This window comes from Vanacampus margaritifer, chromosome 9 (genome assembly GCF_051991255.1).
Source record: "Vanacampus margaritifer isolate UIUO_Vmar chromosome 9, RoL_Vmar_1.0, whole genome shotgun sequence".
NCBI classification, from domain to species: Eukaryota; Metazoa; Chordata; class Actinopteri; order Syngnathiformes; family Syngnathidae; genus Vanacampus; species Vanacampus margaritifer.
The window spans coordinates 16,755,314-16,878,683 of record NC_135440.1 but is presented as its reverse complement, the minus strand read 5'-3'; the positions used below and the strand labels follow the sequence as shown (position 1 = coordinate 16,878,683).

General features: G+C 39.3%; 9 protein-coding genes and 1 long non-coding RNA gene across 13 annotated transcripts; 4 read left to right on the top strand and 6 right to left on the bottom strand.

Annotated features, from left to right (window-relative positions):
* Positions 1–2,732: 2,732 nt before the first annotated feature.
* nradd (neurotrophin receptor associated death domain) lies at positions 2,733–14,711 on the bottom strand. Its single transcript, XM_077575789.1, has 6 exons — positions 14,354–14,711; positions 7,625–7,757; positions 7,162–7,515; positions 5,184–5,391; positions 4,927–5,069; positions 2,733–3,933 (listed from the first exon to the last, which is right to left on the bottom strand). The coding sequence occupies exons 1-6, from the start codon at positions 14,390–14,392 to the stop codon at positions 3,620–3,622; spliced, it is 1,191 nt and encodes a 396-aa protein (XP_077431915.1). The 5' UTR covers positions 14,393–14,711; the 3' UTR covers positions 2,733–3,619.
* A 4,391-nt stretch (positions 14,712–19,102) lies between these two features.
* Positions 19,103–58,832, bottom strand: nbeal2 (neurobeachin-like 2). 2 transcript variants are annotated; one of them, XM_077575670.1, is made up of 55 exons: positions 58,420–58,832; positions 48,995–49,083; positions 48,650–48,817; positions 47,781–47,862; positions 47,548–47,660; positions 47,244–47,326; positions 45,909–45,994; positions 45,509–45,812; positions 45,324–45,430; positions 45,014–45,094; positions 43,895–43,978; positions 42,704–42,802; positions 41,932–42,566; positions 41,726–41,858; positions 40,377–40,496; positions 39,968–40,298; positions 39,808–39,890; positions 39,628–39,720; positions 38,715–38,883; positions 38,354–38,487; positions 38,093–38,252; positions 37,777–37,879; positions 37,544–37,694; positions 36,887–37,042; positions 36,627–36,786; positions 36,230–36,318; positions 35,458–36,132; positions 35,199–35,383; positions 33,690–33,846; positions 33,232–33,375; positions 31,419–31,745; positions 30,155–30,304; positions 29,916–30,073; positions 29,561–29,685; positions 29,365–29,479; positions 29,135–29,292; positions 27,787–27,920; positions 27,607–27,714; positions 27,421–27,516; positions 27,201–27,325; positions 26,960–27,100; positions 26,750–26,880; positions 26,566–26,675; positions 26,363–26,480; positions 26,192–26,289; positions 25,967–26,080; positions 24,685–24,771; positions 24,472–24,581; positions 23,885–24,057; positions 23,703–23,797; positions 23,500–23,616; positions 22,402–22,557; positions 22,173–22,321; positions 20,719–20,854; positions 19,103–20,462 (listed from the first exon to the last, which is right to left on the bottom strand). In XM_077575670.1, exons 1-55 carry the CDS (start codon positions 58,495–58,497, stop codon positions 20,352–20,354), a joined length of 8,394 nt encoding a protein of 2,797 aa, XP_077431796.1. In that variant the 5' UTR covers positions 58,498–58,832; the 3' UTR covers positions 19,103–20,351. The 2 variants fall into 2 exon arrangements, with proteins under 2 accessions (XP_077431796.1, XP_077431798.1); XM_077575672.1 differs by having other exon boundaries at positions 35,199–35,380.
* Positions 20,737–23,237, top strand: LOC144057777 (uncharacterized). Of its 2 annotated transcripts, none has more exons than XR_013295322.1 (3): positions 20,737–20,794; positions 22,157–22,297; positions 22,410–23,237. It is a non-coding gene; the product is annotated as an uncharacterized LOC144057777 (long non-coding RNA). The 2 variants fall into 2 exon arrangements; XR_013295321.1 differs by having other exon boundaries at positions 22,157–22,323.
* Positions 58,833–61,337: 2,505 nt separating the features above from the next.
* On the top strand, positions 61,338–67,402 carry ccdc12 (coiled-coil domain containing 12). Its single transcript, XM_077577014.1, has 7 exons — positions 61,338–61,467; positions 62,847–62,923; positions 66,343–66,422; positions 66,671–66,732; positions 66,816–66,850; positions 66,922–66,998; positions 67,079–67,402. The coding sequence occupies exons 1-7, from the start codon at positions 61,384–61,386 to the stop codon at positions 67,156–67,158; spliced, it is 495 nt and encodes a 164-aa protein (XP_077433140.1). The 5' UTR covers positions 61,338–61,383; the 3' UTR covers positions 67,159–67,402.
* Positions 67,383–82,231, bottom strand: LOC144058509 (kinesin-like protein KIFC3). Its single transcript, XM_077577010.1, has 21 exons — positions 81,998–82,231; positions 80,531–81,883; positions 80,308–80,427; positions 79,999–80,095; positions 78,609–78,766; positions 78,293–78,539; positions 76,640–76,812; positions 76,514–76,579; positions 75,037–75,174; positions 74,769–74,966; positions 74,515–74,688; positions 74,068–74,215; positions 73,862–73,992; positions 72,751–72,862; positions 72,477–72,658; positions 72,290–72,394; positions 70,745–70,875; positions 70,553–70,673; positions 70,339–70,468; positions 69,986–70,215; positions 67,383–68,414 (listed from the first exon to the last, which is right to left on the bottom strand). Exons 3-21 carry the CDS (start codon positions 80,404–80,406, stop codon positions 68,289–68,291), a joined length of 2,766 nt encoding a protein of 921 aa, XP_077433136.1. The 5' UTR covers positions 80,407–80,427; positions 80,531–81,883; positions 81,998–82,231; the 3' UTR covers positions 67,383–68,288.
* On the top strand, positions 81,558–109,424 carry cep72 (centrosomal protein 72). The gene is made up of 13 exons (XM_077575610.1): positions 81,558–81,638; positions 81,725–81,797; positions 82,807–82,934; positions 83,024–83,216; positions 83,314–83,374; positions 83,494–83,630; positions 84,508–84,545; positions 84,650–84,743; positions 84,829–84,986; positions 86,166–86,292; positions 86,371–86,462; positions 86,555–86,907; positions 109,203–109,424. The coding sequence occupies exons 1-12, from the start codon at positions 81,558–81,560 to the stop codon at positions 86,564–86,566; spliced, it is 1,194 nt and encodes a 397-aa protein (XP_077431736.1). The 3' UTR covers positions 86,567–86,907; positions 109,203–109,424.
* tppp (tubulin polymerization promoting protein) lies at positions 87,035–104,466 on the bottom strand. The gene is made up of 5 exons (XM_077577013.1): positions 104,304–104,466; positions 96,371–96,451; positions 94,183–94,518; positions 89,260–89,413; positions 87,035–89,183 (listed from the first exon to the last, which is right to left on the bottom strand). The coding sequence occupies exons 2-5, from the start codon at positions 96,382–96,384 to the stop codon at positions 88,974–88,976; spliced, it is 714 nt and encodes a 237-aa protein (XP_077433139.1). The 5' UTR covers positions 96,385–96,451; positions 104,304–104,466; the 3' UTR covers positions 87,035–88,973.
* Positions 106,202–112,050, bottom strand: zdhhc11 (zDHHC palmitoyltransferase 11). The gene is made up of 11 exons (XM_077577012.1): positions 111,762–112,050; positions 110,260–110,478; positions 109,857–110,035; positions 109,414–109,515; positions 109,216–109,340; positions 108,962–109,117; positions 107,861–107,979; positions 107,735–107,784; positions 107,588–107,651; positions 107,099–107,174; positions 106,202–106,880 (listed from the first exon to the last, which is right to left on the bottom strand). The coding sequence occupies exons 1-11, from the start codon at positions 111,777–111,779 to the stop codon at positions 106,738–106,740; spliced, it is 1,251 nt and encodes a 416-aa protein (XP_077433138.1). The 5' UTR covers positions 111,780–112,050; the 3' UTR covers positions 106,202–106,737.
* A 376-nt stretch (positions 112,051–112,426) lies between these two features.
* Positions 112,427–117,884, bottom strand: brd9 (bromodomain containing 9). Its single transcript, XM_077576669.1, has 17 exons — positions 117,740–117,884; positions 116,959–117,167; positions 116,749–116,877; positions 116,539–116,668; positions 116,408–116,465; positions 116,109–116,253; positions 115,909–116,019; positions 114,995–115,155; positions 114,783–114,915; positions 114,612–114,687; positions 114,426–114,521; positions 114,225–114,357; positions 114,026–114,137; positions 113,889–113,945; positions 113,719–113,824; positions 112,719–112,889; positions 112,427–112,646 (listed from the first exon to the last, which is right to left on the bottom strand). Exons 1-17 carry the CDS (start codon positions 117,804–117,806, stop codon positions 112,564–112,566), a joined length of 1,977 nt encoding a protein of 658 aa, XP_077432795.1. The 5' UTR covers positions 117,807–117,884; the 3' UTR covers positions 112,427–112,563.
* Positions 112,729–122,841, top strand: trip13 (thyroid hormone receptor interactor 13). 2 transcript variants are annotated; one of them, XM_077576671.1, is made up of 14 exons: positions 112,729–112,933; positions 118,227–118,296; positions 118,937–119,096; positions 119,164–119,290; positions 119,936–119,991; positions 120,160–120,250; positions 120,338–120,410; positions 120,503–120,566; positions 120,635–120,721; positions 121,372–121,478; positions 121,561–121,714; positions 121,789–121,901; positions 121,981–122,050; positions 122,132–122,841. In XM_077576671.1, exons 1-14 carry the CDS (start codon positions 112,921–112,923, stop codon positions 122,225–122,227), a joined length of 1,281 nt encoding a protein of 426 aa, XP_077432797.1. In that variant the 5' UTR covers positions 112,729–112,920; the 3' UTR covers positions 122,228–122,841. The 2 variants fall into 2 exon arrangements, with proteins under 2 accessions (XP_077432797.1, XP_077432796.1); XM_077576670.1 differs by lacking the exon at positions 112,729–112,933 and adding an exon at positions 117,788–118,006.
* The last annotated feature ends 529 nt before the right edge of the window (positions 122,842–123,370 follow it).

Here is a 123,370-nt window from a genome sequence, read left to right as displayed (position 1 = left end):
AAGGAAGTTGTGCAGTTGTGAGTCTCCAGCCAGATGTTTGGCCGTAGTCTGCAATCCAAGTGACGACCTTCATTAGAGACATTGGCCCTTTTTTTTTTTAAAATTTTTTTACTGCCAACATTTTTTTTTTCTGCCTATTTTCTCCCCACATCGTTCTTTAGAAACGGTACTCAGATGGAAAGGAAGGGATGAAGTCAATATGACTTTTTTTTCTTGATTTGGCGCTACCCTATTAACAATTTTTGGTAACGTTAGCTAAAAGTTACGGTTTGTTTAGTATTTAGTGTATAGCTTCTCCCGCCCTGTTTTGCTGAAAGCAATTTTCACTTTCCAACAAGAATTTCTACCGAAAAATTACCGAATACAATACTGAGCTCTCCAGAAAAGAAAAAAAAAGAATTTCTACGTCACACCACCAAAAATGGCACTGATTGACGTCATCCATCATCCATTTTATGTAGTGCAGTGCTGGCCCTCCACTGGCGCACTTCCAGGTTTATTCTGCTGGCCTAAACTATCAAAAGCACTGACCTAAATGTAAAACTTACCCGAGTTTTGTAATCATTTGTTTCCAAAAATCTTCTGTCTTTATTAAATAGCGTGAGTCTTGGCTGTGCAGCTTCCTGACGTTTATGGTTTTTTTTTTATTTTTTTTTATTGTCCAATCAGATTTCAGCTTCTAAGTGTTGCCACGTAAAGAACTCCAACCATCCTCTGATTGGTTAATCAGAGCCGAGGGGAAAAATCAACAACACAATACAGTACATGCAGGTGACTGAACAGAAGAGAACAGAATGTTGGACATTATTGAACAGTCATTTTAAAGGCGGACTTTTTTTTCTCAAGTTAAAGTGGACATTTTGAGGAAACTTTAGTAGCTGGCTGGCTTTTCAATTCGCCACTTTCAAACTTGCTAGCTAACTCAGCTAGCAAAAGAGGGTGGAATTTGTGTAAAATAATGGGCCTGTCTGGTGAGTATGATGTATTTTATTTAAACTTTTTTCGTTTTTTGTGATGGAGGTAAAGGTTTAAGTATGTTTCTTCATATCTGCATAGGCTAATGCCGCAAAAGTGGCACCATCAAGTTTGAAGTTCATGGTTTGGTTCACACTGGGTCCAATCAGGGAACTAAATGCAAAACCAACTGTTTATGTTTTGTCTAAACAGGGACAGATTTAAAGGCATTAAAATGAAACATCAATAGCTTTATTCTTTTTTGTTTAGGAAAGTGTAACATCAATTCTGAGTGGCTGGAGCACATGACAGTTCCACTTCCTTTATATATATATATATATATATATATATATATATATATATATATACATATATATATATATATATATATATATATACATATATATATATATATATATATATATATATAAAAGGAAAAAAAGAAAGGAAAAAGATCATTAACAGATTTGAGCTGTGAGAAGAAACTTATCTCCACTCTATTTTCATTACAGCCTTATTAAATACCACTCTCCCCCTTAGGGTTCTCTTGGATAGGAAATGTTCTGATGCACTTAAATCCCTTGATATGGGGCAGCGCAGTCTAAATACGTTTGGACTTAGCCCAACCCTCGACCCCTCCTCACTGTGTAATCCATCAAGTCAGTGTGAGTGGCAGATAGTTCAGAATTGCAGGCTGCAGGTCAACTTGACAATCACTTTCACATTTCCAAGAAGGTCAAGAGCAAAATGAAGGAGAAGATGGTGTCTGAATGACAAGAACGAACATTGTGAAATATTCAGCGGAGGCATCACGATGCTTGAGAAACTAAATGACTCATACTAGAGTTACTGGGCTTGTTGAATCATCTGCAGGTACACCTGCACATCATTACAAGAACTCTTGCAGCAAGGAAAGAGAAACCATATTGGTCAAAAATCTTGTCCAAACAAGACAAAGGTCATCAACAGTTCTTGCTAGTACCGGGAAACTGGACCGCATTGCACCAGTCCAAAAATGTATGCACTGATTTCCAGTGTATTCACATAATTAGTTTGCATTGGTGCTGTTTCTAACACGATATGTTGACGCTTAAGTAGCCAACTGAGGTTAGCGCTTAGCAATTAATCAAATTCAAATTGACTCCACAATGTAGTAGAATGTGATTTTCAAATCCCAAAGGCCGCAATAATTTTTTTTTAAAAAACTCAGCTTCATTTAGGTTGGTAGGCTTTATTCTTTATTTTTTTAAATATACATTATTTATTTATACATATCTATTTTACACTGTTGTTATAGTTAAAGTGATTAAGCAGCAGATTTCTTTGCGTTATTGTTGTAAACTGATTGATGATTTACTTAAGTTATTATAGTCAACGTTTAAAAGATTACAAGTCAAATTGTTTACTAAGTTAATAACTTTAAATTAAGTAGATAAACTGTCTTTCATATTAATTCATGGTTTATTTTTCAATAGCCTAATCTATTGGACCAAAAGATATTGTCTGTTAGATTAATTCATTACTTGTGGTTGTTTCAAAAAAAAAAATACATGAGAAGAGGACCTTGGAAAAAAATATTTGCACATTAAATCACAATCACAATATTGAGGGGGGGGGGGGGGGATCACTATTAAATTGTTTTTTAAAATCGTTCAACATGCTGTATGGATCTACAAACACATACATGTATTACTAAATTAATACATCTCAAAATGTTTTCTTTATTTGTTTCCATTGCTTATATTCACTCGCGTTTATAAAAAAAAATGAAAACAAACAAAGAGCATTCATTTTTATTACAAATTATTTATTCATTGAATGACACAAAACAAACAGGCACAGTAAGATGAACTATATACACAAAAAATACCATACATGACCGGCATTAGAAAAATGACCTAAACAATCTTGAGACACATAGTGTCTCACACAAAGACGTCTTGGAGTAGGGAGGCTTGAAATGGTAGTAAAATAAATACAGAAAAAAAAGGGAAGATGTTTAGTCGAAATATAATCCCTTTTGTCATAATTTGAACCTCACTGCGTGCAACTGAGAGAGAAAAAAAAGGATATTAATCACAGTGAGGAAGAGCTCATACCTGATAGTGTTACTATCATCCATTAAACCGCCTCATTCTTGATGTTTGCTCTTTCTTAAGAAATACCAACACAGAACAAAACAATAAAACCTGTCACACACCAATAAGGACATTTTAAGTGTTTTATGTCAACAATGATCTCCTTTATACATGCAATCTAGTTTTGAGTCTTTAAAGATTGTCACGTTATAGCAGACTCCTTTGTGAGAAATTCTAATCACTGACTCTGAATCTCTTTGTGGCCACGAATGACTTAAAAATGGCCTCCCGTGTAGAACATAAACGTGGAAAGAAAAAAAATATATTACAAAAGACTGAATAGTCCACATTGACAGTACAGATTGTAGATACAATGTATGGCCTGTGGATATTATTATAGGTGATAACAAAAGGAAGTAGTTCATTTATTTAGGATTATGCTGATGAAGGCACTTGTGAAGATCCGTAAGAAAAACGGCAGTTTGTGGATATATTATTTTTTTTCTGTTGAACAATAAGACACATAATGGCGTTCTCCATAGTCATAATGATGCAAGTGGGCCTGTGTATGTGTGTTGGGTGCCGCGTCACACTACCGAGACGCCCTGCGAGGGCGAGTTGAGAGCCGAGACCACGTCAGGCCTCTCGATGCGAGCCAGCGCCGAGCACAGCAGTCCCAGAGTGGAGCCTTCTTTCAGGGCCCAGTTGGAAAGCAGCGTGTGCGCGGGGGCCTCGCCGCGCCCAAACAGGTCCAGCTGTTCGGTGTCGTACCCCAGCGCCTGGCCCAGTTGCCGCCAACCGCGGCCCGCTCCTTCCTGCAGGAGGCGCTCCACTTCTTCCTGTCTGTGGGGCGCCAGGTTGATGTACAGGCGGGTGTCCTGCTTGCTGTCCCTCTTTGTACCTGTAGGGGTCAGAGGGTAATAATAACATAAGAAGAAGCCGCTACGCTAATGGCTGTAATCTGTTTTAGTGGAGCCGGTCCAGGCATGACATGGGTAAAAAATATAATTGTGGCCACCACACAATTTTTTAAACATAATTTTGACAGTTTCACCTAGGGGTGTATTCACTTTTGTTGCCAAATATTTACACTTTAAAAGGGAAATCAACCCCATTTTTGGGGGCAATAATATGTTCTGTGCAGTCTCACTAGTCCAAATACGGTATTCTGGTTAATATTGCGTTAGTGGAATATGAGTTAAGCAGCAAAATACAGCTATTTTTATCCATTTCAGGGGGCGGCCATTTTGCCACATCAGACGATTACATTTTTTAACAGTAATTAATCGCATGACTTCAAGAGTTAACTCATGATTAATAATAAATTTTATATCTGTTTTAAATGTACAATAAAATATCTTGTTTCCTAAATTTTCATACTCGTAACATAAAAATGGGGGGGGGGGGAGTTAAACTAATAGAAATATGGCTGCATCTTTTAGTCATTGTACTGTACTGCCACTAGATGGCATTTTTGCATTTGTAAGACGTTGGTGACAGCTTAGTGCATTTTTCTTTTCATGCAATATCTATCTAACCTTTAACATGAAGTAATTTTTGAAACTGCACATTTTTAAAATGATAAAATACAACTTGACCCCAGTCTCTACAAATAAATGCATTATTATTACATTTTTTACTGCTAAATTTTGACGTGGACGAGTCTGCTGTGTTGCAGCTGGAATTCCCCCAGTACAGGCTTTCCAAGTAAGGGGCGGTCATTAATGGCATATTAAAAAAAATTGTGGCAATAAAACTATTTTAATTTAACTCAAAATTAACGCACTCATTTTGACACCCCTAATTATTATATATATATGTATGCATTTTTTGTGGGTAAAAGAAATTTGCTTAAAAAAAAACATTTTAAAGCCTTACTATAATTGTACCGCACCTTTGCAGGTCTGATTGTCTTGCAAACTCTGCGAGTCGAGAAAAACTCCGCTGTCACTTTGCAGCTTCTCTCCCTCTGGAGACGCTCCCAACTCGGCCGCACGCGCCTTGGACAGGGCCTTCTTCTGTTTACACGATCTATAGCTGCGACCAGCATAGAAAACCATGTCAGGAAAACTAGCTACAGTTTTTTTTTTTTGTGTAGAATCCTTCTTATGCCCGTATAAGGACACGCGCACGTCGCTGATAAAGACATACCACTTGTAAGCCACGTAGACGAGCAGGCCCAGGACCACCGCGGCCAGCACGGACACGTAGATCAGGATGTTGTTGCTAGTTTTCTCATCCTGGGGGGTAAACTTGGGCGTCCCTGGGGCAAAACTTTCACCGCCTGGTGTCACATCTTCTACACCGGACAAGCTTGGAGCATCACGAGATCCATCGGAGAGAATGTGCAGCTTTTTATCTGGCGACATAAATGAAGTCATTGCATCTGTAGATCAGGATTTGTGAAATATGTTGATCGAGGCCTTTTCTGCTTCTCTGCATTTTCGCCGTAGGGACAGAAAATAACATGAAAACGGCGCAGAGGAATCACTGCATTCGAGTTCGGCGCACTTAGCAAATGGCAACATAAGATGGCCGCCGCTGGCTTCAGTTCTCACTAAGGTGAGTAAGCCACATTTGTAGTCCATACTTATTTAGTGCCATTGATGAGCTCCATCTGGTGTGTGCACTTTGGCCACCAGGGGGCAGTATAATACATATGAACAATACACAAAGAAGAACTTCAAAACTAAGTGACTTAGTTAACTGAAGTAAAAGTCATTTTTCATGAAGGAGAGTCTACAAGTATTGCTACACGATTTATCTATGACTTTTAACATTGTGTGTTAGCATTACACAACCGTGCTTTTTTACTTGCAACTCGAGACAAAAACAAAATCAGCGTCTTGTTTTTTCAAAAAGTCATAAGTCGCGTCACATCGAGGTCGAGGTGTTAACAGCGGTGCTGTTTCTTTCACCAATCACATTTAAAATTCATCTTCAAAGGTCCAGAGCACTCACTCTTATTACGTCAGGAATTTTCGGTCTCCTGATTAGTTAATCCGAGCAAAACTAGTTAAAAATTTCAACTAGCCAAACACATTTGCACACGTAAATAATTTTAACAATTTTCATCTGTGGTGAATATGATTTACTTAATCTTAATATTTAATGTGTTTTGTCAAGTTATTAGCTAAATTTTGATTCTGAACTGCTCTGGGCAGTCTGGTAAGTCCCCGAAGGCCCAGGTTACCAAATGCATAACCCGCCACTGATTGATAATATCAGTCGTTGAGCTCCTTTGAGGTTAGAAAACCTTCCATTACCGCTTTTTGTCCAGCAACGGTCACCCTCCTGTGGTTTAACTATTTTAGGCTCAAACGCCACCAGCTACTGTGGTGACCCCTCATAGGTCAAGGAGTCACGACATGTGTACTAAAGATGACCTTACTCCTGTAGAGTCGGTGTAGTAATTTGGAAGCCAAGAGACGAGCTGGCGGGCTCGTCTCCGATTTGGACCTGGCAGCAGTTAACCTCCAAGCACTTAACTAGTGCTCTTTTCTTCACTGCTGCCGCTTCCTGGTTGGGAAGTTCTGCAGTTCTGGTGAGGTGTGGATTCAGATGTTGACCACATGTCCATGTTTTTCCTCTGAAGCCCTCCCACTACTTTTGAATTCTTTTTATCTCTCAGCGGCCATTTTCGTGACACTCATTTCAAGTGATCAAATCTGTCGTTTTGGCCGCTCTTTCGCACGACATCAGCGCTTTGGAACGTACATGTGAAAACAGTTTTCAAAGTGGATGTTTTCGAAAACAACATCATTACCGGTACTATTTCTAAATCAAAACGGCCAGCTGCCTAAAATGAAGGGCACGCACATGAGGGTCACATGGGTGGAGCCCAGCCTGGTAAAATTAAGTGAAATTGGATTATTTGCCATAGCGCGCTAATGAGCTAGCTAGCTAGCTATCTAGCTAGCTAGATAGATAGATAGATAGATAGATAGTTTAATTAAATTGCTAATTACAAAGTCTCTCTGGTTTGCCAAAATGTCCCTTTATAGTGTTTACACTGCTATGGTGGACAGATGTGTAGCGCTGTTGTTGTTTCTCATGGTCATTGTGGTGTAAACACGCCTATAGTGTGCTGCCTTTTCTTTTCTCCCCCTTCATTTTCCTCATAACTTACCCATGCAGAGTGTGTCCGAGTTGGCCATGCAGGCCCGGATCTCCACCTCGCTGTCCTTGCACTGGGTGCAGGCCTGGCACGGTTTGGTGTGAGCGTGCTCTTCGGAGAAGGTTCCCGGGCCGCAGATCCGGCACTGCGTGTCCCCCTTGGGGCCGCACTGCTGCGCCGCGCCCTCGCCACGGTTGCATTTGGAACACGGCGCGCATAGGCCGTAGGCTCGGAAGTAGAAGAAGCCGCTGTCGCACTCGCATTGCGTGTCTTCGATGGCGGAGCACGAGGCCAGCGTGGGGACCCCGTACGGGCACTGTGAGCACGGGAGGCAACGGCCGAGGTCTTCAGAGGAGGAGAACGTTCCTGGGAGGACGATGACACCGGCGGCGTTAGTCTGACATGTGCCTCTTGCACAGACAAAGACAGCAATTGATCTGTATTTGTAGGGTAACATTAGAAAATAATTGCTTACCCTGTGGGCATGCTGCGCATTTGGTATCTTCTTTTCCACACTCCACCGCCACTCCAAAACCTGCAGGACATACACTGCAACACTCGCCGGATTCGGTCAACTGTCCGCTGGCGCAAGCATCACCAAAGACAACCTAGGAGGAAACAAGGAAAAAAAGTATTATTATATCTATCAAGGAGGTTATGGTGTGGTCTAGTTATTAAAATTAAAACAATGTCAGTTTAAAGGGGAAGTCGACTCCCCATTTCCTTTTACAATAATATGTTCTATGCAGCCCCACTAGTCCAAATATGGTATTCTGGTTAATATTGCGTTAGTGGAATATGAGATAAGTAGCAAAATCCAACAGTTTTTATCCATTTCAGGGGGCGTCCATTTTGCCACTTGCTGTTAAGTGAAAATGACATCAGAGTTGTTCAGGTCTCAGACTAGTGAGGTCACATATAACACATTATATTATATAAAAAAAAAAAAATTATTGTCAATTGTAAACACGTGCAAATCCCATCAAATAAATTTTCTGGGTCGTATTTTGTTTGTTTGTTTTTTTATTCATTCATATTTCCTTTCAGAAATGCATCCAAAAAGAAAAAGGGCTGACGGAATGAAGCCGAAGTTTATTCATTCCCGTCCTCAGAATACATTTAAGACGCATAAATATCAACTTAAGATGCATAATTATCAATTCAAGATGCATAATTATCAATTATCAATGTTGTGAACAGTTATAAACAAAACAAAAATCAAATTTGCTCTAACTGTTTTTTTTTTCTCTTTTTCTTCTAAATAAATAAATAATCTGATGATTTAGATTAAGGGTCACAACTAGCTCCCATGGACCAGATGAGTAGCATGTAGCTCACAAGGGATAGGACATAGTGATTTACAAGGAATGTCTAATCATTGTTAATCATTACTGTGAGAAATTAATAATAATAACATATAAAGGTAATTTGTTATTTCAGAAATTTGTATGAAACTGGTAGCCTATTTAATCAGTACCCAAGAAGTTGCTCTCAGTTTAAAAAAAAAAGGTTGGTGACCCTTTATTTAGATGCTAGATTCATCATCCTTTTATTATGTATTATTACATTTCTCAGTGAATATTGCATACAATATTGCTTACAACAACGCATTATGTATTGCCATTTTAAAAAGCATATGAATATATATCAATGATAACTGGCATGTTTTAATTTGAATGAAGCCCCATTTTTGCCTGCTCATCATTTGGGATTTTCATATGCTCCTTTTTGGCCTTGGGAAATGACACACTCCCGAGCAATATAAAAAAAAAAAATCAGGGCAGTGGGTGACTGGAATGGGGTCTAACCCCCCTCTTTAATCTTTCCATCTGCCACGGTTTTGGCCCCCAAAGTGCTCGGAGCCCTTATCTACAAGTGGGTAATGGAGAGCCCAGCGTGAATTATGACATGAGGGATAGATCAGACATTCCTAACAGATTGTGCAGTGGGGTTTGGCGCCTGACAGCAGAGGCTGGCTTTAATCAGATGGCTTTGGAAGAATAAGAGGGGGTGGGGGGTGGGGGTGAGAGGGAAAAGAAGGAAGGAAGAAGAGCTTCGACACCTCCGGCTCACGGCGGACGAATGACAATGGCTGGACTTTGTGTGATTTCTCCGGAGAAAGACGTGGGAGGCGGGGGGGGAGGCATATCAAGGGGACAGCAGCAGCCCGAGGCCGGGGTGTCGGTTGCAGGCGGCTAGCCCAGCATGCGAGTGTCTGTCTGGGGGAGAGCGAGACCTTTGAAGTCCCCAAGAGCCCTGCAGGTGTGTGGATGAAGCTCACTATTTCACGACTCCCCTTCTGCAGGCATCTTAAACATTTTAAAGGCAGATTGGCCCGCAGTGCCCCGGAGGGGGGCCTGACGAGAGCAAACAGATGTCTAACAACTAACCTAAAGGGAGTAAAAGTAACAGCCAAACAACCCGCTGATGTCTCTCTTTGTCTGTGAAGTCGGAAGAAACGCCAACAAACCTGCGTGAACCTGCAACCCAAAGCCCCCCTTTTTCAAGTGGATCCAAAAAGGCTGAGAAAGCGTTTAGAATTGGGGTCTTGCCTGGATCCAAAAACAACAACCGGGCTGAGTGAGGGTCTTTCAGAGAAGCCTGATGATATCTGAGCACCAGCCACAAAACCCAGATCAGACGTATTAGGGTGTGGGGGCGGCGGCATCCGGCGCAAACCAGTAAGATGTTTGGATTTGCCGGACCAGGACCAACTTTGGAGCACAGAAAACAGACGGAACTCCTCTTAAATCTCGACTTTGAAAAATATTTAGAGATGGCGGCTGTGTTCGGGGGTCTGACACGTTTCACATCGCCCGAGTGAGTTTGGGCCCCGCCTGCAGGCCAGAATCAGCCAAAAAGGCCTGGCGGTGCCCATGCGAGCGCACAATGAAATATGGCGTCCTTCCACAGTGGAGCACTCATCTGTGCAGCAGACTGGTGACTAAGCCGTTATCCACTTTATGAATGGAATCACGGCTGTTTACCAGCGGGATTTTCCAACCATGGGATGAGCATGACACTTGTTAATCTGCCGATGAGAAATTATGGGCAACAATTTCAAATTGGGTCCAAGTCAAATGCATTGCAGATGTTTTGGTGTTTTTGTTATGATGACTGGTTTACATTTGTGAAAATAGAACTTTTGTAGTTGATTAGAGACCAAGAAAATTGTGCTGTTTGTGTTTTTATATTTCATATTTGAATACAGAGTACTGTGAGCCTTCTATATGCAAATAATGTTTCAAGTGAAAACCCAAGCAAAAATTCTGAAAAATAGGCAATATTAGCAGTAAACAAAAACAGGTGACGTCAAATCACAAACTGCTTTTAGTAACGATGAAACCACATGAATTATGAATTAATTGGATCGGACGATATTTAGCATTTGATGCAAAATTGGTGATCACCTGTAAAGTCTTAATTTGCCCGATCGATCAATGATGTAATTGATCAGCTCCACGAAATAAGACATGACATGCTATTATTAATGTTTATCAGCGGGGTTTTTTAAGCTTATCTTTTTTCCGTGCATTTCACTTGGCATCAATTATACGGGGGTTTTCGCTATTTGTGGACCGGGATAGTCCCAATCCCACACAAATGGCGGCGGTCGACTTTAGACTAAATAGAAAATAAATATAAATGTTTTTAAATGGTGATCAAATCAGTGATTGTTTAGCGTTTTTTTTCCCAAACCTAATCGCTGATTGTAAAAAGTCTAGTCAAGAACATCAATATCTCAAAAACTAGAGCTTGCTCGAAAAAAGCGGATGTCATTTTCGAACTCTGCAACCCAAAATGACTCCGAAACCATTAACATATCTTCAGCACTCGAAAAAAATTAATAATTTGTTGGACAGTGTTATGATTGTCTTTATTATACTGCCCCCTGGTGGCCAAGGCGTGCACACCACAGGTGATGAAGATGAAAATAATTTAGCTAGTGGACTTAAAGGCAAAGTTTTTTTTTTTTTATATTTCCATTTGTATCACAGATTCTTCATCTTGAATAGATGAAAAACTCTTAAATCCTCTAACCTCCAACGTCACACGCTGTCTGTTCTGGAAAGCCAACCACCAATTTGTTCATATTTATAATGAATCTGTTCCAGAGGGTTATAAATCCTTTTGTGTTGGACCTTTAAGTGTACATTCAAGGGAAGTAAGTTTTTCCATCCCTCCAAGTTGACAATCCTCTCCTAAAAAAGATCCAAATCAAGCACTGAGTTGCTATTAAAAGTCCTGCTGAGACTTTCTGTGCACATTTCAAGGAGGCTTTAAGTGGCTGTGCACCCACTCAAGCACGCTGACGCTTATCCGCTGCCTTCAGGGCCCAGAAAGTCAGAGTTGAAAAAGGAGCAAACGAGGGCCGCAGTTGCTTTTTTTTTTTTTTCCATTAGGGTATGAAAAGTTGCAATTTGAAGGGCTTCCCCACTGGGAATAGACGGACCACCGAGGAGCGCGGCTCACAATGCGGTTGCTCTCTACATGCACGGCTGCCGGAGTCACTCAGTCAACACGCGCACACATGCTCGCACGCAGATTTCAGCCCAGCTTACTGAAACATTTTCTGTGTGCTTTAAAGAGAGTCAAAGCTCTCTTTTTTTTTTAAGCAGTTAATTTCACCTGTGTGAAAATAAACACACAAAAGGATGGACTCGCGCAACAAGACGGGCCTCTTCTCTTTCAGCATGCCTAGACTTGGGAAGGGGAGGGGGGGGTTAAAGTTGTGGAGACCCCTCTAACCTCAACCCCCTTCATGCTGATTACTGTCATTAGTATGTACAGGCTGCATGAGGGACAAATTTAAGGATGCCTCAGTGTGCAAAACTTATGATAGTAAATCAAACAGGAGAGACTCGCATGAAAAAGTGCTTGAAAGTTCAAATCCACCCCGGCAACAATTCTGCTTAATGTGAATGCTGTGGTAACAAACTAACTAACTAACTGACTGACTGAGTCACTCGCACACTTTATATGGGCCACAATGTGGGGGAGAAAAGAAGGATAATTGCTCCACTCCGGATATCCACACACCACAGCGAGATGCCCCAACATAACAATACGAGGACTCTTTTATAAGCGGGGCCGTTTACACCATGTTGTTGATTATTGAAAATGGACGTTTGCTGACATCAAGAGATATTTAGAAGTTAGTATTTAAACCTAGATGCATGCAAGCACCCCATTCTGTAATCCGGCCCAATGAACATTTACGTTATCAAGAGTAGTTTTTACATCCATTCTCCTAAAATTAGTTCATTAAAACAAACTGTTATTCAAGGGCCGGAGTTCTGCGGGGTTTGAGATGTTTCCGTCCTCCAACATACCTGATTCATATATTCATCTCATCAGCGAGCTCTACAGACGCTTGTTAACAATCCTGATATTTAGAATCAGGTGTGTGACCAGGATTGGGGAAGCCTGCATTAAAATGTATTTAAATCATTGAATGATTTGTGATTTACTATGAAAATGTTACACTCTAAAAACAGCTGGGTCAAAAATAACCCAAATTATGGATCAAAAAATGGACAGATCCACTTTATGGGTCAATTTGACCCAACTTTCTGGGTTGTTTTATACAAAATTAGAAATTTTTTTTGACCCAAGTAAAGGATCTGACCAATATTTACAAGTTGTTTTACGCTGAAAGACTCAAAGTTGGGTCAAATCGACCCAAGTAGAGGGTTGGTTGGGTTATTTTTGACCGAATTGTTTTTAGAATGTAGTCAACTAAACAATTTTACACATACATCTAACATGTTGTTAAATAATTGTGTCATTCATTATAAGTACTAAAATTGAAAAATTACATTAGACTTTGTAATAATAATAATAATATACATTTTATGTCAATAATTCTACAGGTGTGGTACAAGTACAACTAGCAATTTGAGACTCATGAAATAAAATGTTCAAACTGCTTAATGTCATTTTATGAATTATGTTAGGCTCAATTTAAAAAATATATATATAATTTAAGTGTTTGTTATGTACAGTTCAGTTGTATTTAACTTTTAAGGTTCATTTGCATGTCAAACTGTTTCCTTTCAAACATGTATGTACTTTTATGCGTAATCCATTTTAATTGACTCGTTAATTAAGCACTTTTTGTTTCTATTTTCCACAGTGTTAAACAATACAATAACATTGAGTTGAGTTGAGTAAACTGAATTTCCTCTAACTTATCGACTATAAAAAAGTATATGTTTAAAATTTAAGTAATTTCTTCTTTTTTTTTAGCTTTGCCTTATGATGTTTCCCCCCCAGTAATCCCGACTGTTTGTCCCTGAGACTGTAAATGAAGCTGATTTGCTTTTTATATCATCCATCCATCCATTTTTTATATCAATAAAATATATTTGATATTAATAAAAAACAAAAGATCCAAATTCGTAGTACCACTTTTGCACCTGTTCGGATGACATCGCCGACTACTGGCCTGGCATGCTCACTACAGTCGTTTCACGTAAAACTCTAAAAAGTGCGTCGGAGCATTGCAATAAACCCAAATGTTTACATAATTGTATATGCCAACTATACATATCACTTTGATGAGATAAAGTGCTTTTACTTGGGAGCCTGTCCAGACAAGAATACAAGCCCCAGGCGCTTTCAGCCGGCAGATGTCTGTGACTGTAGGCCTCGATTATACACTATAATTGATTTCATAACAACAATAATAGTACGTGATCGCACGTGACGACTTCACTTATCCTTAAAAATCAACATTCTCATGACTTTAATGAGTAGGATGAATTGAAAGCTGCTTTATTTTAGCTGCTGGCAATCGCGATGACTGAGGATGGAAAATAAAGTGTCATGTGACGTTTTTTGTTTTTTTTTGTTTTTTACGGATGAATACATTAACCCCTGCAAAAAAACAAAAAAAAAAAGAAGGGGGTTCCAGCTTGAAAACTAACCAACAGGCTGTTAGTGGAGCGTTTGTGTGTGTGTGTGTGTGCCTGCAGGAAGTGTGCCACAAAGGACTGAGAAACTTTTTAAGTGCCATGCAGTTAACGTTAACGGTTTTTGGCACTTCATGTATAAATACATAGTGAATTTAACTTAAAGAGTGACTTATTTTGCTGTATTATTACCAATAGTATCAAAATGTAAAGAAACATTTTAATACGACCCTTAAAATAGAGAGAGAAAAAAAGTTATTGTCAACTGTAATGAGATATTTTTTTCTTACTTTGAGTAGAATAACCCCACAGATGAGAAGTGTTGCCATCCTTTTGGACTTCTCGTATGATGAACGATGAAAAAAAAGAAGTCAAAACCAGCAGAATATCCTCCAGAAACGTGTCAAAAATGAAAGAATGTTGTCCCAAAAAAAATGTCGGTTTTGTTTAGGAAAGCCCAAGAATTCGCTCATAGTCCAACAACACTCCCGTCTTGTCTTTCAAGACAGACAGTGACGCGTTCAATGTCCCTCGGTCATTTCGGCATCGTCCTTTTTCGGCCGATTGGCACAAAGTTTCTTTTGTTTCAGATGGCAGGATGCGGCGGCCGTGTGTGTGCGTGTGTGTGCGCGTGTGCTCTCCTGCTTCTCCTCCACAGCACAGGCGAGAAAAGCTGCTGCGAGCACCGCTTAAACATTTTTCTCCTCCCATGCCCTCGGACCTCACACGGGCCTCCTGATTGGCTGCATCCGTGAAGGGGCGTGGTGTGTCCTACCGCACATTTCTTTTGCACCACCAAATAAAAGATGGATGCTTTATTTGAAGGAAATTAATTAATAAACGTATACTTCGTATCACCAGATGTTTCTTTCCATAGATAGACATATAGATCTATCTTGTTAAATGAATTATTTTTATTATAGTGTCAGAATGTATTGGTATATATTATTAATTTACCCTAATCTCAATACTGTAATTATTTTCCACGTATGTCAAACAGATAGAAATAATACTACTTTCCTATCTATAAAAAGAACAGTTCATGATCCAATGCATACCACATCAAGTGTCAATACAATAATCATGATAATAATAACGATAAACTATATCACCTATTTATAATGTACCTTTATATTAAAAGAACAGTGCATGACCAAAAGCATACAACATCATATGTTTCATATTAATAGTAATAATGTAATAATAATAATGAAAAATAATTAAATAAAATACATTACCTATCTATTTATTTGAAAGGAACGACTCATGATCCAAAGCAAATAATGATGATGATGATAATAATAATAACTCAAATATATTATCTATTTATTTGAACGGAATGGCTCATGATTCAAAGCAAATAATAATAATAATAAATAAATGCATTACCTATCTATTTATTTGAAAAGAATGGCTCATGATCCAAAGCAAATAATAATAATAATGATACATAAATAAATAAATACATTACCAGTCTATTTATTTGAAATGAATGGCTCATGAGCCAAAGCAAATAATGATGATGATAATAATAATAATAATTAATAAATGCATTGCCTGTCCATTTATTTGAAAAAAATTGGCTCATGAGCCAAAGCAAATAATAATAATAATAACAATAATAATACTCGTGAACCTTGTGAGGAATAAGCAGTCATGAAAATGGATGGATAATAGTATTAATAAAAATACATTCATTACCTGTCTATTTATTTGACAGGAATGGCTCATGAGCCAAAGCAAATAATAATAATAACAATAATAATAATCGCGATCCTTGTGAGGAATAAGTGGTCATGAAAATGGATAGTTGGATAATAATAATAATAATACAATACATTACCAATCTATTTATTTGAAATGAATGGCTCACGATTCAAAGCAAATAATAATATTAATGATAATAATAATAATACTTGCGACCCTTGTGAGGAATAAGCGGTCATGAAAATGGATGGAATAATAATAACAATAATAAATACCTGGCTATTTATTTGACAGGAATGGCTCATGATCCAAAGCATACCACATCAAGTGTGACAGATAATTACTTATCTATTTTGCATGTGTTGCAAACCATTATGATGCATTTATTATTGATCTGCATTAATAAGTTCATAAACAAATACAGTACATCATGCCTGGATATCACAAAACAATCAGCTGAAATTGAAATAATAACCAGATTTATTCATCTGAATATTGAGTTCCTTTATTCTACGTCACACTCATATCCAAGTTGTAAAAGTGGTCTGTGGCGCGGGATTAAGCGTCATTAAAAGTTGCGGGACGTTGGCGCCGGCCTGTGATCCGTTGTTATCAGCGACAAAAGAGCAGGAGACGTCCATGTTTGATCTCTGCAATTGAAAAGATTAGCGAGCCAACGCGGGCTGAATGGCACACCTTGTAAAGTGAAGTGAATGCATGGCAGGGGGCCTCCCACATCAGAGCCCAACAAATGGGGCGAGCCCTCAGACACAATACCACTTGCACTTCAAAGTCGCAAGTCAGGAGAGGATTTTGCGGCTCTGATAAAGCTGCAGACATATTTTGCGAGTCACACAGTGTTCTCCATTTGCGAAATTGTCATCATGTCCAATTATGCTCCCTGAAAAAAAACATTGGAAAAGTGTTGCAGAAAGTGTTTGAAGGACTGCGAAAATCGTCATTTAACAAATTTCTTATTTCAGCACTGGTAGCATTATTCAGCATTATTGAGTTTGAACGTTAACATTGTGCTCAAATATAAGATTATGATTCACTTATCAATGAAACATGTACATAAATAAATGTTTGCAATTGTAAGAGATGACATACAATTTTGTATTGTACTACAAAGTTAAATGCAAACAAATCCCCTTAAAACAAGCAGAATCGAACAGTATGCACAGTTCAGTGATTCTTTTGTGTACCACTAGAGGGAGCCAACTTTTTTTTAAGCGCCATGTTCACCGCTACTGTATTTCGTTAGCCTATTAGCATGAATTCGAGTCATTTTTAAGTCATTGTGACTAAATCCATCCGCGTATTCAGTACATTAAAAAAAAAAGTTTTTAATTGTCAGTTATCCAGGTAATGTAATCCATAAGGGTTAATTTGAAGCAACTCCTTGTTTTTAGTTATGCTATTAGGTGAACAATTTGCTTTTTTAGAAATGACATTTGTTCACTAGCTTGACCTTTGACCTTGAAACACATTTCCCAATATTTATTGTTGAGACACAATATAACGTTAAGTATCTCACTAGCCAAAGCATGTGTTTTTCTACTTTTAAAGCCCTTTTAGGCCATCTTAGCTCTTTGTAAAATAAGATAAATAACCAAGTTGGTTAGTAGGATACATTCTTTGTGTTTATTTTATTTTATTACATTTATTTTAGGACTGTAGTTTTGTGTATTTATTACTGTAACTGTCTTGATCTATGTGAGTTTTCATGCTTGAACGAATGAATTAATTGTGTTGTTTAAAATGGGCTATCGGCTTAAAAAATTATTTTGTCATATGACTTTTGGAATTTAGAAATTCCTATACTTACTAAAGTATGTATTCAGTTTATTATAATATTATATAAAGGCTTTATTCTTGACATAAATCATTTATTTATTATATAAATGTTTTATTAATTTTTACTATATAACTGTAAATATTTGATATATTTTTTTCTGTTGTGTTGTGTTTGGTATATTTTCTTATAATCACAAAATTATTTTCATTTTTTTGCGCAACTGATGTGTACATTTCTTATTTTTCTTTCTTCTTTATTTGAATTGGATAACGTGATGTTAAGTTTTTTTGTTCACTTATTTAAAAAAAAAAAGGGGGGGGCGCTCAGGACTTAAGACGCTGCCGAAGTGAGTGCGAGGTGTCGACCCCTCCCACCATTGTCAGAGGCCACATCAGAGCAACTGTAACCTTCTTCACCCTCCTTCCACTTCCCTTATTCACTGTTTTGTGGTTTGTATTTGACTTGGGGGGGGGGGGGGGGGGCAGGTTGGTTTTATCACCACCCCCAACCCAACTCCACGTCCCCACTCAATTGTTACCCCAGAGGTGTTTACGGGGAGGCCGACAGGATGTTCGGCCCACCAGGAGATCAAAGTGACCTCCTGATGTAAAATGTGATGTTGCTCACCGGTGACCTTTTCAACTGCGACGGGTCCAACATCACAGACGCATGCAAGGCCCGGATTACGCCAGAGGAGGCGAGAATCAGCGTCTCCTTCTTCAGTGATAAGGAAAGAGGGGCGGGAGATGGGTTTCAAAAGTGGATCTGGGAATGTGATGGCGGACCATATTTGGCTTTTCAGTGCAGTGGAGATTCGAAGGTTGAATAGAATTGAATTCAAGGTCGCTACTTTTAGGACTTTTTTAATGCAAGAGACTAAAAGCAATAAAAGAGGAAAATGCCACCCACAATTACCTGTCAATCACTAGAAAACTTTATTTAAAATTCAGTTTCTTTTTGAAAATAGTTTTACTATGATCCCAAAAGATGACATATGACAGATGTTAATAATCAATTATTTATAATTAAATTAATTATTCATTTTAGTTATATATTTGTATTTCCAAATAGTTCAATAGACCACATAAATACAAATAGAGTTCCAAAGTTTAATAAATCGGATGATGGCATAAATCAGAAATGCTGTGCGCTGAAAAAAAATATATTTCACAGTGGGTACGCCACTGAAAAAAAGGTTGACAGGTCAACATCGGAACATTCAGAAACCATTAGGGAACTTCTGGAGTCTGTTGGCTGCACTGAGAGAAAAGGGGGTGAATTTCACACACCCTAGTTTTTTTATTTGTAAAAAAAAAAAATTCAAAATTCGTTCAGAATTGTGTCCCACTTAGATGTTGATTCTTGATTAAAATTGACACTCTTCTTTTATACCGACAGTGCCACACACAAAAAAATCTAAATAAAGAAAAAATAATGTTCAATGGTGGCCTCATTTATTGCGCAACTTTAGGACAACTTTATTTTGCTTTATGTCACCTTCATAAAAGAAATAAAAAGTCAGTTGGAGTCTTCGTAAAGTATATTCAAATGTATTTTCAACAGTCACAAAAAAACACAATACAAAGGCTGAAGAATAGAAATCAAGTTGGTATCGAAGGCAGTGCTGGTCCAAAGCATTAATTTAAAATCACAAAACACCAGAAACGTTAGATACTGTACAGTGTGTATTTACAATCAACCTAGCGGAAACTGAGCATGAATGCATAGCAAAGTCAAAATGTTACATTCATAACATTCGGAGCGCAAACTTGCATTTTTACACATTTATACAACTTTTTTTTTTTTGTTTATTTTTGTGCGAGCCCTTTCAAATGCTCCTCGCCTGTTTTTTTTTGTGTTTTTTTCCCTCACATTGACCCAAACAGTCATGACGCTGCATAACAACGAGCAAGTTCCAACCGCAGCCAAAGAATTCCTCTGAAGCTCATTCGGGCGCAACAGCAGCCAACACTTGACTTCACGTCATTAAAACCATTTTGTGCACGTGAGTCGTGCGTGTGTGTGCTAACATACGGCGAGCTCCGACAGATGATTGCGATCAAGCTGAAAAGGCACATTTCGGGTTGAAGGTACGATATCTTACTCACCAAAGTTTAGGAACGTTCAAACACAAAATTAAGTGAACTTTATTCAACTTTTGATTTATGAAACAACCCTTTTTGTGAGTACTGCATATGGAGTCGAACTATTACATAAGCCTTATTGCGCAAGACAACATCAATCAAATCAACATAAAGAGAACATAGAAGACTTTCTTGACCTAGAAATCCCTTTTTCAGCTTTCAAATGTAACAGCATTCGTTTTAAAGACGGCAGGTTTATTCGCTAGGCCACTGTGGTGGACATCGGGCGCTTTTCACCGCTATTGCATTAAGCAGCTCTCAACAGATTTTCAAGTTTGCAGGAGTTTTAAAGAAGCATTGGCACAGCAACTGGAAAAAAAAAAAAAGAAAAAGTGGTGTGTACGTGTTTGTGTGTGTCCTTCCTGAAATGTTTGTACAGTCTGACAGCAGTTTTCGAGCTCAAACGCCAAAGCCTCTCTTTTTTTTTTTTTTTGCCTTTTCAAAACAAGGCCACTCTTTGGAATGATGCTGATTAAAAACAGACAGTAGTCCGCAATCAAATATAAAACTCTTCCCGGATTAGAAAACAAAAACAAACCAAAAAAAAAGTGCTGAGTGTTCCGTTGGTCTCAGAAGTTCCCAGGCTTGTGAAAAGAAAGCCATAATAAGTGTGTGGGTGTCGAGCATCGGGAGTCGCTCTCATTTACCGGAGCTCTCGCCGGCGGGGTTGTATTCGGTCTCGCCTGCCGACACCAGAGAGATGCGGCGGGTTGAGACCCAAAGGCGGCGAGTGATGTGTCCTGAGCGAACCTGACATAAGAAGACGTCATTAGAATGGGCCGAACATATAGAATAATATATCACGTCTCATAAGAAATCGCATTCATTTATTCAAGTCAGCCAAAATCTGTAGTATGACACCAAGCAGCACAACATTATCATGTAAAAAAATAAATAATAATAATAATTTTCCCACAAGCCCTTTGCATATGCGTAACCGAGCCGACCCCCGCGACCCCTTTCACAGTTCCCACATCTCACAAGTGTTTCATGTCCTGGTTCTCACCTCCTCCGGCTTTCCCGCCCCCACCACTATCAACTTCCCGTCTTCCAGGCCCACCAGGATGTGGCTGCTCTCTTTGGTAACAAACACGCTCCTCACAGGGACTTTCAAGGCCAAGGGTGGGACAGCGGCATCCAGGCTGTAAAAAAACAACAACAACAAGAAATTAATTATTCTAATATAATTCTTCCTAAAAGTCTATGGAAGCCATGATGTGGATGGATGGATAGCTAGACAGTTAGCTAGCTAGCTAGCTAGACAGCTAGCTAGCTAGACAGACAGAGAGCTAGCTAGACAGACAGAGAGCTAGCTAGCTAGCCAGCCAGCTACCTAGACAGACAGCCAGCTAGCCAGCCAGCCAGCTAGCCAGACAGCTAGCTAGACAGACAGCTAGCTAGCCAGCCAGCCAGCTAGCTAGCCAGGCAGCTAGCTAGCCAGACCAACAGCCTGTGTCCAAATTCACAAGGTTGGGTCCTCCAAAGGCTGAATTTGTCGGCTGCATGACGTCACTCCCGGCGCGACTCGGCAGCACGCACGGATTTATGACCGATTTACACCCAGTCTTGTCAATTTGGACACAGGCACAGCCAGCTAGCTACCCAGCTAGCTAGCCAGCCAGACCGACAGCTAGCCAGCCAGAAAGACAGCTAGCTAGCTAGCCAGACAGACAGCTAGCTAGTTAGCCAGACAGACAGACAGACAGATAGAGAGATTGATAAAAAGTGAATTGTTGAATTTAAGATTACAAATTGAATTGTTGACCAATAAATAAATAAAAAATCGCTTCAATTGGTAACACGCGATTGAATTAAGTGAATCCGAGGTGAATATATTAAGTTTAATTAATTATGAGTCCATTAAACTTAATATATTAATTAAATTAATCCAAAACTAATCCAAAAGTGAATTAAGGTTGCACGTTATTTATTTAGTTACACAACCAACACACTATTAATGGCACACCTGAAACAATGGGAAGCTTTTCAGGACCTGCATTTGGCGTATGCGCTCAATATTGCAATAACAGAGCAAATTTTCCATATATGAAAAATGCAAAAGTGCAAATTCATCCAAAGTAGCGAATTTAAATGTTGTTTTTTTTAAGTCAATAAATCAATCACTAAATTGGCAAGGCAGACATGGAGAATCCAGGTGGAATCCATTAAGACCTAAAAGGCTTGAGAGAGTTTGCTTTCAATCATAGGGAAGTATGTTTAATCTATTTATTATTCATGTTGATTACAGTTCCAAACAATTTCAATTTTAAAATAAAGGATAGTAATTTTAATCGCCAAAGGGAAAATCCATTCTCACTCTGTATAAAGTCTCATTAATTCCAATGGAAAAGCAACTTTGATTCATTGGAAAAAGCGAAAGTCAATCATGTCCAAGGCTGCCTTGCTGATGTCACCCACTGAATCGGAATCTTTGTCGTTTCGAGGTTTAGCCGTATCTACCTGCTGAGGCGGCGGATGTGGAGTCTGCCCTGCATGGTGCCCAGGATGATGTATTCAGACACCAAATGGAGAGCGCACACTTGCTCCTCCATGTTGAAGGAAGACAACAGGCAGCCATTGACCGAGTAAACATGGATGGCGTCCTTTCCCTGTAACAAATGAAAATCATTTTTGGAAAAGTCGTTCACAGCACTCATCAAGTCATCGTCTGCCTGTTGTGTTCACGTACCTTCGTAGTATTGGATGTCTCCCCCCTCGAGGTCTGCACCACCACGTGGCCCTCCATGCCCACCTGCAGCTTGGAGATGTTGCAGGGCTCGCCCGGAGGCCGCAACGTCCTCAGGTATTGGCCTCGTCTGACCGTGTGCGCGATCACCGTCCCGTCCTAACAGTCAATATTCAGGAGAGTGCCGCATGTTATGCATAGTTTGAGAAATCACATACACAAATATTTTTTTGTCACCAACCATCTGGCTACCAAGGTTATTTTGGGAATGCTGGAAACACATGTTATTGACATTTTTATTCTCCGCACTTTTTACACCGTTCAAATTTGCTTCAAAAATTCACGCCTTATTCATTTTCAATGGGATTGACATTGGACCAATTTTCCACGCCCACTTCCATACATACAACTGACCATCATTACCAGCTATCTGATAAATTGCCTTGTCCAGTAACCAGGAAGTCACGGGTTCGAATCTGACCTCTGACTGTACATTGCAAATATATCCATGGAAATTATGCTAAGGGGAATACATGTATACCAACTGACTATCATAGTTCCACTTTTCCATAAATGAATGGAGGGTACTGCATGCCTAGGTGGCGCTATTGAGTGATTTTTTTTTTCATTTTTCCATTGTACATCATTAATTCCACTTTTCCATCTAAATAAATGGAGGGTACTTTCAGATAACACTTTTCCATATAAATTTCAACTTGTTTAAAAAATTCACGCCTCCTGGGTTTTCATTTTTAATTCATTTATCTTTTAACTACAATTAATACTTTGTAATTTTCACATAATTTATCTTTCAATTTACTTCATAAGCATTCAGCTTTCAGCAGTCCCACGCAATTTCTGCAGAAATTGCACTTAGTCTAGTTAAAGTTAAAACTAAAAAATAACTGAAAGTAAAAAAAAAAATGTTCATGGAAAAAAAAGGAAGAAAACTAAAGTAATTTCTGGACTACAAGGCGCACCTGACTATAAGCGGCGCTAGCTAAATTTAAGCAAATGATAGTTAGAGGGATTAGCACATTGTTAACTTAGTGAGTAGTAGTCACTTTTTACATGCTCATTTACATGCAACTATTTAGCGACCTTTGAGCCTGAGACAGCCATGTCCAGTTCCGTGCTGATGGCCACACAGGTGACCTCCTGGTCGTGTCCACATAGCACCTGAACGGGCCGAGGAGAGAGCGTGCTGGAGAATCCGCCCTAAAATGGACAAAGGACGCCCGCGAGTTTCACATCATCTCTCCTAGATGAACTGACATGTCCGAGCATGTTTTTTTTTTTTCTACCTGCTGTAGAACCTGCCACACTATACAGGACGTGTCCCTTGAGCCAGAGATGAGGTAGATGCCACACAGATCCAGAGCCAAGCACGTGACGACATCTTTGGGGAAATTCAAATCCATTTTAAAATACAATAATATTAAAAGTTGATGTCTAATGCTAATGAAGTGTCTACATTGGATCTTACCAATGTGCCGACAGATCCTGCCCACCAGTTTGCCTTTGCCCAGCTGGGTGACCCGCAGACTGCAGTCCCAGTGTCCTCCACTAAACAGCAGACGTCCATCATTAGACACCACCAGCACCTGAGCGCTGATCTCCACGGCGGGCGAGAAGGGCCCGCCGAGGAAACGTTGTGTCCTGAAAATGAACAGGCAGGAGTGCATGTGAAAGTGATTCTGATGAGCGCATTAAAACCGTCACTACGGCAAAATGACATCCCAGCACATTGTTGAGACTTTTTTTTGGGAATGTGTATTTGTTTTTCATGTTGAAGGTCAATTTAAAAGGATCCAGTTAAACAGGCTCTGAAACATCCCAGATGTTTTCTCACAGAGAAACAGCACGCATATGTTCTCTATCCTGTTGACGGTTTTAAAATGTAGGAAAAGATGAAGATTAGATTATTTACTTATGTTATTTATGAGGTTTGTGTGTGATATGTCATTATTTGACATTTTGCTTAGGTGACGTGACAAAATATCTTGGTATTTTTTTCTTATCTTTGTCCCAATCATGACCACATTTACAGTCTTAAATGCAATGTGGACTCACTTGGGATTAGTAATGCTTCGGTCCTTGGTCAAGGTGAAATAGTTGTCGATGTTCTTGTCATATGGCAGCCAGCTGTGTGTTCCTATCAAGCCACTGGAGCTCACTGTCACCTGGAGAGACAAAAGGAGGCGGCGGATTAAAAAAAAAAAATAATAATAAAATGAAATTCAGGTTTTATCTTTTATCCTGGCTAGCTGTCAAGCAAAATCGTACCAGTATATCTGAGCCATGGATGATGAAGGACCGATTCTGGTTCTTTGGTACGACTGCTTGGACCAGAGGGATGCCATCACTCACCACCTGGGGTAGACAAACCAGCAAAGGTCATGCTACACTTGAGCTGAACATGAAATAATTTGGATTATTACCTTCCCAATTAAATACATTTTCTTTGGTAATGATTATGAAAAATTGTTATGCAATAATTTTTTTTATGTATTTGTAATCTCCAAAAGTTAGTTGCTATACTGTTGCTATGTCCCTTGTGATGATAATGTGACGATATGGTCAGTTGATATGCAGCTTCTATGTGCTTAAATTAGTTTGCCTCATATTACGCACTTACTATGTCCCTTATGATGACAATGTGATTATATGGTCAGTTGCTATGCCACTTCTACGTGCTTATATTAGTTTGTCTAGTATTATGCAGTTACTGTCCCTTATGATGATAATGTATTGATATAGTCAGTTGCTATGCAGCTTCTATGTGCTTATATTAGTTTGTCTAGTACCATGCAGTTACTATGTCACTTATTATGACAATGTGATGATATGGCCAGTTGCTATGCATCTTCTATGTGCTTATATTAGTTTATCTAGAATTGTGCAGTTACTATGTACCTTATGATGATAATGTATTGATACTGTCAGTTGCTATGCAGCTTATATGTGCTTATATTAGTTTGCCTAGCATTATGCAGTTACTATGTCAATTATGATGATAGTGTGATATGGTCAGTTGCTATGCATCTTATATGTGCTTATCTTAAGTTTGTCTAGTATCATGCGGTTACTATGTCTCTTGTGGTGATAATGTAATAAATGATAGTCAGTTGTTATGCATCTTATATGTGCTTATATTTGTTTGCCTAGTATCTTGCAGTTACTATGTCTGTCCCTCATGATGATAGCGTGATAAAGTTGTCCGTTGCTATGTTCCTTGTAATGATGACGTTGTCAGTTTCTATGAATCCAGCCCTGCTCTCTGCATTTTTGTGAGTCTCACTTTTTCTCAAATCCCTAGTCTTGTCTGCATTTGGGGCCTAATTCCAGAAATAATGTTTGTGCCACATTATATTTTGGTCACAAGAAAAAATATATTCCAGTTAAAACGCAGTAGGTGGCGCTACAGATCCATTTGTTTGTACTCACCAATGACATGTATTCAATTATTCTTTTATTTTTTGTTTATGCTACGATCAATTATGCCTCCATCTGACGTATAGACTCGACATCATTCAATTGCATTCATCACACCAAGGCTCCATCGTACCTCCACAAACGAGCGCAGCTTATCGAGGTGATCGAAGATGTTAACGGGCACAGTGTCCAGGCGGGACTGCCGCCTGGAAGCGTTTGCAGCTGACATACGTGGTGGGTGAGGTTCCTGTTTGCAGAAGAACATGTGACTGCAGCTTTTCAGGGAGAATATGATTGGACTTGCGCTCGTCGTCCAAAATGTGAAGGTTGAAGTTATGAGCTCATTTGAAAGTGACACCTTCAGCAGTTGGCAGGGTGTTTGTCCAAAGTTGCTTATGATGCCTTCAAGTGCCTTGCGCTCCGTCTCATCGGCAATGGCGTCCAGATCCACAGCGCCTGTGGGAAATCCCATTTCATGATCATCGTTTCGTTTCTTAATGATGGCAAAAAGTATTCACAGTTGTCATACCTTCATAGGTGCAGTAGTAGAAGACGTTGAGCGCTTTCACTGCCTCTTCCCCTCTCTGCTTGTAGCCGAAGATCAGGTCGATCCACTCGTGCAGATGACACGACACGTGCTCACTTTCCTGAAGTCAAAAAAAACAAGATGTCAATTTGAAAAGAGTTGTTTTGAATGAGCTGCGGGAAAAGCATCCCACAGCAACATCTCACCAGAGCTTTCCTGTGCTTTCGGATGAAGTCTTCCCTTGACGAGGCCCAGCGGGGCAGCAGAACGTCCTCCACTGGATCCTGCGAAATCTGCAAGGATCCCAGGTCGAAGCCTGCAACAAGAAGTCGGGATCAGGGCTCGTTTTGTGAGACAAAAAAATAGTCCGGTAAAAATAAGAGGTCTCACCGTTCATGTTCTGCAGGATTTCCGGGAAGTAGAAGAACTCCGGGATGAGCTCCTTCACATCAGCCGGGCTTTCAATGCGAGCTTGCCAGGCCGCTGCCACCGAGTGGAACTGTCGGTCTGCACAGTCGAACCTAAACGCGGTTGGAGATGCCTCGGTTTAAGATGAGACCGTCTGCCGTGTGTTGGTTACGCCTTGACGTCATTTCCCACCTGCCGCTTTGCAGCTGGATGTGCAGCGTGGTGAACGGCTCCATGCGGATCAAGTAGTGCATGACCCCTGCTGCGTTGGAGTAGTGTGTGCCATAGTGGAATTTGTCAATGGTGCCCGTTGAGTCCTCAAAACTTTCATACCTGGTGGAAAACAGTTAGCCAAAAGACAGCATTGTGTTTATTTTATTTATTATTTATTTATATGCTGTCCCAAAAAAAAAACTCTTCAAGGCCAACTTACTTCTCTTTGACTGCCTGCGCGTGGCGAGGGTTGACCACACCGACAGGTTTGGATAAGTCTCGGAAAACTGACGGGTCATCCAGATCCAGAACAGGGGATGTGTAGTCGCAGAGTATCCAGGGGAACTGACCAAAGACAACATGGACGTCATTGGTGGTGTGTGTGCGTGTGTGTGTGTGTACACTGCCTCGGTTATCTCTCATCTCATGTGTGGTCTTACCACAGGATATTGCGATAGGTCATTGTAAGTGCGCCCGGCGATGGTGTTGAGTTGCATCAAATATTCAAAATTAGAAATTTCCCTGCAGACCCATTTCTGTGCAATACATGAGAAACGGATCAGCATGATGATACGAGGCATTTAGCAAATAATAATCCTAAAAAAGAGAGAATGCAAAATGAACACCTGTGTGAGGCCTGATGCTTTCAGCAGCTCTTGGGGTGATCGGGATCCAAAGTAAAAAAGATTAGGAGGGCGTAACCCCAGGATCCTTGAATACACTTTATTACGCAACTAAAAAAAAAAGGAAAGATTAAGACTGTTATGAGATTTTCAAAAGTTGAAATGCCGTGAACTCTACATCACCTTCTTCTTGAAGTTGATGAAGTAGTGAGCCTGGTCGATGAAAAAGAGCTCCAGCGCAGAACGACGCAGGTTATAGCGCCTCAAATGGACTTCTCGGAGCTGAGAAAGCGGTCGCTTGAAGTCGAAGCCAATCCCTGCAGGGATGGACAATATTCGTGCAGATGCTGACCTTAGACTGAAATACTGTAATGACATTCTCGCGTGGCCACAACATCCAACAACTGGAAGCAATTCTCTGTTTTTGCAAACAATATGTTCTTTGTTGTGGGTTAACAATAGTGCTGCATTGTGTCATAATGAGAGATGTTTGCACTCATGTAGCTAAAAAGCTCTGAGATTATTATTATTTTTAATGTATTGCAGTTCTGCATTTCTGCAAACACAGCAAAAGGAGTGTTGAAATTTCAGGTTTAAATTTTGGGGAATTGATTTTAACTCCTCAAGTGTAATATTAACATTTTTAAGAGTTAAATGGTGTCCAGTGTAGGTGTTAATCCACAAAGTTGCTCAACTACTGTGACTGACACTGTTAAATTTAAACTATCATAAGAGTTGTTTTAACTCTATCTCGGTGTAAAAAAATATATAATAAAAAATTCAAAGTGTTCTGTTAACTCTATTTTAGTGTGGACAAATGTACACTTTTAAAGTATTAACTTATGTAAAATATGCGCCATGGCTCAATAAAGGTTGAGAAATTAAGTACCATGTGACCAAAGAAAGTGCCTTTGATGAACTCATTTGCTCCCCAAAACTTATAAATACGTTCTATTTCACATATCACCATGCTCCCAAAGACGGATTTGTACGTAAAAAAAAGTTTTTTTATGCTAGAGCATACAGAAGGCTTTGATGCAGCCTCTGAACTGAAGAGAATGCATAAAGCAATGGTAGTTATTACAAAAACGGCCAGCAGGTGGCAGCAGAGTATAAGAGATCAACCAGGGCCATGTTGCAACAAAGCTGCTTTCCTCACATTTGTGAATAATGATGAAACTTAGCTATATTCTAATGCTAATTGCTACAAAACGGAAACAGATAGAAACATATTTTTTTTCCTGATGAAAGAAGAGACTCTAATCTTTCTTTTGGTAGGTTGAATGTTTTTATAGCAATAGAACACAATATTCTGTGGACCTTGCAAAATCAGTCGAAATCCAGTAAAACAGGGAGTGAAGGGGGTTGCGTCAGTGAAAATGGCTGGGAGTCAAAAGTAAGCAAAAACATATTTGTGTTCATATTTTTAGGTGTCTAGAACAGATAAGTTAGCATTTTCCAATGGTAAATATTCATACAAATATCATGCAGTTTGTTTGGTCTTAGTCAGAATGAGTTGTGCATTTCTCACCCTCCTCTGTTTCCTCTTTCTCAGTGCTGCCGTCGTAGAAGTAAAGGTGGTGTGTGGTAACCTCCAGGCGGCCGGGAACCTTGGCTACGATGGTGATGAGTTCACAGTCTTCGGATAAAACCAGCTTTTCTTTTTGGCTCTCATCTTCGGCCTCCACGCTAAATGCAAAAAGTAAGAATGTCATATTTGAATTATAAAGGTGTGGAGTGCACATTTAGTCAGAGACTCACTTGTTATTTAAAAAAACAAGATCCTCTTCCGCTAACTGGTCGTCTTCCATATCGCTGACTTTGGCTTCTTTGGCAACAGCCAAAGGGAGCGGCTCGGAACGTGGACTGTCCGCTCCTGGAAAAATAATGACATCATTTTGTATTTAAAATTTGGCAAAAGTATCCAAAATGCATTGTGGTCCGGTGTGTGACGCACCCATGTTGTCCCTCTGGGCACTGGCCTCTGTGTGGGGATCATAATGATGGTTGGGAACCAGTTTGAGGCGCATTTTTGAATACGTCTCTGCGCTGGACAGTGTCCACTTGACCTGAGGCTGATTTCTAAACAACATATGGAAAAAAGAAATCATCCACAAAAATGTGCTTCTCTGTCTCTGAAAACAAGAACGATGGCAGTGAGAGTGGAATCAAGTTGCGTGCCAGTAAGCTGGAGAGTGCTTTGAGGCGCAAACAGCTTCCAGAGGAAAGTGGCAAAGCACACTTTTAGATGGAATGTAAAGCATGTTTGGGTAAAGCGAATAAAAATAACACTGGCGAAGAGGAAGTCGTACTTCTTGGCCCACACTGCTCTCTCGCTGGTCAACAGCCTTCGCAGAGCCTTCCAGTGCTGCCACACCACCCCCTGCTGGTTGGAGCTCTGCTTTTGCCAGCTGACGTAGCGCCCGTTTTCACTTCGAACACGCTTCAGGTAGGGGTCAACGATCAATTCCTGTGACCACACACACATTAGGTAAGCGGAGAGGTCAAATGTCGCTGTTGGGCGATGAGAGCATTTGCACATTGTTGCCACCTGAAACTTTGCTTTGCTGTCCGATCTGTCTTTGTCTCGTCTGAAGGCCGTGCTCATGAGGTCATCGAAACAGGAGTTCCAGAAATTGGACATGATGTCATGACTGCGTCCAAATGTGTCGAGCTCATACTGCTCCATTGTGGGCTGAACCTGAACATATGTGAAGAAGCGGAAAAATCGGTTGTAATAGCCGCTAGCATGAGATTGACATCTTTGAACTTGCTGACGTAGGTCAGGTTAAGTGAGCGAGTCCCAGTTATGGTTATCCTCGGAGGGCCGTTATGACTCAACGACACAAACGACAACAAATTCATGAATAGCTAGTTTTGAAATCGGCGACCAGTAAAAACTGTTTTTTCAAATATTATCAGATTTATTTAAAAAGTGGGATTGGTATAAAAAAAATACTTAAAACATCTCAACTTTTTAAAAGTGAAAACAATGTGAAATGTTGGTATTTTTACTATTCATTATACAGTATATATATTTTTTATATTATTATTATTATTATTTTTTTAAATCATATATATTGTCAAGAAACAGGAAGTCTGTTGATGCACATAGTGCTTTGGCGGGCCACATAAAAAGATGTGTTGGGACAGATCTGGCCCCTAAGCCTTGAGTTTGACACCTATTGTTTATTATGACTGACTTCTGTTTTTCCTCTTTTTTTTTAAATATAGAAGGCCTGCTTTGGTTAAAGGCCAAATTTTGGGATTAAAAAAAAAATGATTTCATTACCTATTTACTTAATATGTAACCATGTATTTAAAATGTTCTGTTAATGAATGGTGAATACATTACAAACATATTTGCATATATTCTAAATCAGAACAACAGAGCGCAGGTTTTTCATCCTGTCATGGGAAGAAAAGGCAAAAAATAAAATAAAATGGAGACATGATTATTAGCCCTAACCCTAAATTTATGTAATGAAATCAGCTGGGTCGCGCCAAGTTGAAATATACAAATTCCCATTTTATAAATAGATATATTAATATAAATAAAAGATAAGTATAAACTTGCTTGTCACATACAACTAAGCTTAATGAAGAGTGTTTCTGTTTGGTATTTGTCAGTAGTCTCAATATTAAACAAAATCTGTCATATGCTGGAAATATATTAGATACATTTGTGTGTGTTAATAAACTTGTCAATATTGTTTTGGAAAAGATATAGATGTTTATGAGCGGGCAAGCTTTATTTAATCTTATCCTAAAAAAAAAAAATACAAGGAAAAAAAACAAACAGCTAGAGCACTGACCTGCTGCTGGTAAAAGCTCTGCCACTCCAACGTGTGGCAGTAGGCCTTCAGGTCCTGGGCAAATGTGGTGCTGCCATTGGTGATGGGTAGACTAGGGAGCAGCTGTTGGACCTTAACAGGGTCCGCGTGCTGGTCCAGGAGTGCTCGCACCACCGGGACCACTTGGGAGAACATCTCCGCGTGTTCGGTGTTGTTGATGTCCGTCGCTTCCTTGTCCGGCCACAAGGGGACGCCAATGCGGCCCAGCAGGAAGCAGACCTCCTCCCAGCTGAGACACAACACAGTCTGCAGCAGGCTGTGCAGCTTCACGAAGGCCATCACGCACACCTGAGTAGACATGAGGACCATTTTTAATTAGTAGCAATTTAAATTAATGGTTAAATTATGTGCTTTTTTTTATTGTTTTGATGACTTTTTTTCTTTTACTTTACGTTTTTCCCATGTGCTATCTTAATATCATTTACTAATTCATATATATATGTATATATATATATATATATATATATATATATATATATATATATATATATATATATATATATATATACATATATACATATATACATATATATATATATATAGAGAGAGAGAGAGAGAGAGAGAGAAAAATCTGCTTTTATTTAATAATTGTGGCCTCATGTAATTAAATAAGGAGCAAAAATATTCTGAACATTTCTCAGTAAGGTGCAGTTTGCACGACTTTAAAGGGGAGGCCAACCCCCCACCCCCCAAAAAAAAATTCTTGACAATAATATGTTCTATGCAGCCCCACTAGTCTAAAAACAGTATTTTGGTTAATATTGTGTTAGTGGAATATGAGTTAAGCAACAACATCCAGCAGTCTTTATCAATATCAGAAGGCGGCCATTTTGCTACTTGCTGTCAAGTGAAACTGACATCACAGTTGCTCAGGTAACAACCAATCACAGCTCAGCTTCAGAAAATAAGTGAGCTGTGATTGGCCGTTGCCTGAGCCCTGAGCAACTGTGAAGTGGCAAAATGGCCGCCCCCTGAGATGGATAAAAACGGCTGGATTTAGTTAGCTTCATAACTCATATTCCACAATTGTAATATTAATCAAAATGTCATGTTTAGACTAGTAAGGTCACATCTAACATATTATTGACAAGAAATGATTAAGGTCGACTTCCATTTTAAACTGCATACACAAATTTTTCTTTTTTTTTTAAGTTTTTTTTTTGTGAATGTAAAAGTGCCAACAAAAATTATTTCTGTGTTTATTTAACCTATTGAAATACATATCTTATTAGCTAGAATGTTTTATGTGAACTCTTATCTGTAAAGTTTCATATATACTGTAGTTATCAGGAAGATAATACATAAGGGAGTAGGACTCACTGATTTAGCATAACCTCACCCTAGGAAGAAAAAAAAAATACATATCTTAAAAAAATATAAATCAATGCAGTTAATTAAGTCGCAGTAATTTATTTTTAATTATAAATAAATTATATAATAAATTTAACAACACATAAATTAAACTAAATATCACATAGATGCTGAGTCACAGCCCAATTGAATTTAATTTAATTTGATTCATTTTCATAAATGGCTTCATGGGAGTTGCTCTACTCTGCAGATGAGTACTCGCTCAGCCCCGAGATGCTTCAGCAACGCCAGCAGCGGTCATAACTCACAGAAGAGCTACCCTTTCGTACAAACCAATCCCCACAAACGGAACAACTGAAATGTCTTTGAAATGAAACGAGTGGTAAACAAGGTCTGATATTTGTAATCTGTGTGAACCCTTCACGTTAGCTAAATATTGCAGGCGACAAAAGGGACAACTGACCTGCGACTGCTGCTGTTGGATATACCCGGTGATGATGCGTAGGCCGATCTGGGACATCTCCTTCAGTTCCGTGCTGCAGGGGCTGCCAGGGCTGCTGTGCCAGGCCTGCAACTTGTCCAGTAGGTTCACCACCCCCTCAAAGATCTGCGATACAGCGACTGTCAACAAAGGACTCGCAATAAAAGCGTAGACCTCATTCCAAACCCAAACAACATCAACCTGATCTTAAATAGAATTTCTATATTGGTTTTTGGTTGAATAGATGAAATCCTGGCATTTGGATGCTTGAATAGACTAATCCCACACACAATCCCAGCACGAAGAGAATGTAAAATCAATAACGACATTTAAATGACGAATACTCACAACATACTGTAAGTGGTATCAAGTTTCAAGCATTTGGACTGAATATGAGAAAGAAAATCCAAATGATGTGTCAGGTAGACTGTCAGTTGTACCTTTTCACTCCAAAGTGAGTGATTATCGGTCCCCTCGGCAAACAGGAAGTCCTGCAGCAACCTGAGGAGCCTCACCAGGCTTGGACAAAAAGGCAGGAACACTCCCTGGGCGTCCCTCAGGTCGGACAAAGACGATTCCAGCATCATCTCCAGCAGACTGTTACAAACAGTAGCATAGCGCCACGTGACATTGTAAAAACTAGGGGTGTCAAAATTAGTACGTTAATTTCGAGTTCCTTTAGTTCCTTTAACGCCACAAATTTTTTAAAACACGGGATTAATGACCGCCCCTTACTTGGGAAGCCTGTACTGGTAGAATTCCAGTCGCAACGCAGCAGACACATCCACGTCAAAATTTAGCAGTAATACATTTAATAATTATGCATATATTTGTGGAGACTGGGGTCATGTTATATTTTACAATTTAAGAAATGTGCAAAATTTCACAAGTTACTTCATGTTGAAGATTCGATTGCTCTTAATGCGAAAAGAAAAATGCACTGAGCTTATTATTATGAAATAACTATCAATGACTAAAAGATGTAGCCATACTTCTATTAATTTAACATATTTTTTCCCACTTTTATGTTAACAAGAGTAAAAAAAACTAAGCAAAAAAAATATTTTATTGTACATTTAGAACAGCTGTAAAATTTGCGATTAATTGTGAGCTAACTACTTAAGTCATGCGGATTAATTACAATTTAAAAATGTAATCGCCTGACACTCCAAGTAAAAACACACAATTATAATGTAAAACTAAAATCCTCAAAATATATGTAATGACATAAACATGCACTAATAAGGTTTTATGAGGTACTGTTGATGTAAATAAGTTGACATTAGTAAAACGTCGACAAGTGAATATACAATGTCAGAAGCATAACCGTGGCAGAACACTGGCAGTGTCTAGACTCACAGCCCACGTGTTCTGAAAGCAACTGTCGCTACCGCATTGACGTCACCACAGTGACCACATATCTAATGATATCATATTGTGGAGCTGCAACGGCTGTGTAAATACACACACTAATGTTGTGAATTATGTCTGGAAGGGTAGCATAAAAGCGGCATCACCCAGGCAATTTGGCAGCAGGCTCGCGGAATACGTTTACTATGCTGATTCTGTAATGCATCATGAATACAGTTTTACAAGTGATAAAAGCGAAAAGCGATAAATACATAATAACGGGAACATTTTTTATTTTATTTTTGTAACGAGAATCAATTGTAATTGCACATCCCCTACAGTAGGTGGCAGTGGTGCTCTCATTGTCAGAGCGGGTGGAAGGAGTCCAACAATTTTATAGACAAATGACACTATTTGTAGTCGAAAAATATTTTCTTCCTCCAAGTTGGCGTAAAAAAAAAAAATTGAGAATCACTTCTTTAAACCGAAAGAAATCAAGAAAGCAATACTAATTTGGGCCGGTGTTACCATCTCAAGAACTGTCACGGATGCAAAATGGTCCAAATAAATCTGAGGCCTGAGATAGAATTAAAACTGACCTGCGTTTGATGTCATCAGGCGGGCGGACCAGTTGGCAGGAGGACCCCAGTTTAGTCAGAACAGAAAACACCTGGCCCCTCTCTCTCCAGACCACATCCTCGGGCCCGTCCGCCCCGCTGCCGCTCCAAAGCACGGAGAAAATAATGTTGGTGAGCAGGTTGCAGAGCTCCTCTTCTGGCGTCTGCTACAAATCAACCAACACTCAGACATGAACGCTTTCACAGATAACGCTCAAGATATGACCATCGTTATCCAAACCTGTGGGTTGGACGTGTTGGAGATGCTGTCTGCGGTGGGAGGGTCGATCCCGTAGCTGGCGTGGTCCAGAACGTTGGATAGACTGGAGCTTTTTCTGGGTCTCAGCGGTGGAAAGGGTTTGCTGTACTCCAGAGGGGACGGCGTGTTTGTGAGGCTACTCGCCGCGGTGACCACCTCTCCCATGCTGCCGAGGTCCAAATCAAAAGGCGGCGACGTCCCATACGGGGAGAAGGGCTGATAATCTCTCCCTTCCTCATCCAGGCGAGACGAGGCAATATCCACCACGATGGAACTGGAGAGGGAGGACGAGTGACTCTCTAGGTCTGCAGAATCGAATGACTTGAAGGTCTTCAGATGGCCTCCCACTCCACTTGGCGGCGATTGAGATAAATCAGAATATCCTTCCGAGATATCTCGTTGGCCGCCGTCCTCCTCTTCCTCGTCGTCGTCCTCCTCCTGCCGGTTCAGGAAGATGCCTGAACGTGCATCCTCGATGAGCAGACTCTGGTCTCTGCGCAAAGGAGGCCGGAACTTTGGCACGCTGGCTCCCGAGATGCTGGCGGCGAACGACTCGTACGACTCCTTCACGTAGAGCTTGGTGAGAACGTCCTGCCAACCGGGCTGCTTGGCCAGCTGCTTCACGTAATCCTCGCTGAGGTAGATGAGTTTAAAGAGCTGTTTGCAGAACCAGACGAGACGTGAAGACAATTTGGCTCATCAGCTGTAAAATTGTTAGGATTAAGATGCTAGAGTAGCAGAAAATCAGTCTGACCTCGCGACAAATATCAAGGCGGACTGCCAGGTCAGCTCTGTGGGACAGACACACCACAGCCAGGAGGTCTCTGAAGTTAGGGTTCGAGTCTGAGGGCAGGCAGTTATAACGTTATTTCTTATTTCACTCCCTTTTGTTTTACTTGGATTAAAAATTAAATGCTGAAATTCACCCACACAATTGCTGTAGTTCTATTTAATTTAATCACAAAAAGTTTAACTAGCCATGGATAAAGGGAAAATATAACAGCACAACCAAAATAAGGAAAGAATTTAACCATTGTTTTGTTCTTCTGTATTCGATTGTTGTCAGTTGTTGTCCATCAGAGTGATCACGCATATATTCGAGTGCTTCCCATTTAGCATTGCAAAGGCCTCACTTGTTTTAATTGCAATACCTGTCGCAAGGACCTGCTTGTACAGACGCCGCACAGTTGTCATGGTCACGGGCATGTCTTCAAGGAAAAATACCAGGCCGAGATAACCGAAGTCCTTAAGTTTGAGGCGCTGCTTGTTGCGCTCTGACACACGCTCGCTCTTCAGGATTTTGTATAAAACCTGCAGACAAAATGGATGATGTGAGTGAGTGCAAGAGAGAGAAAGAGAGAGAGATGGAAAAAAAATAATATGAAAAAGGAAAAAAAGAAAATACTCTGACCCTAAAGACCATATCCCTGGCCTGGTCCCCAAAGCTTGGGTTGAGAAGAAGACTGTAAAGTTGTTCCACTCCCCACTCCAGCAGCACAGCCTGCACCTGTTCACGAGGAGGGCTGCTTTGCAAAAGCTCATACAGCACATCCAGGGCCTTTACCACCTGAACAAAGACGTGCAAGAACGACGCGTCGGTGTGGGTTAGTTGGGACAAGTAAAGTGTCCAAAAAAGTACAATATTATTCATAGAATATGGTATATGTTAACTAGAACGACAAAAAGAGGCATTTGGCTCTATGTCCACCTGCATATTGCATATGCCATAATTTTGAAAGAATATGTGTTAAATCACTGGGGGAAAAACATGGCACCACAATTTTAGAGAGTTTTACACCAAATTCTACTCACTAATAAACAAACACAATTCGTGTTATGTATTAAGTGCATTACAGCATGTGAACACACTCAAACCTGGTACCAAAATGACAGAAACTCTGACCCTGCACTTTTGTTCAGATTTGCACCTGATGCCCAACCACTGGGTTGAAATGATGCCATCGCCAAAAACTGCCCAAGAATCCAATGTGAACTGGGATCAACAACTGTGTGACACGTTTCAAAAATGCAGAGAAAAAGCAACAAAAACGACATTAGTGATCATTACCTGCTGCTCGTCTCCCGCACTCAGAATGTATGCCAGGACGCTGTGGAGCTCTTCGGCCGTCGGAGACCTGAGGAAGTCTTTCAGCAACGCAAACAGAGACGTCTGAATCATCTGCTTCTCGTCAAGGAGACAGCCGCCATCTTTCTCCGTGCTGCGAATGAGACATGAAGGAACTGGATTAAATGGCGTATTCGGTATTCTTCACCGTCCCTTGGAAGCGAATGAAAGTTCACCTGTAGTAAGTCCGAATGGTATCCAGAATGTACTGAACTCCGTATTTCCTCTTCAAGCGCTGTTTTCCTTTGTGTATCACAGACGAGATGTACTGGACGTGATCTTGGAAAGGAAAATTACATTCGCTCAGTGTGACATTTAGAAACCGGATTGTACGAAAGAAATGAATGAATTCACAATACAAAATGTCTTCCTATTGCTTAAACCATGTAATTCACCACTCAGCCTCTATTTACATTTGAAAGCATCAAAAACACCCTTTGATAGAAAGGGTTGGGTGCATCGATCAGCAACACAGTAGCCGCTTATGCTCACCGTGACAAACAGCAAAATGGCTTCTGGTCCAGATGCGAAAATCAAAGAGCAGGTGTTGGTAGAACTGCTGCAGAAGTGGACCATTCCCTTCGGTCAAGACCTGATCGAGTAGCAGCCGACATGCAATCAACACGTTCATGTCCATCATAATGCCTGGAACCTGCAGGGAGGACAATTGAGGCTTTATCATGCGCATTCCAGAACATTTGACATTTAGCACTTCTTGATGAGCTCACTGCCAGAACTTTTAGCCAGTCTTACTTTGCTGAGCATAGCTCCGATGATGCTGGGCCCGTGGCACTGCAGCAGGCCTTCCTGATTGACAGGATGACGACGGATCATGTTCTTCATCATCAGCAAGAAGGCCGCGATGCTATTTCTCTCCAGTCTTGCTTCTGGAGAGAGAAAAAAAATTGCTGACAATCACAATGCAACAAAACAGTTATTAATGTCAAAGTCTTCCTCAAATGTTATGAATGTTAAGCACTGATTTTCACCTTGATTAGAACATGTGACAGTTGTTTAGTCAAGTTAAAGAAAATCATTCTGTACCAAACACTTTTGTCCTCCAATGAATGCGAAATCTAACACCACCTGTGCAATTAGCGAAACAGAATCTGACCTGAAGACTTGAGTGGCAGCAGCATGGGTGCCGGGCCTCGCGATGATGTCACTTCTGGTCCGAGCAGTTCTGAGATCTCCTGAGCGCCGTTGTACACTTGCTCTTCCTCACACACTTGCTCAAGGAGAGGAAGTAAAACCCCGATACCCCCAACCACATTGATGGCATCCTGCAGAGGAAACACGACCAGAAAGAGACCCATATGTATTCTGTACCGAGGTAGATACTGTCAAAGCTGAAAATATCTACCGGTATTTATTAGGGGTGTCAAAATTTGTGTGTTAATTTAAAGTTCCTTTAACGCCACACTTTTTTTTTTACGCGCGATTAATGACCATCCCTTACTTTGGAAAGCCTGTTCTGGGGGAATTCCAGTCGCAACCCAACAGACACGTCCAGGTCAAAATTTTTGCAGTAATACATTTTATAATAATGCATATGTTTGTGGAGACTGGGGTCAAGTTGTATTTTACAATTTTAAAAATGTGCAGGATTTCACAAGTTAAGAAAAATGCACTGAGCTGTCAGCAATGTCTTACAAATGCAATTATGCCATCTAGTGGCAGAAAAATTACCTCAACACAAATCAATATCGCTCATTTTTTACAGTACAGCACATCTTTTTAATTTTAACTCAATGTTATGAATTAATATGAAATGACTGTATCAATGACTCAAATTATTATTTCTATTAGTTTAACATTTTTCCCACTTTTACATTAACAAGAGTATGAAAACTTATAAAAATATTTTATTGTACATTGTTTTGTACAAATAGAACAGATATAAAATTTGTGATCAACCCTGAGTTAACCATTGAAGTCATGCGATTAATTATAATTAAAACAATTTAATCACCTGACACCCCTACTATTTATATAATATTCAATCTGTATCTTTACGTGAATCTAACCTTAATATCCCAGTTGATGACCCTGTGTCCTGTTAGCCGGCCATCATATTGATGATTAGGAGACAAATCCAAACATATTTGGCTCTTGAACGCCTGAAACATACACATGAGCAAATTCATGGCAATAAATGATCAAATGTAGAAGCTGATTTTAACACTTTCACAACTTTTGTCAGTTACCTGAGGAGTGTAGTAAAGCACAAGCTTGCCATTAAGATCGGACAACTCTCCATCCGTTTTGAATAAGGGCACGTGATTTGCGCCTGTGAGAGGAAAAAATGCAAGATTTCGCACATGTATGTACCCAACTGCCATTTTGTATTAAAGCAATGCATCTCACCTGCAGCGTATAGCGCTTTTGTTTGGCTCGGCTGCAGAGGCTCATGGCAAATGAAGGCAGTGCCCAGGAGTCCATCCAGAGAAGACGGTGTTCCCCACTCTGTGTCCTGCAGCCCGGCTGAGATGGTCTGCACCGTAGAGTCATTCAGAGAGCCCCATCGGCCCCCTGCAAAGTTGGCTGGAAAGGACTGTGAGCGGATTAGGGAGGGCGCGCTGGCGGGAAAGGCGAATTCCGGGGACTGGGCGGAAGACAAGGTTGTGGGTAGATTAGGTGAGGTTGTGGTGGTAGTGGTCCGATTGCCTGCAGAGCCGATGCAGCAGGAAGTAAAAGGCTGCAAGGAAAACAAATACAAAACAGATGCATATCATATTTATTTCAACTCTGTAAGTAAGTAACAAGTGCAACTTACCTCACTCAAGGATGGAAAGCGAATCTGAGCGGATTTGGACAACTCTCCATCGATGAAGATGTTGACCAGGTTGTGACCAAAAGGACGACGACCTTGAATGTGGACTATTGCTACTGCATGCTGTAAATATAATAAATAATTTATATTATAAATACTTATTATTATTATACTTACTAATAAAACAGTACTTCTCAAATATTTTTTGTTACGCCCCGTTCAGGGGAAAGAAAATATTTCGCACCCCACTCCCTGCCAACTTTCTGCCACGACTACAAACAGTATCATTTATCTATAAAAATGCTGTAAGTACATCTCTGCAGAGGAGCTAACTCTCTGACAATGAGAGCACCACTGCCACCTACTGTAGTGGATGTGCAATTACTTACACTAATACGAAAAAAAGAAAAAGAAAAAAAGGTAGGGATTTTACAAAATTTGAAACTATTAACTATGATTTATTGATTAGCTGTACATTTTTTATATACATTAATGTACATTTAGTGTGATGAGAAAGATGTCTAAATATGTTTGTATTGCATTGCATGGTGAAGTTGTGGCAAAGCAGTGGTCTAGACCACAAACACAATCAATAGCTCTTCTGTTGGTTGCTGAAGTAGTGCACTCCCTTATAATGACCAATTCATTGATTACCATTAGCGATAGAGCGGTATGTTTTTTTCAGGGCCGATACAGATGCCGTCTATTAGCAGTCAAGGAGGCCAAAAAACGATATTTGGAGCCGATATTCATTTTCAGACTTTGTTGTAATGTCTTAAAGCATGTTTATTGAACAACTTTTCAGACTTTTCAAAATGTAGATTTATTTTTTATTTTTAATCTTAGACAATAGACATTCTTTGAAATTTCTAATACAATGTTCAGGTAGCTCACAAGGTTATAAGTTTGTCTTAAAGGTAAATGGCAACTTATAAATAAATAAATAAATTCCATAGCTCACTATAGTTTTCTACAGTAAAAAAAATAGCTTTCTCCAAAATTTTAAAATACCTGAAATCTTAAACTTTCATATTTCTTTGTTTTAATATCAAACAAAAAGTTTCCCAGGGTCAGCAGCATCTCCTATAAAGTTAACTGAATTTTTTAATAAATAGTTCCTTGAGATTTAAATGGTTTTAGATTGACCTTATATCGGCCATCAGATTTTTTAAAAAGGCCGATACTGATATTCATCAAAATGCCCAATATCGGTGCCAATAATCGTCTGGTCTATCCCTAATTACCATACCCTATTTTAAGGTCAAACATCCAGACCAAAAAAATGAGGTGTAATATTTTCCCTGATGCATTGCGTTTATATTTGGGAGAGGCTTAGTCCTCACTGCACTCACCCAGCGTGAGTCAGCTAGTGGGAGTTCCGGCAAGGCGACAGCCATGTAATCCTTTTTAGTGCAAACAGCCACAACCAGCACGCCCTCCATTGTGAAAAAGGCTTCCAGTCCTGTTCCACTAGCTGTGAAAAAACTTCATGGAAGACAAAAGCTTTAAAAAACAAAATATACAGTAGGCTACGAGACAAAAGTCACTGCCCTTCTACCTGTATAGCTGCTTCCTGCGAGGTCCTTTTCCCATGTCATGTTGACTTGCTGTGGCCAAGTTTGCGGCGGGTTTGTTGAAGTCTAACGGCGGGGAAAGGGGGAAGTCCACATTGAGGCGGAGCCAAGCATGAAAGGCGAAGCTGCTGCCTGACCATCGCTGGACTGTGGGCACCATGATACCCGCCATAGGGGGTGTGAGATCAAAATACTGCAAGGCGCTGTCACGACCTTCTCGCGCCGCCATCGCCGAGAGCACTTGGATGATGCGAGCGCAGTATGGATGCGCGCCGTTTTCCTGATCCAGCCTGAGCAGTTTGAAGAGGCTCTTTAGCTCCTCGGGCTTCAGGCAAAGTGAGCCCAGGTCCTGCAGCAGGCCCAGCAGGGCATCTGTACACTGCCTGTCCAAGTGCTGCGTCTGTGAGAGCACCTGCAGGAGAGCTCCCACCATGCCCGCCTCCACCGCCACCGTCCGGCAAGATAGAGAGCCGCCGCATACGGTAGCCAGCCACTGTGCCACCAGCAGCTGAAGCTCCCGATGGCCATGCAGCTCAGGGAGCCATTGTAGAAGCAACAGCAGGGGCTGGTCGTTACTAATGCCTAAGTGGTGTGCGTGGGCATACTCGCCCTCCACTGCCTGGAGAGGAACAAACACGGAAGTGGATCATAATGAGGGTGAGATTGACTGGCGCCATTTAAAAAGGTCATTTGTGAGAGAAAATGGACTTCTCTCTGTAGGCAATGAGCGGATAATGAGAGGAAAATGCTTTTCACCATGTTCATCAGCTCCTGCAGCAGCCTTTTGGTGGGCGGACCTTGACTCTTGAGCACGTCAAAGAGCTGGGAGTAGCCGATCCTCTCCTTGAAAGTCTCCTGTGGGAAAGAGACAGAAATAGAGTCGAAAGCTACTCCGCAGGGAATGCAAAATTGGCACACTTGCAAGAGGCCTATTGGAATACAATGAGACTTCCGACATGAATGAAGAACCGCCTTCCTCAGAAGCTGCGACTATTCTGGTGAAGACATTACCGTAATATTTACTGTGTGAATATATGTTAAGGCTTAACGATTTTGAAAAATTATCTTTAATTGGGTTCCCCCCATATATTACAATTGTGTTTTGTCAAGGTCCTCTTGCCATGTATTTTTCTTCCACAAACGCAAACAATCATTAATTTGTATTACATGGCTTTATCACCTTACCTTTTCATGCTACGTGAAACAAGTATGTCTAACTTATCTAGATATTACATAAATAAAATATACATGCAAAAAAAATAAAGCCTACCAACCCACCAAAATCAAGCTTTAGGCCCCCCGCCAATTTTTCCTCCCCTCTACTATAATGTGATGTAATTTTGAATTTGATTAATTGTTCAGCCCAATATATATATACATACTGTAAGCTACAACCACATTAATGAACATTAATTAATTTGCTCCCAAAAATTTATAAAAACGTTCTATTTTAAATAGTGCCATGGTCCTAAAAATGTTTTTTATGATAGAGCATACAGAAGGCTTTGAGGCAGACTCTGACCTGAAGAGTTCTTTTAAAGCAATGGTAGTTACTACAAAAAACGGCCAGCAGGTGGCGGCAGAGTATAAGAGATCAATCTGGGCCATGTTGCAACAAGCTTTGTGAATAATGATGAAACAAACAGATACAAATATACTTTTTTCCCTGATGAAAGAAGAGACTAATCTTTCTTTTGGTAGGTTCCATGTTTTTATAGCAATAGAACACAATCTTCTGTGGGTCTTGCAAAATCAGTTAAAATCCAGTAAAACAGCCGGGAGCGAAGGGGGGTTGCTTCAGAGATTTTGGTCAAACTTTTCTACTGGATTGTATTAGAATGCACAAGTGGTCATAACGTCCGGAGTGGCCGACGCATAAAGGTATCCTACTTGAAGATCAATGTCGGTACAGTTGGACCAAAGATGATCACGTGATGATGTCTTTACCTTGGCAGTGGGAGAGTTACTCATGATGGCTGTAAGGACTCCTAACGCATGCACTGTGATGCTGTCCGAGCCTCGCTCCATCACCTATATCAACACAAGGAAATGAATTTCATCATGCCGATGCAACACGACAAAATGTGCGCTGTTCACCATAAACGAAAAATAGGATTGAAGTAGAAGTGGGAGGAAAGGAGCACAGTTATTTGTCCACACCAGGATTATGTGAGGCAATCAGGGAAAAGAAAGAGAGACAATTAAGACAATCCCAGGAAGAGGTCTTTTTTTTAATGCTGGTGCCACCAAACCAGCAACCAAGGAAGTAATAGGAGCCATGCATCAACCACCATTTCATGCACTATTTAAAAACTAGTCCAGTGAGATCAACAGGGAATTCAGCCTGTAACTAGAAATAAATACCGTATGATACATATGAGCTGTCTCTCTCTTCCCCTATTAAAACTTACATCACATAAAGGTTTCTTGATGACCACCCCCCACAAACATATCTAGCTAAAGTTTATTTCATGTTAAAACAAGAATCCCATTGGTTTGAGTAGCTGAGCTTAATAGGTCAAATCTGCAATTATGTGCTCCGGACATGATGTAGTTCTAAGCCAGTCTTCATTCAACCAATCAAACATGCATGCATGGTAACTGAAGACTTTAAATTGTCTACAAGTGTGAATGAGAGTGGATGGATGGACATACAGTAAAAGCTGGATGATCTAACTATGGTAACATTTCCCCTCCAATCAAGGATCATTGCGCAAGATGTCCGAGCAAAGTGCCCACCAATTTTAAACGATGTCAGTGATGTTTTCTGTCAGCACTCTACCAGGTGTTTCAAATTGCACACCATTTTGCTGCTTGAAAATGTGTGTCTTCATTTTTAGTGTCCAACTTTACTGTCATAAAGTGAAAATTTGTTCTCGCAATATATGTGCAAAGATAAGGTCACTGTCTCACCCCAAGTGACACTTATCATATCAGTCTTCATAAGCCTGCCTTCCTGTCTAAAGTTTCCTGTTTAGACAAGTGGTATCTGTGAACAAGTGGAGAGAAGGCTGAGTTTCCTGCTGACAGATCAATAAACACCAAAGGTTTATTTGGGGGGAGTACCTGGTCCACTTTGACCTCTGTGAGTAAACTTGTAGTGAGGTCACATTCACTCTTCGGCCTAAGACTGTTGCTCTGAAAGAGCTACAGGACATACACACAGTACAATTGAAAAATGCAGACAGTTAGACGTAACGTACTGTAGGTTTTGATATTTAAGTGACACACAATGCTGAGGGAAGTCAGACAGCAATCAAGCAAACAAATGAGGAAATGCATTTGAGGAATACGAGGAAAATAAACGAGGAAACCTGTGCATACTAGACATGAATCAAAAGCTGACGGGCACATTTTCGACGGCCCGGCGGCTAACCTTGCTGTTCTGTATGAGCCTGAGGATGTGCTCAAAGCAGTTGTTGTTCAGGAAGACAGCCTGGAGGGCAGGCCGGTCCGAACACTGCAGGATCTCAGGTACTGCGGCTGCAAACGAGAGCAGAGTAACATGAGCTGCATCGTCACGTCAGTCATTTGACCCCCGCCTGGATTCAGTCATCTTACTCAGCATCAGACTCTGGAGCGAGATCAGGCTCTCCTCAGAGTTCTGCCTGTCTTGCTGTTCACTGCTCAGCGGACGGTTCCAGTTAAGGAGCTGGAAGAAACTCTGCAGTATGGTCTTGATTTGCACCTGCCGCTCTGAGGGGCTGCTAAAATGCAGCAGGTGGATCATCGCGGTCAGGCACTGCAAGGTCAGCCGAGGGAGCGACGTGTCCTTCGACTTCTGGGAGGCCCGGCAACACCAAGCTTGCAGCACGGAGAAGAGGTCCTCCACAGCGTGAGAGGTGACAGCAAGGAGACCATTCTTCTGAAAAGGCACATAATACCAGATGATCCACGGTAATCAAATTCCCAGACAATAATAAACTCTGATTATGAGGATACAGAAAATACGGCGACAGACCTTGCCCCCGCTAATGACGGCTCCCTGGAGATGGACCAGCTTGAGTGTGAGAAGCTCTGGGATCTTCTCACTGTCCTGCAGACTTTCTGTAAATAGGAAATCGTACGTAGGTCAATGTTCAAATGGAGACATTAAATAAACATTATGCAGTGCTAAAAAAAGAACACACCGCACTCACTACAGCAAACACAAATAAAATCCCTTTATTGAATGACAATCAATAAAATAGCATTTACTCGAACACCTTAATAAAACTGACCCAGGATCAGCGGTGGAAAATCCAGGTCAAGAAAGTAAAAACCCTGCCACAGTTTGGCTTTAGCCCCTGATGCTAGCTAAAAGGTAAACAAACACCATAGGAGCTAGCTAGCTAGCACCTGGGACTAAAGCCATTTGGGACTAAAGCCGAACTGATGCTAGCTAACTAGCTAGCTCCCTAAAAGGTAAACAAACACCATCGGAGCTAGCTAGCTAGCACCTGGGACTAAAGCCATTTGGGACTAAAGCCGAACTGATGCTAGCTAACTAGCTAGCTCCCTAAAAGGTAAACAAACACCATCGGAGCTAGCTAGCTAGGACCTGGGATTACTAAAGCTAAACTGTTACAGGGTTTTTACTTTCTGAACCTAGATTTGACACCTCTGCCCAGGATCTGTTTTGACACTTAAAATCCAATACAAGAGCCATGAAAAGTCTATACGTAAAAAGCTAATTTTGTTGAGCACTGAGTGAGTTTATTAATTTGTTTATTATTGTGGTTGATGGTGTAGAACTGCACTAAAATACCTAACATTTAGCAAACGGATTTGACACTTTTCCGTTTTACACCACTGCAAACTACAAGCATACAAATTCAAAATGTTGACCTTTGCCAAGGCCAAACAGGCTTAATTTGAATAAGTAGCAAATGCTAAACCCACCTCCTACATACGCCGGTAGTCTGTCATGACGATTAATGCATTATTCATTAAGAAATTACCTCTGAGGTTATTAATAGCTCTCATGCGCTGCCAATCAAAAATGAGCATTGTTGTCTTATTAACGCCCGACTTTTTTTTTTTTAACACGCCACCTGTGTTGAACCACATTATATTAACCTATTATGGTTATTGAGTGTATAGAACAATAGTATTAGCACCATCATTGTAAATCATGTTATGTAAGGGAATCTGGGTCTACTGAGATTACTGCAGGTTCCAGTTTAGGGCAAGCAGTGGCCACAAAAATATTTACAGCATATGTAGTACATATGTTGTAAATATTTTTGAGAAAAGAGCAGGTTTACAATATCTCGTGCTCTGCAAGTGTGATGACGATCAGAGACGAGCTCCTCACCGTGGAAGACAGCGGTCAGCTCCTCTGGCAGAGGCAACGGAGAGAATTTGTACTTGTTCCTCTCCAGCGAGCTCACCTCCTCCCTGCAACATACGCACAAGGCCGGAGTCAGGCCCTCCTACTCATGCCAGCAAAATACCGCTCTACTGAGGCTTGACGTCAAGAGGCACTCAGACAAGATGTTACACATCCCCTATGGTTGAGTAAGATGCTAAAAGTATAATATGGAACTTGGTGGAGTTTTGTGTCAATAAATTCCACCGACAGACTTACAGGGACTGTACATGCTGTACTCACAACTTACCCTGCCAGCCGTCTCCTCCATGTCTGATAAGGGTCAAAGATACTCTCCCACAGCACCAGTCCGTAATACATGACAGACTGCAGGGTTGACTGGTCCCCTTCTCCATTCTTTATCTGATGAACATTTGGTGTGACAGGGGCACAGAAATTTACGGATTGAAAATTCTCAAGCCCGCATACCTTTATCAGAAACCAACCGTTAACATCTTAATGCTCAGTTTATAAATGCCATACCTGATGCAGACAAAAATTCAAAAGCTTTATCGAGTCAAAAACAAAACTGGGGGTCTTCTCTGGGTTGATGTTCTCCATGTTTCTAGAAGTTGAGAGAAATGCAGTATTAGGAAAGTGAACGTTTGCAAGATGGCCATCTATGGTAAAGAACACAGTATAGTGTATGCGCAGAATGAAAGGGAGAACTTCCTGACGAAGGGTTGCAGCCTCTTTGCACAATTCATGTCGCAATGTCAGGAGAAACAAAATAACTGTAATTTGCCAGCTTCCCTTATGTCAGTAATGAATTAAATCAGTGATTCTTAACGTGTGATACTAGTGCGCCAGTGGTACTCAGGCTCACTCTAGTAGTATATGAAAGAATCATTGTAGTTCGGTTTTGTTTAACTTTTTAGCACAGTTTTCCTATAATTAGGTGCAATGCTATGCTAACGTCCAACACGGGGATCAGCAACCATTTCTGTCAAATGAGCCATTTTAGGCCAAATAAATAACCAAAAATCTGTCTGAAGCCGCAAAACGTTTGAACATTGTGATGAAGGAAACAGTGTGTTAGTGGAAGTCTAATGTATTGAGGGCCCAAGAGCTACAGTAATTTCTGGACAACAAGCCGCTACTTTTTTCACTTGCATTCGACCCTGCGGCTAATACAAAGATGCGGCTTAGCCATCAGATCACAATACTATAAAGGAAGCGCAAGAGCGTCAGGCAGAGAAAAACAAACCAAGTGAGCCTAAATACAGTAGGAAAGACAATTTGCGGCTTCATTATGGAAAAAAAAAATAGCGGGAAGCCGGGAACCCGGTGCGGTAACATTAAAACACCTTCATGCTTTTACAGAAAAGAACAACCCCATACTGTAGCCTAACCTGCAGACGATGATGAAGAACTTGATGAGAAGGAGGGGGTGGGGTATGTTGATGCTCTGGTCATGGTCATGGTCTGAGAGGTGCGCGGCACTTTGCCATAGCTGCGTGCTGAGGAAGACCAGGACCTCCCTGGGTAACAGGGGCACCTCGCCGGTGCACTCCTCCAGCCTGGAGGATGAGAGGGATGAGAAATGCGAGGGAGGAGGAAAAAAAGCGTCATCACAGAGGCAGTGTTTAAGCGGAAGATAAACACGTCAAAACGATATCTGTGCAATCGGTCAAAGTTCAATCTGCTTTGGGGAATGGGGAAGGTACGCAGTTTGTGTTGAAGATAGAACTTCTTACCTCCGAGGCTCGAGCGAGTGAACATCTATGAGTCTTTCAAAGGACCCCACAAATGCCTCGAGCCACTGCTGCAGATAGCCCACATCTTTCTAGAATGGGAGGGAGAGAAGTTACCCGTGAGAAGTTATTACCTCATAAGTACAAACTAGCTAGGTATTTACTGAACAGTATGTGTCATTTGTAATGATGTAGAACCGCAGTTTCATATTCATAATGTTGTTGGGGGGTGAAGTCATTACACAAACACTAGGAACAGTAAATGTGAGCGAATTGTGCATGGTGCTATTATGTAACAATGCAAATATACTAAACGGATCAAAAAGTTGAAACGTTAAGTATCTCTGGCTTCATTTTAAGACAGTAAAAGCATGTGACTTCTCCCAGCCAATCACTAAAAATGACTAAAACATGTTTTAGCTATAAATTACTGCCTTTTAAAGGCTTTAGATTTGAGTACGGTGCTAACATACACACAAATATTAAATTGGTCCTTAATTGATCCCCAGAGCAGAAATACTGAAAAAGATATCATATAGCAACAGTAACATCAGCTAATTAAACTGGCCCAGTCATGTCAGTGATCATGAAATTACACAACAATCAACTAAATGGAATGCAGACCAAGATTGTGAAAAAAAAAAAAAAGCAAAGTGGTACACTGTGTCTCCAGTCAGCCTTACGACCTGATTTTTGTAACAGGATGTTGCAAAGAGATTTAACTCAGAGGAAAAGCATGAGCCATCTTTTTTTTTTTTTTAACAAAAATCAACCAAACAAGATGCTAGTCATGCAAAAGATCCACAATAATTCACAGCAACAACATAACATTTCCAGGGTGCAACATAAAAATCTTAGTGGTAACAGTCAGGATCATCGCTTAAGTGTATAAAACAACTTATTTACATCAAAAATTGCTTTAATCAATTTTTTTGTGAACCACATCCTTCCTGTCTTTACCCTCACACCACCTTCTTTATACTACATCTATCTCAAGAACACAATGTCTTATAGGTCACGATTGTGGGTCAAACCTTTCAACAGACTCCTTAATTAGGATTTGTAAGCAAAACCTTGACATTCACAAAAGAACCAAAGAGATGCTATCAAAAATAGTGACACACACACACACACGACTTGAAGTGATATTTTGAAGTGATGGATGATTGAATAAACAGAAGATTGAGATTAGCTGACTATGCATAAAACCTCTGATAGTGAACAGGCTGCATGAGGGCAGACATGACTTCTTCACAGCACAAAGATAATGCATTGTCAATTAAGAATCGAGACCCGGTCTCAAATATGCCGATGCTGGTCCGCATCTCGGCAAGTCATTTTTTCCACGGCAGCCACTCTAACTAGTTTGTTTCTCGTATCCCAAAGTCAAGCGATAACCAGGAAATGACATGCCACTTTAACTCAAACTTGTTTCCTTGGTACACGACAAGCCCCTTCCTCTTCTGCGCGTTGTGCGCAAACACGAGGAAAGTTGAAATATATATATATATTTTTTTTTAAAAAAGGTCCTGCAGCACAATTCTGTGGGACCTTATTTATGCTAATTAAATGTAGCTCACTTGCATGAGCATATGCTAAAAATAAAAAGAAAGAAAAAGAGTTCACTGATGCGTGTATCGGAATTGAGTTAAACTAACATGCAGACATACCTGTTTCAAGTGATGATAATAATAATAATAATACAGAGATGCACAATATCACTTTTTTTTCCCAGTTCGATTACTAGTACTTAAATATGAGTACTCACTGATACCAAATACTAGTACTTGATTATGTTTATTTACATCTCGCAATTGTGATGAAAATGTGTTTCATTTTAATCACATATTTAGCAACTCAAAACAAACTTTTCTTGAACTTGGCGTGAATCATATTTTGCAGCCGACCAGCAAAAAAGATGATGAAAGCAGCTCGTCTCCGGCCAAGGCGGTTTGTGTTGTCATCCGTGTTTACCGTGAAGTATTGCACACAGCTGACTTGGCGCCTATTGCTGGCTGGTTTAATGGTATTGGTGTCATGGTATTGGAGCTTTTTTCTTCTTCTTCAATTTACCATTACCATCATCGGTATCGGTGCATCACTTGCAGTAATGTGTGTACAGTATTAGTGAATGAATATAATATATATTTCTCACTTTTCTGTTTAGGACCAAATTAGGATAGATTTGTTAAAGATGTTTTAGAAACTGTGTCTCAATACCGCTGTCCACATAGCGCATGATCTGTTTGTTTCTTGACCTAGTTGTTGCTGTACGTTCAGTTCACTTAGCTGACAGTGTAACATTTCTTCCAAATTCAAAAATCTGATTACAAAAAGGAAATGTTTGCCGATAAGAGGTAAAAGCAGGGGAAGTACCTTGTAAAATCGTTAATACATTTCTTAAATAATAATCCAAGCGACAATACTTTTTCTATAGATCACACACTCCCGGCAACACATTTCTCTTAATATTTGCCGCAACACTAATACTGCAACTCTTACAACCTCGTCCAATGAGATATGTCAACTCCAGTCATGTATCTGTTCTGTCTGCAGCTGCTGCTTGACATTCAGCTTGGCTCCGTCTCCCTGCTTTAGTGGCAGCAAAGAGCACTTTGATTGTCCTGCTTGTTGGCCCTCGTGCCGGTAAAGAGTGCAGAAACCGCAAGTGTCATGTGAGCTTCAGCTTTTCTGATCCAGTGTTTGCCGACCTTTATTGAGCCAATGCACCCATTTTACATTAGAAAAGTTTCACAAAAATTATGAACTAGTCTCAGTATGAAATATGGGCCTGTTTAATTGAACATGTTTATTTTACCTTCTGACATCCAGTTTTTCCACTACAGTATATGTCAACAGCATAGATAGAGCTACAAATATATATTTTAAATGAAAAAATATATATATTGACAGAAATAAAATGCAATGGTTGGGAAACACTAGTATATCCAGTATGCAGCAAAAACGAGAAATATCTGTCTGTGTGGTGCAAATGGTTTCGCTCATCACTAACCTCATCATTACAAATGTTTGTGGAGGGTTCTCAGCTGAACAGAGCCAGGATGTCATGCCGGTCACTTTAATTAGTCCCTTGCATCCACTTAGGTCAGTAATCACCAGATAATCACCAACAATTTCTCAGGCTGAAACCTTATTATTAAGACCAGAATGTTACACAGCCACTGGAAAGTGGAAAGATGTTTTGTTTTCTTAATTACCGTTTGGGAATATGTCATGTCGAAGGTCAGTAAATTGGCTCGTGTGCAGTGGGGCATGTCAATATTAGTCGTTCGGTGCGAAGAAGGACACACAAAATATGACTGTGAGTATTGTTATCGTTGTCTGTCTACATGTTGCTGAGATATTTGTGTTCAATATGTTGCTTTAAGGGTTAAAGCACTGCAACATAGATGCTAATTAGCATAGCATTAAGCATTTACTTTGACAGTTGTTTGCCTTGTTTAAATCCACAAGTTGTAATTCTACCCATATGTTTAATGTTTTGACAGTAAACTTACAAGTGGGAGTGACATTAAACAGCTAGAAGACTCTTTTTTTTTTTTTGGACGACTTGTTCACTAGTTGCTAAACTGCTGCTTATCATGAAATGAGTTGAGTAGAGTTCCCTGCCACCATACAGCGCTTGTATCTCAAGTCTGTAAAAAAATGCTCGATCGACAGCTCGTATCTCGAAAAACTAGTAAATCGAGTCACACTCATATCCTTTACATCCTAACAAGGTAGACAAGCATAATAAATGACCTCCGTATTACCTCTTTGTCATTTGTCATGACTTAAGACTATATATTATTGTTTTTGCAATTGTAATATTAACAGTGTTAATCTATTAATTTATTAATTATTATTATTTATATATATATATATATATATATATATATATATATATATATATATATATATATAATTAATATAATTAATTATATTATTATTATAATTATCATAATTAATAATATATATATAATTATTAATTATTATTAATTAATTAATCTATTTTTACACTTGAATTGCAGTTAAGATTTTTATACTTGCCAGTAAAGTTAATAACTTTATTTATTATGATGGTGACAGTTTGACCCCAGAAGCAAAGCTGAAGAAAATGATTACATAATATGTAGATAATTTCACTAATTTAAATTACATTTGACTCCACACACAGACCAAAAAAAAAAGCGCAAATAAAGAACTTGTTTATCAGCCTAGAAAAGAGTAAAAAAAAAAATGTGAGTGCCACTAATAAGTAAGAATGTATCAAGGCCTAACAACAAACAGCTAAGCAGTTAACAGTAGTTAAAAGTGTACAATACATTGCATGGGAATGCAGGCAAAACACATTAATGTGCCTTCTATTAGTGTACGCATCTTATCCGTGTAGCCAACTTACTCAACTGTGTCTCTGCGAAACATCAATGAACTTTGAAAACGGAATTTGGGACTCAAAAGGTCAGTTGATAAATTTGCATTGTACAGTGAATCATGGTTATGATAACGTTTATGATGTGGCACTGGCGTTTTATAACAAAAACAATGCAAAATTTAAGATGATGCATTATTGTATATATGATTTACATCACCCGTGAACTTACGTTGATCTTAAAACGACTTGCCAGGAGTATGCGATGTGTTGCACAATCAGAGGAAGCCAAGTTCCTTCATCACACGCAAGCCAAAGCAACATTGGTTCGGAGAGAAAATATACAGGATGAAGACGATGGGACAAATGTGTTTGAATCAATTGTTTAGATGAAGAACGCTGTCTTTTCTTTTCATTCTTTCCAGTTTGAAGGTTAGGGTAAGGTTGCGATCTGTCTGGGTGTGTTTGTTGTATCTAAAACAGGGTTACAGGTCAAAAGTCATGTTTACTGTCAAACAACAAGGCCTTTGAGTGAAATCGGGTCTTTTAATGGAGCCATCTATGCTAATTTGCCTCATTCGGAAGTTGTCTTTCAAACAAAACAAACAAATGTACTGGCTTTAGAGCAGCACGTGTTCAGACCCACATACACAGGACATGAACACAATGACACACGGAAAGTCTTTAGGAGCATGATTGTTCTCTCAAGTGGCTCTGCTGCCTTTCACCTCACAATTATGTTCCATTTCGATCACACGAGGATGCAGAGATTCAAAGCTGGGGGCCTTTCTACTGCGTGGAGGCAAAATCACTCAATTGACGCTGAGTTAAAAAAATATATATATATATATATATATATATATCCATTTGGATCAGCGCAAAATTGCACAACCTCATATGTAATTTCTTCAACTCGTGACCAGGGCATTTATTTCCTCAACTGCAAAGAGCATGAGGTGTTTATTTGAAGGGGGCGCCTATGTGAGAGGTTGAGCGAATGCTTGTGTAAGGGTGGAGCCAAACACTCGAGAGTCTGTTAATTGGTCGACGCAGAATTGTTACTCCCGTGTTACACTGGGAATGGAATGTGTAACTGCCTCAAATAATCAATTTCATTTTGTGTGCTCGGTAATTCTTGGTTCCTCTTAATAAAACACAAATTCCCATTGTCACTTGTGTAAAATGCAATAGTCAGACAATACTTTTATATTAAACAGCGCTTTGGCCTGGGCACAAAAACGGCAAACAGGTGGAGCCGCGAGTAGCGAATCGGGAATATGCGGAAAACGCTTTTGTTTCGTGTCCTTTAGCTTTACCTAATATGTGCTGTGCGATGCATGCCTCTGTACAAATACACGCAATTTATTGCTGTCACCAGTTGACAATCACTGGCTTAGAGGATTTAAAGTTGGTTGTGTTTCTTGTTGTCTTCTTCAACTTCAGCTATAAATTGATTGCTATCCATAAAATGTAGTGTTAATAATTAGAAAGGTATTTAATTCCTCATTCTAAAATCTATGGGGGGGGGAAAGATGTTCAGATTAACCACATTAAGGAAAAAAATGTCTCTTTCCAAAGCATACATGCAAATTATCCAAGAGCTGGAGGTCATGCCTTTCTGTTGGGATCTGTTCAAAAGTGACCACAAGAACCACTTTGATAGTAAATGCTACAGGAGGCAAATGCTCCTTGAATCTTGTCGTATTCCACTTGAGTACCCTTTCAGACTTTGACAGGCCTGACAGGCAGCGATCAAGTCTGCTCTTAAATTCAGTCCCAGTTTGGCAACACCAAAAAATGTCCTTGTGTATGACAAGGCATCGTCCTTGTCAAAAGAGCAACACTTCAGATAGCGCTGCTGCGATACGACACGAGGAGCCGCTGCCCCATTTAATCATAACTGGGTAAAAAAAAAAAAAAGAGTCTCATCTTGTTTTCCTCTGTCCTCAGGCATTGAAGCAGATTGCCAACACATTAAATAGTAATATCATCCACAGCCAATTTGTCGTTCCCCATCAAGAAAAGACATGTCCTGAATGCAAAATAGCAATACTTTAGTTTTATCCCCATCACCGAGAAACATTACAACACCCTGAAGTCGCACTCACAAATAACAACAAATCATGAATGGTAAACAATCATATAAACAGTATACAGGTACGTATGATAAATGACACATCTTCATGTATTGTTTGCTTTGCTTTATCCTGTTGTAACTTTACCATGAGCAGACATATTAAACATGATTTATCAATGATAATGTTACATTTCTGGCAAGCATACACTTGACTAATATTGAGATACAAGAGATATTCTACTGTAATTCGAAAGATAACTGACGCTGTTGGCTATAGAACACACAGACATGTCACAAAACCGTCAACTCATTTCAACAGTTCCAGATCAGGTCTTGGATCTTTCATGGTAATTGTTTCCTGTTGTACGCTACGCACCTATGAATGTGGAATGCATGAATGAATGAAGTGTAAACATAAAAAGTGTAAGTTTGTTTGTGTGTACTGTAAAGACTTGAGCTCACATTTCTACACACAACTTTTAGGATTTTATACTGTACAAAAAAAAAGAAGAAGATCATTTTGGATCAGGGATGGGTCAACTTTGGCCACATTTGAGTTTTGAAATGGACAGATTCAGATAGACAATGTTTTAAAATAATTAATAATTAATTAGTTTTAATAGTATTAATAATAATAATGACAAATTATTTAATTTTAAAATTTTTATTTTATTTTATGTATTTATTTATTTATATTTTATTTTTAATAATAAATAATTTGATTGTTTAACATATAAAAGTGTTTATTTTACTAATATTTTGTATGTTATCATTCGCAATAAATCATTTCTTTAAAACGAGGTTACAATTAAAAGTAAAATAAAACAATTAAAGGGGAAAAATGCTAAAGTAATATAACATACACACACATATACATTTCCCAACTTTTTGAATTTGTCTGGTAACAAACATATATTTATTAAATATGAATGCATACATTTATGTATGAAATCCTAAGATCCGTTGATTATCGATACATTTTTAACTGAAAGATACCAAAGAGGCAACATGGGGAGAAATTAAACAAGGATTACTATTTTGGCTGTAGTTTGCAGTGGCATCAAACCATGAGCCATTTCTCATACTTTGCCTGTCTTATGTAACTAACAAGCTAAACATTATGACAACTGTGATGCAGTGCAGTTCTACACAACTCCAACCACAATCATCCATCCATCCATTTTCCATAGAGCGTGTCCTAGTTAGAGTCACAGGGGAGCTGCAGCCTCTCCCAGCTGACATTGAAGAGATGGAAAGAGGTGGGCTGCACCTAAGACTGGTCGCCAGCCAATGGCAGGTCACATATAGACAAATAACCGTTCACACTCACATTCACAGCTAACTGTGTGGACAGTTCTCTTCTGGCTGTAGAAAGGCTGGCTGATGGAGGATATATACAAATTTCATTTTTGACTTCTTTTTTTTTTTTTACAACCTGCACTTTGTACAAATAAACTCAAATTTGATACATGCAATGAAGCAGCAATTTTTTTTTTTTTTACAAAATCTTAAAAACTGTCATCTTGGTCTGTGGATTGAAATGGCCATAAAGAAGCTGAAAGAGTAGTGAAATCGAACACAGCCCGAGTGTTCAACACACTAAAACAAATCCAGAAAGAAAATTCAAATATTATTATTTCTACATTGCAGCTTTCTGTTAAATGCGATATGGCAAATAGTTTATAATTTGTCAGAGTTTTGCAGTGGCCCGTGGCCCTGTATCATGCCAGAATAGATCCACCCCTGCACAAAGCAGCTCTATACAGTGTCAAGTTGTCAACCCAAGCAATAACATCTGTAAGTAGCTGGTGTTTACTTGGGTACCATTAATGTGATACTATTCACAAATCAGCCCTTGTCATACAGAAGAATGTGGAACAAACCATTTTTGCTTATGAAACTGAATTACCCTTATTAACTGTTATGAAGAGAAATGTGTGTATTTTAGCTGTAGTTTTTTTGTTTTGTGTGTGTGCATCTTTTCAAGTCTAGAAAAGCTCTGAATAACACCAATTTATTATTAGTAGTAGCTGTAACAGTCAGAGGAGTCACACGCATTGGGGAAGTGGGTGTTGCAACCACCCCCACTTTTTCGACACCCACACTTTTCATACTGGCCCCTCAAACCCACTATTACCCCCCCCCCCCCCACACAAAAAAAAAAAACAGTGTTTCAACAGGTTGTGGCCATGTCAAATGACCTTCTGCACCACTGCATTTCAGTGTTAGTCAAGATAGTGGTACGTAGTGTAAAAAGCTTGCGAACCACTGATTTAGAGTCTTCAATGAACATAGCATGCATGTTTTTGGAATGTGGAAGGAAGCTGGGGTGCTCGGAGAAAACCCACGTAAGGAGAACATGCATATTCCACACAAGAAAATTATAGGAGACATTCAAAAGCCAAACCTCACAACTATTTTATTATCACTTCATTTATCACTTATGTGAGTGTCAGTCCAGACTTATTGTCCTTGTAAAGATTACATGATGTACTGTATGTACTGTATTGTGAACCTAATAAACTGACCTATTTATGTGCCTGAACAATAAAACAGTCACTATTTGAATACCTTAACTACAGACATGTGACATTAAGGGGGTGTGGCTACTGCTGCAAGAAGCAGGAAATAGCCGGTTCGAGGTTACACCTGCGTTACAGATCAAGTTTAAGACAAAACAGCATACTGGGTCAACCTGCTACCAAAATCCTAATCAATTACTGCATTTAACTATATTCAAAGTCTCATCAAAACAGTCAACATATGCCACATTGTTAATTTAGAAATGTGGAAGCTAACGTGCAAACACAGGACCTACTTCCGCTTATTACCGTTTATGTCACAAACACGAGTCAATGCGCACCTGAGGAGCAAAACTAACCTGTTTTCCTGTTTGTTTATTTTTTTAAATAAATGTTAACTATATGCATGATAGCGCAGCGACAACAACAACAGGTGTCTCCGTCAGGTGTAACTCACCTTAGTGTAGTACAACATCCACAGCTCGTACAGCTTCTCCTTCGATGCCATTGTTCCTCCAAGCTCCTGGTTGCTCATTAACTCCCGTTTGCGTTTAATTAAAAACTCACAGGAGAGACCAACATGGTCAACTAGGAGCCTGGAGCTGCTTCAAGTCGTTTCCAACACACGGGAGCAGGACGCGGCGCGCTCCTGCCGTCAACCATTCCTATCCCATTCGCCCTCAATTCATTAATCCTCCGAAAAGTGCAGGCAGGCGGGGGGTGGGTCGGGTTTAAAAACTTCTCACGAGTTCTTCTCAAACAGGCGAAGTGGTGGACGTGGTCACGGTGTGATTAATATCGAACAAGGAAGAGAAATTGCGTGGAAATAATGCGTGGAGAGGAACACCCATGTCCGCGTTTAGAAGCGAGCGAGCGTCTCGCACAGTGGCTGCTTCCGAGTTGGGGGGGGGGGGGGGAAGAGAGAGAGAGAGAGAGAGAGAGAGAGAGAGAGAGAGAGAGAGAGAGAGAGAGAGAGAGAGAGATGCCAAAGTACACATAGGGTATCTAAAAAATATACTTACTATACTTACCCTAACCATCACAACTGATTGCCTAACCCTAACCCCAACCAAAATCCAATTCAAACCTAAACTCTAAAACCTAGTCTTTATCCCCAAAAAGAGGTCTGGACTGGATAAATTGGTTCCCACAATGATGTTTTAACCGGGATTATGGATCCCATAATGTAGCAAAAACACATACACGTAATAACACTTCATTAATTCCCTCATACTTATATATTACACCATGCAAGGATAATTACTCAGTGACTCACAACAGAACACTATAAGTGAAAAAAGTGCCTAAATACTCTACTTACGCAATTTATTTGATGTTCCGAAAAAGTATTCACATTTACACAAGTAAAAAGTATTTAATTGAAAAAGTATACCTGTAGGTACATCTCTATGAATTAAAACATAATGGAAATCTTAATTTATTTCAGTATTGTCAATTTAAATAAATGTGAAACTCATATATTACTCTATATTTAATGTACTAGACTACAGTGTAATATTTCCCTCTGAACAGTATTTTCTCTGTGTTAATGAATCTGAATAATATATGTTTCACTTTTTTAATTTAATTTAAGAATGAAATGGACTTTTACACAGTATTTTAATTTATTGAGCTGTTCTTTTTAAGTGGTTTGGGTGGCTGCACACTCCAGAAAAAGAAAAGGGGATACAAACAAATAACATATTTACAGTACAAATAAATATTCAGGAGCAAAAGAAAAAAATGTTGACTGACAACACATACAGGAACGGGACGATATACTCTACTAGATAAAACAAATACTATATCTAGTGGCAAATTAAAGGCACATGCGGACTGCAATAGTAATAGTTAAAAGTAAAACACTTAAGGAGCTGCTGAGTGTTTTGGGAGTAGGTAGCAGTGCCCCTATCCTAATTTCTCCCACAACCTGCAATGAGTTTAGGGGAGACACACCAGGACAGAGTTGGTCTTTCTTTTCAGCCTGTCCACTTTACACTGTCAATACTTGAGACCACTCCCTCTGAGACCTGATGCCACAGTTGAGTCATAGAATGTTCTCAGCCCTGCGCCCCACACCCCACCTCTGTATCCTGTACACCCAAAAAATTGAGTACACAGTACTTTTTTGTTCATTTGATTTTTACTGTGTTTGGTCAGACAGTTTAAGCATCTTTATAAACATTGGTGGCCTCTACATTTAATTAATTACTTGAATTAATAATAAACTCTTATTTGTGCTAGCTACAGCATATTGTTGTTACTTTAATGGCTAATAAATAAATCAGGAAACAGGTGCTATACTGATAAATAATTGAACAGATATGAGGTGAAACAACTCAATTTGCAAATAGACTAGGGTACAGTATTTGCCATCTCTAACTTCAACCCCACCCAAGTTTGAGTGATTACACACTATTACCTGTACGCGGAACTGCTGAAGACTGGATCAGCAGTACTTCCATGCTTATGGCCTACATTTTTGACAGTGGGAAAGCGCCTCTCTGTCCTATATGCGGCTCTTGTTTACAATTATGGTATGCAAAAAGTTGAATCAATTAAAGCAATCAACAAGTCCAACAGCATACATGCCGTTCCTTGAACACTTTATGTTCACCAAAGCATACATTTTGTAACATGACTGCAAACACACACAAACACATACACGCACTAACACATAGATTTTAAGGAGCACCATTATGTCTGTCTCCTTGGGTCCCTTGACGTGCACAATATAAATGTAGGCTGTGTTTTATGATGCCTGCTGTGTTTTGTGTTATTACTGTACAGTAATTTATTTATATAGATTTTTCCCCTTATTCACATGCCTGCTTCTTGTCTTATTAAATTGTTATTTGTTTTATTTACTTATTTACTTACATACATATGATATTTATTAAGTAATTTGCTTTGTGTTTTGTTTTATCTGTCTTTTTTTCCATGACTGATTTGTTCTCCATGTACAGCACTTTGTATGCAGCGAATGGTTGTTTTAAATAACTTTATGAATAAAATTGAGTTGATGGTAATTATTAGCTCCACTTTCCAAAGATTTTTGATGTTTCCTCGTAAGGACTTATCAGATTTTTTATGTTTTCTTGTAAGGAATTATCTATCAATAAAGGGACATTATGGCAAACCAGAGAAACAGAGAAACTAATTTGCAATTTAATTAAACTGTCTATCTATCTATCTATCTATCTATCTATCTATCTATCTATCTATCTATCTATCTATCTATCTATCTATCTATCTAGTAAATGAAGTTATTTGGACAGTATTTGAGTGAGTAAAAACAAAAGTACAGTGCAACCAGAGCAGACCAATGCAATCGATTGCTCGTCAGTTGATTACACCAACCTAACGTAGGTTCTTTAATGGATTAAGGAACTACCGAGCGGCGTGTGGGGGCTAAAGCAACATGGAAAAAAAGATCGGGTCTCTGCAGGAACAAGCCCTGAAGCGAAAAGAGAGATTGAAAGCTTTGAGAGATAAACAGTTCCACGTAAGTATAGCTACAAGTCGGGCAGACAGCAAGTTACAAGTGTTCAGAAATAATCGATACAGTATTTTGTTGCGAAGTCATGTGTAGCAATGCTAGCCTGTAGCTAGCCGGTAAAAGACTGCTAACCGGCCATAAACATATTACTGGACTTTTCTGTCACATTGAGTAATGTACAAGAACATTTTTTGTAAAATATTATAATGAAACCCGCCGCGAATTAGCTACAATCTCGTATTCTGCATTGGTTTCGTCGTTGTGTTAAGATTTAGCGTTGATGCTAATTGTGACGTCATCGACTCGCCTAGTATCTCTTCTGCGTTGTATCGGCTACGGAAACATTTGTGAAAATTAAGAGGACATTTTGAAACAGATTAATACTTAACCTTAAGGCAGCAAAAAAGAAGTGCACCGTATTATTATTATTTTTACTTCAGCTTGCACTTCCCAGTAACTTCAGTGTGCATGTCCCATTTTGTCTAAGAGACCATCCTGTTTTAATTTCTACATTCGTCTGTATGTAGATTGTGAGTGTGAAATGTGTTATGCTCAAGTTTCCTTCCTTATAACAAAGACAACCATGTTAGGATAACTGAAGAATCTAAATTGTCCATAGATGTGAATAGGAGTGTGAATCGTCAAAGCCTGATCCTTATCCTGATATGTATTGGCTGTACATTCTCAAACTGAAAAAGTGGTATTGGTGCATCTCTTGTCATGCTGTTGTCTGTGATTTAATTGCTTTAAAATAACAATGTTTCTATTGTGAATAACTGTCTTCCTGTAGTAGTGGAGCTTGTTCACTGTAAACACGAAATGCCATTGTTGAGGTATATAATATGGAAGCAAACTGACTTGGCAAGCCAAGTTTGATGGAGCACTGTTGACATTCCTTGCTTTCCTTTTGTACTCCCCTTCAAGAGTGAGTCAGAGCTATGAATTGTTGTAGCATGAGGAGAGGAAGCGTCTTCAGGAAAATGCACATCGGGTGGGATTTGATATCCTTTGTTACAGTTTTTTCTTTTTCCAGGATTTGTGCAGGCTTGTTACTTGTTTACTTTGTCACAACTTGTCTGGTGATTGTGATCGATGAAGTGTTGCTGCAAATGTGGTTCGGTTCGTTAGCTTTGGTTGCTCTGCTTGCAGTGAGCCCATAATATATACTTTATTTCGGTCAATTTTTAAATGTTTTACAGCATTTCCCAGGAAAAAATGTGCCATCATTGGTGATGTTTTTTTTTTTTTACTAGGCCTACGGGCTTTTTTGTCAGTGAGCCCCTAACACGCCTTCATATTGTTATCATTATTCTTAAAATTGCATTATTAACATTTTTGTTATGCTCATGTTGTAATTGCAACCTTCAAATGTTTTGTTCCAACAGGGGCAAGAGCAGGATGACAGTGAGCCAGAGCATAAAAAAGCTTCATTGGAAGAGGAAACGCCAGAGTCGAGACACAAGTTAGTTTGTCATATAAATTTGTTTGTGCCTTTGAAGGTCTATTGTTTGTTTCTTGAAGTGAAACCTGCCTGACGGAACACCACAACATTTATCTGCTACTCATCTTGACACTTATTATTGGTGATTCATTGAACTCTGTTTACTCTGGCTACTATCACATCCTCGTGTTATTAGCTGCTCAAATATCCTGCAGCTTGGTGTCATTTGGTATGCACAAGCAGCCATCTTTCCTGTCCTGCAAGGCCCTTTCCATTGTTTATATTTAATGACTGCAATGTAGCACCAAGGGAGTGCCACTGTATTTCCCCCGGTCCAACTGAATAAATCTCTCAGCAGAATTATACTGCGGCCTTTTACGAATGACAATTAACAGGGCAGAAAATAAAACTCATACTTCACGTAATTGTTTTATGCAATTCACGAACTTAACACCCATTTTTGACTGAGTGTGTAATGTTTCACATGTTAAAAATTTAATGAGGTATCACTTTGCCCAACTAATGTTGAAGAGCCACACAGACAACATGCTTGTTGCGAAAAAAAAAAAAAAAAAAACTTAAAAGGTTAATGGTTGTGCTACTGAGTGCAGTGGGTAGATTTTGTATAGATAGCGAGCTACTTTATTAACCACAAGGTAAATTCCAGCAATAGACAGATTGATGTCATTTTTCATTTTGTGAAGGAAATTAAAGTGTCTCAGTCAGCAGCAATACTCGCACACAAACTTGTAATATTAATATACCAGTCTAAACAAAAACAAAAAGCAGCCTTAGGGAGGGATTAAAATAATTTTAAATCTTATCTAAACAACAATAAAACAGAAGATTAAGATGTTGCATGTTAGGCTGCAACTAACGTTGACTTTAATCATTGATTAATCCGTTGATTACTCGATGAATTGGCTAAAACATTTTATAAACTTGCTGCTCATCTGCATTTCAACATTATGATTATTGACTTTTTTTCATGCCACAATGTACAAAATGTTCCTTTTCAAGGAGACTATGACGAAAAGAATTGTCACTGTTTTAAGGAGGGCAGTGTTTCTTTTTGACTGGAATAAATATTTAGACAGTTGGTATTTGTTGCAGATATCTTGTATTGAAGTTAATTCTTAAAACATTTTCCAAACTTGCGACCGTTTTGTTTAACAGCTGCTATAAAGGTCAGACTTTGTACTAACATTTGTTCAAGTGGGACTTCGAAGGCTGTACACAATCCATTCCAGGATTCCTTGTCAGCTTTTATTTTGTTCATATTTTCTATAGCAAAGCAAACAATGTCAATTGAGCAACCTTGACAGAGAGGGCCGAAAAAGATCAATTTGTGACTTGTGGATGGTCAAACTCGAGGCTCAAAAAAGTGTGCCTACTTAATGATAAATAGATTTGTGCTTTTTATATTGGCAGAAAATATATTCCAAATTTAATTTTTTTTACATTTCATTGAAAAAATCCCTTAACATTAATTGAACAATAATTTTCAGGCGCATACTGTATATTCTTATCCTTTGGGGAAAATTATTAATGTTCACACTTCATGTGTGTCTCTGTGTCTGCTTTATATTGCCTCAGATGGCCAGTAAGAGCAGCTCGATGTCCAAAAAATATGCCAAAAATTGTTACATTATTCACATTTTATTTAATTATGTTATCACTCATCACCATTTTCATTTAGTACAATTTTATAGAGTGCTATTTTCTTTGTTAAAAAACAAACAAATGACAACATTTTTGGTTGTGTTTTGGAGTGACTTTTCAACCCCACAAGTACTTTTTGAAGCAAATGTTCCCTCCAAATTTGTGTTGTTCCTAAATTGAATTGACAATACAATACATCATGCATGTGTGCGAAACAGATTGTTTCGCTAAATTGCCTTCATCAGAGACTTAAAATGCAAGGAGAAAAGTAAGAGTGGCGAACATGACCAGCATCCCTGCCTATAGCCATACAAGGCACGCGTCTGTCTGTTGGCTGCAAAAGGGGCGGAGGGCGTTGGATGGGTGGGTGGGGGTGTGGTTGTCAGCTACGTGCCCCCGCTAGCTTGGTCACAGAGAACTCTCTTCTTGTTCCACACATGGCCAGACGGCAGTTTACCTTCATAGCTCCCGGACCCTGTGTGGTCGCCGAGCGGAGTCTGCCAAGAATTCCTCTATGAAGAGACATGATGAAAGTAATTAGAATGTCAAGGACGGCATTCCTCGGCCGGTTGTTCTCTGTGCCCGGGAGCAGGTGGGACGCGTTAACTAGACGGGTTCACAGGGAGGGGAAAAAGGGCGACTTTATTCCCCAGCCTTCAGTCAATCAACAGGCGGTCATACAGGGATGCAGATGGTCTTTTTTAAAAGTCACTTTTGCCTAAAGCCCACACTACCCCCTACTGGAAGCATGGAGGTTACAATTTGTATGCTCTAGTTCAGGGGCCTGCAACCTGTGGCTTTGGAGCCACATGAGGCTCTTTAGTTCACTGACAATATCTAAAAAAATAAAAATTAATATTTATTTTTTTCATTATTTAAATTTTTTTAGGGTAAAATATTCTTTGAATGAATTAACGATTTATATTTAAAAAAAACAATGAATAATTTAGAAATTCAAAAAATGTCAGAATCCAAATTTGTACGTCAGTAAAAGAGATGAAAGGTAGATGAAAATGTTTTAAAAAACAAAACACAAAGTGACCATAAAATGTCCAAAAAGAGCAGAAAATTACCATCTAATTTATCAAAAAAATTTATTTTATTTTTAAAAAGGCAGGAAAAAAAGTTCAAACACTAACCATAAGATGTCCAAAAACCAAAGGCAGAAAATTGACATCAAATATGGAATCGTCCAAAAAAAGGTCAGCAAATTCATTATATATAATAAAAGAAAAACGTTCAAAATGTAACTATAAAATGTCTTAAAACAAAAAATGATCATATAATGTACACAAAATTGTCAAAAAAGTCAATAAATATATTTTAAAAAGTAAGGAAATAAAACGTTTAAAAAGTAACTGTAAAGTGTCCAAAAACAAAAGAAGAAATCCCCCAAATTACCATAAAATGTCCATAAAATTGCCAAAAATGTCCCAAAAAAAGAAGAGGCAAAATTTTTTGGGGCCATATGTCCATACTCGCTCCTCACAATGTTCAAAATTTGTGTGGCTCCAGACAGATTTTTTTTTGTTATTTATTGGGCCTAAAATGGCTCTTTTGACAGTAAAGGTTGCTGACCCCCTGCTCTAGTTAGTATAAATTTGCCAACCTTTATTGAGCCAAGGCATATATTTTACATCAGGAAAATCTCACCGCACATTGCCCCAAAATAAATAAATTACTAATAAAGTAAATAATGATGATCTCGTCTACTCTCAAATTTACTTCAGGCTGATATATTCAGTGGAAGATGTTCTAACCTTTCTATTTCTGCTCAGGGATCTGAAGTTGAGAAACTACACTCCAGAGGATGCCGAGCTAAAAGAGAGGCAGGTCCCCAAAGCCAAACCAGCATCAGGTTTGTGTGGAATCTTCATTTTTCTAAATTATGCTCAGACTTTGGCAGTTTTTGAAGTGCTACTGCTGTTGGCAACTCATTAGTGGACCAACGTTATAGGCAACATCCAACTTTAACAATTACTGCAAGACTTTCCAAAACTTTGTTCGTTTATCCAGAAGCAGTTTCTGATTGAATGATTATGACCACATCATATTATCACATAACATTCATAATAATAATAATAATGATATTGTCTTCATTTCCAGTGGAGGATAAAGTCATGGACCAGTTAAAGGCAGCTAATCCAGAGCCCATCATTGAAGAAGTGGTGCGTTTTCTTTTCTTCATTCCTTATTTTATTCACACAAATGGTTTTTAATACCGTTTTAAATGTGATTTTTTTTCCCCCAGGATTTGGCTAATCTGGCTCCAAGAAAACCAGACTGGTACGAAAACCTTTCACTTATGATTTGACTTGAATCATCGTCTGTGACTGACAATGTGGTTTTGAATTTAGGGATCTCAAGCGCGATGTGGCAAAGAAACTTGAGAAGCTGTCAAGGAGAACCCAAAGGGCCATCGCTGAACTCATTCGTTAGTATTATTGTGACCCCCACTTTTTTGTTTAGTATCTTCTGACATGTGAACAATATGTATCTGCGTCTGGTGTCCAGGCGATCGTTTGCGAGGCAGCGAGGAGGAGCTGGCCGATGTGATGGGAGCGGTGCAAGCAGAACAGGAAGACTCGGACTGATTTGGAGATTTGAAAGAAGAAAAACCATACGGGATATCACAGGGCAGGCGTCCAATTCTGGGAATAGTTTGTCAGAGGTGTGTGCTGAAAACTTTGTCCAGTCTTGCCTTGTGTTTTTTTTGTATCATGCCAATCCAATGCTACAATCTGTGGTTGATTTGTAAGCAACCATTCCAACCTTTCAGATTTTCTTTTGTATGATCACATTTTAAATAGAAGTAAAGTACATCTTATGTTTTTCAAATCCCTGTGTTTTATTGGGTCATTCAGCATCCATACACTTCTTAAATACATATTTATTAGGAAAACTATCCATCTCTAAGTGACCACTATGGAGCATTACATTGATGGTTTGCTACAAGTGAATCAAAGAGCTTTGATTCAAAGGAGTGGTGATGTACTGGAACTGATGGGAAATACAACAGAAACATTTTTTTTTTTTTGGTATGACATTCACTAGTGATATCTATTGCCAGCACCTCAGCATCCTACTCAGATATAACAGCATCCTTTTCTTTAACCATAAAGTGCATTTATTATCCACATAGGCCCAAACCATCTCCTTAGGCGCATATTGCACTAATCACGACGATACAAGGCCACCTGCACGCTTGACTGCCTTAGGGTAAAAAGATAAGGCTCTAAAGAGAAGCAAAGCATTCAGTCACTCCCATCGGATTACACATAAACTACAGTTCTGTAAATATGTCAATTAAGTGTCATTACGTAACATGTTTGACGATATACTACGTTTAGAAAAATCAGTCAAAACATCACAAGATGACGTGTTTGTGGGAGTGGTAAGCAAATGCTGATGCTGCTCTAAACGCTGATGATCGGTAAGAAGATCCTGAATTTTCTATTTCTTCTAAAGGAAAAGTGAGAGAACAGTGGCTCAAGGAAGCATAGAATCAAACGTGGTGGAGGCAGACGTTGCTTTGGCACTCGGGAGTGAAGGTATAAATATTCCTGCATGTGCTCGATGCCGGCGAAGGGTGCTCACTTGTCTGTCTGTGTCGTTAATGTCTAACCTTGACAGATTTAGTTAGCCCTTGAGCAGGATAGCTGTTGGTTGCTATTGTAAGGTAACGATGTAACTGTGTTTGTGTGGCTACGGGACGTCGCTTGGTTCAGTCGCACTGCCCGCCGCCAGATTCGATCTTCCTGGCTGCGGGGCCGAGCTCTACCTTGCACACCCTCTGAGCAAACTTCAGCGAGCAGAGTGTTTCGCCTACGTTGCTCTCCAGAGCAGACACCTTTGGAAGAGAAGGAAAAATCAGGGTCAAAGTGCTAGATTTCAAGTGAGTGTATGAAGGAATTTGTAACCCTTTGTTGACATTCCTACAATTCATCCATCCTTTTTTTTTTTTTTTATCGCGCTTGTCCTCATCAGGTTTATGATTAGGGCTGAATCATTTTGAAAAATAATTGCATCCCCGCCTCCCTTGTGATTTAATAGGTGATTATTTTTCAAGGTAGTACACTTATAGACAGTCATTCATACTCACATTCAGCTCTTTGGGCAATTTGGAGCAGTGGTGTCCAAACTATGGCCCGTAGGCCAATTATGGCCCACCATCCATTTTAAAGCAGCCCGCAGCATATACTAATAAATTTGTTTTATATTAGTGGGGTCGGACGATTAAAAATTGTATTCGTAATTAATCGCATGACTTCAATATTTACGGTAGCTCACGATTAATCGCAAATTTTATATCTGTTCTAAATGTACAATAAAATATAAAGTTTTCATACTCTTGTTAACATAAAAGTGGATTTTTTTTAATCTTGTAGAAAAATGGCTGCATCTTTTAGTCAGTGAAAAAGTAATTTCATAATGCATACATTTGAGTTAACATTAAAAAGATGAGTGATATTGATTTGTGTTGAGGTCATTTTAATGCCACTAGATGGCATTATTGCATTTGTAAGACATTGTTGACAGCTCGGTGCATTTTTCTGTATTTACTTTAATATGAAGTAAGTTGTGAAATTCTGCAAATTTTTAAAACTGTAAAATACAACTTGACCCCAGTCTCCACAAATATATGCATTATTAAAAAAATTATTACTGCTAAATTTTGACGTGGACGTGTCTGCTGCATTGCGACTGGAATTCCCCCAGCACAGGCTTTCCAAGTAAGTTAAATCGCGTGTTAAAAAATGAGTGGCATTAAAGGAACTTTAAATTAACTCAAAATGAACGCACTAATTTTGACACCCCTATTTTGTATGCAGATTAACTATTTGCAACAAGTAACATTTCTCATAACAATGCGGTATATAAAGATGATGCAATTTTACAATGGTCAGCTTATGAAATATTGTTCCTGTTTTGCTTCTAAAAGTGGAGATGGGTTTGGGCTGCTGTTTAGCGCTGGGGCTGATATTTTCTTCTTTCTAGTCTAGTGGGTTACAGGGCCTCAACCACCACAAAATCTTGTAAAATCCTACAATTTATAGAAAGCGGTTCAAATAGCAGATAAAAAAAAATCAGTGTACAGTAATATATTAAACAATATGAAATTGCTTGATTGGCTAATTTTGGTACGCTTTATTTCCTTGATAAATTAAAGTACCGGTTAGAAAAAAAAAAGATTTTTCGAAATGTGGCCCTATTGACAAAAAAAGTCATTACGGACTTAACATGTATGTTTTGGGAATGTGAGAGAAAGCCAGAGAGAACCTGCTAAATCCACACTAAGATGTGAGATTCAAAGCCAGGACCTTTTGACTGTGAGGCAAACGTGCTAGCTAACCACTAAGGCCGCCATGTTACCCAACACAAAAACCATAGTAGTGAATTCCAAATCCGTCGCAGTCCTACCTGCACCACCATGGCCGTCTTGCTGCCTTTCCCTAGCGAGTCCTGCAACAAGTACGTAAGGCGAGAGTTCCTGAACGGGATGTGCGTCTGTCGAGCTCTCAGAGCCTGGATGACGTCCCCGAGGGCCAACAGGGAGCGGTTTATATTTTGGGCCTCCTTCAGCCTTTCGCCCTCTGCACCCGACTTCCATACTCTCTCCGATCCCGCTAGGTCAACAAGGTTCAACTTGCCTTAGGGCAAGAAAAAGAAAATGTCAGTGATGCTGAAATGACCTTAGAAATGTCGAATCTTATTAATTATAGAGCACGTATTTCCACAAAAGATGTTGAAATATTGATGCCTGTGCGACTGACCGGTGGTTTTGGAGCCGGTGGCGAGGTCGGTGCCCTGAACGGTGATGCAGAGCAGAGCGTGAGAGCGTGAACTGTGCTGGTTCATCTGAGTGCCAAATGTGATCCTGTTCCTGCGGGCCATGACTAAAATCTGAAAACAAATAAATGGAGTATTGTTATATATACTGCAGGGTGCTTTATCATACCGAAGAGTAGCAGTAAAAACATTTGTCACCTTCTTGATATGCTGAAAGCTCTTAACCTCGATGACCCTGAGGCCCGGCACGTGCAGCTGTCCTGTTCCGTCCGGGTTGATTTTGATGTCCAGTTTCTCCCCGTCCTTACTCAGTAGATCTCTAAAATGTTCAAATATATCAATTAACCGACAGTTGTAATCCTATCATTGTGCTTTGCTCTGGATTTGTACCTTAGCACCTCGTTGTAGATCTCCACAGAACTGACAGTGACGGTGTAAGACCACATGTCCTTCCGCTCCTCTATTTCGCTAAAGAGATGTTTCAGGGCCCTCTGGTTGATGCCAGGGTTCTCCACACTGCCCTAAATAGCAAAACAAACACAGCCAATGTTGATTTGACTGAATATGTTGATATTGCAGATGGTTGTAGATGACCACAAGGTCTTTCCATTGGTACAAACTGGTGATAGACCGATATGTTTTTTTCAAGGCCGATACCGATTATTAGTCAAGTCAAGGAGACCTTTTTTTTTTTAGAAAAAAAAAAAGTCAAGGAGACCGATAACCGGTATTTCAAGCCGATATTCATTTGTAGTAAAAGAGAAAATATTAGCGTCAGAATTTGTTTTTTTAAAGTACTTTTTCTTTTCATTTTGAACGTATAAAGAATTGACAGCTTTGTTTAAAAATTCTAAGAAAATTTGCAGGGAGCTTCCTGGTTTATCAGCATCTGTTAAGCTAAATTAAAAACGAAGCAAGTACATAGTTCCCTTAAGTTTTCTACTGTTTCTAAAATTTCAATATAATTTCTTTAAAAAAATTTTTATATATAATTTAAAAAAATAAAGTGTAGGGAATTCCCAGTGTCAGCATCATTTTTTTTATGTAGTGGAAATGTAAATAAAGCCATAAATGAAAAGTTTCCTGTATCACACTGAGCGACAAATGCATGTGAATGTAGCTAATTTGGGGTTTTCATCAAGGTTCGAAAAAGGCTTTAAAAGATCTACGCAGGAGTAAGAAAATGTCTGAACATGTTGAAAATGTCTTTGCGACAAGTAAAAACTGTGAACATTTTACAAATCCTGATGAAAACCCGAAATTTTGCTACGTTCGCAAGCATTCACCGCTCAGTGATACCAGCCTTATCGGCCCTTCAGATTCATAAAAAGGCCGATGCTGATTTTTATCAAAATGCCAAATATCGGCCCGAATGATAATCGACCTATCCCTAGTACAAACAAATACTTTTGGTGACCGTCACCTTCTTTAGCAAGCGACATCCACCACAACAAGGATGGATTATTTACAGCAATTCTACCTTTGGCCACAATGTGACACGGAATATTCTAGTTAAATCCATAAATTTATTTTATTTTTTAAAGTTTTCCGTAGTTAGAAATAGAAATTTCGAATCCAAAACAGTACTCGTTCGCTGCCGTCAACACAACTCGGGGAACTGGGATTATAGATGAGAGTCCGAGCTCTACTGATCTTGGTCTCAATTATAATTTTCACCCCAAAATGGGATTTATAGTCCAGAGCGACCTATAGCCCGAAAAATACGGTATCTACGATTGTTAATAATTATTGTGAATAAACATTAATATGTCAGTGTACTCACCTAGATGAATCATAATTGAAGGTCATTTGATCAAATTTGTTTTTTGGTAAGTTTTCACATTAATCAGTTCCAAAAAGGTCAGTGACCTCTCGTACAATAACGCAGTGAAAAAAAGTGAACAAGCTTTCATATAGAACCTACAACATCATTACCTCCATTGTATATGTTTTCCCAGAACCAGTCTGTCCATATGCAAATATGCAAACATGGTAGCCATCGATGCACGAGGTCACAAGCGGCTCAATCTCTTGAAAGACCTGAAAGACGGCAAAATGTAAATTACATTACAGCTTTCCAAACAATTCCTTCTCCACGTCTGTGTTGTTTAGTTGGTTTGACCTCTTCCTGTGCCGCCTGAGGATGGAAGACCTTGTCCAGCTCAAAAGTGCGACCCTTCCCTTTACTCAACACGCTCAAAGAGGACTCGTTGTCAGGGTCTGTGGTGACCACCACGGATTGGCCCTCCTCGTGTTGGTCCTCTTTCAGCACTGGCTTTACGCGGCACAGCACGCGGATGTTGCCTAGGGGACAGAGTATTTACTATGAGAACCATCAGTGACGATATTTGCACCAAAGTCTCAGTAAAATGATTTTTTTTTGCATTAGTGCCTACCCTTTAGTTCCACCAGCTGCTCGTGCAACTTCCTGCGCAGTGCAACCTCCTTTCTGTATTTCTCCAAAAGGTCTTTGTTGGCCTCTGACATCTCAGAGATTGCTGCCGAAACCTGCCAAATGAAAAGGATGGCATTATTTTGTGCTTCTGGGACGCACACAACTAAATCCACCTCTTAACTCATTCAGCCATTGACGACTATAGATGTCAAAAATTCATTTGAATTATTTCTATTAGTTTAACATTTTTTCTACTTTTGTTAACAAGAGTATGGAAACCTAGATTTTTTTTTATTGTACGAATTTTTGTATTGTTCATTTAGAACAGATATAAAATTTGTGATTAATCGCGAGTTAACTATTAAAGTCATGCAATTAATTACGCTTAAAATTTTAATTGCCTGATGCTCCAAAGTTTTATACATTTATTTTAATTTTTAATTCATTCACTGCCATTGACGGCTCTAAACGTCAAAAATTTATTTTAACTATTTCTATTAGTTAATTTTTTTTTCCACTTATGTTAACAAGAGTATGAAAACCTAGAATTTCTTTATTGTACATTTAGAACAGATATAAAATTTGTGATTAATCGCGAGTTAACTATTAAAGTCATGCAATTAATTACGCTTAAAATTTTAATCGCCTGATGCTCCAAAGTTTTAATCATTTATTTTAATTTTTAATTCATTCACTGCCATTGACGGCTCTAAACGTCAAAAATGTATTTTAACTATTTCTATTAGTTAAATTTTTTTTCCACTTATGTTACCAAGAGTATGAAAACCTAGAATTTTTTTATTGTACATTTAGAACAGATATAAAATTTGTGATTAATCGTAACTAGTGAGATTAATTACGATTACAAATTCTAATCACCTGACGCCCCTAATTTTTAATCATCTTTTTAAAAATCTTTTCTTTTTTTTTAAAAAAAAAAAAGAAAGAAGAAAAGATTATTAAAAAATTAGGGGCGTCAAGTGATTAAAATTAATTGTAATTAATCGCGTGACTTCACTCGTTAACTCACGATAAAAAACAACTAAAGATTATAAAAAATTAGGCGTCAATGGCGGTGAATGAGTTAATATCAACACTGTGATGTTGGTTACCTGTTTCTTTGCCTCCTTAATGGCCGCTGCGTAAAACTCTGAGAAGTTCCGAACTTGGCTCCGCAGGCTGGCGTAGTCTGTTTTCATGCAGCGCAGTGTTGGGGGGAGGGCAGTCAGACGCTTCTGTAAACCTGACGAGAAAAATGGTGTTTTGATTAGGCATAATAGACATGACATGAAAGCTTTGTGCATGTGATGTAACTGACCGTAGAACTGGTGCTGCAGGTCTTGAAAGTGCTCTGCCGAGCAGTTGGCAGCGGCCTTCACTGCCTCTTCCTTCCTCTCCTCCAAATGGCCGATCTCCTTCAACAGCTCTTCTCTCAGTTGTCCGATCTCCCGCTCATAGGCTGCAATCTGTGAAAAGGGGCACAGATATGTCCACCTTATAGAGAGATTTACAAAATAAATGTCACATTTGATCAAACACATTTTGACTTGTGGTAGTCGGGTGAATTGCAATTGCTAACTGATGTCATAAGATGGCAGCAAAGCACTTTTTTCCTATTAGACAATAATGAAGCTCCTCCCCTCATTTTAATACAGTTGGCTTCAAAATTGCACGCTTAATTTGATTAAATACCATTTATTTTGTTTTGTAACACCACGCAGCACACTTTTGTAGAGCAATACTGTAATTAAGATGTGCTCTGTACCTTGTGCTGCAGATTACAGCTGTATTCATCCGATTTCCGGATTTGCTCCTCCAGCTGTTTGCAGCGCTCATTCTGGTTGGACAATTTCTCGGAAAGCAGCTCATTCCTCTGTCTGGCTTTGGTCAGCTGCTTCATCGCGGCCGGGGATTCCACCTCAACAGTCTGGGTGACATACTGGGAGGAACAGTAATGTGTTGAGAAAACCTGTCTCAGATTGCATCCATGTCACATATTTCCCCAAACGAGTTTAGTACCTTAACCACAGGCTCCTTGCCCCTCTCCCTGTCCAACTCCAGCTGAAGCTCCCTCACTCTGTCCTCCCGCCTTCTCAGCTCCTCCCCCCTCCTCCACTCGCTCTGTTCGCTCTGCTGCTCCAGCTGCGACAGCCGGTCAGCGCGCTGCTGCAGGGAGGCCTCCAGCTGCTGCACCCGGCTTCGCAGATTCTCGTTTTCCTACGTCGGACAATTTGGAAGCGCTTACATAGGCGGCAATAAAATAAACAGGAGCCGCGGCGCGACTCACTTTGATGAGCATGGTGCTGGACTGTGAGGGGATGGTGGTCAGCTGCTGCAGGAGGCCTTGGGTGACAGTCAGGCTCTGCTTGAGCGTCTCGTTCTCCGCCGAAAGACACAATGCTCGTTTTTCGGAATCAGTGGCGCCCTGAGGAATTGAAGCATAATGGTATTTATTTTTTCTGCCTGTTATTAGACACAATGACATAAGTATACATATTGTGGGTATGTAAACTTATGTAAACTTATGAGTTGTGCTCATAATGTAAACTTATGAGTTGTTCTCATAAGTATACATATTGTGGGTATGTAAACGTATGTAAACTTATGAGTTGTGCTCATAAGTTTACATACTGTGGGTAAGTAAACGTATGTAAACTTATGAGTTGTGCTCATAAGTTTACATACTGTGGGTATGTACATGTATGTAACTTATGAGTTGTGCTCTAAGTTTACATAATGTGGGCATGTAAACTTATGAGTTGTTCTCATAAGTTTACATACTGTGGGTAAGTAAACGTATGTAAACTTATGAGTTGTGCTCCTAAGTTTACATACTGTGGGCAGGTAAACGTATGTAAACTTATGAGTTGTGCTCCTAAGTTTACATACTGTGGGTAGGTAAACGTATGTAAACTTATGAGTTGTGCTCATAAGTTTACATACTGTGGGTAAGTAAACGTATGTAAACTTAGGAGTTGTGCTCCTAAGTTTACATACTGTGGGTAGGTAAACGTATGTAAACTTATGAGTTGTGCTCCTAAGTTTACATACTGTGGGTAAGTAAACATATGTAAACTTATGAGTTGTGCTCATAAGTTTACATACTGTGGGTAAGTAAACGTATGTAAACTTATGAGTTGTGCTCATAAGTTTACATATTGTGGGTAAGTAAACGTATGTAAACTTATGAGTTGTGCTCATAATGTAAACTTATGAGTTGAGCTCATAAGTTTACATACTGTGGGTATGTACATGTATGTAACTTATGAGTTGTGCTCTAAGTTTATATAATGTGGGCATGTTAACTTATGAGTTGTTCTCATAAGTATACATATTGTGGGTATGTAAACGTATGTAAACTTATGAGTTGAGCTCATAAGTTTACATACTGTGCGTATGTACATGTATGTAATTTATGAGTTGTGTTCTAAGTTTATATAATGTGGGCATGTAAACGTATGTAAACTTATGAGTTGTGCACAACTCATAAGTTTACATACGGTGAGTTTGTAAACGTGTAAAATTACAAGTTGTGCTCATAAGTTTACATACTGTGGGTATGTATGTAAATTTATGAGCACAAATGTATGTCTGCCAACTTGCGGTAAATTGGTATAGCTGTGCTCATAACTTTACATACACTTAGGGGAAACTTATAAGCACAAATGTATGCATATACTGTCTGCATGCATTTGAGTTGCTATCAGTTTTGCTGCAGTATAATAACAATTTTTTATACTGTGGCCACACTTGATAGCACTTACAGTAGCAGTTTTCAGTCTGCACAGCTCCTCCTCACGTTCTTCAATTCCACTTTTAAGCTCATCAATCTGTGTAAGAAAAACTGATTTAGACACACCCGGATCATACGTGGCGTATACTTGACCTACCTGCTGCTGAAAGGCAAGTATACGTGAGTGTCGGTCTCGATCCTTCTGTTCAAGCTGTGAACGCAGCATACGCAGTTCTCCTCTGAGCTTGCTGCGTTCGCCCTGCAGGCCGTACAGAGACTCCACCAGGCTGTGAACTCCCGCTTGAGCCCCGGGGTCACTACTGCTCTCGCCTGGAAGTACACAATTATACTCTTTAATAGCAGTGGTATGAGCTCTCGTTATATTCAGTCACATCTTATCTGTATTCATATTAGGTCAACCAGAAATAGTAATGCTTTAATTTGCCTATGACCTGCTTTGTAAAAGATGAATTTTCATCAGTCCTTAACTAAATTGGGTAATTGCAATTGACTCTCAGTCAAAGTGAACTTGCATAGTCGTTAGTTCACCCGTGAGTCGTAGAGAAAATGGGTGTACATATATCATGAATAAATTACTCAATTGCATACATGGAGTTGCACCATCATACCCCAGTTCTTACCCTCTATGAAGGGCTACGAAACCAATTTCTCCAGTTTGCTTTGATACTTGAACAGTACATGTATAATATTAATGACAATGAAAGATTTAAAGATTTTCACGCACCATGTAGTGAGTCAGTGGTGCTAACATTATTGCTGCTGCTGTCTTTGGACTCTCCAGTGTAGCCAAGATCACGTGTAGCCTCACTTAAGGAGCGACAACTTTGTCCCCCCCTGCAGCATCTTCATAATCACACCTTAAAGATTGACCAGTCACCTCTGATCTTCAATGCAGGCCGTGGTAATGTTATTTATGTATTATGATTGGTTTGTTGTGTCACCATGGTGCAAGCAGAAGGCAGTGAATTACCAGCTGCAGCACGTAATGAGAAATAGATTCTCAATAAAACAGAAGGAGACAATCCAATGCAGAATATATTTTTGTCTAAAATCACAAGCACATTTCCTAAGGCCTTGCATGTTGCATTATAAGCAAAACAAAGCTTTACAACATGACACCAACCGCTGCAGCTATTTTTAGTCCAACACGAGTCCACGTGCCACCTTGCATGCTGTGCCAGACTTGTAAATGCATTTGCAGCGAATGAAATTCTCAGATATTATTCATAAACAGCACTAAACCGCTTGCGACTTAACCCAACCAGGAATGTTGTATCTTTGTCCTGAGACCGATAAGCATCAATATTCATGAGATGGACATCACACACTTTATTGTCTGTGGCGATATCACTTCCAGAATCATGCACATGTGAACATGCTATAAATAAGCATACGAGCACACAGCTTAGAATTAGTTCTGCCTTTCTGCTCCCGGGTCAAAGAGCCATCTGTTCCATGCTGATATATACTCACATCATAGCATGTACACGACAGTCTAGTCTCTGTTACAGTACATCGGGTTAGGGTTGTCTATGATCTTGCACTCCATCCATTTCTATGGCATTTGTGCTCATTAGGGTCAAAGGTGAGCTTCAGCCTATCCAGGCTGGCTAGTTGATATTTACACTCACATTCACACCTATGAACAAGTTATAGTCTTGAACGAACCTCAGCGGCTCATCTTCCACTGCACATTATGCCTCACAGATCCACTATATAGTCATGTAAACGTCCAATTATGCGCCATACTCTCCCCCTCCTCCCTCCCGTGCTCGACCCTGTCGCTCACCGTCGCTCTGCGGGCTCAGCTGCTGGCTGACGGCTTCCTCCAGGTTACAAATGATGCTCTTCTTGTCCTTGAGACGCCGGCGGTAGGAGGCCCGCAGCGCCTTCATCTGTCGGCGATGCTGCACCCGATGCCTCTTGAGCTGGACGCGGTACTGCTCGGCCTGCTGCTGCAGCTGCTGGAAGTGGGAGTATTGCTCCAGGAAGCTCAGCAGGTGGGACATGACGGCCATCAGGGGGGAGTCTCCCAACTGAGGACAAGTTTATTTGTAGCACCCGCTTTTGTAGAAAAAATGTGATTATTTATGTCTTGATATTACCTTTCCTGTTGTCTCCAGCTGTCCCTGTGAGTTCCTCTTCTTGTCAGACTCCTGCTTAAAGGATAGAAATGCTGCCAGAGGAGTGCAAGCTGGGATGTCAGTGCCATCTTGCTCGTCTTCATCGCTCAGAGACATGTCATCACTGTCACTGCTACTGCCTGGATGACCACAAATTACATAAAGAGAAAGTCAACCCAAATTGGACAGCCCAGTTAGTGTAAACACTGTATTGTGATTTATATTAGGTTTGTGGAATATGAGTTAAGCAGCAAAATCCAGCCGTTTTTTTTATACATCTCTGGGGGCAGCCATTTTGCTGTCAACTGAAAATGACATTACAGTTGCTTAGGGCTAAGGTGACGACCAGAAATAGAAAAAGTACTGACATTCTCTACTTGAGTAAAAGTACAATTAATTGTGTAAAAAAACATATTTGGTAAAAATAAAAGTACTTACTCAAATAATTACTCAAGTAAAAATAAAAAAGTACAGGTTCTGGTCAAGTATTTTAATCGTTTTCATTCATTTAGAAACAACCGACAAACAAACGATCTTGTTTTGAAAATGCATCAAGTAAAAAGTACCGATACTAATGTTGAAATGCTACGGATAAAAGTAAAAAGTAGTCTTAAAAATAAATACTCAGGAAACTACAAAGTGCTGAAAAATAATTACTCAAGTACAGTAACAACGTATTTGTACTTTGTTACTTCCCATCTCTGGTGACGACCAATCACGGCTCAGCTTGCGAACGCCACATGACCAAACTCAGAAAACAGGTGAGCATTAACATGAGAAAACATTAGTTGTTACCGAGCCTAAGCAACAGTTATGTTATTTTAATTCAACGGCAAGTGGCTAAATGGCCACCACTTAAGATGGACTTTGCTGTTTAATTCAAATTCCTCATTTAGCCCTTTTTAGCAGTAAGAAGATAATATTTTGTCTATAATTAATGTGATAACTGCATTATTTTTCCATGTATAATTAATACCTTTAAAAATACATTTTGCCACTTGTCGACTGAAGCGTGCTCAGGAAACAGGTAACGACCAATCACGGCTCACCTCTTTTCTGGGCTTGGTCATGTGACATTAGCAAACTGAGCCCTGATTGGTCGTTACCTGTTTCCTGAGCATGCACAATGTTATCTTCAGTCGACAGCAAGTGGCAAAATGCGGTTTTAAAGGTAATAATTGTACATGAAAAATCATGATGAAATTACATTAAATGAGTTAAGTATCCTTTTATTCAGAATGCCGTGCTTAGTCTAAAAGGGAGTGTATAGAACATATTTTTGTAAAGAAAATTTGGGGGTTGAATTCCCCTTCAACAGAGAGTTAACATCACAATGCATTCATATCCATCACTATTTATTTTGAACACTTACTTGAGTCACTAAGCCTAGCACGGGCCTTCTTTCTCATTCTGGGGGAGGAGCCAACATTCCCTTTTCTTCCTGTTTCCATGGAAACAGGTCTTGGCTCCTGAGAACAGCAAGATAAATGAGGGTCAGGTGGTACTAATCACAATATTTACACATCACACCTAGAGCTGTGCACAATGACGGTTTATATCTAAGAACGAGACAACATTTTAACTGTCATGATTTTGCTATGACTCATGCACATTGCTCCCGCAAAATGCTATTATTTGACAAAGGGACCCCCGAGGCTAGATATGATGTAGCTAGACGTACGTCTGTGGATGCTCCACATGATGCCTCTAAAGCTTCCTCCTCCTCCTTCTTGAATACAGTGTAGAAGATGTAGACTAAAAGGGAATAGAAGGCGTACATCTCCACGCTGTGCAACAGTTCCTGTGAATTGAAATCAAAATTTCATGCAGCGGAGGACATTTCTAGGCATGTAAAAATTTGAACAGTGCTCACATTCCATCAAGCAGTCACGCTCCATATTTACCTTAACATGTATCGTCTTCTCCTTCCTTTCCTGTCATTTGTATTCCCCTTCCACACTTCATCCGTGACACATCTTTCCCATGCAGCTTCCTTTTCTCATGCCAGCAACAGCATCCCAGCGCTGACTGTTTTCTCCTCCTCTTTCTCCTCCTCCTCTGCACTCTTGGCCCATTTACAGGCTGCAGCTGCAGCGAGCATGCTCAGTGCAGGGCATCAGTGCAGCTGCGATGGGAGGCTTGACAGACATGATTCAACTGCTCGGTGTTAAAATGATGAGCTCATTCAGCTCACAAACACCCAGATAAGTATTTCATTGCGGAAATACTGCGAAACGAAGCTGAACAACATTTTATTCATTGACTTATAAACATATCAGGTAGAATAAATCAGTGCAGTTATGAGTGAATGGTATATATACACAGAGGCATAGAGTGAATGAAAAATAAGTACACTTGACTGAGATACAGTAAATGTAACAAGATTAATAGTAGATGTGGTTTAATCCTGAGCATTATTCAAGTAAATCAGATGAGTAAACAAAGTGCATGTCTTTAGCGGCCATATTCAGCGCAAATGTGCCAACCACTCAGTTAGCAACTTAGTACTGAGCTGCCAATTTTTTATTTCTTATGGGGAAAAAATGGAATAATAATAATCTATCCTAGACAGGATTATATTTGATCCCAGAGGTTTTACTGTATTGTTGTGTATATTAAATCACAATGTAATCCCTTTTAAAACCACACCAGAAAGTCTTTGAGAGCATTATAGAATATGCAATTTTGCCACGATACATGTGTGCAGAAACAACGTTCTACATGTTTAAGTGATATTGGTCAGTCACATCCAACAGAAACTTGTCCAGGGAATGTTGTGAAGTCCAACAGCCTATGGACATGGAACCCTTCAAAAGCCACTTCATGGTTCCCTCATTAGTAGCCTGAGAGACAAGCGAGGCAAAAGGGTGTGATTCTAAACTAGGCGCCAAAAGTACTGGTAGGCTGATTGCTACACTAGTCAGGGCCCCGATGGGGTTTCCTACAAACAGACACACCATGAGGCAACAGGACAAGGACGCCAGGCCAATGCAGCGACTCAGGACAGCGAGTGTATCTGATGAGAGACCGTCACACAGTCCCAGCAGCAGGCAGGAGCCCAACAGGAGAATACATGCTGTGTTGCGGTCTTCACTTAGCCAAAGGAAGTGGAAGGCAAGCAGGGCTGGAGCCAGAATCTCTCCGGCACATTCTGCATCTTTCTGAAGCGAGGTGAGGAGTGCGCTTGAGGAAGGCAAAACATCAAGTCCTGCTGAGAGTGCAACCAGGAAGAAGCCAACTGAGGGAGCTCTGTGGTCCTACAGAAGCAATAGAAAAGAGAGTGAGTGACATTTTTGGGGGGTCGTGTCATAGGCATTAAAAATTAACATGGTCATACTTAAAAGCATAATTCATTGAACTGGGCTACCTACCGTAAAGAGTTTATATGAGGAGAAAAAAGCCGAGGAAAACAAAATTAGGTTGATTAATAATGTCAACGCATTGAACGCCATTAATGCGGAAGACGTAACAAATGGGTCGCACGTTTGGAAATAGCAAAAATAAAATCGGATAATATTATGTGATTTAAGCAAAACGTTTACCAAAGCTGAACTTTGCTAAACAGTGGAGCGCTTGTTTGGTCACGTGACACAGTCAGACGATAGCCGTGCGCAGGCGCAGAATTGATGCGTTCAATGTAACTTGCAAACTCGGATATCTGCTTTGTATTAGTTGCCATTTGGCTAATATGTTTTAGCTGCTATCTTTCGGGTCACCTGAACAATATTTAAATATTTGTATATTGTCAGATTTGACTAAAATTGTGGACAGACGGCCGTTGAAATCCATTTACAACTCGACTTTGAGATGCTCCCACTAACCTCAGATCTATTCGAGCTGAATTAGAAATTGATACTGCCGTTTATTTGACAGAAAATATCATTTTCAATTATTACTTACGTGTTTTACTAACAAAAAATGGCGCCGTTGATTTTGATGGCTTTAACTGAAGAATGGATAATGAACAAATTGGGGTTAAGTCAACAACGCCTTGGTAACATTCCTTCCTTATTTACCATAACGGTACACATTCATGAGTAAAGTATTTCAAAGTCAGTCTATAAGGAAAAAATATTAGCTATCCTCGCTGGCTTTGATAACAAAGTTACTGTAAATCAGTCAGTATAGCTATCAACTGAATTACTGTGAAAAAATAAATCCAACTATATATTCTGGACAGGTGATGTTCGGTCACTGCATCTCCCTGGTACATATAAGCAGAAAATCGGATATCTTGGATCTGGACTGGCCCACTTTGAGCGACTGAAATCTCTGAATCTTTCACATAATTCATTGGTCTCTGTTGAGGTAGGCAGGCTTGAGTGTTTGGGTTACTAATTTGTGTGTAATTCTATCCTATCCTGTCTGTTTTTACTTTTTTTTTCATACCCCCTTAGGGTCTGCAACATTTGAAACATTTAAAGATCCTAAATTTATACTACAACTGCATACCTTCCCTTGAAGAAGTAAAGGTCCTCTTTGAGTTGCCAGTCCTGAGAGAGCTTGATCTGAGACTCAATCCTCTGAGCAAGACTGACCGGTACTACCGACCTTTTCTGGTGCATGCCATGGCCGGCCTACGTAAATTAGGTAAAATCTCAGGCAGACTGCTCAAAAGTTTGGTAAAATGGCAGACTGCTAATCCTTACTCAGTTTTTAGTATTTCTATACTCTCCTTTGCTTTCAGACGGATGTCCGGTCAAAGACGATGAGCGCAAGAATGCCAAGAAGGAGTATTCACAACAAAGGCACAATAAAATGCAATTTGGGTCAACCAGGCCTTCTCTGCTAGCCAAAACACTATCACATTTTTTCTTCTTACCACTTCCATCAATAATGTTTTTTTCTCTCCACTTCTGATTTTCAGGAATCGTGATAACAGACAGGCGTTATTGGACCGCCTTAGCAACAAGATCTCTCTTCTGGCTGACACTGATGATGTTGATTTGAACCACGCTGCCGCCAATTACCGCCGCCACTGTTACTCATCTCAACAGCAGCCAGGTGAAATGTGTCCTTGTTTTTTTTTCAAATCATGCAGTTATACTTATTTCTGAGACAGTGGTGAGAATCATTATAAAACAGCAATGTATATAAATAAATATATATATGAAAAAAAAATAATATGCATATATATATAATATATATATATATATATTTACATCTTTTACGTGAAATTTTGAACAGAATCTACGAAAAATTTATATTGCAGTGTACATGTTCTTCCATTGTATTGTTGTTGATTTTAGTTATGTGATTCCACCACTAGGTAGCAGCAGAGGGCCACTTTAAAACAGTTTTCAAGGGTTCAGCGTGATGAGTGATTATTTTTAGCATGCATTCAGTAACTTGTTTATTTGGGGTGTTAGGTCAGCCCAACATTAACATCACACTTTCAAACTTGTAACTGTAAACAGAAGGAGAAAAACTGCAGACAGATGCTGGAGAGATTGCAATCTGCTTACTAACTACAACTGCTATTGAGCAAGACGCAGAGTCACCGGATCGCACCCCTTCATGCTGACATGTCCTTGTATTTCGGCGTGTGTGTGTGCGCAACACAAAAAATACAGTGGTGTGAAATTTAGATTTCACCTGGATGGATTATGATCACCTAAATAAATTAACAATAATCTCTTCATGTATTGAAGGCCAATAAATCAGTGTTTATCATTCCATTTGTAAATATATACTTTGTTCAACATGCTATCATCTCCTATCACCTTACAAGTAACAGAAGCTCAAGGTACATTTCGACCCAAAACCTAGTAGTAGTAGTTGTACAAGTGTTGGTGTTAAACATGGTAACATTTTCAAGGTCTAGTCCACCAATCTCATACTGGCTTCAACCCTATTTTGTATCCTTCATGATTGACCGAAGGTGCCGACCCGCTACCACAAACAGAGAACAAGCAGAAGGTACAAAGTCAGCGATAGTCCCGGTTGTGATTTTGTTGTTTTTTATTTTTTGTTACTGCTTGGTGCCATCATGTGCAATCAGATAATGTGAATGCTCCTCCTAGGATAGTTACAGGAAGCCCTTGGGCGAGCTGCTTGACCTCATGGACAAACACTGGGTGGGAGAGAGAACCCTGCAACTTAACACCAACTTCCTGAGTGAGTTTGCATTGCGGATTCTAATTGCAGGAAGTTGAGGATAAAAAAAAAAAAATCTTACATTCTCCCTCTTTTCTGGATCCAGCTCTGATTGTCCAGATCCTCTCTTTGATGGAAAACCATATCTCTAGTCAGGATGCTGAGGTCAAGAACTTAAAAGAGGAAGTGGGCGTGTTGTGTCATTTTGCAGCCGCACGACAAAGAAAACACAAAGCTGACGTGAACAAGTTGACCGCTGATCTGGTGATGACACACAGATAGGATTGCAACATGTTGAGAATTTTACATCGTTGAAAACTTTTCATGGGAATGTATGGAAATTAAATAACATAATTTTTTGGGGGGAAATATAATAAAATCTAGATTATAACAGGCAGATTGAACATACCTCTCGTACAGGGGTCAGCAACCTTTGCTGTCAAAAGGGCCATTTTAAGTCAAATAAATCACAAAAAATCTGCCCGGAGCCGCAAAACATTTAAACATTGTGGTAGATAGATACTACCTTTTGTTTTTGGATTTTTGGGGGGTAATTTTTCATACTTCATTTTTAAATTTCTCCTTTCTGTCAAATTTCTGACATTTTTGGCAATTTTATGGACATACAGTATTATGGTAATTTCCTAACTCTCCTCTTCCTTTTCTGCCGTTTTAAACAAAAATGTCTGACTTTTTGGCAATTCCAAAGACATTTTCTGGTAATTTTCTACTTCTCCTCTTCCTTTTTGGACATTTCATGGCAACTTTTTAGGTAATTTTAAAAACATTTTCATCTACCTTTCCACTCTCTTTTTCTGACAGCTTAAAAATTTGGACTATGACATTTTTTTAACATTTAATTTAACATTTTTTATCAAAAATCTTTAATTAGTTTAAAGAAAATGCAATAATAATAATAACAATTTCTACATTTTTTTTTTTTGAGATCCACAGGGAGCCACAGAAGAGGGACTAAAGAACCACATGTGGCTCCAGAGTGGCAGGTTTCAGACCCCTGCTCTAGTACCTCTGTATCAAATTAAGAGTAATGAAGCCACATTTGAACCCACAGATTACATTCAAGCAAACATGTTTTCATTAAATTACCAGACTACTATCTAATAGTTTGTCAATTGCAGTGTTACATTACTTCATTCAAATGATTCATAGGGACAATTTAATTTAATTTAGCTACAATACAAGAAAGCAAGTCATGAGCTGCACAACAGACTTTAAAGTAATTACTCATTTTCAACTCTTGTCCCAAGTAGATTTTATACCTACATCATCATTAACTGTATTAAACATCCATGGTCATTACAATAAAAAGTTGAATTAACTGCAGTGCTGAACTTTCCCATGGAAAGTTTCCAGAAATGTAACACCCCATGGAAACTGACACACAACCGAGAGTCAGATGATTATTTGTCCCAACTAACCCAGGCAGAGCTCAACACGCAGATGTGGGCCGCCTTGGAGGAGAACGTCGCCCTCAGAAAAGAGCTGCTCACGTCAGAACGCATGTATCGCCAATATATGACGGAGCACCCGCCCACTTGTCACAATATAGGTGAGTGGCAAGGCTAATTAAAAAAAAAAAAAAAAAATTCAAGCAATCTTTTGACAATATTAATATTTGCACAAACAGAGGCTAAGAGAAGAGTGGCAGAATTGAACGAGGAGGTGGAAAAGCTGAAGAGAAAAGTGATGGTGGCCCAGAGCACCAATGAGCATCCTCAGGTATCCGCCACCATCTCAGCTTTGGTGATAAAATGATGCGACTTCAAATATACTTGCTTTGTTTATGCGGCTTGCTTTGTCTCTCACTACAGGAATGTGATTGACAAGATTCCTGCGGGGATGAAGCATCACGTTTAAAATCGCATACGCCGTTTGAGTGCTAGTCGGATTTGTAGTTTTGCCCTCCAATATATTTGTATTGAGAATCTTGAGCTATTTTATTTAAAACAATGTAAAAAGCAGTGTTGATTAAAGGATTCTTCTTTATAAGTGTGTGAGCGTGCTGTTATTTTATTTTAGAGACACCTGGATTAGCATCAAGGTTGTGTCTTCTCTTAACCTCTGTTGTTGATTTTTATTTTTTATTTTTTTACTTTTGTAGGTCAGAGCAGTTGGGAGATTCAAGATTGCAGCCCAATGAATACATCAAGATTCCAATTGCGCTGTGAGTTTTTTTTTTTTTTTAAACAGTACCTCTAACTTGAGGCATCACATACTGCTACATAATTTATCTTTTTAAGTTTCGTATAACCAAACAAGTTGTAACATGACGCTTTCACTTTCACTGCAGAGGTGTTTGATGTGCTTTTTAATTTTTTTTAATTTTCAATAATGCACTACAAATCATGTAAGACACAATTAAGAGGTCTAAAGAACAAGTACATAGATCCACTGCATGCACCAGGGACACAATAGCACATTAAAATGTTATGAATTAAAAAACACACACATTGTTCCTCCACATAAAAGGTGCACAGTATTTGGCATTAAGCACAGGGAGGTTACTCGAGCGAGCGCAGCGGACAAAATAATCACACTGATAGCTGCTATGGTTTTGCGACTGCAGGCAAGTGTGACAACAAACACTGTCACTATGTTAAAAATGTTCTACAAAAGTATACTGTTTGGATTTTTTTCCCCTTTTATATCAGACAGTATTTAAGGATATAATCGGTTTTCCCTGCTTTACTTCAGTTCAATTTGTGCCTCGGATGACAGTACCACACGTTAAAGGTTCTCTGGATAACAAATATAACAGCATTTGATGGCAGCCAACTTTGTACATGTAAATATTCTATAGGTTTCAAGCAATAACACCGTTTCATCATCACTTTTCATTGCTTAAAGTGGAAGTCAACCTTAAAGATTTCTTGACAATAATATGTTATACGTGACCTCACTAGTCTAAACATGGCATTCTGATTAATATTATATTTGTGGAATATGAGTTATGAAGCAAAATCCAGGCATTTTTATTGATCCCGGGGCGGCCATTTTGCCACTTGCTGTCGACTCCAGGCAACGACCAATCACAGCTCACCTATTTTCTGAAGCTGAGCTGTGATTGGTTGTTACCTGAGTAACTGTGATGTTAAAACGGCTGGATTTTGCTGCTTAACTCATATTCCACTAATGCAATATTAACCAGAATACCCTACTTAGACTAGTGAGACTGCATAGAACATATTGCCAATAAAGTTTTGGGGGTTGACTTCCCCTTTAAGATTTCTAAGCAAGAAAACAACTGTCCAGTAGTCTGTCCTTACAGCAGGCACAGTTGATCAAATACAACAAAAGTTATACTATCATTTCTGTGCTCCTCAATCAAATGTAATATACATAATAACATGCACAAGGTACAGAAACACAGAAAGAATATTTAAGCCAGTGTCAGAAATCAAACAAGTGGCTACAGTTATTAGATTATACACAATCTAACCACAAATATATTAGAGGTACTGTGCATAAACGGGGGGGATAATGTCAAATGTTAAAAATACAATCTTGCACAACTGCCAGCTGTATTCACAGATTAAGAATTTTTAACAGTTGGAAATTAGATGAAAAATATTGTCAATGGGAGAGAAAATAGGGGCATCCCATATTTACTTGGGAGACACAAAATGGCCGAGTTGAAGGCATATTAATAAAATGACTGACCTTATAAAATGAAGAATATGAACAGCAGAGTTTATCAACAGTTGACAAGTTGGGATAGTAGACAAGCAAAAGACGTAAATCAGAATATTAAATATACATGTACAAATGTTTGCCAATTACCTGGAACACTGTGCCAATTAAAATCCTAAAATGGGTGTAGAAAGTATTTTTTTCTGCAAAAAAAAGTGCAACGTAATTACATAAATCCCTTGTACCTTTTTTGTTGTTTTTCTTGGCTTTCATTGTTCATTGTGCTTGATAAATATTCTAAGGCCCGATCGAAAAAACAGAGCTTCATTATCATCATCATCATCATTGGCGTTCTCCTCTTGGCAGTAACTCACTATTAGACAGGAATGTACCAGCTGGTGAAGACTTTGTAAAAATAGATGTAAACAGTTTTCCAGTTCTCACACTTTCACAAAGAGAGGAACTCTCTCAGCACGCACACGCAAAATGACTGGGTGGGAAAATATATGGCAACCTATTTTGTTTTGTTTGTATTTTTTTTTGGGGGGGGGTATTTAAATAAAATGCTCCTAGCCGTCGATCCATGTTTATCTCCGCCCCTCACATGGGTTTGGCAATGGGTGGTTTGGTGACCTTCTTTTCATAGGTCCCTCGATGCTTGTATCCTGAGACGTATCCCGAAGTGTCGACCAGGTCTACTCGTCCCGCCTTCCCCTTCCCGCGTCCCGTGTCGTCAAAGCGTTCCTTGTGCGACCCCGTGAACTTGGTGGGGTCTGTCAGTCGGTTCACTGTCGGGGAAGCTACGGCTCTCTGCAAGTTGAGTTAGCAGGATATTAAAGTCCCTCCAAAAGGTCAGTTGAGGATTTGGTTTTACAAGAGCTCTTACCGTGACCCCGGCGATCACAGGCGCCTTCCCCTCGATCAGCTTGAATACCTCAGCCTCCGCTTCCTCTCCACTCTTCTCTTTGTACTTCTTCCTGGCAAGCTCTCCTATCGCCATCTTGAACTCGTCATATGTGATGGTGCGACATGATTTCTTCCTGAAACAGTGATTTGTTACAGGAAAGCACTGAGATCTCTAAATACCTTCTCACTTTAAGGATCTTGCTTCTCAGTTTGTATATTTTGGTCAGATTTATAATGTTCTCCCATATTACTCCTTTTGACCTCTGGACTCTTGAGAGACAGTAATTCACTATCGCTCACCAGATTTCAACTACCGGTATTACTTTTCTAAGTCAAACACTTATTGGGTAAAAACAATAGGACTTTTCCTACCATGAGATCTCACTGAGTATTTAATTGAGTTGTACTTTCTTCTATATGACAACAGTCCTCAAGTAATGTTTTGCTTTTCATCTTGGTGACACTTCTGATTTGTCTATTGTCTTTTAGGTACTATCTTTCTGAATGGTGAACATTCCGATACTGTAGTGCAGGGGTGTCCACATTTTTTTGTTTGAGGGTCGCATACAGAAAAATGGAAGGATGCAAGGGCCACTTTGAATTTATTCGACTTAAATTTATTAAATATGCTAAAATTAATCAAGTAAGCATTTTTTGTTTGTATTTACTGTTGAATTTGATCAACTTAAAAATAGTTACGTTTTTTTGAGGGGGTGGACCACAGCCCTGTATTCCACTAAACTAGATCCCTTACTCCACTGAACATCAGCCAAATCCCATCTCAACATTCAGTACGAAAACAAGAGCAAACTGTTGCAAGCTTCTACTGTAAAATTGGATTAGATTTATTCACCAGTGTTATCTTTTCATATTTAGAATAGCTCTACACAAAGTAATTATTACCAGTACTGGTACCTATTTTTTTCACACCCTCCACTGTCACTCTGCTCAACTCCACCCTATTTTCTATTTTATTTTTTTAACTAACCTTTTGCGCTATTTCAAATTTTATTTTTATTTAAGCTGTGGGCCATTGCAAAATGAACGGCAGGCAGCAAATGTCCCCCAGGCCGTAGTTTGGACACACTGTAGTGTAAATTCCTGCCATTCACAAGGGATAGAGATTGAGCTCTGCTGCAAAAAGTGTAAAACCAAAAATAATTGATGGCTATGTTAATAGTATCAAGTGACAGAGGTGTCAAACTCATTTTTGTCGTGGGCCGTTATGATGATGAAACCAAATAAATGTTTATTTGTCTCATTGTATTAATATATTCACACAACAAATTGATGGATAACTAGTTTTGAAATCAGAAGTCAAGGATAATAGTTTTTTCGAGTATTGTTCAATTGATTTATCACGCATGACAATTCGGCATTTTGGTAGAGATTTAGGCAAAGATCATGAAATTTGACACATGATTTGTTTTCAAGGACCACATAAAATGATGTGGAGGGCCAGATCTGGCCCCCGGGCCTTGAGTTTGACACCTGTGGTTTAAACAGTAAATACACAACAAAATATGACCCCAGAACACCTTAATATCATTTCAAATCATCTTACAAATTATCCTTAAAAGTAAAATGGCTTACATATTTTTTTTATAATAATAATAACCCCCCCCCCATCATATAACCAGATACTGTAGCTTCAATTTCATCCTTATGCTGCTCTCAGCCTGTAGTGAAAATATTTGTTTTGCATTGAAGTTGCTATGATGTGCTTTTATTGCCAACTTTATCATCCTTAATTAATTAATATATTTGGAATTTTGGCTCAACGTCAGCATGTCTCAGCCCTCATGCGCCGTATCTGAGGAAAGACGCTTTTACTTGTAATGGACCCACTTCATGTGGAACCAAATGCTTTGACATTTATAAGGTCAACTTGTAACAGCTGGCAATAAGTCCGATCTTCCTCACTCATGCTCCATCTGAGAGCGCTTCACTTGTCTAGTTGGCCATGTGCCCCTTTCACTTCCACATAGTAACAAACATAAACATTCATCGCTGTGGAGATAGATCAAGCAAACAACAGCGTATGAAGCCCCGTCGTCTCCCAGGGCAACCTGCCGTCATAGCAACAAGCCGCAGTAAACAGGGGCGTTAGGGTTTATCATTACTTTTTCTCCCCCCATTTGACCTGTTGTGTTTAGGCGGTCCATCAGCGTTGAATTTTTGAGAGCCCCATGCTCGGAATTATTCCCGTGCTGTCTAATGTCAGACGGGAAGCTGAACTTCCACTGCTGGAAGACAAATCGGTGTCGTACTCAAACATCCAAATTAAGCTTTGCATATAAACAGCAGGTTTAAGGAGGTTACAATGAAGAAGAATAAATGTTGGACAGTGAACGGAACATTATTTCACCTTAGAAAACTGCAACTGACCTGTTTAATTTACATACTTGAACCATCTGCTGGATCACGAACCATAAGAACGCAGACGGAAGAATGTGTTTAATCCACAGCTTCCAATAATGTTCACTGATGGGGAACCACGGCATGGAAAATAAAGCCACCATTAAACCATGCCAGTCATTAATTAGTCTACACCAGATTTCTACGGCCGTCATAGTTTATGTTGAGGCTCCATGTTCTCAACACTCTACCTCAGGAATCACTCAGCCACAATGTGTTTAGCCAGCGCTCATTAATTTCATGTACATGTGCATGCAAAGAGGCTTGACACTGATTAAAAGAAATGCACAGCCGGCTTCTACTACTCAGTCATGCCTGGAGCAAGTCAGAACATGAATGCCAGCACTGCACTTGACACAGATGCTACTGTACTGACCTCAAGGCTGATTTACATGTCTGTTGTCATTATATTGGGGCATTCACCAAATCGCCAACTTACAACCTATTCTCATAGTTTTGCTCATATGAACCGAGTAGCAAAACAATGCTAAATTAGCTAATATTAAAATCCACTTTACTTGGGATTTTTTCAGATTAGATGGAGAATTTTTGAATACCAGAACCTGATGTATTTTTTATTTTTTATTTTTATTTTTTTATTTTTTTGCGTAGTACAAAACACTGCATTTGCCACAAATCATTCTTGTGCCCAACAACATCAAGCAATTCCCTCAAAGTGGAAGTCAACCAAAATCAAACATTTCTTGACAATAATATGTTATATGTGACCTCACTAGTCTAAACATGACATTCTGATTAATATTACATTTGTGGAATATGAGTTATGCAGTAAAATGCAGCCGTTTTTATCCATCTCAGGGTGCGGCCATTTTGTCACTTGCTGTTGACAGATATGATGACATCACAATTACTCATGGCTCAGGCAACAACCAATCACAGCTCACCTGTTTTCTGAAGCTGAGCTGTGATTGGTTGTTACCTGAGCAATTGTGATGTCAAAACGGCTGGATTTTGCTGCTTAACTCATACTCCACTAACAGAATATTAACCAGAATACCGTATTTAGACTAGTGGGGTTGCATAGAACATATTATTGTCAAGAATTTTGGGGGGTTGACTTCCACTTTAAGGCCAAGGATAGGTAAATTTTTGCTTTGACAAATCTGTTGCTGTCATTGTGAATGCTCTCTCCAGTTTATTTTGCACATGTCCCATTTTTTTTTAAACTCCTTATAAGATCCTAAGATCTTTGTTAATCGAGAACCCTTAAGGGATACTTGACTCATTAAGACATTTTCAGTAGTAAAAAGTTAATATTTTGTCCAGAATTAATTTGATAACTTCATTATTTTTTATGTACAAATAATACTTTAAAACCACCTTTTTCCTAGTGCTGTCAACTGAAAATGACATCATCTGTGATGAAGAAATACGTAACGACCAATCAAGGCTCACCTGTTTTCTGGGTTTGGCCATCAAACTGAGCCATGATTGGTCGTTACCTGTTTCCTGAGCACGGCTTATGTCATCTTCAGTCGACAGCAGGTGGCAAAATTAATTGTTCATGAAAAATAATGAAGTTAATTATAGATAAAATATTATCTTCTGTTGAAAATGGCTCAATGAGTCAAGTGTCACTTCAAACCATGATTTTTAGTTTTTCGCAGTGACAGGCATATGTATTATACAACTTAAGTATGACGGATCCGTTCATTTCCTACTGTTCATGCCACAAATCCAAAATTCTACAAACTGCCTATTATAGTCCGCATTGCCATGGGAACGGTAACAATGAACACAAGTCTGGCCGTGTTTGCACAAAATCCACTAAATCAGCGTGAGATTTCCTATTCCATGTCCTGTTCCACTCCTGCAGCAACAAATGATGATGAGTTACTTCCAACCGCACACTCCTGTTTCCTTATCCACGTCATTGATCTTGGTTACTACCGTTTGATTATACGGTACATATTTGCAGGAACAAGTTGTGATACGTTCAACTATCTAGCACACTTTGTTCGGTTAGTAAATAAAACATTTCCCTCTTTAGTGCAATTGAGGTCACAGTTTATTATTAGTCTAGTGCACTTAAATCTAGCGGCAAAGGATGAACCAATCTGGCCTGGGGGGGTACAGGAGGAGCCATCCATCCAGATCTTTTGTTCGGGTTTTTGATAGCAGCTTGGTTTATAGTGGCTTGTTCGAAACCCAACAAAACATGATCTCTTTTCTTGATGTTTAAAGTAAATCAAACTTGCTGCATGTTTTATCACATTTAAATGTGTTTTTTCCTCTCCCCTTCAATGTTCCTGTAATTATAACCCGAGCAATGTTTGTGCCACTTCATTGGACTTTGGGGCATGCGTGAGAGTTCGGTGACTAACTCTTAAGTCATCGCTGCTTCTGTATTAGCATAGAAGCGGTCCTGTCATGGCACATTTGTGGTGAATCACATTTATCCAAATACAGTCATGTCTGGATCGACTCTTTCTGATCATCTGTTATGTTTATGGTGCGTTCTTACTTGACTTTGGAGAAGACGATGTCGACGTCGGTGAGGGTGATGGTCTTGCCGTCGATCACGCCGCAGTCCTTGCAGAGTTTGGACCAGTTCTTGCCGTGCAGGTCTTTGCCGGTAGCGCGCGTGTCACCGTGAATGGCGAAACGTCGGAACGATTCCTCTAAAGCTGTCAACTCCACCGGTGTGGACGAGCCCGCACCTCCGTCGCTGGTCCCATTTGAGTCGGTGGAGAGCCTTTTGGAGGCGCGGTCTCTCGAGTGTTCACTGTGTGGCCGTAGTTGGGCCGAGCTGATGTTGGTGTTCTTGGCTGTCTGGACTTTAAAGTCATCTAGTCTGTCTCTGAGGAAATGAGATTGTTCCGTTTGACCATCAGTGTGGTGTAAAAGACAAAGAAACCAGATTATAAGATCATATAATGCAATGACTGAAGTTTATTTTCTCCTATGTAATCGAGGAGGTAGACAACATGCTGGAAGACTGTCATTACACATTAAAACACAGACTAGCAGGCAAACTCTTCTATAGACAAAAAAATAAATAAAAATGTTAGTTGTCCCTGACAGTGAAGTGTTGCAAGCAGAAATGGATTCTCCCAAATTGTGAAAGTGCACTGTGAATGGACTGATTTATTTGTTGTGGTCTCATGGTATTTTACAAACAGAGACAAATGTAACAAAACAAATGTTAAGCCCTTTTCACACTGCACTCGCTCAGTATGAAAGAGTTGCGCGGCAGTGCTGATGTAGCAGCGTGCCAGGAAGTAAAAATTTAGATTTTGCTGCTGGTTAGGCCGCACCTAAGCAAGATGTATCTTTAATTGTTGCAAAAGAAAGCTCTGACTTTGGTCATTTTAAGAAAGAGGAGGAGGATACAAGCGTCAGAGAAAGACTAATGGCTCGGGGGGAACTTGGGTAGTTTCATTTTGCCGTTACTTAAAGGGGAAGTCAACCTTAAACATTTCTTGACAATAATATGTTATATGTGACCCCACTAGTCTAAACATGACATTCTGATTAATATTACATTTATGAAATATGAGTTATGCAGGAAAAATGCGGCTGTTGTTATCCATCTCAGAGGGCGGCCATTTTGCCACTTGCTGTCGACTGCAGATGACATCACAGTTCCTCAGGAGTCAGGCAACGACCAATCACAGCTCACCTGTTTTTTTAAGCTGAGTTGTGATTAGTTGTTACGTGAGACCTGAGCAACTGTGATGTCATTTTCACTCAACAGCAAGTGGCAAAATGGCCGCCTTCTGATATTGATTAAAAACTGCTGGATTTTGCTGCTTAATTTATATTCCACAAACGCAATATTAACCAGAATACTGTATTTAGACTAGTGGAACTCCATAGAACATATTATTGTCAAGAATTTTTTGGGGGGTTGATTTTTCTTTAAAAAAACAACGACAACAACAACACTAAATTACTTCACCAGCTCCTCTCGAATTGAACAGTTACCAATTCTCTCTGCCTTGATGCCGCCCCATGGCACCCAGCAATGCTCCATTCCGTGGTCCTCGCCCTTCCACCACTTTTACAATGAATACACAGTGAATTCTGTAGTGTAAATTTTACTCTATTTTGAGTAAATGTGACTCTATTTAGATAGGGACCAAAGAGACTCAGTTTTAGAGTAAACTAAGATTTACACTAGGAAGAGAGTAAAAAAATAAAAAATAAAATAAAACTTACTCAAGGGTGAGGAACGAACCAGCTTCAGCCTGTAAGACTGCCACACTACCACCTGAGCTATGCCCCTCCTACTGTTCACTTTTCTCCAAAAGACCAAAGACCGTGTTTTTGGTCTCTTGGAGTTAGGAAGATTCCATGCAATCATGGACTCAGCTGTAGCTGACACGAGCGATATACTAGCAGAAAGCAGGAGCTGCATGGCTCAGGTGGTAATGTGGTCTCCCAAGCTGAAGGTCGTGAGTTTGCTTCTACCTTGAGTCACTTTAATTTTTTCCAATACTTTATTTAACTCTCTTCCAAGTGTAAATATTACTCAAAATATGAGTCTATTTGGTCCCACTCTAGTCCAATTTACTCTACAGAATTTAGTGTGTAGGGTTGATGACCGCGCGTATGCGCCCCGCCAAGCGCAGTGTGAAAAGGGCTTTAAACGTGTATTACAAGCATAGCATGACGTGACCGCTTATGAGTACGTAGCTTCTCAAACTTACTTCTGGTCTGCCATGCTTGTACAGGAATTAGCTTCCTTCTGTGCAGTGCTTGGATGAGCTGACTTGTGTTTTCTCTTTGTGCTGTGGAAAAGATGAGAATGGAGGTGGATATTGTGAGATGATGTGCCCGCGTGATTACAATAGAGAAGATGGTAACTTTTCTCTGATGCATTACAATTATAGTATTGCCGGTAATAAAATTAATTTAATATCCCTTATGGGATGAATAACGTAGTTTTGCATCCATCATCCATCTACAGAGTAGAAATGTTTTTAATGCTATCCGTGTGAGTTTGCTGTCCAGCTCATATTGGAAAGACTGAAGAAATAGGATGACTCATAGCAGTCTATAAACTAATGGGAAGATACAACAAAAAAATATAATCTACCCACAGTGCATTGTGACCGAAATGGTCACATACTGGGTTGCGATTGAAGACAAACAAACATCTAAATTAATTTTATGTAGCTTATAACATCATTGACCATAAAAGGACTACTTGTTTGAACAGTAAGAATACCTGTGTAGTACATGCCAGTACACCATAACATATCGGTCCCTAGATACCATAAAAAATACGCACCTAGTTGCTATGTTAAAACCTCTTAACATTCACACAATAATGTATAGAAAAATAGCGAAGAACAAACTTTGAGGAGAATTTAACATGACAGACTGACTACAAATATTCACAAAATGTCTCTACATACTGAGAGTAGCAGCACATCACTTTGACATGGCCTCACGTTTGAAAAAAAAAAAAAAAAAAAACTAACATTGCTTAAAATCCATAACGTAGAAAGCAGAAAAATGATATACTGTACCTAAAAATCAAATACAGTAAAACGCCATCTGTCCCAAACTCAATCCAGCGATCCTGTATGCTCACCTTTGAGCTGTTCCCATAATCAACACGGCATCCTAAAAAAAATATGTGTGTAGCTATGGCAAATAAGACACCAAGCTACTAGTTGAAGTAGTACGGTACGAAATGCTGAGTCTAACGTGCCTGCTCGAAGCGAGAACCTCTTTTGTTCACGTGACTCATGAAGCTCTTCAACTGACCACCCTCCCACAAGACACCATCTAAAGTTAAGTCTATTGTCTCCCATCACCAGCTTATGGACAGTCAATACTTACTCGAACATAACCTTAATGGGTACAAAAGCTAAGAGTGACACAGTGTAAAAGAAGATATAAATGTCTGAATAATGAGGCTTTCAGAGATTCAAACACTGGAAGGCCTTTGTCTAATTCGAGGGCCCTCTCTGTGCGACCCTTGCACATTTATTCACACACACATGGCGACATCGTAGACTCTCACTATTGACGTAAGGCACTTTGTCATCGAGGACTCAAGCCAGCAGAGTTGAAGTCGACAGAAAATCCTATTCTTTATTATACCTCTGACAACTACCTTATGTTAAACTCTTATTATTCAATTTTGTATTTTTTTAATTAGTGTTTAGTACATGTGTATATGATTTTTATTCTTTATCAATAGATATTTTTTCTCAAAACATGAGCCTCGACATGTAGCCTTTTTATAAACCAATATAAAGGCATTTTATGTACAGTATATTAATTATTTCATTTTCATATTTTTGAAATTGTCATTATATTTACATGATGAAAATTATAGACAAATGAATTTCAAATTTTAGGTTGATCACAATGCTCAGTTAAAGTGATCATTCAAAAAGAGCAACATGTCATTAAAGGTGCCGAAATGATCAAAGATTAGTCCTAATACTGTACCTGTTTTTAAACCTACGAATGTGCTCTTTTTAAAGACTTTACTTGCCTGAAAGGTAAAATGTGTTAGAGAACCAGAGAATAGTTGATATTTTTGTGTGATAAATGTTGTCAGTTGAAATTTGCGCAAACAACAAATAACCAAACGCTTTATGCTAAACACCCTTTATTGGCTCTTTATATTTCACAAATTTAAGTCCCCTGAATAAATCAGCATAATCATGTTACTCAAATTTAAGACCCCTGAGTAAAAAACTACAGTCGTGTTACCGCAACTTAAACCACCAAATAAATAAGCGTACTTCCATCCATCCATTTTCTTAACCGCTTTTCCTCACAAGGGTCGCGGGGGGCGCTGGAGCCTATCCCAGCTGGCTTCGGGCAGTAGCCGGGGTACACCCTGAACTGGTTGCCAGCCAATCGCAGGGTAATAAGCGTACTTGTGTTACTGAGATTTAAGACCCTGTATAAATAAGCATCATCAAGTTACTAAAACTTAAGACCCCTGAGTAAAAACTAGTCGTGTTACCGAAATTGAAATCCCCCAATAAATAAGTGTACTTGTGTTACCGAAATTCAAGACCCTTGCATAAATAAGCATAATCATGATACTCAAATTTAAGACCCCCGAGTAAAAAACTGGTCGTGTTACCGAAACTTAAACCACCAAATAAATAAGCGTACTTGTGTCACCGAAATTTAAGACCCTGCATAAAAAAGCATAATCGTGTTACTTAAACTTAAGGCCCCTGAGTAAAAAACTACAGTCGTGTTACCGAAATTTAAACCCCCCAATAAATAAGTGTACTTGTGTTACCGAAATTCAAGACCCTTGCATAAATAAGCATAATCATGTTACTCAAATTTAAGACCCCTGATTAAAAAAATACAGTCATGTTACCGAAACTTAAACCACCAAATAAATAAGCGTTATCATGTTACTAAAACTTAAGACCCCTGAGTAAAAAACTACAGTCGTGATAGCGAAATGTAAATCCCTCAATAAATAAGTGTACTTGTGCTACCGAAATTCAAGACCCCTGCATAAATAAGCATAACCACCTAAAATTTAAGACCCCTAAATAAAAAAACTACAGTTGTGGTGCCGAAATTTAAGACCCCCCCCCAATAAATAAACATATTCATGTTACTGAAATTTAAGACCCCTGAATAAATAAGCAGAATCATGTTACAGAACTTTAAGATCACTTTATAAACCAACATAATCATGTAACAGAAATTTAAGACCCCCGAATAAACAAGCTACAAGCATAATCATGTTATTGAAATTTAAGATCCCTGAATAAACAAGCATACTCATGTTATCGAAATTTAAGACCCCTGAATTAAGCATAATCATTTTAATGCAACTAACGTAAAAACCCAACCTACATATTACACGCTGAGTAAGCATTCCCACTCAGAGCTTGCAGGATTATTAACTTTGACGATTGATTGCATTTCATTGGAGCTTGAGCAAAGTCGTAGTGGAACAAAGCACTCTTTTCTCCAGTGTCCTCCGATTTATAGTCTGTAGTCTCAAGTGTCCAAGTCAAGAAGGCAACACGCCTCCTCAAACCATATGATGACCAACACAGAGAAGTAGTAAAAACATTACAATACCATCTCAAAAGTTAAAGCAACATTGTAAGTAGCTTTAATATAAACATTAGCATCATTGTGTTGCAAAACACCACAATGATGCTAGGTTGAGGGCAGTTCTCCGGAGAGAAACCCGTGAGTGTATGACAGCATGCTTACATCCACTCGCCTTCTGGCAACATGCTGCACACATGAGTGCGCCAAACATAAGTTGACCCAATTTTAACTACATCTATTCAGAGCGACAATACGCCATCACGGCTGGAAACATTCTATTCATGCTCAGAAGAGGAGATCAGCCAGTAGACAACGTGCAAGGTGCGAGCTGCCAAAAAATGGGCTTGTTTGGCACATGGTGTGACATATAAAATGATGACATCGTTGACGGCGAGGAGGTGGAGTGTTTAGGCTACGCGACATCATATCAACGCATCACAGTGAACCTCATCTGTGTTCTATCTCCATTCTTGCCAGGAAGAGGCTCTCGATAAGGACAAGTCGATCATGAAATAGCGATTATCGCCCTTACAGTCAAACCACACCCCCATTGGCTACACACAATTTATTCCAAAATGCTGGTCTAGATCAGATTTGTTATGTCTTTGATTTTGTCACGTAAAGACAGAAAAAAATCTGTTCCAGGGTCAGCAGTCTTAACTTTGGTAGTGCGGAGCGTAATTTTGATAGCAGGTGTCAACACGCATGGAGTTATTTTTTTTGCCGGGTAAATTTAAGTGTCACAAAAACAGCCAAAGAAGCAAAATGCCATAAAATGAATCCTTTGATGCTCATCAAGATATTTGAACGCCAAAGAAGATCCATGCGATGCTTGAAGAATAATTTCGCCCCAATTTGGGTTGAGTCACAAATTGATCTCCTTCTTGAGTTTGTCAAACAACTACAAATATGATGTGAGAAAATTAAATCAGATATTGTTTATTGTAATACAGCTTAATTTATTGCTTGTTTGTTCAAATAAAAAAATTAAAAATTTAAAATTAAATAAAATAAGATAAAAAAAAAATACAATTAAATAAATGGTTAGATATTGACGTGGAAAAAAATCGCAATCAAATTATTTCTCAAAATCATTCAGCCCTAAACGAAACATGTGAGTACATACAATATTCTTTAATATGACATCAACAATACTCGAACAGTGAACTACCTAATGACACTGGAATCAGCCTGAGTACATACTGTATTTGGTTTTAGTCATTGCCCCCCCCCCACACACACACACACACCCTAAAAGAAACATCAGAATGATATCATCAGTGCAACACAGACCTGTGGTCACCACCACTATACACTCTCCATCAGTCTTCGCCTCCCTCCGACTGCTCTGAATCACACACATTGGCGTGCACTGAGCTGTAGAGTAACAAGATGCTGAGAGGCAGCCGCAGCGGTTATTGTTGGCAACGGCAGTGAGCCCAATAGAGACTGTGCTAAGAAAGCATGACGCCATAGACGGCAAGGGGTAATAAGGCCAAGTAGCAGTTTTTAGGCTACGGTGTCTTTTGTTGTCATGAAAGAAAAACTAATATTCTCATTCGTGTAGGTTTCAAAGGAACCTGAGACTGAATACAACCAATGTTTCTATGAAAGTACACTTCTAAAGTTGCTCAGCAAATCATTATCTGAAACTTCAGACCTGTGAGCATTTAAAGTACAGACTACACAAGAACATTTTGCTTTGTCTTTGGCTTTTTTTTTTTACACCAGTTATGGCAGATGATAAACATTGAACCGGAAACTGAACTTAATATGATGTTGGAATGCAGCATATGCATCTCTGTCATTGTGTTTACATTACACTCTAAAAACACTTGGGTCAAAAATAACCTAAATTGAGTTAAAAAAAAAAAAAAGGACCGACCCGTCACCCAACGTTTTGGTTTATTTTTCTAAAACAAAAAGTTGCCACAAAAGTTTTAACAAAAGAATAACCCACAAAACAACCCATTTTGGGGGGGAGTGACCCAACATTTCTGGTATTTATTTAAAATATTTTTTTTAGGACCGACCCAGCTCTTTGGGTTATGCGTGTAAACCAAAAAGCTGGGCCAAAAGAAGAACTCAAAGACCACTATTTTGGGTTGTTTTGTGGTCTATTCATTTTGACAACAAAATATGAAGGACATTTTTGTTACAATCCAATTTTTGGGTTGGGTTGTGGGCTGGTCCCTTTTTTTGATACAATTTAGGTTATTTTTTACTGTTTTTACAGTGTATGTTTCATACTTATTGTTTCTTAGAGTGAAATTATACCTGATGAGAGTTGGCTTGTTTTACTATTCATGTTCATTAGTGTACTCTAAAAACAGTTGGGTCAAAAGTAACCCAATTATGGGTAAAAAATGGACCGATCAACTTTATGGGTCAATTTGACCCAACTTTCTGGGTTGTTTTAGACAAAATGACCCAACTTTTGGACCCAAGTAAAGCATCAGACCAATATTAATGAGTTGTTTTACGCTGAAAGACCCTTTTTTTGACTCAAAGTTGGGTCAAATCAAACCAAGTACAGGATCGGTCCATTTTTGACTCATAGTTGGTTTATTTTTGACCCAACTGTTTTTAGTGTATCAATGTTATATTTTTCTATAAACAATGATTCAATTATTTTTACACTGGCAGCACGGAGGAGTAGTGGTTAGCAAATCTGCCTCACAGTCAAAAGGTTCTGACTTCAAAACTTGTGTGTTATGTGTCCAGTTCACTCATGACCCTAATGCAGACAAATTCTATGGAAAATGGATGGAAGGTGTTAGATATTATTAACATTTTTAATACTTCATTTCATATATTAACCATTGTTATACATTGTTAACATTTTAATTCTTTATATTAACCTTGTCGAAATGTTTTGTGGACGTGGATAGCAGGTGGTGTTGCTCTCGGTATAATTTGACCTTAAACTGGGACATATTATTTAGTCTAAAAAAATTCCTTCTCAGCGTTTTGTGCGAAAACACATTTAGTCCTTGAACAGAATCTCGAACACACACCCACCCCTGACTCTGTTTTCGCCATCACTCATGGAAAAGTACCCAGAGAGTATGTTTTGTCTACAAATGAAAGAGAGGCGGTCGGTTTTAACTATAAGAAGCCATTTTACACGCGGAAGAGACACATTCGGCGCTCTGAATTCCACCTGTTAAGTGATGAATTGGAGACTGTCACGATGTCCAGAGATCTCTGTTAGATTAAATTCATTTTTGCAAAGGTGTTTTTTCTTACATTAAATCTGTCTTCAAGTTTTGAAACACGCAAAGAGGACAAATAATTTTATTCCTCTTTCAAAGGAGGGTGGCGAGAGTTTCACTCTAAAATAGATTAATTGGCATTATTTCCTGTGAGAGAATTGTGTCTGTCCACTGTATTACAGTGTTAATGAACACGTGGTGAAGAATGACACTTACTGACCTGATTTTGACCTTAAAAAAAAAAAAATTCCAGTGTATAATCATTTTCACAGTGATGCAAAGTGTTTGTGACATCAGCCAAAAGGCTCTTTGCTTGGTGAAATCTGGGCCAATGACTGTTCCTCCCATGCATGTCTGATTCAACCTATCGGGAGAACACTTCACCACATCTGCCCTCGTGACATACTTGTGTTTCTGTAATAGATACACAGTTATCCATCCATCCATTTCCTATACTGCTTGTCATCATTCGGGTCGTAGGTGAGCTGGATACAGCCTTGACTGGTTGCCCGAGAAGTATTCACTCTCATTTTCAGAGCAGTAATTATGGTATGTAAGGGTTCACCAAATTTCACAGTTGGGTATGAGCATTGAGTACCTTTCACCCAATTCACACTGAGCACAGTAAAGGAACAATATGCAAAACGGACTGCTTATATTTTAAGCAGACACAGATTCAATGAAACAGCAACAGCCTTCTGCACACAGGAAGACCAAGATTCGAACCCGGAACCTCTAAACTGTGAGGCAGATGTGATAACTAGTCCACCATACTACTATATAATGTACGTCATCGTATTTAACCCTCATTGCACGCATGCACTATTTTGCAACCCAAAGCGTCAGGAAGCTGATTAATGGGGCCATGCATCCTGTCTTGCGTGCATAATTATGTAACTTGGCCTACGCGTAAGCTTGGCATGAAAGGCTGCAGCCATAGGCCAGCCGAGCTGCCAGTCACTCTCGGCGGCCAATCAGCGCGCTCGTACGGGTGCGTTTGGAAGATAAACACAGGCGAAGACACTCGTGTTGTTGATGTTACACAGACATGGCTGCGGCTGCAGCTGTTGCCCGAGACAAGTGTTACATAAAGCCGCAAATGCCACATTCACACAGGCGGGCCTCATATGCGCTCGTAAAAACGTTCAGATAATTGCACTAATAAGCTCAAGTAGCTGCAACCCGTCTGTTTAAAAACCGTGTGACATACGAGGGAGCGTTGACGCAAAGGAATGTAAAGACAAGCGCACCTTCTAGAATCGGTTGCGATGATAAGAGGGAAACAGCAGACTTCTGCTGCTTCAAACATCATTTCAACATGCACGAGCAATTTGAAAAAGAGGAAATAAATCAAGTCAATCACCTGGTGACGTAATCCCCCACCTCGTTGTCAGTTCAAAATCATAGTTAAGAAGCGCCTCCGTCCGTCTCTCCGCTCCTCTCGGCTGCGCGCGCTCCAGTCTAGCGATGACGGTTCGGTTCTCCCCACCACCCCCACCACCCCCGGGATGCTGGAGAGAGAGCAGCCCGCTGATTGGCTGCCTTGGCCCCGCGACCAGTTCCTCTCCTCCCGCTCGGGCCGCGGTGCTGTGCGTAAACGTTGACTTAAGCACTGACAGCAACCAAAGCATCATTGGCAGCTTCATTCGCAAACATTTATCCCCTTTTTAAATCACCCTGATTTAGTGATGTGTTTTTTTTTGTCATTCTGCTGGAAATAAGTATAGAGACAATGTATGTGCTTTTTATAGAATTGTGGAAGATGTACTCAGGTTGCCCTCTGAACCGGATTCTCCTTAAAGACTGTTACACAACTAGTGAGCCTAATGGCTGAACTCGGATGGACATTATGTAACCTTGTAGCCCTTCCTGTAGCACCATCAAACATCAACCCCTCACAAAAGATTTGAGTATAGAAGACAAATCACCTAAGTTCAAGACCATTCACACCTACGGAAAACCTAGTCTTCATTTAACCTATATAAGATTTTTTATTAAAAAAATTTTCTCTGGAGAACTCAGTATTGTTCATTCAGTAATTTTACCGATTTGACCTGTCATCATCATTGCTCTCCTTTATTTTTTTTTATTAAAAAAAAAAATTGTATGGGAGTGAGTGTGTGTGCGTGCGTGCGAGTGTGTGTGTATTCATTAGTTCACCTAAAACCTATTAAAAAATCCCATACCGTTCACCTAAATCGAACACTTCCAGCCAGAGTCGTGAGGCCGTCAGGAGACCCGAGGAAGGACCAAAGAATTATTTTTTTTTAATTGGGGGCATCAATTACTTGGTAGTTTTTCCACTATTTATATTCAGTCAGAGCAGGCAATATTTTTTCAAACGTTAGCTGTTTTGCTTTCAGTCGACAAGGGGCACTATTTAAGACACATTCACACTTTGGATTTTCTGTCTAAATAATGAACTCAATTCAAAGCATTTTCCCCCAGCCATTTTATGTCACATTTGTTATGTACAGGCTCTGATGAGTGTATGCTGACTGAAGCCTAGGGGCTCACGCAGTATGCTGCAGGGCCCCCCCGAAATGAGGTCTGCCAAACAATTTTACTTTAATGTATATTAGATGAAATAACGTCTTTCACTGGCGCACAAAAAATGTTTTAAAAATTGATTAGCTGACTGCATAGATGCAGCAAGTTGTAGATAATTTTAGTGGATGTGGTAGCTTGTTCAATGGGTTGCAGTCACAATTTGTTGTTTTGATTATAAGTTTTTTTTTAGGCTAAAATTTTAGCACTGTGTGATTTTTGACCATTTATGGATGTTTTGATTGTGCTGTTATGGATAAGCGGTTCAGATTTTGTACAACTCTGGTCCTCTTTTGAAGGGTAGCTCTCAAAATGGCGTCCCTGGAGTGCTGCAAGCTATAGCTTAGGGGTCCGCAAACTAATTAGCAATAAACTGGTCATAGCATATCAAAAAGTGTATACCTCCATATGGGGGCTGGTGTGCAAATACAACAAAAACAAATACGATTCCCTAACATACATGAAAGGCTTTTTTTTTTCCAGGAAAAAAAGCAACTTTACCAGAATTAAAGGTGCATTTGTTACTCAATGCTTTTTTTCTCTCAAGACTTAAAACGCATTTGTTATATCCTGACATTTTTGGGCATGAATGGTACTTATGTTTAACTGGCGTTAGCATTATGAGGGGGTCCTTGGAAAAATGTGAAAATCCCTCAAAGTGGGAATCCAGTCACATTGGCTCAAGCAGAAGCAAGTAGGAGATGAAAAAATAACTGTTCTTAATTATTTACTGTGAAATGACGGCAACAAAATTAACTAAACATCTAAAACAGAAGTGACGTTCAATCTTCTTCTACCACTAGAATGTGCTCCACCCTTCTTTCTATTCGATCTATTTGACCATACAAGGTTTTTGCTTTGGCCGGCAGATAAAATGACATGATTTAAGCGTTACTGCCCTGTACTTGGAACAGTTTTCGTTTGGAAAATAAATAAAATATCTCCAGATGCCAAAAACATCTACTTGACTAAGACGAATGTCACATGTGCCGACATTGATGTTGAACTACCATAAAAGTCCATAACATAAAAAAAAAATAGTTGACATAACTTGACAAATGGAGTTAAGCCATGATTTTTTTTTTTAAAAAAGAGTGAAGAGTGGAAGTGTGTCTGTCCTCTTCCAAAAGGTTCATGAGTTGTTGTCATATTGAGGATGTCCTCATTAACACCAATGGCTCCATGGTAACTCCTCCTAACAAGGTGTCCCTGAGTGTAACATATTATCCCAGCGCAGCGCTGACGGTTTGTTACGTGTCATCGGGAGTCATCACTAAGCTTCCAAGGGGATCCTGCACCTCTGGAACGCTCTCCACTGATTTGACGCTTTCCCTCTGCAATTCATCGCCGGCATCGGGTTTCCAGCTTCTCGAGGTGCTCGTATCTCTTTCTCCTTTTTGGAAAATTTTTAATGTGAAAGGCGCACAATTATTCATGATGACGCTGACGGTTTGACAACCAACATAGTATAAATAGAAATCCCGGATAAAAAGAAAGTGATAAAACATCTGAAATAACAGCACAATGTTTATGTGTGAGAACGTTTCAAGGAATATTCTCGGAAGACTACCTAGCCATGACAGTAAAAAAATAATAAAGACAATTACTCACTCTCTTTCTCTGCAGAATTCTGTGTTTCATAATGGAAGCTGCTTTCCTTTTCTGATTGTGTGTTGGTGTTTTCCGTCTAGATCAAAACAAACAATGTACGAGTACAGGGTAAATATGGTAGAATTCAGTCCATTGAACACATTGGCAGCTGCACTGACTAAATATAATATACGATTTTGTATGCCTGCAAGTACTGTTGGATGTTCTATTTTTATGTCGTGTCTATGCTAAACAGGGGCGGAATAAGGTTCTGTATATGTGTGCATTTTATTTCATGAAACCCTGATTCAACATGGAGCTCATTGGAAAATCCAATAGCAGTAAACCCAATTTTGGTGAAATAAAGAGAAGGTAAGATTAAAAGTGATACTTCTTTTGGGATCAGAAATCTTTTAAAATACACTGCAGCGTTTTGTTTCAGCAGCAAGGGTTGAAGCTTTTTAAAAAAGTTTACTTTACTGCAATTGTAATCTAAGTATATTTTCTTACCTCAGCGCAGATGGGCTCTGGCAGTCGACTGGAAAGTGGGTCTTTATCATCAAGCTTGCAAGTACTGTTGAAACAAACACACAGTTCAAAGAGATCCTTGGCACAGTTTGTGTTGGCACAACAGGACCAGTAGTGACTTGATGTTACCTTACACCATGAATATGGGTGGGCTCACAATCCATAGAGCTCAATGGATTCTTTAGCATAGAAACATGTGTTACAAGGCAACATAAAAGTAGGGATAATAGAGAAGGGCCAAGAAGGAATTGTCACCTGTGAGACCTTGTTTCTTATTTGCGATTCGTGTGGATTTACCACTTCAGTGTCTTCACCATTGGCTTCTTTTTGACGTTGCAGCTTTATGTACTCGTATGTGCTTAGTCCTTGAAACACTGCAACAATACCCATTACGAAAGATTAAAAGGAGCAGTCTATGCATTTTGTTCTTAACTCATTCACTGCCATAATTATTATTATTATTTTTTTTAAAGATCATTAAAAAATTAGGGGCAAGAGGCGATTAAAATTTGAAATTGTATATAATCGCATGACTTCACTAGTTAACTCACGATTAATCACAAATTTTATATCTGTTCTAAATGTACCCAAAAAAATCTAGGTTTTCATACTCTTGTTAACAAAAGTGGAAAAAAAAAAGTCAAACTAATAGAAATAGTTCAAATGAATTTTTGACGTTCATAGCCGTCAATGGCAGTGAATGAGTTAATACCGCCTACATTTTAAAGAGACAACACTAAGTAGTGGGATAAATCCGACTTCCCACCTTCCTGCAATGCAGAATTACTGTAGTACCTTTCACCATGAGCTAATGCCCAGGAAGTTAGCAAGTTAGCATTTACTTGTTTGCTTAAAAAACACAGAAACTCCTAATTTGGAGTGTGACGAGCGCATCACTAGTTAGCTTGTTACGCTCTGTGACATTAAAATTTTTTAAGATACAATCGCTTAAAAAGTTAAAATCATTGGCATTAATGCACCTTTAACATGAGCTACTGCTAAGGAAGTTAGTGTGTATTTCTTTTTAAATAGGGGTGGACAGACACATTTTAAATATGCTGCCCCCTATTGGTTTGGAGCATCGTGACAAGCGCCTCGCTAGCTAGCTCGTTAAGTAACAAAAAGCCATTTTAAGTGAGGGCAAAAACATACAGTACACATGATCAAATATGTTGAAAAGAGAAAACAAATATTTCACTCGGCGACATACAGTATAGTTAAATTTTTATGAAATAATTGCTTATAAAAGTGTAGCATAAAAGCACCTTGAGCTAATACTAATAAAGTGTCTGCTTGTTTATATAATACAAGTGGACAGAGCCATTTTGTGTGCTGCCCCCCAGTGGTTTGACTTACAAAGGTAGAAATGGAAACAAAGCAGGTGCCAGAGGAGCAGCAGGCACGTCAGACTCAGCAAGGCGGTAACAAAGGCCACTATAAGGAGACCGGCTGAACTAGTCTTTATGGGGGCTGATGGTAAAAACACCAGCCAGGTGTCGTTTGCCAGCGCACCTGCAGAAAAGTGGACACACAAAACACTTGCTTGAATGAAGAAATTATCATAACAAGCAATCCACCTGTGTCGTCTATCCAATAGTGTGCTGACTCACCATGGAATTGCGGGTTGGTCCGTAGGATGTTCGGATCAAGATAGTGTTGGATGAATATAAACAAGATGACAGCGACAAGCAGGCCCGCGCCGACTGCTGCAGAGGACACGGCTGCAAAGAAGTACCTGAAATCAACACAGGTGAACATGTTTAACACCTTATTGTACTAATCGACATCATAGTCCAATGTGATCTGACCTGTAATTTCTGCCACCCACACAGTTGTTCAGCCATTTGCAATGGTGATCAAAGTCTGACACACATTTGTTGCAAATGCTACAGTGTTTCACTTTGGGTCCACTGAAGAAAGGGAATAAATGTTCATTGGTTAAATGACCATGCATCTCATTTACAAATGAAATGCAAGCAGACAATGTAAAAGCAAACAGCAGCATATGTGAGCTTGTTGACAGGGTGAATAATGACAGGGTGGACATTGTTGGCTAATGTTAGCATGTATGATTTTAGCTTCATTATAAACATGATTCGGTGAGCAAACTGTGTTGCTGGTTAACAAATATATCTCAATTTCTTAACAGTTTTTATATCAATTGATATTATGACTATGACAGAGTGGACATTTTAAGCTTATCAACATCAAAATGCATGAAAATAAAATGACAAAAGACTGGCATACATACACCTTGACTTCACATAGGTAACAGTGCATGTCCTGGATGACATGAAGTTGCACTGTGCGGTCAAACAGTGGCATTGGGCCGGTGTACGTTTTTTTGGCCCTCACACTGACATCGGCCGGATCTATGGTGACCGCGGCAACATGGCTGAGCAGGTGTACAAGAAAGGCTAAACCTGTAAACTGGATGTCATTAGGATTAAGAAAAAGTGCTTTGATGAGACAAAAACAGCTCTGTTTCTACCACTTTTAGTTTTCATAAAGTTAAACACAAGCACAGATTCATGTCTGTAACAGAAGCTCATAGAAAGCCCCCACACAAGAAAAACCTTGTTTGGTTGTGAACGCTAATTTGTGAGCTCGCTCGCTCGCCAGCTTTGAGCGTCTGCTGAGAGAGTTAAGGATACGGTGTAGAGCACATGGTTCCAAGGCAGAGGTAGGAGAGGGATGAACATGCCAAAGGCCACCACGGCGAGGTAGTTGTACAGCAGCCAGGCAATGACTTGGAAGACCTGAGGGGGCCACGTCCAACCGTTCACCCGCGGGGTCTTGGATGAGACCAGCTCGTTTCGGCTGCTGCCTTGCATGGGGGCCGTGCGCCTCAGCTTCCCACTGAGGACGTTCATCTAAATGACAGAAGATACTTGAAAGTAACAATTGCTTTAGAAACCCAGATAAATGCAACAGAACACAAAATTATTGCCTTCAAGTAAATAATGGACACAATTTCAGACAAATATGAAACCTTATTGAGCCATTTAATTTTTTTACATTGTTGTACCGTGCAATTACCCCTAGTGTTACATTTAAACTGCCTAATTTTACAAATTCAATTTAATATTTTAAATAATGGCAATCATAGCGTAATATTTTAAAATATATAAGTGATTTAGGAATAATAAAATAAAACAGTAACTTCATTATATGGTCTGCTTTTTTAATTGTTGATTTCTTACATATAATTTATACACAATACAGTATATATACATATACTGTATAATTTTACATTAATTCTTACATGACAATAATAGTCTTAAAGATATACCGGTATGTACATTTTCAATATTCATTTATTTAAAAATACAAAAAACATGTTATATATTAATATACTTATGTAAACATGTAATTCAATTAGCCTTTATTAAATGAACATAATAATAATAGTAATAATAATAAATATCATCTAAAATAATGTAATATTTGAAACTTTATTGGACTGTTTAATGATAGAATTTAGCGTGTCATTGCATTATTTTTACCCAACGTTTTAAATATAAAAGATCATTATTTGTTAATTATATTTTGGTCTTTTTAGTGTTATCTTGAATTTCTTTGAATAAAATATTAAATTTAGGCCGATATTACAAATGTAGTTTATCCTATCAACAATGTGAACAAAATAGAAAAGACAAATTACTACCATAAACATGAATCAGAAAGCTATTAACAAGAGATTGTCTGATTAATAATAAAACAGCTTGCATCTATTTTAGTTTGGGAAACTCTTATTTAGGTAAAACCAGGAATCAAATTTCTCCTGCAAAAGACAAATAGGCTGAAAGTCTTGAAAGTCAACAGTGGAGTTAAAGAATAAAAATAAAATCTCAAAGAAGCTACATCCCTTTTTAGGGTCATCTGACTCACATGTTTTGCTCTGGGCCCTTTATGCTGACACAAGTTTTTTTTTTATGTGCGTGTGCATGTATATTTTAAAGCAATAAGCGACTGCAACCAATCATTATAACACGCATTGATCTAAACAGACTGATCACCACTCTTACATCAAAAGACAAAGAAAACACGTTGCGGTTTTGCCTTCAATACATAAAATTAACTTTACACTCTGGGATGCACAGAAAAGTCACGCGGGTGAATGTTTATCCCTTGAAATGCATCGAAAATGACTTACTTTGGTTGCAGCGTTCATATCAAGCCCCGAGTCATCGATTTAAGATCCAAACAATGCACACGGCGATTCATTATCACTATGCCAAACCTCACGTCACGCTACATGTAGCCGCTAACTAAGAAACATGAAAAACGTGATAAAAGGTTAGATATAAGCGTCCCTGTTGATGCTGATGTCTCGGCGAAAGATGTTGTTTGACTTTTAAGTTGAAGAAACAGTTTGCTCAGCGGCGCTCGGATGCGCCATGGCAACTGCTGCGCATGCGCACTGTCGGTCTCCCACCCTAGCGGCCGACCTGCTAGTGTTGCGTTCATGTCCCTCACAATCACAGACCAAGACGATAATAAGCTATTTTGTTTGACACTGCCATTTTTTTTTTGTGATTGCATTTGGGAGCGGTAGAGAACTGAGTTTTATTGAGACGTTTTTAATATTTTTGACTCTTTTCATGTAGCTAAATAGAAACAATGCAGTATGCCACGTCTTCAAGCAACTACCATATAGCGATAAACTAGTAAATGGGGGGTTCTTGAATTGTTTATGATACTGTTGTTTTCAGCAAATCAGTTAGTAAGAATTTCACCTCGTGTCTTTTGAATGATGTGTAGACTTCTACTTTCCAAAATAGAGGTTGCAGAGTATGAAACCACACATATTTATAAATACACGTGCAAGAATTCATTTTTACTGTTTGACTCATACAAAAAACAACAATCTGTACAAGTAGGTTTATAAGTAGTGCACCAGTCCAACGTCACGGTGACGGGCGTTGTCGATGCAGATGAAGAATGAAATAACGTGGTCAGTTATTGGCTGGGCTCGCCGACTCGGGAGACTGTAGGAACTCATACGGATCATGAACCATTTCGGACTGCGACGGGCTCCCTGTTGAGCAAACAAAACAATTTAGTTGAGAGTCAATACTTTGGTTTGTCAATACTTCAAATTGACAGCTACCCAAGTGGTGCTGATCCCTCTCGGAGGCGTTGGAGAGGGACGACAGGTTGGACGAAGGCCTGGAGCCGACTCTGTCCACCTGAGCCTCCTGAAACTCCTGCAGAAGCTTGTCGGCGTCATCGAAGTGCTGCTGGCCCTCGTCGTTTCCCGGCTCCTTCTTCACACCTTTACCTGCCATATTGGATGGGAGGAATGAACTAAGATGTGCTATTCCGGTAAAAAAATAACACACATAACCTCACAGTGTTGCAGACAAGCATGACTTAAGATCTTTTTAACATCCAGTGACAGTATTAGATCATTGTGTCAGGCCAACAGGAGTTAAGAAACTCGTTGTCGTAGTTCCTGTATATGGTACAGTAATTGCCTGCAAATTTGCATTTCAATGTTCACTTCATTTTGTTCTGTGGAACCTATCCCTGATTATTTGCTGGAAAATGAATCTATTCACGCCATGAGAGGCCACAAAATGCCGACAAAGTCTAAATAGGCAAATAAAGTATTAATTAAAAAAAATAATAATAATAATAATTCTGATCAAATTTGAGCTCAATATATATATATATAAAAAATAAATATAGCTGGTCTGTGAAGAAATTACAAAAAGGAAGATAAGACAGCTGCTCTGTCATGGAAACAAGCTTGTTTATGAAAGACGGTGCGTGATAATGCTGCTTAACGCTCCGCCTCATTGAACTCAGCGAGAATAAAAGTCACTGAACCTGAAAACATTTGGACAAATCTGCAGCCAAATTGAAGTGCTCTATGCTGTTACGCTTATGTCACATTTTCAGCGAGTGTATGCGGGTGGAATATGATCTCTGCGGGCCTGTTGTGAAGAGCTTGTTTTTGAACATGTTCAACTTTTCCGTTTGCAGCTGCAAATAAGAGCGCAATGATTTACATTCTAAATTTGCCAATATTCACTACATTTACATGAGCGGGATAAAAAGTGCAATCGTAGAAGGGCCCGCCGCTCCTGGAAATGTGGACAATATACCTAACGTGTTGAGCATGGATATATCAAGAGACATGTCGGGGTAGTTCTTCAGCGACATGAAATCCAACACCGAACTGCTGTCTCCGAGACCGGCGCCATCCACCATCTAAACACCAAAACAACCCGAGTCAGAGCATGGATGTTGTTTGACTTCAATGCAGCTCACCTACCTGCATGTCACAGAGGCCCGTTTTGGTTTCATCAGGTTTCATCAACATGTTTCTCTTCTGAGGAAAAAAAAAGCATCAAGGATCACAATTGAGGCACACGTAACGATCAATATGTAACAATGTCGCGAGCCGCAGACCTGTCGGATCTGATTGGCGGCATTGGCGTGATCGCCTCCTGTCATCTTATCGAGAATTCCATCGACCCAATGCTTGGTGACGCTTCCACAGCCCTTCACAAAGTCCAGTATGCTTAGAGTGGGGGGGAAAAAAATAGCACACAAGCTGAAATTGGTGACACTTTTATATTCTCCAATAGTGATGACTCTCCATCTCTACCTCAGAGCACATTGCACCCCCGTTTCATCCCCATACGCAGAGCACAGCAAGTCGGACTCATCAGGAAGCAGGTCTGGAAAAACTGAGTTTTTCTGAAGGCTCTGAATGTTGTAGGCACTATTCAGGAAAGTCACTGCGAAAGAAACGACATGATTTCGAAGATGTAACTGAAATTCAAAAGCAAGCGTTTTTCATATGTACCTTTGTGTCTCCTGTCGTCCTTGAAGCCCAACGTTGTTAATCCGGGAAGAAGCTTATTGGACAAAGAACTCAAGTCCACTTTGTGGGTCTCCTCTTCTGCAAAAAAAAAGACGTGTGGGTATTATTTTTTGCAGTGTAAAGTTTAATCACACATCTTGGGGTAGAAAACATGCAACAGTATCAAACCTTCTGCATCGGGATCGAGCTGATTGACGACTGTGTACGCGAGAGAAGTGTCGGATTCTTTCTGCAAGTAGCCTATCTAAAAGCAATGAGCAGACCGTATTGGTTAAAAAAAAAAAAGCGCTGACATATTGGAAACGCGATCAAACATATTGATCATGGAAAGTACAACACCTTTGAATTTGGCATGTATCTGTTGATGCGATCTCGGGCTTCATCGGCCGAATGTTCCACTAGGGCTAAAACGTGTTCCTCTGCTGTGCTGTCAGTCAGGCTGCAGGCGCTCCCCTCCGGCTCAAAAAGGTAGCTGAAATCAGACAGTGTTTATTGTCAGTTTACCCGATTGGATTCCTCCTTCAGTTAAAAAAAAAACCCAAATAACTTACCTAATCTCTTTCGCGGGTTGTTTCTTTGACTTTTTGGCTGATTCCACTGGCATAGGATTTATCTCTGTTGGAGGTACCTCAGTTGCAAGTTCTTCGTCTCCCAAAACGGCTGCCATGTCCTGCATGAAAGACATGCTGCGCTTCAGAACCAACAGGCGATCCTGAGAACAAAAATCGGAAACATTTAATGTCACACCCAAATGAACTCATCCACTGCCATTGACGCCTATTCATTTGAACTATTTCTATTAGTTTAACATTTTTTCCCCAATTTTGTTAACAAGAGTATGAAAACCTAGAATTTTTTTTTTATTGCACTTTTAGAACAGATTTAAATTTGTTATTAATCGTGAGTTAACTAGTGAAGTCATGTGATTAATTACAATTAAAAATTTTAATCACCTGACGCACCTAATTTTTTATTTATTTAAAAAAAAAAGATTATTAAAAATTAGGTGCGTCAGGCGATTAAAATTTGAAAAATTTTAATCACCTGACGCACCTAATTTTTTATATATTTTTTCTTTAAAAAAAAAAGATTATTAAAAATTAGGGGCGTCAGGCGATTAAAATTTGTCATTGTAATTAATCGCATGAATTCACTAGTTAACTCACGATTTTATATCTGTTCTAAATACTTTCATACTCTTGTTAACAAAAGTGGAAACATTTTTAAACTAATAGAAATAGTTAAAATGATTTTTTTTTTACGTCTATAGCCGTCAATGGCAGTGAATGAGTTAAACATTTTCATGTATGTATGTGTCAATATATACACTATAGGAATGATAATATTTTTCATTTCATACATAGGTCTCTTTTTGGTACTCAAAAGAATACATCTGGGACCTCGGCTGCTAAATTTTGTGCCATCTTGTGCAAACGTGTACTGTATTAATGCACTGATTGATTACCTTGCTCATCATCTTAAAACCAGTATGGAGAAGTTTCTTGGCCGCCTTATAGTAAACCGTCTCTGGACGGTTGTAAACCATGGCGTTGTCGCACATCAGTTTAAAGTCTGCCTAAAGAACACAATGGATTCAGACAGGCAGAGCGTCAAAAATCATTCCATTTGCTACTTTTTATCCAAGTGGCAATTTTCTTATCTCACCTTGAATTCCGTCACTGTGTTGTACTCATTGTTTGCAATCTTGTCTTTCATGGTGCTGAAGTCCATCGGATGTTTGATGATCACTGAGTAATTCGGAGCAATGGCATCTGTTACTGGCAAGGCAAAGAATCCATGGGCATCTTTTCTGTGAGGACAAGATATAAACACAATGGTTAGGACAGTCTTGCTGAGACTAGTTTAGTATTTCTGCTGTGCGCAAACTTGGACTACACTTTTAAACGTCACTGTTTATGCCATAGATGTAGACCAAATGGAAACAGTTCTTTCGCCGACCTCACCTCTGCAGCTGGCGCAGAAAGTGCTCAAGTAGTAGCTGCCGAGGCGTGGACTCATTCTCTGCATTTGGGAAACAAAAATTTAGCAATTTCATGACACATTTTGATCTTGATAACATCAAGTTGGTCCTTGCCATGCTGTGTCCGACATGCTCGCATGGGCCTTTCTCCTTGCTGCTCAACTTCAACCTTTATGCTGGGGTGAAATTCCTCAAATTCAGGCTCACTCTCAAACTTCTCCTTCTTCCTTTTCTTCTCTTCTGGCTGATTGATAACATCATTTGTGTGATTATCACACTCAAAACAAGACGTGTCAACATTAGGCTTTAATTAGCATTCCTCACCTCTATTTTGATGTTCACAGTTTTTGATATCATGAAAGGTTCGACGACGGGCACCCCCGTGCTGACCGCAGTGGCAGGTGCTGCCTCAGATTCAGTCTGCTCTCGCTCTCTTTTCTTCCTCTTTTCCTCCTGTTAGATGATAGACAAAATAGTATTTGAACAAAATGTTTCAATTTGACGTTGAAATGTAGGCGTCATCTCATAATTGACCTTCCGTCGTTTTCTCTCTTCATCGTCCACATATTTGTCCTTGTCATACTTTTTCTTTTTCTTCTTCTTTTTCTCTTTGTGGCGCTCATGGTCTGATCTGTCATCATAGTAGCTGGAGTCATGGCCCGAACCCGAGAGCTCTGTCACTTCGCTGCCACCGACTTTAAGCACAAGTTTCAGCGGCTTCTCCAATGCTTTGTCCTCATAATCTGAAAACGTTTTTTGGTAAGGTAGTTATCGAAAAGTGTAGAGGATACAATTATTTTTGAAGACATTTTGACTTGCTAAACCATATCGGCTTATCTCTTGCTGAAATGTTGCGTAAAAGCGTTTATGCTTTTTCAGGGCAATTGGAATCCTCTTGAAATAGTCTGTTTTTATTTTTATCACGTCATTCTATTTTATATAAAAACATTGTGGGCATGAGACTTTATAGCATGTTAATAGTCACATAATATAACACTACAATTGGTGGTATGTTTATAATACTTTTGTATTGTCATAAAACCTGACTTACTAAAATGCACTATGGTAGAAAAACTACGTGTGGTTGAAATACTGTACAGTACTACATATAACAGACAGCACAGTGAAAACAGTATGCTACTTAAGAGCGCGTCAGCTGTATAATTATCAAAACAATTGTTTGTGTAATATTGCAGTAGATGATTGAAAACAAACTGGATTCGCTGCCACTGCTAGCAAGTGAATCTACCACAACGGCAGCAACAACAATAACAGAGACGTTAAGTAATAAAATGTCTCAAATGCATTCGATTACCATCAACAGTTCTCCACTCCGGTTTATGTTTCTTATGTTTCTTCCCCATTTCGCAATATTTACACATAAAACGTAGGTTTATTCAGTCCGTGGAACAGACATTCTCGTTAGCATTGGCTTTAGCATGAACGCTAACAGGAAATGACGTTAGGTGAATGTTGTTTAGTATTTCCGGTTCAAAAAGCAGCGCGCTGAATTCGAGCTTTAGGACTTCACCGTTTATTCTTTCGATAAAGCGTCAACGTCGCTTCAGTAAATTACAATTTGGTATGTATATATTTTACACTACGTTTGGTTATGTTTGGTTTCATAGCAACAACAACTTTTAGCTGCTGTGCTTACTTACTTACTTACTTACTTACCTAGCTAGCTACTGTACAATCATGAAGTTTTTCATTTCTCACATTCCGAGCAAAAGAGTCGTCGTCAAAGCTGGGAATGTTTTTTTTTTATCCCCCTTCACATAATGTCGCTCGTTTGTCAACAGCAATGGAAAGTGACGATATGGACATGAGAAAACAAACAATCCATTTGGAGGTCCACGTTAAATCCCAAAGGTGGGTTAAGTTCTACTACATTGGGTGTTCCTTTTCCCTGTTGTAGGTGGCAGCCAGGTGCCTGTTTTTCCAAGAGTGGAGCCATCAATGCCACTTTTACATCTGCTAATTAATTTAGCCACAGTAATACATTTATCCCTGCGTATCATCATTACAAAGCATGCTTATTTTTAATACAATTAATCTTGTACACTGTGCTCTGGTTCACTGTTCTCCAACCAATTTGACCCAAGGTACACATCCCATCTCTCTCTCTCTCTCTCTCTCTCTCTCTCTCTCTCTCTCTCTCTAGTCTTTACCCTATGTGTCTCTCCTCTGTAATGTTTTTTTTTCTTCAACCCAATCATTTTAGACAGACTGTTGTTTTCTTCCTTAGACCGAGTTTTTGCTTTCCAACGTTGCCCACTGCATGCACAATTACACATATACGATTCAGTTAAGTGCTTCTCTTCTGCTCCATATAAGATAGGTAACTTCTGTCATAAATTGGCACTATATATAAGACTTGATTAAATCAGTTAACTTGATAACTCTCACAGTGTTTTTATTGGTTGTAGCATTGTATTATTTTTCGATAAAAATGTGTGTCGTTATATGTTGATATGTTCCCTTCGCCCCATGTATCTTGTTGACAATGTAGCACAGCTAAACTGCCTGAGGTGAGGATGCACGTTCAGGCTCTTCTAAGTCGCCACAGCATGGTGTTCGGAAACTACAAGTGGACAGAGTTTGATGAAGGCTTCCTGCATACTCATGTGGAATCCGTGGCTATTGTTGATCAGGAAGAGATGCCAACACAGGTAGTTTATTTTGAGCTTGGTGGTTATTTACGTTGATCTTTTGTCATTGTTCATTCTCCATGCTCAGCCGATCGATTTGACGAGTTGCACGCTTTCCTTCCACATCTTCACCCTGAATGAGGATGGACCAAGCACACTTAGTTTGGAGGAGGATGAGGAGCTCTCAGCGGCTAACCACTGGTTGCTTCCAGCAGGTGATTAAAGACATACATGAGAGAACACTAAGTTTTAAATGCTCACTGTAATACTAATCTATTTATACATCCATTTGGACAAAGAATAATAATAAAAACGAGGCATTTTACAAGTGTAAGATGAGTGCTATTACATAGCCATAAAATATAATATTCATGTAATTAATATATTTGATTACTCAGCAATACATAATACTGATAAGAATGCCATTACTTCTTACAATTGTGATACAAATTTGTTAATTTAAATCAAATATTGTTTAAAGAATCAAATATTGTTTAATAAAACAAAACTTTTTTTCTTGAACATAGCATGTTTTACTCAAGTATAAAACTTTTTAGGAGAGCAGCTTGTTACTGAATTTTTTAATATCCAATACATGTTCTTTAAACGGCCTGTACGCTAAGCCATTTCAGTTGATGATGATGTCTAAGTCTGAACACCAGGGGGCGCCATATAAAAGGAGTATGTTACGTGAAGAAGCTGGTTTTGCTGTCTCGATTTTCTGCTGATAATTATGAGAAAATGCATCTTTTATTTAATACTCAATCACCTGTTTTCACCTTTTAAAACTACAATTTTTGGACTCATATTCACTGCTTCCAATTATGCATTTGAATAATTTTTTCATTGTTTTCTCGCAGCTGATTTCCATGGTATTTGGGAGAGTTTGGTGTATGACAGTGGGGTCAAAACTCAGGTAAAGCACATGAATTTTCCGCAGGGTTAATGAAGTAATCTCGTCTGTCTATGAAATCAAATATCAAATCCCTAGTCTGTGAATATGCTGTCGTTATTATGCCATCATTACATAGAAATTCAGGTACAGCATAGTACTCAACTTGAAATGACTCTGGTTCTCCTCCAGCTACTGAATTATGTCACAACAACAATTTACTTCTCGGACAAAAACGTCAACAGCAACCTGATTTCATGGAATCGTGTCGTGCTGCTCCATGGTATCAATTTTAAAGAACAATACCCCGGTTATTATTACAAATTGTTGTATCGCAGATGTTAAGACTTTTCTGCGTTCGCACTTCCAGGGCCCCCAGGCACCGGGAAAACATCCTTGTGCAAAGCTCTTGCCCAGAAGCTGTCAATCAGATTGTCAAGTCGGTGAGAAGACCTTCATTTAATTAAAACCGCCTGGGCTTCGAACGCACCTGCTGTTTTTATTCCTGTGCACACTCTACTACCTCTCCTTGCAGGTACACGTATGGACAGTTTGTCGAGATAAACAGCCACAGCTTGTTCTCAAAGTGGTTCTCTGAGGTAAATGAGCACTTTCCAGGTGTCTAGGGAACGGATCTTTGGTTCCTAACTACACATCTTTATTGCAGAGCGGCAAACTGGTCACAAAGATGTTTCAGAAGATTCAGCAGCTAATAGATGACAAAGATGCTCTTGTTTTTGTTCTCATTGATGAGGTAAACAAAACACAAATCTATCAGTCCTTATCATTATTGCATTTGCAGGAACAGACAGCCATTGCAATGTATTAGCTTTATGTCATAACAATAACTTAAAGGATATAAAATGTTCTTATGCTAATTTAGGAGTTTAATTAGAAGTGTAGATTGGTGAAATTTTCAAGCAATTTAACCATGATTTTTGCTCGGAAAAAGTACTTGCAGTTTATATCTTGAAAGTCCTCATCAACGACTTTATGGTAATTCGAGTATGAGCCAATTGGGTTTGTTTCAAATTCTTTTCTGAAAGCACAAAAGTTAAAAGTTCAAGCAAAGATTTTGGTAAAATATGCCATACACGTATCATGTGAGCGATCAGCGCACCTCAGTAGACAAATTTATCCGACATCAGATGATTAGCTCAATGCGCTTCACTTTTTCTTTAACTTTAAGCAGATTAGAAGATGGCTTTATTTTTTATTCTTGTTGGTTTGGTAGGACTCTAGTCAGAGACTGAATTGACCCCCCTAAAATTTTTAACACTTGTGTACTGTCCAGTAAACGGGCAAGAGGCAGGGATTTATCATCAGCCAATCTCACGGCTCATATATATGTGTATTTCGCTCCAAAATCCAAAGGGGCTGTTTGTTTTGTGTCACTGATGGTAGGTGGAGAGTCTGACAGCAGCAAGGAACGCCTGCCAGGCGGGAACGGAACCGTCTGACGCCATCCGCGTGGTCAACGCTGTCCTCACTCAGCTGGACCAAATCAAACAGTTGGAAAATTTTACCCACCATTTCACGTTTTTTTTTCTTCCCCCTTCTACCATGATGTTAACATTCAGGTTCTTATTTCAGACATTCCAACGTGGTGATCCTTACTACCTCCAATATGACCGAAAAGATCGACTTGGCCTTTGTAGACAGAGCGGACATCAAGCAGTACATCGGACCTCCGTCTGAGAGGGGCATCTATGACATCTTTCTTTCCTGCCTTGAGGAGCTTATGAAGGTAAGAGGATTCACTCCTCAATGAATGTGAGCGTGTGAACGTGTGCGATAACAACGATTCCCTTATGTGTGCAGTGTCAAATCATTTACCCGCGGCAGCCCCTCTTCACTATCTTTGAGCTGGAGACCATGGGCTTTGCTAAGAGTGATATATCTGAACACAGCCTGACCCTGAGGAACATCGCCTTGTGAGTACACTTTCCCATGATGCATCAGCAGCCAGTCATGTGCTATTCTGTGGAACATTTCATTTGTTTGTTTTTTCAGAAAAAGCAAAGGAATGAGTGGACGAGCACTGAGGAAATTACCCTTTCTAGCTCATGCACTCTTCGTCAAGGTAAGCTTTGGATTGAAATCTGAAAGGAACATACAAATAAGAGTTGTGTTGTTTCTTAATCATGCTCTTTTCCCCCCGCAGACGCCCAGAGTGACTCTGGAAATTTTTCTAAAGGCCCTCGACCAGGCTGTGGATAAGCAGAAGGAGGAAAAAGCTCATCTTGTAAATGGTGTCTGACACATTTGTAGTCTACACGCTTCATTTTTTTTATGAGGCATCATCAGGTAACTTAGTGCTGAATGTTTACACAAATTGATTCAGCCACAGAAAGTTATTGTTAAGAAATGCTGTCCGTAAATTTGTTTGTGCAACAGCTCAAACCGTTTCTCTTCCAGTTGGGAAGTGTTCAAGATGCCTACACAGTGGGTCAAATCCAAATTTGTAGTTGGTACATGTTAACTATTGCTAACATATGCTACCCTAATAGTAAAGTCAACATTTGTATGAAAAACACATACAAGCCTTAAATGAAAAGCAGTACGCCGGTAATGGAGTGTGCCACATATGTTGGCACTGTAAACTGTTTATGTTAACTTGTTTGAATTTTTACAGTGATCATTCGGATCCCCCTAACCTCAAGTCTGATGGATATTGTCGCATATGCAGGCTTGAGCATTAAGAAAATGTCCTCTGCCACATCTGAAAAATAAAAAAGCATATACTTTAAACAGATTTGTTAGTTTAGTTTATAAAGGGACATTAATCCATATTTATGCGAGCAAATCAAATTTGCACCCTTTAAAAGCTGTTGTACATAACTGAAATAAACTATTTTTTGTGTTTGTGCACAACAGTAGCAGTGAAACATTTTTGTCACCAGATGTCGCCCCAATGCTATTTGCAAGTATCCTTAGCTCCTTTTGAAACGTTTCTAATTGAATGCTAGTTGTGGCTGATTAGGAGTTGATCTAACCGAGCACTACCGAAAGTTACAAAGTGTGCCCTGTAAAACACTTGCATCGCGGAGGTTTCCAGACTTGCTCGTGCAAGTTGTCAGTATCGGTTCAGACAGTGTGACCCGGCATGACATTCCGGGCTTGCGTGGCGCTCGCTGCCTCCTTGACCCGAACGCACAACTGTCACAGGGTTGCTGATATGTATCAGTCATAAGCGGTGTTTATATGAAGAGATCAGTGGTGGCATTGTTCATCCGAGCATGTCTCACATTCTGTGGATACTCGGCTTCTTTGCATGTCAGCTGCAGAGTGCAGACAATGGGCCCTTTGTTTGTTGGCCAACAGCTCTTTTTTTCTTTGCACAACTTCAAAGGTTTCTGCAGAATGCAAAGGAAAGTTCATCTTTAATCCCCCACACAATCAC

What these genes read in the sequence shown, in the direction of transcription:
- nradd (XM_077575789.1), bottom strand. Translation starts at nt 14,392, where the DNA reads ATGGCAACACTTCTCATCTGTGGGGTTATTCTACTCAAA. An exon ending in ATGCGCAGCATGCCCACAGG is followed by an intron (nt 7,516 to 7,624) that starts GTAAGCAATTAT and finishes TCGTCCTCCCAG; the next exon opens with GAACGTTCTCCTCCTCTGAA. An exon ending in CTCGGACACACTCTGCATGG is followed by an intron (nt 5,392 to 7,161) that starts GTAAGTTATGAG and finishes TTATGTCGCCAG; the next exon opens with ATAAAAAGCTGCACATTCTC.
- nbeal2 (XM_077575670.1), bottom strand. Translation starts at nt 58,497, where the DNA reads ATGAGCAACCAGGAGCTTGGAGGAACAATGGCATCGAAGGAGAAGCTG. An exon ending in TTCTTCATCATCGTCTGCAG is followed by an intron (nt 47,863 to 48,649) that starts GTTAGGCTACAG and finishes CTCAACTTCTAG; the next exon opens with AAACATGGAGAACATCAACC. An exon ending in CACTAGCTGACTCACGCTGG is followed by an intron (nt 40,497 to 41,725) that starts GTGAGTGCAGTG and finishes TTATATTTACAG; the next exon opens with CATGCAGTAGCAATAGTCCA.
- ccdc12 (XM_077577014.1), top strand. Translation starts at nt 61,384, where the DNA reads ATGGAAAAAAAGATCGGGTCTCTGCAGGAACAAGCCCTGAAGCGAAAA. An exon ending in ACGCCAGAGTCGAGACACAA is followed by an intron (nt 62,924 to 66,342) that starts GTTAGTTTGTCA and finishes ATTTCTGCTCAG; the next exon opens with GGATCTGAAGTTGAGAAACT. An exon ending in GCTCCAAGAAAACCAGACTG is followed by an intron (nt 66,851 to 66,921) that starts GTACGAAAACCT and finishes TTTTGAATTTAG; the next exon opens with GGATCTCAAGCGCGATGTGG.
- LOC144058509 (XM_077577010.1), bottom strand. Translation starts at nt 80,406, where the DNA reads ATGTACGCCTTCTATTCCCTTTTAGTCTACATCTTCTACACTGTATTC. An exon ending in CATGTGGAGCATCCACAGAC is followed by an intron (nt 80,096 to 80,307) that starts GTACGTCTAGCT and finishes TGCTGTTCTCAG; the next exon opens with GAGCCAAGACCTGTTTCCAT. An exon ending in TGCTAGGCTTAGTGACTCAA is followed by an intron (nt 78,767 to 79,998) that starts GTAAGTGTTCAA and finishes GTGGTCATCCAG; the next exon opens with GCAGTAGCAGTGACAGTGAT.
- cep72 (XM_077575610.1), top strand. Translation starts at nt 81,558, where the DNA reads ATGGGGTTTCCTACAAACAGACACACCATGAGGCAACAGGACAAGGAC. An exon ending in AAGGAGTATTCACAACAAAG is followed by an intron (nt 83,375 to 83,493) that starts GCACAATAAAAT and finishes TCTGATTTTCAG; the next exon opens with GAATCGTGATAACAGACAGG. An exon ending in GCCCACTTGTCACAATATAG is followed by an intron (nt 86,293 to 86,370) that starts GTGAGTGGCAAG and finishes TTGCACAAACAG; the next exon opens with AGGCTAAGAGAAGAGTGGCA.
- tppp (XM_077577013.1), bottom strand. An exon ending in ATCGTCTTCTCCAAAGTCAA is followed by an intron (nt 89,414 to 94,182) that starts GTAAGAACGCAC and finishes TCACTGTTTCAG; the next exon opens with GAAGAAATCATGTCGCACCA. An exon ending in CTGTGATCGCCGGGGTCACG is followed by an intron (nt 89,184 to 89,259) that starts GTAAGAGCTCTT and finishes CTCAACTTGCAG; the next exon opens with AGAGCCGTAGCTTCCCCGAC.
- zdhhc11 (XM_077577012.1), bottom strand. An exon ending in TACCTATGTGAAGTCAAGGT is followed by an intron (nt 109,516 to 109,856) that starts GTATGTATGCCA and finishes CCCTTTCTTCAG; the next exon opens with TGGACCCAAAGTGAAACACT. An exon ending in ACCCATATTCATGGTGTAAG is followed by an intron (nt 107,652 to 107,734) that starts GTAACATCAAGT and finishes TTGTTTCAACAG; the next exon opens with TACTTGCAAGCTTGATGATA.
- brd9 (XM_077576669.1), bottom strand. Translation starts at nt 117,806, where the DNA reads ATGTGTAAATATTGCGAAATGGGGAAGAAACATAAGAAACATAAACCG. An exon ending in AGCATGTCGGACACAGCATG is followed by an intron (nt 116,466 to 116,538) that starts GCAAGGACCAAC and finishes TCCCAAATGCAG; the next exon opens with AGAATGAGTCCACGCCTCGG. An exon ending in CGGGCCTCTGTGACATGCAG is followed by an intron (nt 113,825 to 113,888) that starts GTAGGTGAGCTG and finishes TTTGGTGTTTAG; the next exon opens with ATGGTGGATGGCGCCGGTCT.
- trip13 (XM_077576670.1), top strand. Translation starts at nt 117,895, where the DNA reads ATGTTGTTTAGTATTTCCGGTTCAAAAAGCAGCGCGCTGAATTCGAGC. An exon ending in GTCCACGTTAAATCCCAAAG is followed by an intron (nt 118,297 to 118,936) that starts GTGGGTTAAGTT and finishes TTGACAATGTAG; the next exon opens with CACAGCTAAACTGCCTGAGG. An exon ending in AGGAAGAGATGCCAACACAG is followed by an intron (nt 119,097 to 119,163) that starts GTAGTTTATTTT and finishes CTCCATGCTCAG; the next exon opens with CCGATCGATTTGACGAGTTG.